The following is a 113,395-nucleotide window of genomic DNA, read 5'->3' on the forward strand; positions in this document are numbered from 1 at the left end:
TGATATAGAGACAAAAGCTAATGTTGTTCTCAAGAGTAAATTTTCTGTCGAGAATCACACCTAAAATTTTAAAAGAATCATACAGAGTTATAGAAACAATTATCAATGTTGAGGAGTCACTGTCCTCAACCTACTTACAATCATACTTTTGTTAGGATTCACCTTCATGCCCTATAATTTGCACCATGCACTAATTTTAGTTATATCTCTATTAAGGGACTCAGCAACCTCTGATCTACATTCAGGAGATTGAATTGATGGAAAGAGAGTGGCATCATCAGCATTTGCAACGAACTTGTTTTCTATTCCAAACCAAATATCGTGTATATACAGTAGTATGAAAATAATGGACCAAGAACGCTACCCTGAATAACACCAGATATCACATTCCTATACAGTACTCACTTTGGTACCCATCAACAACTCTCTGCAATCTATTACTTAAAGATTCATTAATGATGCTAAGAAAAGATCCACCCCTCCCAACTTTTTGAGACTGAAAATAAGGCCCTCATGATTAGCACATTCAAAGGCAGGGCAGCACTAAAATCAAGGCCAATCACATGAACTTTCTGACCACAATCAAGGGATTTCTGTACAACATTGGAGATTGTAAGACGGTTATCACATGCTCCAAGGCTTGTACAAAACTAAAATTGCAAACTAGGGAACAGGTGATTACCTTCAGCAAAGCTATTTAAATGTTTTGGCAAGAGACATTCAAAAACTTTAGATGATATGGGAGTTATGGAAACTGGGCGGTAATCAGCTGATCTTGAGCTACCACAAGTGTATTTACATAATGGAATAACATTACCAATTCTCTAACAAGAGCAAAAAGAACCTCTTCTTGCTAACTTTTGCAAAACAACATAACTTTGGAGCTAAGAAATCTACAGTCTTTATGAAAAACAAAGGAAAAATACCATTTTGGTTAACACCTCCATATGCATCAAGGGCCATGAAGAGAGTTTTAATTTCACGAGATCTAAAAGCTTAACTAGTTAGTTTAGCATCAGGAAAACAGGAATGAGGAAGTTCAAGTTTCTCATTACTCTGCTTACTGTCAAACATCAGCCAAAAGGGTTGCCTTTTCCTTTGGACAGTGAGAGACAGAGCCATCTGGTTTAAGTTGAGGAGGAACTGTTATGTCAATATCAAGGAGTGCAGATTTAAAGGTAATCCATCATTTACATTATTGGGTTGTACCAGAAAGGGTTTCTTTTATTGTTGAATTGTATACCTTTTCAGTTGAAGCATAAATTCTCCGAGCAAAAGCTCACACTGAGTATAGTTATTTCAAGTCCAAAGATGAAAGGCTTTCTGTTTCTTGAAATAAGCATGTCTACAATCATCATTGAACCAGGATTTGTCTTTCACTTGACACCTTAACACACAAGCAGGGATAAGCATGTCAATTATAATGACTAGATTCTCATTCAAAGGAGCAACAGGCTTGACACTATTATACAATTGTGGCCAATTCAAGCCCAAAAGATCACTCAAAATGCCATTCCAGTTTGCCTGAGATTTTATATAAATCTTACGTGATACATCTGAGGCAGGCTGCTCAGTCTTCACTATTAATGAAATCAAGCCATGATTATATGTCCTAGATGGAGAACCAACCTTCCTTACTAGTTATTATGCCAGAGTGTCTACCAGGTCCAAGCATTTACCAGACTGGTGAATAGCTTCACATATGATTTTCTCACAGGCTGATTTAGAGGCAAAGTCCAAAGCTCTTAAGCCATGGCGATCAGTAGGAGAAACAGAATTTAACCACTCCCTATGGTAAGCATTGAAATCACCAACAAAAACAAAAGAGGTCTTTCTATCATCTTTTATCTTAGCCATAAGAGTAAGAAGACAGTTGAAGATAGAATCATCCATGTCTGGAACTCGGTAGATCGAACACAAATAGTTGTTGTTATGTCTGTCACAAACTTTTATTACCTGAATCTCATGACATACATCAACATTCATAGCAGAACTTATGAGAAGCAGGGTACTCAGTCCTAATATACACTGCTATTCCCCTGGCCCTAGTTATGACATCCTTTTTCAAAATTATTGGCTTCCTAAAGCCAGTTATAAGGAAAATAGATGAGTGCCTCATATTAGACTCAAGTTTCTGAGCACAAGCAAATACCATACTGTCTGGACGCAACTGTAGGGTCTTGAATTTTTCAATATTAAACTTACCCGGTGATCATATAGCTGTCAGCTCTGCTGCCCGACAGAAAAACCTAAGGACGAAATACGCCAGCGATCGCTATATAGGTGGGGGTGTACATCAACAGCGCCATCTGTCGAGCAGGTACTCAAGTACTCCATGTCAACACAGAACCAATTTTCTCTCTGTCGTGCCACCGGCGGGACCTACTAAATGCGCTGTTGTTTTCTGGATTGATTTTCACGTTATTTGGTGAAGTATTCATTTCTGGTTATTAGCTATCGCTGTGCAGAAGTTATCTTCAATACTTCCTTGCATTCTTTTATTGGATTTTGGATTATTTGTTGACGACTTGGATAGATTTTGAATTCCCCCCTTTGACTAATTCAAGATGTCTGACCCTTCTCAAGTCCCCAAGTACAGGAAGTGTAGCGCTAGGGACTGTTCAAGGCGTCATCCGAAGGCCTCTATCGATCCGCACACCGTTTGTTCCAATTGTAGGGGTAAAGCCTGTCAATTGGAAGATCGATGTGAGGAATGCGTTGGGCTTTCGGAATTCGATTTTCAAGAATTCCTGAAATATGCACGTAGGCTAGAGAAGGATAGAATCAGGAGGAGTTCGTCTCGCTCAGTTGATTTTTCCTCTCCCCATGCCCCACAACCTATTCCTTCCCCTGTAGTGGTTGCACCCGACCCCCCTGCTAGCTCTCATCAACCTTCGATGGCAGATATGATGCGTGCCATCCAGGCTCTGGGTGAGAGAGTCGAGTCATTGGCGAATGACCGCAATCAACTCATGGCTGACGTCAGGGAGTTGAAAGGTAAGAGTGCAGTGGGAAGTGAAGTGAGTGTTTGTGCAGTGAAAAGTGTCAGTGTTACGCATGAGGGTGCGTCTGTTCGTGCCTGTCGTCCTCCCAGTCCGGGACCTCTTGCAAGCTCCCAAGCTCAGGGGAGAAGCAATGTCGTACGATCAAAGGGTTCGACAGGCTTTAATCAGCGGACAGACGTTCCCTCCGTGGTTTCGGACGTATCTTGCCTAGACCGTCCCACCCACAAGAAGACGAGTGAGCCCGTTCATTCCTCGTCTGCGGAAGAGGTTTCACGCCAGAAACGATGGACCAAGGTCTCACGGCCTCTTAAACGCAAGGTCCCTTCCGAGCTAGTCCAACGGCCCAGGTGTAGCCACTGGGTCAGTTCGGACTCGCTGCAGTCCTCCGACGACTGCACACCTCCTAAGAGAGGCAAAGTGGTACCGCAACAGGCAGTAACTCCGTCTGTTGCCGCACCAGCTGCGGTAGACCCTAAGTGGTCTTTGCTACAGTCTATGCAGACTCAGTTAGCTTCCTTCATGCAGGAGTATCGTGCGGAGAAGGTTGACGCTGCACCCGTTAGCCTACAACCATCCACGGTTGTGCGCCCAGCAGACGCTGAGGCTGCCTGCTCCCGCACTCCAGCTGTGAGAGCTCCTCCACCCATGCGCAGTCGACCCTGCCAGACGCATGTTGACGTTCACAGACGCACGGAACCCTCCGTTGACGTGCGTGTGCTACCACAACAACAGGAGGGTGGAGTTAAGCTGCCGTGTTTTGACGCGGTGCGTCAGCCTCCGCAACCCACGGTGGTCTCCGCTATCCGACCACAGTCAGGAGTAGACTCTTTGCGCACCCACTCAGCTATGGTTGTTGCCAGTTCTCAGACTGACCAACAGTTGCATGACGTTGGGTCCAGTGCAGCCACGCATGCACCCGTGCTGCCGGACTCAGCCGTCCAGCTTTTACCTACTCCTTTGCCGCTTCCTCCTCAACATTCAGACGATGGACTCTCTGATGATGACGAAGCTGCACATCTTGACGACCAACACTCGGACATCGACGAACCCAAGACCACGCCTCCCTCCTTAGACTTTAGGAAAGTGCTTGCGCTGTTCAAGGATTTATATCCGGATCAGTTTGTGTCTGCAGCACCACGCTCGCCTCCCTCTGAGTTCGCTTTAGGCATGCAGTCAGCAGCTCCTGCCTTTACGAAGCTCGTACTCGCTCGCTCGTCCAAGAGAGGTTTAAGGGTACTGGGAGAGTGGTTGCAGTCCAAAAAGCAACTTGGGAAGACAACCTTCATGTTTCCCCCGGCCAAGCTTGCTTCCAGATCTAGCGTCTGGTATGCCACGGGAGAAGTTCTCGGCTTGGGAGTTCCTGCCTCTGCCCAGGGCGACTTCTCAAGTCTGGTAGACTCTCCCCGCAGGCTGGCTATGAGACGCTCCAAGATTTGCTGGACTCCTTCGGATATGGACCATCTTATGAAAGGAGTTTTCCGTGCATTCGAAGTCTTTAACTTCTTGGACTGGTGTTTGGGAGCGTTGAGCAGGAAGACCTCCCCTTCTGATAAGGAAACTTCCATGCTCATTATGTCCTGCATGGACAAAGCCATACGGGATGGTTCTAGTGAGCTTGCGGCTTCTTTCGTGTCCGGGGTCCTCAAGAAGCGGGATCACCTTTGCTCCTTCTTGTCAGCTGGAGTCACCCCATGTCAAAAGTCGGAACTTATGTTTGCTCCGCTCTCGAAGTGTCTCTTCCCTGAAGAGTTGATCAAGGAGATTGCCGCCTCCTTGATCCAGAAAGACACTCATGACCTGGTGGCGTCATCCGCACGCAAAGCCACCCCTTTGCCCTCAGTGCCTAGACCCAGGATGGACACTCCAGCGTCAAGGTTCATTCCGCCCTTTCGTGGCAGAGCCTCCAGCAGAGGAGGTGCTCGTGCCGAAAGTCAACGTGGGAGCAAGAAGAAGGGTTCCAAGTCCTCTAGAGGCAGAGTCTGACTGCCACCTTCTTCAGACAGCAGTGGGAGCCAGGCTCAAGAACTACTGGCAGGCCTGGGAGAACAGGGGCGCAGACGCACAGTCTGTGAAGTTACTCAGAGAGGGGTACAGGATTCCATTCTTGCGCAAGCCCCCTCTAGCAACAACTCCCATCGACCTCTCTCCCAGGTACAGAGAGGAGGACAAGAGACTAGCTTTACAGCAAGAGGTGTCTCTCTTACTACAAAAGGGAGCGGTAGTCATAGTCCGGGACCATCAATCCCCGGGCTTCTACAACCGTCTCTTCTTAGTGGCGAAGAAGACAGGAGGGTGGAGACCGGTGCTAGACGTCAGTGCTCTGAATGTCTTTGTCACAAAGCAGACGTTCACCATGGAGACGACAAAGTCGGTTCTAGCATCGGTCAGGAAGGAAGATTGGATGGTCTCGTTAGACCTAAAGGACGCTTACTTTCACGTCCCCATCCACCCAGATTCCCAACCTTTTCTAAGGTTCGTTTTCGGGAAGGTGGTATACCAGTTCCAAGCCCTGTGCTTTGGCCTAAGCACGGCACCTCTAGTTTTTACCAAACTGATGAGGAATATTGCCAAATTCCTGCATTTAGCAAACATCAGAGCCTCCCTCTATTTGGACGACTGGCTTTTAAGAGCTGCGTCAAGTCGTCGCTGTCTGGAGAATCTAAAGTGGACTCTGGATCTGACCACGGAATTGGGTCTCCTGGTCAATATGGAAAAGTCCCAACTCGTCCCATCCCAAACTATAGTATACCTAGGAATGGAGATTCAGAGTCAAGCTTTTCGGGCTTTTCCGTCGGCCCCCAGAATCAGTCAAGCCCAAGAATGCATCCAGAACATGCTGAAGAATGACCGATGTTCAGTCAGACAGTGGATGAGTCTGATAGGGACGCTTTCATCACTGGACCAGTTCATCGCGTTAGGGAGACTCCACCTCCGACCCCTTCAATTTCACCTAGCTGTTCACTGGAGAAAGGACAAGACGCTAGAAGCGGTCTCGGTTCCTATTTCCGAGAAGATGAAGTCTTCACTGACTTGGTGGAAGAACAACATTCTCCTCAGGGAGGGTCTGCCACTGGCGGTTCAGACCCCCGACCACCTTCTCTTCTCGGACGCATCGGACACGGGCTGGGGTGCGACATTGGACGGTCGGGAATGCTCGGGCACGTGGAATGCGGATCAAAGAACGTTGCACATCAACTGCAAGGAGCTACTGGCAGTTCATCTGGCCTTGAGAAGCTTCAAGTCCCTCCTTCTAGGCAAGGTGGTGGAGGTGAACTCCGACAACACCACAGCCTTGGCGTACATCTCCAAGCAAGGAGGGACTCATTCGATGACGTTGTACGAGATCGCAAGGGACCTCCTCACCTGGTCAAGAGATCGAAACATATCCCTAGTAACGAGGTTCATTCAAGGCGACATGAATGTCATGGCAGACCGCCTCAGCCGGAAGGGTCAAATCATCCCAACAGAGTGGACCCTTCACAAGAATGTTTGCAACAGACTATGGGCCTTATGGGGTCAGCCTACCATAGATCTGTTCGCAACCTCGATGACCAAGAGGCTCCCAATTTATTGCTCACCGATTCCGGACCCAGCAGCAGTTCACATAGATGCTTTTCTTCTGGATTGGTCCCATCTAGACCTTTATGCGTTCCCCCCGTTCAAGATTGTCAACAGAGTACTGCAGAAGTTCGCCTCTCACGAAGGGACAAGGTTGACGTTGGTTGCTCCCCTCTGGCCCGCGAGAGAATGGTTCACCGAGGTACTGCAATGGCTAGTAGACGTTCCCAGAACACTTCCTCTAAGAGTGGACCTTCTGCGTCAGCCGCATGTAAAGAAGGTACACCCAAGCCTCCACGCTCTTCGCCTGACTGCCTTCAGACTATCGAAAGACTCTCGAGAGCTAGAGGCTTTTCGAAGGAGGCAGCCAGAGCGATTGCTAGAGCAAGGAGGACATCCACTCTCAAAGTCTACCAGTCGAAGTGGGAAGTCTTCCGAAGCTGGTGCAAGTCGAAATCAGTATCCTCAACCAGTACCTCTGTAACTCAGATAGCTGACTTCCTTTTATACCTAAGGAAGGAAAGATCCCTTTCAGCTCCCACGATCAAAGGTTACAGAAGCATGTTGGCAGCAGTCTTCCGTCACAGAGGCTTAGATCTTTCCAACAACAAAGATCTACAGGACCTCCTTAAGTCTTTTGAGACCTCGAAGGAGCGTCGGTTGGCCACACCAGGTTGGAACTTAGACGTGGTACTAAGGTTCCTTATGTCAGCAAGGTTCGAACCACTTCAATCAGCCTCTTTTAAAGATCTCACTTTGAAGACTCTTTTCCTCGTCTGCTTAGCAACAGCTAAAAGAGTCAGTGAGATACACGCCTTCAGCAGGAACATTGGATTTACATCTGAAACGGCTACATGTTCCTTACAGCTTGGTTTTTTAGCTAAAAACGAACTTCCTTCTCGTCCTTGGCCCAAATCGTTCGATATTCCAAGCCTTGCTAATTTGGTTGGAAATGAACAAGAAAGAGTACTATGCCCTGTAAGAGCTCTTAAGTACTATTTGAGACGTACTAAGCAATTACGTGGACAGTCAGAAGCTTTATGGTGCGCCATTAAGAAACCTTCTTTACCTATGTCGAAGAATGCAGTTTCTTATTATATCAGACTTTTGATTCGAGAAGCTCATTCCCATCTGAATGAGGAGGACCATGCTTTGCTGAAGGTAAGGACACATGAAGTTAGAGCTGTCGCAACTTCAGTGGCCTTCAAACAAAACAGATCTCTGCAGAGTGTAATGGATGCAACCTATTGGAGAAGCAAGTCAGTGTTCGCATCATTTTACCTTAAAGATGTCCAGTCTCTTTACGAGAACTGCTACACCCTGGGACCATTCGTAGCAGCGAGTGCAGTAGTGGGTGAGGGCTCAACCACTACATTCCCCTAATCCCATAACCTTTTTAATCTTTCTCTTGAAATGTTTTTTATTGTTTTTTTGGGTTGTCCGGAAGGCTAAGAAGCCTTTCGCATCCTGGTTGATTTGGCGGGTGGTCAAATTCTTTCTTGAGAAGCGCCTAGATTAGAGGTTTTGATGAGGTCCTTTAGTATGGGTTGCAACCCTTCATACTTCAGCTCCTAGGAGTCGCTCAGCATCCTATGAGGATCGCGAGGCTCAGTAAGGAAGACGTACTTAAAAAGGCAGAGTAATTGTTCAAGTCGACTTCCTTACCAGGTACTTATTAATTTTATGTTTGTTATTTTGAATAACTGCTAAAATGAAATACGAAATACTTAGCTCTTAATGTTAACATATATGCTGGTCTCTACCCACCCCCCTGGGTGTGAATCAGCTATATGATCACCGGGTAAGTTTAATATTGAAAAATGTTATTTTCATTAGTAAAATAAATTTTTGAATATACTTACCCGGTGATCATAAATTAAAGGACCCACCCTTCCTCCCCAATAGAGACCCAGTGGGCAGAGGAGAAAATTGGTTCTGTGTTGACATGGAGTACTTGAGTACCTGCTCGACAGATGGCGCTGTTGATGTACACCCCCACCTGTATAGCGATCGCTGGCGTATTTCGTCCTTAGGTTTTTCTGTCGGGCAGCAGAGCTGACAGCTATATGATCACCGGGTAAGTATATTCAAAAATTTATTTTACTAATGAAAATAACATATTTGCATGCAGACCACGAATATAAACCCTTGTCCCTTAATAGGAGTATGATTTCAGCAAAGCTGGAAACTTGCTCGTTGAAATTTATAACAAGGTGTCAGTAGTTACTGATGGATGGCAGAAAGGCCCTCCCCCTGCCAGCTCACTGAGTATCCACTTTGACTTCAGCCACCGAGTACGGACGTAATCTTGCTGTGACCAAACTTAGCTGTATTTATTCTTTTTCTTTATCTTTCCAGATTGCTGTGCGACTGTTGTAATGGAGAAACCACGAGCGGGCATGCTGTCCTGCTCAGGCATATTAGATCGCAAGTGCTGCACTTTCATGAGCAGGAGCTCTGTAGTTATTAATTTTTGTGTCTTTCATGCAGATGTCATGATTGCATACAGTCATTCCCCTGTAAGGAGTGTAGGAAGTAGCTGTTTGTACAGTGGCTGGAGTATGGCAAAAGAAGGAAAAAGAAGTTTAAAGCGAGATTCTTCTCCTTTGGGGTGTTCCTCAAAGTTAAAAGAAATCCACTAGACCTCTGTTATCTCTCTCTGATACTTGTGCTTCTGAACCTTCTCAGTCTCCCTCCTCTGGCGGGATTACGATGAAGGATGATGACTTAGACCCATGTTAGGGAAAGCTCCTAGTGAAGCATTCTTATCTGGTTCCCTCAGAGAGGCAGATAATCCAAGTCCTTCATCTTAAAGTGATGAAGAGAGTGACGCTATTAAGGACAGTGCCCTAAGGATAATGTGGCCTTCCTTAGGTCTTAAGGGCATTGTATATACAGAGAAGCTACTGCAAGCCCTAACAACATTAGGAATAGATTCTCTTCCGCTGCTTCATCTTCCTCTGCCACCCTGTTGAGGAAGCCACTGATAGGACCCTATCTGTCTCGCTTTGGACTCCTGAAGTTGCAGCTTCACCTTCCTCAGCACCATTATTACCAACTAAGGAATCTTCAATGAAGTCTTCAAATAAGGTAATGAAACTCCTCAAACATCCCTCTCCTCATCGTCTGCGGTGGAGTATCTTGGTATTACACATGGTTCAAAAGGCACTTTTAACCTTCACAGCCCCCTACACAAAGACATGGTAAGGGTACCTTCAGTTCCCCTTGTGGGTCAACCTCACCAGCTGTTAGATGATGTACCCTCACCTCTTCCAAAAATTAATCTTCTAAGACTTCCCATCACTGAGGATAAGAAAGATCTTCTGATGTTTGCGAGATAAATTGCGTGTCTTCACCTGTTAGTGCCCACTTACCTGGTCATGAGCATTCTCCTATTAATGAACACTTTCCTGTTTATGCACAATCTCCCATCTGCTCACATGCTCACTTATTGGCACATGCTCTCTTATTTGTGCACTCGCTCACCTAATCTGGAACACATCTGATCCTGGACACTCACTTGTTTGTGTGGGGATGTTCATCTGTTCAGATGTGCTCATCTGTTCTTGTATGCTTTACTGTTCACACACACACCAGTTAGCGTGCAATCATTAGGGCATGACTTCAGCTACTCACCTGCTAGTGCTTATTCATCTATTCATGTGTGCATCCATCTTTTCATGAGTGCTCAACTGTTTGTGCGCACACTTCTATTGGTCTCAGTCTCAGTCACTTGTTAGTGTGCGCACTCATATGCACATGAGCGCTTACCTGTTTGTTTGCATGTGTCATGCAAACTCACGAGATCCTGAACTCGTAAATGTTTATGTATGCCTAGTGTTAGCTTGCACTCATATGTTGTTATGTACACTCTCTAATGTTAACTCATGCTCTACTATTCGTGCTCACTCTTCTGTTGGCCCAAACGCCAGTTTTGGATCTCTCTTGTTTTTGTATGCTAAACTGTTAGGCCGCAAGTGCACTTGCTTGTTCTTGGGCTTTTGTCTTAGAAAGTACTCACCTGTTATGCTCGGTTTAACATTTACACTCACTCTCATTTTAACGCGCACACTTCTGTTATAGAGTGCTCACCTGTTCGAGGGAACTTATCTGTTCCTGCGTGAACACCTGTTTGCGCGGGCTCATCAGTTAGCACATACTGTATGCATGTATTCAAGCGATTCTTGTTTGCACGCACTGGATAATAGGCTCACGCTCATCAATTTGCTCATTCATCTGTTTGCATGCTCTCACCATTTGGTATGTGATCCTCTTCAACCGCTCACTCTCATCCTCGGGTAAAATAACCCTTACATCCTTCACCTCCTGGGAGCCCATGTTTACCAGAAAGTAGAGATTCTAGAGGTCGACAGAGACTCACAAGTAAACAGTCACTATGAACAAAGTCTTTGTTTACAAGGAAGGACTAATCCTACCTGTTATATGTAGATTAAATTTTGTGTACATTATGTTATTAAGACCTGTGAGGAAGGTTATTTTTACATATTAATTGTTAGAAAAGATAAAAACCTTGTAATAATATGTTACTCAAAGATGTTATATTTGTAATTTATTTTATGTCAGCACCTGCCAGCACCTGCTAGAGGTGCGTATTGCGTGATGCAGTGTAGCTCTGGATATTCTAGAGTCCATCAAGAATTTTCCAATGAAAATGGATCTCAATTTAAAGGACAAGCGATGAGTTAGAGAGGAGAGAGGATTCGTTTTCTCTGTGAATATTGCTCTTTTGTTGGATACATTTCACTTACACCTGCCAATTACCCAAAATTTTGTACTTCATTCACAATATTTCAATTATTTATGAACAGATAAGGAATTCTTGGATGATCAAATATCTTTTTCCTGTTTATCATCATCTTTTATACCTAAAATTACCACCTTAAAAATCCTTCAAAATTCCGATCTGAGTTTCATCGTCATTTGTCTCTCACTTCATGGAGACTTTTAGAGCTATAGCCTTCATCAGCATACATTTTTAAAAAAAAAACTATGATTAACTTTGTGAACTGTTAGTATTTAATATTGTAAATTATTGTAAGTACTTATATTTAATATTAAATATAGTTTTAATGTTAAGGTTTGCTGGCTATTATTTTCTATCGCTGTTAGTGATTTGCTATTTTCTTTGCTAAATCTATTATTAAGGGAATAAAACTTTTAATCAGATTTTACATAATCTACTTGTGTAATAGCTTACTGTAACACTAGCTACCAGATAGGACAAGCTCAAGGTCTCCATGACCCCATTAAAAAGATTCCTCATTGGCGGAGGAGAAACAGCATAAGGACGGATCGGTCTGCAGGTTGTCCCAATACAACCGAGTGAGTGCTAAAGAGGTATAGGCCTTCGCTCTATTACCCAAGTCTAGTGCAGGAACCAAGGTCACTTTGAAGGCAGTTTGATGTCATTGGAATACCATTCTGGTGCAGTATTAGGACCGGACAAAAAGCCATTAGAACATCCTTATGAATGGGGTAACTACTCCAGGAGCTTCTTCCTCCCAAAGATCTGTTGATTTCATTCAGCCCTTTCAACCTCATAATGGAAAGCCCAAAAAGGGAAGGGGTGGGCAAAAAACCAGAGGAGTCTAGGGAAGGCATTCCCCTCCTGCTACTGCCACTATTGGTGTATGGCTGTCAAGCCACTGGGCAAGGTGGCAGTAATGGGGATTGGACAGTAAGTGCCTTTCGTGATAGATACCGCCTCCCATTCCTTGGCTCTAGCCCTCCCCTCCTCTCCTTTGGACTGCGACGATGTGGTTGCCATGCCACCTGAGCTGAAAAATACATCACCCTTCAATCATAAGTGAGGAAGATGCTGGAAAAAGGTGCACTGCAGCTATTAAGAGATGAATCTTAAGGCTTTTATGGTCACCTGTTCCTCGTGGCAAAGTCAACTAGAGCTAGAGACAGGTCATCTACCTCTCCATACTGAACGAGTTTGCATTACAGACCCTGTTCAAGATGAAGACGGTGAGCAGTGTACAAGCTGCAATCTGAAGGAACAACTTCTGCTCTCTTTTTGGCCTGAGAGGTGCATATTTCTAGATACCAGTTTATTAATCTAACAGGAGGTTCCTCTGCTTCATCCTTGGGGGAAAAGTCTTCCAGTTCAAAGTACTGTGCTTCGGACTGTTGACCACTCCACAGGTGTTTAATTGAGTGTTTACACTTGTCTCATCTTGAGGTCACATCACTGGGATACGTCCTCGAAGGTACCAAGTCGATTGTCTGATCCTGTCCTCCTCTCAGAGATAGCTCCTTCAACATTGAGGCAAGCTTCCTTCCTTTTGTCGCATTCCAAGTAGTGTGGTAATACTAGAGAAGTCCAGTCTAATCTCTCTTTGAAACAGCTAAGGTCCAAACTCACCTATTTCATCTGAAGGGCTGACTCTGATAGTATGCTATCAGGTCATGAACCAGGTAAAGTTGCCTCGTCCTTAAAATTTTTCCAATACATGTCCTTTGAAAGCTCACAGCCTTACTCGGGATGGAAATCTTCAAGAGTGTTTTTTTCAAACATTACTTGCGTCAATTGGAAGAGATTAAACACTTTGTGGTGGCTGCTGGTAGTGTGATTAAACCAGCTTCTTAAGTGTTGTGCATGGACTCTCACAGACTGTATAATTGGGACTTTTCAGCCTGGATTGTGTAAGGTGAATAATATTCTTATTTGCAATGTGTGTGCTAAATATATATATATAGTAAAAAGTCAAAGGTGATATTCTCCTCTTAGTTTTTGAATGTTATTGTTGTGTTACTCTGTTACATAATTCTGGGGTTGAACACTTCTGTTTTCTACATATTCAATGTACATATTGTTGCACCAATTATTGTTACATTTTTGCATTTCCTTTATATGGACCTACTGTTCACAATAAAAGCAGTGTACCTCCATTTTTTAACCCTTTATTTTACAGACGTCGGTCTGATAGATTACTGGGGACATATATTTTATTCATAGTGAGTTGGACTGTGCAGTTAAATTCCTTTGCTCCTATGGGATTTACTAAAAACTCGCTTGTCTTCATAAATTGGGACTATTGTCCCACCTGCTATGTGGAAGTGTAGACACACCTATTCCTGACACACTATTATCATGGGACCTTTTCCTTATATAGTTAGTGAGAATTCTAGGAACTCAAATGGGTTAAAAACTCCATCTGGCCACAACGGAGAATATTAATTCTCTAGTACACTTCCACCAGGACGACATAGCTTGAGGACAAAAAATGGATTTTGACGTAGGAAAAAATCTACATTTAGGTGAGATAGTCCTGTCGTCCTGATAGACCCACCCGTTACTTTTCATCCCCTTCCAATTCTCAGTGTGAGGCTTCGCCTCATGCGATGCCTGTTACTGGAATGACGAACCGGCGAACATGTTTACAAAAGCACACTGGGATTTGAGTTGTATCGGCTCTCTCGCCCACGTATCCAATCCTATCCCCTATCCTTCGAAACAAGGTTAACTCTATTCAGGGAACGATAGCCATGGCTATTTTTAAACACGTCCCTGTTTCATACACGATATCTCTCGGGATATTCGCTCCAGGGAATAGAAACCTGTGATACTTCTTAGGTAAAATTCTCTGGTATATCACTCGCAGAAATATCCCAAGTAGAAAGCTGCCTTTGAGGAACTTCCGTTAGGAGAACATTGCTATCTCATGCCTCACAACCGAGTGTATCCCAGTCCGTTTCTTGAAATTATCCAGCCAGCCACGACTGGCTTTGAATGTTTCCGCTGGTGTCGAATTCTCCCCTTTCTCAGCTGCTTGCTTCCCTTTCAAGTCATCCTAGATTCTACTGGCCTTCTCGCATATGATCGTCTCGGTCACGCTATCTCCCACCAACTGTTTCTCCTTTATCCAGATCAAAAGAAGCCTCTCCATCTCGTCGTGAATATCACTCTGCGGCTTGGAAAGGATGGTTACTCCTTTGGAAGGCTTGGTGCTCTTTATAGCATCCTTCTGCTTGAGGATGGTACATATAGTCGATGTACAGTACTCCTCTCGTAATGGCGCACCACCTCAGTCATTCTTACGCCACTCTCATGTTTTGTGATTATTTCATGCTTCATCTCCATTGTCATCATACGCTTTTTCTTCTCACTACCCTTGTTTGCACTCGCTTTGGACCCATTGTTTATTTAATGAATTATTCACTGATTCACACAAAAAACACGTAAAAAAAGGAAACAATACGGCCGATGCTCGGAGATAACTTTACGCGACGGAGATCCAACGGAAAGATGGAGTGATGCTGTCCTCATGAGCAGCCTCTTGCACACGCGGCCACCTGGCGGCCGCATAGTGAACTACTGTACCTCGTATCTCAGAATATAAATTTGCTCAGAACTCTCCTCGTATCTCAATTTTCTCATATGTTGGGTCGCTCGTATCTCAAGGTATTACTGTAGAATGAAAAATTAACTAATTTCTCTTGTTTATACTCTATGACTAGAGCAGTTTATTGTAATTCTAATGTGGCCGTTTCCGTCTTCTCAGGTTTACGTTGACTTTGTGCGTTAATGCCGCAAGCCATCTTATAAAGCCTGGCTTTATTTATAAATTGGCAAGGCCCCGTGCACTTCAACTGATCAACTTGAATTTGCTGCCTGTGTATTGGATGCTCAATACGAAGGCAAAGACAATGAAGGAGCTCTTTCAAAGCTGATTTCAGTACCGTTTCTTGCCGGAGGTCAAGGACTAGCTAAAAAAAAAGGGCCTGGAGTTTAAGGTTCTCCTCACTCTCGACAATGCTCCCGGACATCCATCCAATATTTGTGTGACGGACCCTAATGTAGAAGTGGTGTTCTTTCCTCCGAACATTACTGCCCTCATCCAGCCTATGGACCAGGGGGTCATAAGAAACTTCAAGGCCCACTACAACCAGCGTGCGATGGTACAATTCCAAAATGCCACAACACAACAATCCTGACCTCAACATGATGGACTACTTGAAGAAGTTCACGATAGCAGACTGTCTGTCTGTCATTGAGGAATCCTTCCAGGACATAAAACCAGAGACCATTAATGTCCTCTGGAATCTTATGTGGCCAGGGTACGTTAAGGATTTTGACAGCTTCAGTCCTGACGAAGCCTTCAACCACGGACAGGAAGATCGTAACTTTGGCAAAGGCAGTGGAAGTCGAAGCCTTCAAGAAAGTTGCTGAGGATGAAATTTTGGAGTTGCTAGATGCCCATGATCAAATGACTGAGGAGGACCTTGCAGAGTTAGTCTGGTCAGCATCTACCTCGAGATGTTGGTGGAGATGTCAAGGATACTGGAGGACTTGAAACAGAGGGCGTACAGCATGGATCATTCCTTGGTGCGGTCTCTGAAATTCATGCATGCAATGGATGAGGGATTTGCTGGCTACAAGAGCCTCTTGGACGAGAAGAAAAGGTTGGCGAAGCAGATTCCCATCACCATGTTTTTCCCCGTCGTCCAAAACAGCCTGAGCATCAACCATCACCACCTCCTCCTCCAACGACAGAATCTCCTGCCCCTGACACCCCTCCTCGGGAATCCACGATAGAGCTGAGTGATAATAATGGTGTAGATGATCCTCCACCCCTTGCAGAATGGTAAGAATATTTTTCATGTATAAGTTTTCATTTACATTTCATTCAAGTATTTAACTTACAAAATGAATTAAGATACAATAATACAGTGAATAAACTTTAAATTACAGTAAAAATTAACTTTTATATATTTCTTTATTTGATAACTTACTGTTACTGTATTAATTTGAATTGTATTCATTATTACTGTGTACTGATCCATTTTAAATTTCTGTCCTTACAGCAATGATGACTCATCCACGTAGATGTGTCGTGATGTGCAGTTACGTCCCTTCAATCGTTCGTTGCATTCATTGTTAAGTGCATGGCATACTGTACCCTCCATCCACCTCACCCACTGACTTTTGACGGAATATTTTTTGGTATGTACATGTACTGTATTGTTAAGAGTAACTGTACTGTAGTGTTACTATAATAAATACATAACGTAATACTGTACGTATTTGTTTACAAAAGTATGATACGGTAGGAGGTGTATGGAACAACTCCATACTGTACCGTACTTTCATATTTATTATTTTAAAAAATGCTCCTGTACATAATTAATGATTACTGTTTATTTTTTCCACAGCTACTGTAAATATGTACATAGGATGTATCACAGTCTCCGGTTATGGTACTAAATGACGGATTTCATATAGAAACTGGGCATGAGACGACGCATGAGTTGCGCCATGCTTCAATATTCCTGTGCAGAACTTTGTATGATAATGGTGAGAACAGTCTTTGTATAAAATATGTAGTTCTGTACACTTAGAATACTGTTGCAATCTTGAATTGTACACTATTGATTTAATACATTATCACTATTGGTTTACAGTTTTTACTTAAAAAAGTACGGTACAGAATGTGGCGTAGGGAAGAAGTCCACCTACACTATGTACTGCTCAGTACGTTCATATTTTCTGTACCTATAAACAATTACATGCACTAATACTTTATATTTTTCCAGATACTGTTCATATTCATGGAATACCTGTACTGCATTACACTGTCGGAATCTCCACAGAACTGGGCGAGAGACGATGCATATAGAGTTGCACCATGCCTCAATTCTGGTGCACAGAACTTCGGAAGATATTGGCGAGTTGTATAAAATGCTGTTGCTGTTCTGTACACTTAACGGATATTGAGCGAAGCGAAAAATCTATTTTTGGGTGAGATAGCCATGTCGTCCTGATGGAAGGTTCCTTCAGTAGCTTCCTAAGGGTATATATGACTGCTCCTAAAGCCATGGTCGGAGGCAAAGAATCTGAAGAGATCAGTTTCCCTTCAACCACCACCTCCGTCGGTCGTTATCCACACGAATGCATCGCTAGAAGGATAGGGGGGGGGGGGTCACTCCCCTCAACGACAAGTTCAAGGAACATGGTCTCCCCTATTCAAGACGTTCCACATCAACTTCTTGGAGGCCATGGCGGTCCTTCTTTCTCTGAAGAGGCTGTCTCCACAACCCTCGTCCCACATCCGTCTAACTCTGGACAGCGCCGTTATGGTCAGATGTCTCAACCGTCAGGGCTCAAGATCCCCCCAACTCAACCAAGTGTTACAGCCCATCTTCCGCCTTGCGGACAAGAAGAGATGGCACCTCTCAGCAGTTCACCTTCAAGGATTCCGCAACGTGACGGCGGATGCTCTATCAAGGACAACCCCGATAGAGTCAGAATGGTCCATAGACGCAGACTCATTCTCCTTCATCTCTCGCCAAGTCCCGGAACTGCAGATCGACCTCTTTGCGACGAGCGACAACAAACAACTTCCTCGTTACGTGGCCCCCAGAGCGGAAGCAATGGACGCCATGTTCCTGGATTGGAACAGATTGTCCAAGATTTACCTGTTCCCTCCACCCAACCTTCTGCTGAAAGTCCTCACCAAGCTGAGAACCTTCCAAGGAACAGCAGCCCTAGTGGCACCCAAGTGGCCCCGGAGCAACTGGTTCCCTCTAATCCTGGAGTTACAACCCAAGATAATTCCCCTGCCGGACCCAGTTCTATCCCAGCAAATTCAGAAGTCGACTGTCTTCGCTTCATCAAGGAAAACCCGAGACCTACATCTCATGATATTCTCTCCCTAGCCGTTAAGAAGAGGTTTGGGATCTCGAAGAAAAGTTTTGACTTCCTAGAGGAATACAAAACTAAATCTACCAGAAGGCAACACGAGTCTTCCTGGAAGAAATGGGTGTCCTTCGTCAAGGCTAAAAATCCTACGGAAATCTCTGTAGATTTTCGTCTGTCCTTCTTTATTCACCTTCATGGACAGGGCTTGGCAGCCAACACGATTGCTACCTGCAAATCGGCCTTGACAAGACCACTACTCTATGCCTTCCAGATCGACCTGTCCGACGACATCTTTAACAAGCTGCCAAAGGCATGTGCTAGACTCCGTCCTGCACCTCCTCCTAGACCTATCTCCTGTTCCCTCGACAGTGTGCTCCAGTTTGCCTCAAGTCTGGACAACGAGTCTTGCCCTCTTGAAAGATTTGACTCAAAAAGTGCTGTTGCTGTTCTGTACACTTATACACTATATCATTATTTAATTTTATTGGTTCATGGGATATCATATGCTTAAAATTAAAACATCTTTGTAATCTTCTATTTTTCAATTTTGGAGGCATTTTAACAATCAACAATTACTGACGATATTGTTTACCTTTGGTTGGGATCAGCTAATCTCAAGGTTCTGCTACCATACTGAGGGAATGCCCACAGTCCATTTGCTATAGAACATTACTGTAAGTACCACATTACACTGCGTACAATGTACTGTACAAATTGTTCGTACAGGGTATTTTTTTCTTCTTACAAAAGTACGATAGTGTGGCGGTTATGGAAACTCCATACAGGTACCTGTACCTACTGTCTGTACTGCACTTTGTATTTTCTGTTTATTTTCTGCACCTGTACACATCCTAATCATTATATTTTTCTGACAGATATACTGGTATTCTGTACTGTATGTACCACCAAATACAGGGTAGGCTGTACCTTAGATGTGTACAATGTTAGATGTACCAACAGTAACCAATAATGTACTTTACGAGAGACTTCATATTAACAACATTGTTGTGCAGAACTTTGTAACGGTGGTTAGTGCTCTAAACACTTACCGTACACGTACACTTATGTATTTATTGTAAAATTAAATTTTCAAATGTACAGTATTTTATAGAACAGTAACAAGTATTTTTTTAACTTACAGTATTGTATTTATTCATGCTTCTACTGTATAAATGGCACAACATACTAGTAGACTTAGAGTATTGGGAGTTGTCAAATGTTAGTCGAGTCATCTGAATGAAAACAGCGAACTCTTGCAATATACACTAGTACAGTACACTACAATATCAGTTTTATGTTACTAGATAGGAGGAACAATTTTGTGTTATACTCTACTGTACAGTAAGTGCATGATGACTTCGTATAATACTTGGTAAAAGTTATAGTGATGCCTCTTGATACGAGTGTATCTGCACATGAAATTCTTATGTGAAGCGAGATGCTTAGATTTTTTTGCCTCATTTTACAAAAAATATTTCACTATACAAAAAGAGATTCGCCAGCCAGGCCAAGAATAAAATATTCACCCATTAAAAATATAAGCCTATAAGGACAGTGAGACGAGCTATCATCAACAACTGACAGTTTATTCAAACAGGTGCGAGAATATAATACAAGGTGCGGACGGAAATGTAGCATGCGCGCTGGCGCCAATCGTGCTTGAACCAACCGCCACAAAAAGTGTGTTTCTTCACACGTACAAATACTCGAAATACAAGTCAATGAAATAATGTAACAAAATGAGAAATACATGAAATTGTAGCTCTGAGGGAGCAGAACAAATATATACAATTAGCCAGTGTGGCGAAAGGAGAATTCAAATGAAATGGAGAATTCGATGAGAATTCGATGAGAATGCTGAAAAACGGAGGGAGCGATGTCCTTACAAGTACTCTTCCCCCCAAGACATCAGGTGGCGTAGAAGGCTGATGAGGCTAGTCTTCGTATCGTTTCGGGCGTCGGAGGGTTCCTCTTGTTTTTGAACGAAGGGGCGCGTCGGCGGTCGGCTTATGGATCGCTACCTCTCGTCGTCGTTTGTTGCTCTTCTTCTCATTGGGCGCCTTGTTTTGAGGTGGCACTCTGGATCTGCCAGGTCCCGTGGAGGCAGTGTCGCTTCCTTCGAGAAACGACGGTTTCATGTGGTCTATTGAGACCCAGTCCTCTTGGCCGTGCACGTCGAGAAGGAAGGCTTTCGTCGTTTTACTGATGACTCGGTAGGGGCCGCGATAGGGTCTGGTCAGCGGCTGTCGATGAGCGTCGACGCGGACGAAAACATATCCGCAGTCGTCCAGGTTCCTCGGCTTGAAATGCTTAGTTCTATCCTGGTAAGTTTTAAGACATGGCCTGAACTTCCTGGCGATCCTTAAGATGATCCAGCTGCGTGTCATCGGTTGATGTGGGAAAGAATTCGCCAGGAACCGCGAGCGCCTCTCCCTAAACCTTTTCAGCGGGCGATGGCTCGCCATCTGCACGAGGGGCGGTGCGAAGGCCGAGAAGTACCCAAGGAAGTCGTGATTTCCAGTCCGCGTCGGTGCAGCTCGCCTTCAGGGACGCCTTGAGGGCGCGATGAATTCGTTCGACCATGCCGTTTGCTGCGAGGTTGTATGCCGTGGTGCTGTGAAGTGTCGTTCCCATCAGGTTTGCCAGAGCGAGCCATATCTCTGACAGGAAAGCGGAGCCTCTGTCCGTCGTGATGTCGTCAGGAACGCCAAATCTGCTCACCCAGCTCAACAAAAGGGCTTCGGCGCATGCTTGGGTTGTAGCTACGGTCATCGGTGATGCTTCCAACCACTTCGTGGAGCGATCGATGATTGTCAGCAGGTAGCGAGCAGATCCCGAAGGCGGCAAAGGTCCCACGACGTCGATGTGGATGTGACTGAAAAGCCTTTTTGGTTGGGGAAATTCACCTATCCCCGATTTGGTGTGACGGCTGATCTTGCTTGTCTGGCAATTGATGCATGTCTTCGCCCATTCCCGGGCATCCTTTTTGATCCCTGGCCAGATTAACTTCTCAGACAGGAGGCGAGCAGTGGTGCATCCCGAGGGGTGTGAAAGTCCATGGATGATGTTGAATATCTTCCTTCTGCAGGAAGTGGGAATCCAGGGACGTGGGCGGCCGGTGCTGGTGTCGCAGAGGATGGTTACTCCTGCCGGCCCGAGGGGAATTGCAGTTATCTAGAGCGCAGATGGCCCCGTCAGGTGATCCTGTGCCTCTTGGTCGTTGCGCTGCTCGGATGCGAGGTCGGTGTAGTCAATTCCCAGGTGGATTGCGTCGATTTCAATCCTTGAAAGGGCGTCTGCGACTGGGTTTTTCTTTCCAGGAACATAGCTTATGGTGCACCCGAATTCGGTGATTGCTGCGAGATGGCATTGTTGTTGGGAGGACCATGCGTCTGTCGATTTTGTGAAGGCGTGTACGAGGGGTTGATGGTCCGTCGCGATGGTGAAGGGTGTGCCCTCCAGGATGTGCCCGAAGTGGCGGACGGCAAGGAGCTCCCTGTCGAAGGTGCTGTATCTTGTTTCGGCGGGTTTCAGCTTTATGCTGAAGAATGCCAACGGTCGTGGAGAACCATCGACGAGCTGTTCCAGTACATCTCCACAGGCGACGTTGCTGGCGTCGGTCGTCAGTCGCAGAGGGGCGTTGTCGTCTTAGTAAGCCAGGGTGGTGGCGTTTGCGAGGACGTCCTTTGTCCTGGTGAATGCGTGTTGTTGTGGGGAACCCCACTCAAGTTTCTTCGCCTTTCCCTTCATGACGTCGTCGAGGGGGGTCAGGGTCTGTGCGATGTTGGGGATGAAGTGCCTGTAGTAATTGACCATCCCCAGGAACTCCTGAAGTTGGCGGGTGGTCGTAGGTGTCGGGAACTTCCTGATGGCGTCCACCTCGGTTGTCATGGGTTTTACCCCACTCGAGGACACGCGATGACCGAGAAAGTCCACTCCTTCAGCGCCGAACGTGCATTTATCGAAACGTACAACCAGGCCATTCTCCTGCAGGCGTTTGAGGACGGCGCGGACGTGCCTCCGGTGTTCCTTCTTGGTCCTTGAGAATATCAGGATGTCGTCGACGTAGCAGACGCAGAATGGTAGGTCGCCCAGGATGCTATCCATTAGGTGTTGGAAGGTCGCCCCCGCATTGCGTAGACCGAAGGTTGAGTATGCAAAGGTGTAGAATCCGAACGGTGTCACAATGGCAGTCTTCGGAATGTCCTCTGAAAATACGGGGACCTGGAAGTAAGACTTGAGAAGGTCCATCTTGGTGAAGTGTTTCGCGCCATGCAACGCATTCGTCAGGTCCTGCATGTTGGGCAGAGGGTAGTGGTCGGGTGTTGTGATGAGGTTGAGGCGCCTGTAGTCGCCGCAAGGTCTCCAGGTCCCGTCAGGCTTCTTTACCATGTGGAGGGGAGATGCCCAGGGACTCGATGCTTTATTAGATACCCATGCCCTCAAAGGCGCGTTTGGCGTCCCTCAGCTTCTGGGGCGGGAGGCTACGGAATTTGGCGTGTGTAGGAGGTCCCGTCGTCGTGATGTGGTGGTAGATCCCGTGCTTGGAGGGGGATCCCGGCGATTGGCGAAGCTCGGGCTTGAAAACGTCAGGAAATTCCTGCAGAAGGTCGGCATAGGGCTGCGTCATTACAGCGGATACGGACATTATGGCAGGACCGGCTCTTAGGGCGCAGAACCAGCAGGTTCCTGTGTCAATGAGGCGTTTCCCTGCAACGTCGACGAGTAGTCCGTGGTGAGCGAGGAAATCTGCACCGAGGAGGGGGCGACTGACGTCAGCGATGGCGAAGGGCCAGGAATACACACGGCCCATGATAGATATCTTGAGGACCCTAGTCCCATAACACCGTATGGGAGACCCGTTGGTGGCGACGAGCGAGGGGGCGTCTTTGCTGGGACCACGGTCTAGGTCGGCTTGTGACGGCGCCAACGTTGACTGCATAGCGCCGGTTTCCTGCAGCTGTGATGGTGGTAGGTGGTTTCTTCTGGCATCATCTTCTAGGGAAATTGCATGATGCCCTAAATTTCTTGGCGTTGCTGCCAAACTGCTGATGGTAGAAACACCACGCTGGATTAGGCCTAGGCTCGGACGTGTCGGTTGCGGTGGTTTCCTCCTTGCCAGAGCGTTGATCTCGTCGTCGTCGTTAGGAGGCGTTGCTGAAGAGTCTATGGAAGAGCAGCTGAAGGAGGAGAACGAAGGCGATACTGATGATGCCCCGAGGCGGGATGCTTTGGAAGCCTCGTGGAGCTTCTGAGCCTTCGACAGGAGTTTGTTCATTGGAAGCGTGTCGGCGTCCGTCAATTGGGCCCTCACGTCCTGCGGCAGGCGTCGAAGGAAAATCTCGCGAGATAGGCTAATCTCGCGCCGTCGGCCGTTGCTGTCGGTCTCGGGAAGCATTAGCGGGCCAGTCAACTCGTCCCACGCCTCGACAGTTGAGGTGTCACCCATGGGTTTTCCGGCGAGATCCAGGACCTTCTGTGCCCTTGCTGAAAGAGAGTGAGTAGATACCGATTAGTTTCGTTCTCAGGTCGTCTTAGGAAACTTGGCCAGCCTGGGCGTCAAGCCATGGGGAAATCTTGTCGAATACCTCCTCTGGGATGGAGGTGAGAACGATGTCAGCCTTGGCGCAGGAGTCGCTGACCCTAGCAACTCGGAAGAGTACGTCTGCTCTCAGGAACCAGGAAGCGGTGTTGTGTTGAGAAAACGGCGGCAGTTTAACTTTGGGTGTGGAGGCGAGGCCATTGGACGTGATGGGCTGGTTGAATCCGCCATTGTGGTCAGTCGACGAGTCGGCGAAGAGGTGAGAAGCTGAGATGTCGGATAAGCTCATCCTACTGCCTTACAAACGCACAGAGGTGTGGGAACACCAAAGGCCGAAGCTCATGCCTAAGGTAACGGAGTAAAAGAAGGTAGCACGGCCATAGTGAGTCCGTTAATGGCAAAGCCAAACCCCTGAAGCTACTTCAACTCCGGGGTCACCAGTTATAAGGACAGTGAGACGAGCTATCACCAACAACCGACGGTTTATTCAAACAGGTGCGAGAATATAATACAAGGTGCGGACGGAAATGTAGCATGCGCGCTGGCGCCAATCGTGCTTGAACCAACCGCCACAAAAAGTGTGTTTCTTCACACGTACAAATACTCGAAATACAAGTCAATGAAATAATGTAACAAAATGAGAAATACATGAAATTGTAGCTCTGAGGGAGCAGAACAAATATATACAATTAGCCAGTGTGGCGAAAGGAGAATTCAAATGAAATGGAGAATTCGATGAGAATGCTGAACGACGGAGGGAGCGATGTCCTTACAAGCCCACTTGAAGCAAATGGGTTGTTTATATATAATAGAAAATGTACCGCTCTCTAGTAAGGGTAACTATAAGAATTGTAAAATACATATGAGACTGTAAATTTCATATACGTATGGTATTGTACTGTATGTGTACAGAGGTTATTATTTTCCATTTAGTATTGCATTATGTTCTAATAACTAAATTACTTAATTTACAGGTATTAACAGTTAGGTTATGTATATTGGATGATTCAAATGTATTTGGCTGTACAGTATTCCATTGAGGTTATACTGTAGCTTTATTATAAAATTTAATATGGATTTTTTGTAGGGTTTGGAACAAATTACCTGTAGGTGATTTGCACGTAAGATGCGACTCACAATGCAAAGTTTTCACAAAACAAAGGCCCTTCAGAACAAATTAATTTCCTATCTTGAGGCATTACTATACAGTAAAGGTAGTTTCCTACTGTACTATAGCCTTACAGTGTCTAGTAACACTGTACATATACAGTAATGCCTCATAACACAAATTAATTATTTCTGGAGTGGCTCTCGTTTCGTGAAAATTTTTTTTGTAGTCTCATTTTACATGTAAATCACCTGATTCATTCCAAATCCTCTAAAAACACCACATTAAATTCTATAATAAAGCTACAGTTTAACCACAATGAAATTCTGTTCGGCAAATACGTTATGAACCATTCAATATACCTAAACTAACTGTTAATACCTGTAAATTAAATTAGTTATCAGAACATAATGCAATAATATATGAAAAATACAATACATGTAATACAATACTGTACATATACAAAATAAGAGTACCGTATGTACTGTACTATTATAGTTACCCCTACTATAGAGATACATTTTCTATTATGTAAGGCAAACCTTTCCCTTCAACAACTAATATTTTTAATGGGTGGCTATTTTATTCTCAGCCTGGCTAGCAAATCTTTTCTTAGTCATGAAACATTTTTCACATTGCTTGTGATAAAAATCTTGCATCTCCTTTCGCAGCGTGAAAATTTCTTAAGCAGATTCTTTCGTAGATAGGTATGACTGTAATTATAATGGGATAAACCCAAATAACAATATTAAGCAGTATTTACTGTGTTAATCATCCACTTAGGCACTCTCGTGGCCGTGACATTTTAGGTTAGGAGTTACCCACCCTAGTGGAATACTTATTCATGATAATTTCCTTATCACGCCTGTGTCTGTTACATAACTGTTGCAATAAAGGAGGTGTGACTGTATGCCAACATAGAAATACACTAAAATAACCTTATATAACCATGAATATGGACTAGAATCGAAAAAGTTTCAGTTGGTGGTGGTGCGAGATGTGAGGATCCCTACATCTCTAAGCTGGATGTTCGTTGGGGAGGGAGGGGGGGGGGGGGTTGAGTAATGCACAAAAAAAAAAAAAAAAAAATTGAATCCCAGACTTACTCGTTTGCTTGAAGAAAGGAGGGGCTAATAACAGGGAGGGGAGAAGATATTTTCGTGAAATTTCCTGTGCGAAGTGTGTGATATACAACCATGTGCTGTACTCTTTTGTAGGATACTAGTAATTTTCACTTAATAAGGTTTATATTTGCAAAGGGCGTATCAGGGACATCATAGTCTGTATCACTGGGTATGTTTTGACACATCTAGCATAGGGGCTAAAGGGGTGTTCCAACTTTGCTGAAATCATATTCTTATTAAAGGATGATGGGTTGTATTTGTGTAGGAGCAAACAACCTTACTCTTCAGCATTTATCATTATTCCTAATCATAAGTGAGCAACTGGTCATCAGCAAAAAATTTATGGTAGAACAGCTTCAATGTTTAACAGCAAAGAAGTGTACTCATAAGTTTCCAATTACTTACCTTTCTATCAGAAATTCAGCAAGAAGTTAGGAGACATTCTAGAAATACAATAACAATATTCTTGATACACATTAATGCAGCAAAAGATCAGTTTACATAACCCCTACAATAGAAAAAATAAAGCAGAGTGGAAAAGTACAAAAGCATAGCTTAATTAGTTCTAGGCAATTCCCTAGGGTTGAATTATGATGTAAATCTAGGTACTTTCTTTGGAGCATCCGGAGGAGTAGAGAAGGATAAAAATCATAAATCTTACATATGGTGTTTGTATTTCATGTTACAATGAAAGCTCAGAATCATGATGAAACAATGAAACACATCTTCCTCCGAAACATTCATTTTAAAATTAAACACGCTCAAACCTCCACCTTATTCTAAAGGGGAAAACAAAAAAATAACTAAACACATATGCAACCAACTTGTAAAATAAAGTTAGAACTAACTTATGACTCATTTCTAGGTGTTTACAGATAGAGAACAAGTGACAAATTAAATTACAACAATAGTCATATAACAAGTGGTACTTCTGACGTTGACTTACTTTACAAGCTTCCAAGATCATTTGACTGGTAATAGCCAAAAAATGAGATTTCAATTACTATAAAGGTCTCGAAGAAACACTCTCTCTCCCACTGCATGATTTTGTCAAATTAATGGTTCCAATTAAAAATTATGATCTACCTTACTGGCTGGAAAATTTTAATTATAAATTTCTTCATATACTGAAAATATACTAACATACAAAAATCATCCTTTATCACATGAAAAGAAATTTTTCTTGCTGATTAAGAAATCATAAAAGAGAATTCTATTTCTTGCTATTCTTATAGTGTGTCGCTTATTTTTCCTTTACATAATGTATCTCTCTAATAAACTTCCTTCTAGTTTTCAAAATATGCTAACATTTAAAATGAGACTGTATATCCTTTCTAATAAACCTGTACACCTTGATGCAGCACATTATATACACAAACACATACAGTATTTGTATACAGTATATCTTTAAGTATCATGTAAATTATATATACATAAATAGCAAAACATCCCAACCCCATATGGGGGACAATAAAAAGCTAATGCTAAACTTACACCATAAAGGAGGTTGGTTGCTTGACCATGTATATATACTATGCCAAAGTATACACCAATTAAAACCAACCGAGCTCTGTGTATAAACCCTCCATTAAACTGCCCAAATGTTTACAATTGCAGTAAAAGAACCTGGAGGCCATGGTTTATGACTTTATATAAGACCAAAAGCCCAAAGATGGAATGTAACCATGTTCAATTTAAACTGCTCCCCAAGTAACAGGATGGATAAAATGTGTCCCACCAACAGGGTAACACTTAGTGCCCCGAAAAACAAAAGATTAGATAATACCTAAGGTTCTTTGCAATTGCAGCAGTGTTCCTTAATATCCCGTTGTATTTCTTTCACCCTTTTACTTTTATCTATTTGTATTTCCCTTCATCTTATTCTTCTTAGCTTTTAAACTTCTTTAACATCTTGCTCCAATTTTAATATTGCTCAAGTATAAAACTTTAATGTTGGCCATAGTAAACCCTAGAATTGTGCCCGATAAGATTAATAATTATGAATTTGAGATCTTTACTCAATTACTCTTTTAAAACACAGATATGATTTTCAATGTTACAGTATCATAACTTCAAAAAAGATAAATGAATAAAAATGAATGCTTGATCCCACTGGAAATACATATGCCAACACTTAATTTTTTCATCTAGATTGAGACAGCCATTCAAATCAGATTTGCAAATATATTCTAGTCATGGTCCATGTTGAAATAAAATATTCAAATGAAGAAATATAGGTGTCATCAAGACAACTTGGTACTTACATTGATCCATTTTTTACGACATTTGCTCGATTTAACCTATATTAAGCATCGGTAGATATTCCATTCCCACCATCTGTCAATTACAGTGTTCAATATACTATACAATGGACTTTTTAATACTTTACATCATTAAATTTGGTTGTCCTAATCAATGTAGCTTTACACTTAACAGCTCAACAATATCCTGGGTTTGTTACAGACACCAATATTTTGAATCTTGTTGGGTTATACCAAATTCATGCAGGATTCACACTAGATTAAGAACATGTTGCTTTATATTTATATACTGTACTGCATGTGAATGTATATTACTTAAATTTTAGTGAAAAATAATTTATTTTCTCCATGACCTACCAGGTAAATTTACCTGAAATAATAAAAGCAGGCTAAAATAACCCCAAGTTAATACAGATTACTTTTACCATCAAGGCTTACATGACAGTATAATGTTGGTAAGATTCTCTAAATTAACAACTAAGGTTTGATGAATAATCATTTACTTTTCATTTGGATAACCACATAAAAAAATAGCACTTTTTCTTGGAGGGTACAATCTTCATTACTAACAATGTTGTACTGAGACCAAATAATGAATGATACTACATTTGAGAACGAAACCTCTCTTTGCAAGAGATGTATAAATTGGGATGCTACACTTGATCTCCAGGGGTTACATACAAACTCAATACAAAAATATATCTAATTTAATCACTCTGTTTACTCTAGGTAACAATCATGATCCTAATACAACAAAGGCAAATTAAATTATTAAATGATCTAATAGTCTCTCTCCTTGACAAAATCAAAGCTTACAAAATAATGTGACACTTCCTGGTGCCAATCCTGAATTATATTACAGACGCTGAAACAAATTCATACTAGAGCAAGAAAGAAAAATTTAATAATCATCCTAAAAAAAATGACACCTTTTGACAAATAAAAACAAATTAATCAAATAATTCATTTTGTGCTGTCAATGTAATACTTTCCTGTTAATGTGTGCTGAGAGCACACATGCTTCAGTGTAGCACATACAACGAAGACCATATGATTTGTGATGTAAATTTGGGTTGGTCTAAAGTACTACAGTACTAGATTTATCAATGTAAAATATAAAAACAGGGTCTTTTTGTAAATGCAAAGTTACAACTTGAGCTTTGCATATCAGTACAAATATTACTCAACAAAATCACACTTGAAGCTCTTCACCTAATTTCCGAAATCCTCATTTGTCTTTCTTAGCATCTCTTTTTCCAGATTTCTTATCCTCCTCCTTTTCGTCTTCATTTTTATCATCTCCACTAGGGTGATCTTCATATCTGCAGAGCAAAACCACATTCAATCAACTACTATTTAATTAATATTAATGAGATAAGAACAAAGTAAACAGATTTTTATATATTAAAATATGAAAATAAAATTTATGAGCATGGTTATTAAAGGCCTAACAAAATGGAATTTTAGCAATTAAACAAATTTGCTCAAAACAGAACATTTTGTAGATACTTGCTCGATTGAGTTGGCACTATTCCTTGGGGAAAATGTACTTAAAGATACTGGTGAGAGGTTAACTTGGAAGCTCAAAATTAAACTTATGAGAGATGTACATAGATCAGCTGAAAACACACAACTTTAGAGAGCTTAATGATTCACCAAGCAGAGAGCATTGTTAACAACTAATTTTGAAGAAGGAAAAACTTGCTTTTAGGGAGGTTCTGTGTGGTCTCCAAGGATTTCTGTTAAAGGGGTAGAACAAGGAATTCTATATAACCAGATTATCAAGGAAATACGGTTTCCTTTCTTAGGCGTTTGTATCAACGAGCAAAGGTGTGTAAGTTCAGGCCCATGTGAACTTACCACAGCACCTGGAAAGCTGAATTTCATCTGCTATGAATGATGTTATGCAAGGCATCCCAGAAAGGAACCATCCTATATCACAACTAACACTCGCCCACCATTCTGGATCAAAGGTATACAAAGTTACCAAAATTGTTCCACTCTCCTGTACGAGGCTAGTGTGTCGAGAGGGGTTTGGAGAACACACAGCACCTTCCCCAAAAATAAGTTTTTCCTTTGTCAAAATTACTTTCTTGAGGTTAGAGTGCTGTGTTCATCAAGGACTTTACTGGTAAAGGCTAGAATGGAATCCAATATGACTTGATTACCAAAGAAATATTATTCCCCTGGTCTAGCCAGTGTATCAATGTGCAAAGCACAGACATAGTATATTATAGGGGACACCTGCTAGCCCAGGCTCATTTCAATTTACCACATCAGCTTGGAGGCTGAACATCAGCTGCTAAGAGTGACATCATACGCGGCATTGCCAACGTACCTGGCATCGCCAACGTACCTATGTCACAACCAACGTTCAACCTCCATTCCTTTCCCATTGCATATCCGAACTGCTGAGCCTTTTCTGTTAAAATGTCTGCTTTGCTTTCAAGAACATTATTACCTTAAGTTTCTGTGTTCAGGTTGTTTCTTACAAGCTTCATTTTATGAATATATGGCATACCTTAGTGGTGCTGACATTCTTTATTTGCATAATTGTTCACTTTTTGGGTGGTTCACCAGCTAGGCTGGTGGTGTTCATGCATGTACTCCCTTGTCCGTTAGGTTCATGCACTCCATACATTCTTTACTATCTTTCCTAGCATTCCTTTCCTTCCGCCATACACTGATTGCCTACAAATTGTTGTTTCTTAGTTTTTTGGTACTTGCTTTGGCAGTTCTTTACTATTAATGGTAACAATGGAAGGGTTGCTGTTTGCAGACACCCTTCTGTTTCTTCATTTATCCAATTACGTTATTACACTCACTTGTAAGTAACAGTGGTTTACATCGCATCTAGAGTGGATAACATCTCTGAGGTTGGCTAGATGGTATATTACAGTACATTAATTGTACCACATTATTTCTCTCCCTTAAGTTATCTGTCATCTCCTTGGTAAAGTTTGTCACTGATGGGCTTAGTTTACCATCCAGCCCTATCACACGGTCCCTACCCTATATTCTAATATGTAACCCTACATTTTGCATGGTATTCTCAGGAATACTGTTCTTGCCCTCCTCTTGCTTGAGGGTACACTCGGGCACACTGTCTTATTTCTCTTCCACTTTTTTTGTTAAATTTTTTATAGTTTATATAGAAAATATATATTTTAATGTTACTTTTCTTAAAATATTTTATTTTTCCTGTTTACTTCAAGAAAATATTTGACCTATTAGCTTACTTTTCCTTACATATATATCTATCTACTATCAGAGGTGAAACAAAGAAAATTAACCTAGTGTAACATATGACATTCTGATCTAGTTGTAGTCAAATTTACGCTATGTAGTACTCATAACTGATATACAGTGAACCCTCGCTACTTCGCGGTTCGACCATCGCGGATTCACCACTTCGCGGATTTTTTCCATAACCCATATATATACAGTAATATATATATATATATATATATATATATATATATATATATATATATATATATATATATATATATATATATGCATGTATTTATGTATATATGTAGGTATGTATATGTGTATACATATAAATATATATATATATATACACACATACACACACACATAAATATATATATATATATATATATATATATATATATATATATATATATATATATATATATATATATATATATATATATATATATATATATATATATATATCTATATATCTAAAGTAGGAAGATGTGATGTAGTTCTAAGGGAAAAGTATGGGAAATATGTCTGGGTAATAAGCAAAGCTCTACCTCCAGTTTGTTTCTACATTATGATCAGAGATAAATGTAAACAAAACATTGGTTGCCATTTTTTATCGTGCTTTTTAGCATGTTTAGGAAATGCATGATATAAAATCACCTTTAATATTTGTGCCTGTTTTAGTTTAGGGTACTGTAGTACATGCATTAAGTGTTCTGTACATTAAAGGGTAGTTTGTTAACAGTACTACGTACAAGGGAAGGTTTTAAAAGTCTGAATATACATGTTGAATAAATAGGTAAATATGGTGTCACTACTTCGCGGATTTTCACCTATCGCGGCCGCGACTGGAACCTATCTACCGCGATAAATGAGGGTTCACTGTATACCCATCAAATACTTTGTAACAATATTTCGATTATGGGAATACTAATATTAATCAATAGCTTATTTGTCAGCTCATTTTTTGTGGTTTCGCCAGAAATATGACATACTGTCATATTAAAACTTTTCTTAATATATTTTTATTTCTAATGGATACTGTATATTATCAATGAAAAGATAATACTAACTTACCAGGATGAATTAATTCATTTTTATACAATAAAATAGATTATTTCAAGGAAATACTGTCCTATTAGTGTACTATTTCTGGCAGACTTGCGACGTCATCACAGTGAAAAGTGGTTGTAAAGTCGAACAGTCATAAGTCGCATAGGTCCTAGTCGTTGACTACTTGTACACACAAGGGTATTTTGAATGGAATTTATTTCATTGCAATAAATCTAAGAATCTCTACAAACGAAAACATCAAATAAGTTACTCACTGTATTAGAGCTTTGAAATCTCCTTTGATAAGAGCCAAGAGGCAAGGTGCAGAAAGGCAAGCAGGGACCAGGTACAATAGCGCAGGTTGTGCATGTTTGAAAACATGCATGACAAAAATGGTCATCATTAATCCAGCCAAATAGGCTGCAAATGTTGCTTTGAAATAGGTATTGGACCCCCTATTCAAGCTGTGGAGAAAAATCATATCTTTAAGCACAGTACAGTAATTACTTTCGAATGAAAAAACTAACTAGAAATAGTGTAATGTTTGTTTCATAAGTCTTTTCATTACATTACATATTTAAAGAAAACCAAAATAACATTAAGTTTTCACTTCTGTAAAGCATAAAACTATCATTAAGTAGTTTATATGAAATGTAAACTGCAAAATTTATGATAAATCATTAAACAGATTTCCTTCTGCCTATCACTGTAATAAATCACTGACTTTAGTTATCTTTATAATAATACTGTACCAATAATTGAAAAAATATTACCTGTGATCAAAGCGTAGTAATAGTGCAATGAAGATTCCTGGGATCACAATATCTCCCAAGCCTAACATGGCAAAATTGTCAGCCTCAAAACCTTTTTCTAATAGATCCTGAGGGAATACAACTGAAAAAAGGAGAACAACATTTACCATCTTGGTTGTAAAAATCATGAATTTTCAAAGTAATTAATATTTTTCCCAACTATACAAACCAGAGTCCTTTAATAGGAGTACACTTTTAGTATAGCTGAAAGTCTGCTGTTAGGATTTCTAACGAGATGTCGGTAGTTGTTGGTGGGTAGGGGTAAAGCCCTGGCCCTATCAACACACTGAGTAACCACTTTGACCTTCACCTAAGAATTGTGAGGTGGGAAGATTAACTTAAAGGACTCAGGTTTGTAGTTAGGAAAAATGACAAATTTGGGAATAATTTGTATTTTTCCTAACAATACAAACCTGTAGCTATTTATAAGGGATACTACTTTAGGAGAGGCTAAAAGACGAGCCATTAGATTTTTAGCGAGGGTTAAAAATCCACCCACCTGCTAGTTAGTGGGGGGGGGGTGGTAGTAGCTACCCGACTCACTCACACACCAGGTCTATGAACCCACTTTGCTTAGAAGGATTTCAAGGGGGACTGGTGCTGGTGGGCCATTCTGTATAAATAGGTACAGGTTTGTATCATTATGGAAAATACAAATTACTTCCAAATTTGTCATTTGTTCCATCACTGAATACAAACAAACGCTATTTATAGGGGATGACTTACCCTTCAGGAGGGTGAAGTCCTTGCCAACTGGCTTTTTGGCTCTGACCCGGGGTTTTCCCCTTGTGAATTTACTTGGTGGAAACCCTACACCTCAGTGGCATACACAAGCTTTGTGCTCGTGATACTAACAATGTGACTGTCTAGGTAAGAGATCTTCCAAGTCATACGAATCTTCAGAGGTTACCAAGTTATACCCAATAACCCCCTTGTTAGAGTATGGGAACACAAGTATTGAAACAATACCAGGTTACACAAGGGAACAATGGTCTACGTGCCGGTAGCTGAAATCAGCTTTGCAGAGGACCCTGGGTGCTGATTCCCCAAGAGAGGGAAATTCAAAGAAAAGAAAGAGCCAGTCATTCTTAATCATTCATCTAGACAAATCCAGGGTAACCTTTGCCCTCAACCCTCTGCTAATTGTCCATCAAGGAGCTTGAGGTGTTAAACCAGTTGCTGTGCAGCCACCATAGGACCAATGGAAAATGTTACCATGTTCCTATGGGTTACGTCTTGCAGGTAGTGGGCGGTGAAAGTCGTCCGACGCTTCCACACGACTGCTTGAAGTACCTGTGCCACAGAGTAGTTTCATTTGAACGCCAGGGACATTGCAATGCCCTTAACATTATAAGCTCTTGGTTGACATGTTGGAGGAGGAGCAGGATGACCTTGCAAATCCAAGCAGAGGTGGTGGTATTCATGATCCTCCCAATGCCTTATACTCATATACTCAATTTTTTTTCAAGAGGCGCATTTGCACTGACTTGCAATGGTTCCCTTTTATCTCAGAAAAGTTTCCTGCTATCTGATTGGTTAGGATTATCTTCTCCAACCAATCAGCGATCAGGAAATTTTTCTGAGCTAAAAGGGCATCCCTGCGAGTCGGTGTAAATCTGCCTCACTAAAAAGAATTGACTATAGACATTATGAGCTCTGGGTTGACATGGAGGAGGAGCAGGATGAACTTGCAAATCCAAGCAGAGATGGTGTTCTTCATGATCCTCCTCTTGATCTCACCCGTGCTGACGAAATCCCAACATTTGGGAGCAAGCTGCAGATGTCCTTTTGATGTAATACCTCAAACTCCTTATTGGGCATAGTAACAGTTGATCTGGGTCATCAGTTACAGAAAATAGACTCTTAAGCTGGAAGGAATTGAATCTAGGATCTGCATCCGTGCATTTTGAGTCTGCAATAAACTCAGGGACAAAGCTGAGGATTACCTATCCCCATCCCCTTGAATGGGCGATATCATACAAGAGACCATGAAGTTCACTAACTCTTTTGGCCAAAGCCAAATTGGGTAGGATCACTGTCTTTAGAGCGAGGTGGCGATCCATTGCCTAGCATAATGGTTCGCATGGGGTACCCTTCAGAGAATGCAGGACCCGATTTCGCTAATTTCTTTGAATTAGCATATATATGGTGGTGGAAATGTGCAAGGAAAAGGAACTTGGCTAAGCCCCCCCACCCCCGTCTCCTCTCTTTGTCATATTGTTTCGTCCTTCTCTCTCCCTGTTGCTTCCCTTAACTGTATCCAATAATAATGCATGTAATACTTACATTTTAGTATCGTTTTTATGCGAGCGCACATTCCGCCATACATAAGACTTAACAGGGCATGTGAACTCAACAAAGAATGATTTGCAAATTATGTAAAATGACAAATTCGTAGATAATTTGTATCTTTCCTAACTATACAAACCTTAGCTATTTAATAGGGGTTATTACTTTCAGCGTAGCTGAAATGACGATCCATTAGAATTTTAACAAGGGTTTACTACCCCACCGCTAGTTAGCGGGGGGTAGGGAGGGTAGCTTGCTACCACCCCCCCCCCCCCACACACACACACCTGTGCTTGAGCTCACTTTGCTTAGAGGTAGGACTTCAAGGGGCATAGGGCTGGCGGGCAAGTTTGATTAAATAGCTAAGGTTTGTATAGTTAGGAAAAATACAAATTATCTACGAATTTGTCATTTGTTCCGTAACTGACATACATACCACGCTATTTAATAGGGGTGACTCACCCATTAGGAAGGGTGGAAAGTCCCGGCCAGTACTGGCTTTTGGCTTTGCCCGGGGACCCATTATTTGAGTGTGTCAGCACTCAACAATAAGGAGTCCCTGCACCTCGCTAGAACCTTGCTACGCTATGGCTGCGGCCTACGTAAGCTGTGTGTGAAGGTATAAAGTGTGACTCGTCTTAGAAAGTTAACCTGTAGTCCTTTAGATGGAAACTTAGGCTAGGACTCTCCCAATACCACCTCGTCAGGGTATGGGGACGTGACAGTATTAGCTTAATACTAGGAACACAAGGAAACATGGTTTACCTACAGTGGTTTGAGGTCAGCTGTGCAGAGAACCAAGGATGCTGCTTTCCCCAAGAGAGGGGAAGATGAAGAAAAGAATAAGGGCCTGAAAAACCTTTTTATTCATGCAGACTAAGACCGGGTATCAATGCCCTCAACCTTCTGCTACTTGTCCATTAAGGAGCCTGAGGTTTTAAACCAGCTGTTGTGCAGCCACAACAGGGCCGATAGAAAAAGTATCGAGCCTCCTGTGGGTCACGTCTTGCAGGTAGTAGGCTGTGAAGGTTGTCTGACGTTTCCACACCCCTGCTTGAAGAACTTGTGTCACAGAGAAATTTTTCTTGAAGGCCAGGGACGTAGCTACGCCCCTGACATTATGTGCTCTAGGGCGACATGACGGAGGGGGGTCTGGATTCAGGGACAGATGAATCACCCTACGAATCCATGACGAGATAGTGTTCTTTTGGGTTATAACCTCAGACTCCTTACTGGGCACGGTAGGAATTGAATTGAATATGGGATTTAGGCATTAAGCCAAGCACTGGGGCATCAAAGGCCATTCAGCGCTATATAACAAAAATCATTCAATTATATCTGTACACTCACACCATTTAGTATCATTTTAACCTTTAATACAAATCGTAACACTTTCATACAATAAAATCTAGATGTGAAATAAATAGCGATTAAAAGGGTAAAATAAATAAATAAATTAATAAAATCAATTATAGCTCGTAATATAACCCAATACTTTGTATAAATTTTCTCAAGTTCAGGGTATTACAGTTTTCCCCCAGTATATCTCTTAACGGTTTGTCCTGGAGTAAATGTGTCCTCCTCTGGAGATTAAAAACAGGACAATCGACTAAAATATGTTTAACATCCATTGTCACTTGACAGGTATTACAAAGAGGGGCCTGTCTCCCTTCCCCACTCTTCATTAAATAATTGTGCGTTGCATGTGTATGGCCAATACGCAGCCTAGTTAAAATAATTGTATCCCTTCTACTTGTAGAATTACAACATGACCATTTATCCACCAATGGGTGGATTTGTTTCAATTTTGTATTGGTGGTCAGTTCAGACCATCGAGCTTGCCACTTATTTTTACAGTAAAGATGAATCTCACTTTTAAGATGTTTGTAAGGAATACTCAAGGGGGATGGATTACTTAGCCCTGAAGCTTCCTTTGCTGCCTTATCAACTTGTTCATTCCCATCCACCCCAACATGGGCAGGGACCCAACAGAAGTGAACACTGATACTCTTCCTAGATTGCAGAAGTACTAACCAGTCCTGCACCTCTTGTACTAGATGATGGCCTGGCATAATTTGTTTTAATGAGAGTAAAACACTATTGGAATCCGTAAAAATTGTATAAAAACTATTTTGGTTGCCATTTTTAAAAATATGTTGGACTGCGAGAATTATTGCGTACAACTCAGCAGTAAAAATTGAACAAGAGGATGGGAGTTTCCTTCTAATAACAATATCCCCCACCACAGCTGCACTTCCAACTCCTGCAGCCGATTTGGAGCCATCTGTAAAAACATGTTTCCCATGATGTTGAGCAGCATGATTTAAAAACTCACTTTTCATTACCCTACTAGGTAAGGTATTTTTCCCTCCTGCCGTAAAACATACTTTAACAGGTGGATTACACCAAGGAGGAGACTTGGGATATCCTACCTCTGCTATCTGTGCTGTTAACAAGCCTACTTCTCTAGCATCATTTTTCAGCTGTACTTCCAAAGGCTTAGGCACTCTAGATCTGTTAGGAGCCCGATCTAAAGGCGCCCTAACATATTTACAGTTAGGATTGTTTCTCACAGCAAGGGACCTAGCTAAAAACCTCAAACTCAACTCCTCTCTGCGAATGGAAAGGGGAGGTATGCCAGAATCAACATAGAGACTGTCAATGGGAGATGTTCTGTAAGCACCTGTGCAGATGCGAAGCCCAGCATTGTGAACAATATCAAGTTTTCCAAGTAAAGTCTTTGTAGCTGACCCATATATTTGGCATGCATAGTCTAACTTGCTCAGACACAAAGATGTATAAATTCTAAGCAAAGTTGTTCTATCAGCACCCCAATCAAAATGCGATATCACTTTCAGAATGTTCAGTGACTTCTTAACCCTGATAGATAGGTCATTTATATGGGGACCAAATGTCATTTTCTTGTCGAAAATGACTCCAAGAAACTTGACACTATCCTCATATGGCAAAATACAATCATTTAAGAAAAGGGTGGGGATCTCTTCCCTTTTACGAGTACGAGTAAAGCGAATGGCTTTGGTCTTCTGAGGAGAAAACATGAATCCGCGAGAATTTGCCCATGCGGAAGCAGCATTTATTGCAATTTGAAGATTTTGGCATGCTTGTAGTGCAGATGATCCACTACAATAAATTGCAAAGTCATCGACAAATAGTGATCCTTGTATGCCAGGAGGTATGTGACTAATGAGACTATTAATAGCAACAGCAAACAAGGTCACACTCAATACGCTGCCTTGGGGGACACCTTCTTCTTGCATGTAGGATGAAGATAGTTCTGACCCTACTCTCACTTTAATGGAGCGGTTTGATAAAAATTCTTCAATAAAAGAGAACATATGTCCTCCTATACCCCACGAGGCCAATTGCTTTAAAATACCACCCCTCCAGGTGGTGTCATATGCCTTTTCAAGGTCAAAAAAGACACCCACCACCTGGTTTTGGTTAGAAAAAGCATTTGAAATTTCCCTTGATAACATCAGCAAAGGGTCTAGAGTACTTCGGTTCTTCCTAAAACCAAACTGTCTGTTAGATAAAAGATTTTTTGATTCTAGATACCACACAAGTCTGTTGTTGATCATTCTCTCAAATAGTTTGCATATGCAACTGGTCAAGGATATGGGCCTATAACTAGATGGCAGTTCTGGGTCTTTACCAGACTTGTGGCCTGGAATTACAATTGAAGTATGCCAGGAATCAGGAGATGTATGGGAAGCCCATAGACCATTAAAGGTTTCTAATAAAAATTCCTTGGTATCCACTGGAAGATGTGATATCATTTCATACCGGATGCCATCCTCACCTGGGGCAGTTAAAGAAGAGCTGGAGATAGCATTTTGCATCTCCTCCATACTAAAAGGCAGGTTAAAAGCTTCAGTATTTGAAGAAGCAGGAGGAACAACAGATGTTGATGCTCTAATTTGTTGAAATGCTGGGGAATAGTTGTCAGCACTTGATACATGAGCAAAGTGCTTAGCAAGAACCTCTGCTACATCTTTGGGGTCAGATATATATCTATTATTTTCCCTTAATATTGGTAGAGGCTTAGGGACGAATTTACCTTGAAGTTTTCTAATCTTGTCCCATATTTCCTTTGAAGGAGTTTTGGTATTAATATTAGATATATATTTCTTCCAAGATGCTCTCTTTGCTTTTTTAAAAATTCTTTTTTGTTTGGCACAGGCTCTGAGATATGCTATTCTATCTGCTAAATAGTTTGTCCTCAAGTATCTTCTGAAGCAAGTTCGGGTCACTTTTCTTGCGTTGGCACATTCTTTACTCCACCAAGGAACTACAGAGCGATGTGGTAAACCGCATGTTTTAGGTATAAACTTGCTAGCATTATCATCAATAATATTTTCAAGATGTTGATAGGCATGCACTGGAGATGTAAATTCATCATATTCTTTATCAGTGTGTGAACAGTTTTCATAAGCTGCCCAGTCTGCCTCATCTATCTTCCATTTTGGTGGACACTGAGAAGGAAGATTATGGACATAATTTAACATTATTGGCCAATGGTCACTGCCATGTAGGTGTTCATTTACTGACCAAAGGTAGTCCAATCGAATGGATGAGGAACAGATTGACAAATCAATGGCTGATGTAGAGTTGTGGAATACATCATACCTAGTTGGAGAACCATCATTCATTAGTATTACATCATTGTTGTCGATTAATTCTTCAACAAGATTACCCCATCTATCGCACACATTTCCACCCCATAAAGTATGCTTTGCATAAAATCACCCATTAAAATAAAAGGGGCAGGAAGCTGATTGATCAAGTCTTGGAGGTCAGAAAGTCTAAGCCTTCTTGGATTACCAGCATGATCTAAGAGGAAAAGTTCTAAGGATGGTTCAATATATAGCGAGCATAAAGTAATTTTTTTCCCGATATGAGTTCTAACTGCACATGCCTGTAGTGGTGTATTGAGTGGGATTGTTTCAAATTTTACAGATTTGTGAATAATAAAACCTGTACCACCTTGAGCTCTTGCAGCTTGCAAAGGAGGGGATCTACAAAGATGATAATTGAGTCCAGGATTAAATGGTTTGTCACCGATCTTGGTTTCCTGTAGGCAAATTACCTTCGTGTCCGAGTCCCTGGTTAAAGTTTTTATTTGCTCAATGCTAGTACTTAGACCTCTGCAATTCCACTGGATGATAGACATTATCTTTTGTTATTATTTTTCTTTGTCTCATTTGTCTTTTGGGACTTTTCATATGAAGCCATGTAAGGCCTGGAGATGGAAGGCTTTACTAGGCCACCACTCTTCTTTTCTTTCTTTCTAGAATCTTTACAAGAGTCAACCTTAGGATCATGAGCAGTAGGGCACTTACCTGACTTAGATGAAGGTGAGGATGATGGGGACCTTTTCCTCTTTGGAAGATCTTGTTTTCCAATCTCCATCAAATCAGGTAGAGATTCTGCCTGAGACAATACATTTAAGGTGGTGGAAGCCACATTGGCTTCCTTGGAGGATTGTGTTAGAACTTCAACAGTTCGAGCACTTAACCCAGAAGGCTGGGCTACTACCTCTAGGGGAGATGCTCCTATCGGTGACAATACTTTTGGTGTGTTGGACACCATATTGACCTCTTTGGAGGTTTGTGCTCTGGCTTTTATAGCCTGAGCACTTGACCCAGATGGCTGGGCTACTACCACTAAGGGAGATGCACCTGACGGGCCAGGTGCTGCCACTGGTCCCCCTGTGGTAGTAAGGGGTAGTGGATTATAATCTTTTGTTGGCATCTTAACCGCGCGAGCAAAATTAAGTTGCCGATTGAGTAAATGCTTTGCATAACCTACACTTATATGTTCAGCATTTGCTTTCAAGATTGCAGCTTCTTCATTCTTGTATTCTCTACATCTTTTATCATTTGGTTTATGATTATCTTTACAGTTTGCACAGGTTGTATCTCTGTTGCATTGGCCATGTTCTAACAAAGAACAGTTGATACAGATCTTCGTATTATTGCAGTACCGGGAAGGGTGACCGTACTTGAAACAATTGAAGCATTGTAAAGGCCTAGGTTTATATTCTCGAACACGTACTCTTTCATTCTCAATAATTATATGATCTGGTATAACAGGGGTTTCAAATGTTAAAACTACCATGCTTGTTTGAGGGATCTTACTTACTTTCCAAACATTAGCAGGGCACATGTCCAGAATTTCTGGTTCTGAGAATTCATATAGATCTTTATCAAAAACTACTCCTTTACCATAGCTGAAGCTCATATGTGGTTTAATATCCTTAATAGGATCAATTTCTGCAATCTTCATGCCACAAAGCATGTGAGCTTGAGTATCTGATTTTGCATTAATCAAAACAGATTGCTTACCGTATCTACTAATATCCTTACTTTTAATTAATCCAACTTTTTTTTGTATAAATTTACTAATCTTATAATAGTTATAATTTTCTATCTTTCCAGATGCAATTATCCATGTTGGGGGCTTGGGGGTTCTTACTTCTGGAAGTCTATGCTCTATTTCTTTTTCCATCCATTCTTCTGGTTTATATACCTCTAGGTGTCTTGGTGCTTTATCACATAAAGCCCCAGAAATCAAACAATTGTCAATTTTTATGCTATCTAAATTTTTATTTGCTTCTAAAGCAATCTCAAAACTTGAAAATGATACCCAAGCTTCCCAAAAGCCTTTACTACCATTAAGCTCCATTAAAATTTCTTTGATTGCTCCAAATCTACAGAAGGCTTCATGAATTATGTCATAGCTACAACCAATTGGTATGTTTTTTAAGTGGAGAATTTTCAGATTTTTTGTTGGATCTGGTAATGAGCCAGAACCAGAGAGTAAAGTATTACGGTTATTACAAGCATCATTTTCCACCAGTGCCGATAAATTGTCTTTAACAACACTGGTCAAAGAAGTATTGTTGGAGGAATCCTTTTTATTGCCGAGGTTGTCAACAGAGCTTTCCCTATTTAAACAAGCATAAGTCGTCAACGGTGTCTGGGGTTCGCCATTTGATCCAGGGGTACGGGGAATATTAAGTTTACTCATTAATTATTTTTTCAGGGGGAGGGAAGGGGTCATAATAACAATGAAAAAAAAAACAATGGAAAAAAATATAGTTTAAGGGAGAGAAAAAATTAAGACTGTCTGAAATTCCAAAGAAGACACCGTTAGCCTTTCCTGGAATTAATTTCTCCACCAATGACACCTGTGAAAGCTGCTTACCAAATGTCCACTCCCTACCCTACCACAAAGGGATGGTACCACTATGATTAGAGTGGCTCAAGTGTATGCCAAACCCGCTTGATGGGACTGAGAGCATTTCATGAATACAATCATCCCCACTCTAATCATAGTGGCAGGCAAACCGGACAGAATGCCGAGAGTCCTATCTCTATAAAATCGCCAACCCCTGGAATCCGAAGGCCAAATTTCCTAAGAGATAGTTCCGCGTGCCAGTATGGGAATACTGACACTCCTAGGTGTCCAAACATTTTCGGGCAGTTGGCAAGACCACCACAGCTCCCACAATTGATTTTGAAATAAAAACCGATCATGGATACAATGTCCCCTCTAAAAAACCTGGACAGTGAAATGGGTAAAAGAGTTTTGACAGCAAGGTTGGAGACAGCTGATAATTATGAAGGAGGAATAAGCAATAAGAGGTAATAGAAAAAGAATGAGAGAAATTTAGAGTCAAACTGAGGAAAAGAAATTCCCCAGTTCGAGAGCCCTCTTGCCCGTCACAAGCCTTCAGCACGGGAATGATATGCCGTGCTGAAGCCCAATGACTTCATCAAGGCATTCTCTCGTTAAGAGGGTGGGCACGGTAGGAGAGGTCTGGGTCATCTGTTACAGAACGAAGACTCGAAATCTGGAAGGAGTCGAACTGAGGGTCCGGCACCCCCGGATTCTGAGTCTTAGCAATAAACTCAGGGATGAATTTGAATGTTACCTCCCCCCATCCCCTTGAATGGGCGATGTCATATGAGAGACCATGAATTTCACCGACTCGCTTGGCCGAGGCCAAAGCTAGTAGGAACACCGTCTTCCAAGTTAGGTGGCGATCTGAAGACTGGCGTAATGGTTCATAGGGAGGTCTCTTAAGAGACCTAAGAACTCGAACCACGTTCCATGGAAGAGGTCTCACTTCCGACTGAGGGCAGGTAAGTTCATAGCTTCGTTTGAGTAGGGAAAGTTCCAGCGAGGAGGAAATGTCTATTCCTTTGAGCCTGAAGGCTAGACTTAAGGCTGAGCGATAGCTTTCACCGCCGAGACTGAAAGGCGCATTTCTTCCAGCAAATACACGAGGAACTCCGCTATTGCTGGAATACAGGTATTGCTCGACTTACGACCTATGCGACATGCGACTATTCACTTTACGACCATTTTTTCAGGGTTATGACGTCACAAGTTTATCGGAAATAGGACGAATATTTCCTTGAAAATAATCTATTTTCTTGTATACATATAAAGTGATTTATCTTGGTAAATTATTATTTTCTTTTATTGTTAATATTCAGTATCTATTTTCAGTTAAAAATACATTAAGAAAAGTTTTACTGTAATATCATTCGAGTTCATATTATATGTCTGGTGACGTCACATCACCGGCGGAAAGCTTCCGGGCAATACAGTGATTTCCTTCCAATAGGCTAACGATTAATATTAGTATTCCATTATCGAAATATTAAGTAACGATACAAAGTATTTTGTGGGTCTGTATCGGTTGTCATGAGTACTACGTAGCGTAAATTTGACTGTACGCTACTTTTTTAATCTCTGATAATGGATCGATGTTTATCTAAAGAAAACATACTATTAGGGCAAATATTTTCTTGAAAATAATATATTTCCTTTTACATTATAAAAATAAAATACTTTTGTTTGTTAAGTTAGTATTTTCTTTCATTTCTTGCGAGAAACAAAGAAAATGAATTTACATATTTTACAAGTCATTCTTCGCAGAGATTACTGTATGTCACGTGACTTGTGACGTCATGTAACTGGCGGAAGCGCGCTGACAAACCGAATGATTTCCTTTCATTGTTACCGAGTAATCTTATTACAGCATTCCCATCATCGAAACACTCAGTAACGATATCAAGTGTTTTAGTGGTCTGTATCATTAGTTATAAGATTAGTACAACTTACCGTAAATTTAAGAAAAAAAGTCTGGTGACGTCATATTTCTGGGGGAAGGCGAGAGGCAAATCAAGTGATTTCCTTCCGATGCGTTACTATTCCCATAATCGAAACATCGAATAATGATATATAGAATTTTTTAATAATTTTCAAAAAAAAAAAATATGAGGATACAACTCAATTAAAAACAAAATGCACAGAGAGAGAGAGAGAGAGAGAGAGAGAGAGAGAGAGAGAGAGAGAGAGAGAGAGAGAGAGAGAGAGAGAGAGAGAGAGAGAGAGAGAGAGAGAGAGAGCATATTCCTTTTATAAATAATAATGTCTATAAACGAACTGTATGGAAAATGTGATACCCTATAACATATTGGCGCTGATGTAATATGCATTATGAAGAAATTTCGAATGTCAAGAAAATTATATAAATCAGTGTTATTTGCACTATATGTATGTGCTCATAATAGTAATACGGCAGCGTGACCTTGAGATCGGCTGATGCCAACCGAAAGTAAATTAAAAGTATTTGTTGATTATTGATATAATCAAGAAATTGAAAAATAAAATATAAACGTTCTTTAATATATCACAATTAAACACAGTAATGTCTAATGAAATATAAAGGCTTAATACTGAACTACAATACTGTATGAAGCTTTAAAAATGAACTACCCGTATGCGATTGCGAGAGCAAGCGCGCGCGCACACACACACACACACACAGAAAGAGCTACAAAGATTTCGCATTATACCTAATGATTAGATAAACTGTATGGAAACTGATTTCCTGTAACCTATTGGCGTTGATGTAATATTCATCATGAAGATATTTCTAATAAGTTAAGAAATGATAAAAAAATATGACATACGTATGTACGCCATATTTTGATACGGTAGGTAGCGGCACTTTCAGATCAGCTGATCATAACCAAAGGTAAACAAAATTATCAGTACTTGATTGTAAAATGCTTTCAAAATTGATGAATAGAATACAATAATGCATTTATAGAGCATATGATATCCTATGAAACAAGAAAATGGAATAATGATAGACAGTAAGAAAATATTGACAAAATATGATCCAGATGATTGCCGAATCATAACGTATCAAAATAAATCTACGGAAGCTTCACTTTTCTAGTTCGACTTACGGCCAACTCGACTTACGACTCATCTCACGGTCCCTATCTCGGTCATAAGTCGAGCAATACCTGTAGTGGCATCGAGTGGAGAGATACCCCTTCCACAACACCAACCACAGAAGACTTTCTACTTTGCCTGGTAGACAGATGCAGATGACTTTCGCAGATGTCCAGACATCCTAATCACAACTTGATGCGAAAATCCTCTCTCAGCGAGGAGATGCTGGATAGTCTCACGGCGTGAAGTCGTAGCGAAGCTACGGCTTTGTGGAAGATGTTGGCATGTGGTTGTCTGAGTAGCTTGTGTCGCGGAGGGAGTTCTCTCGGAAGTTCCGTTAGGAGTTGCAGAAGGTCCGGAAACCATTCCGCGTGATGCCATAGCGGAGCTATGAGGGTCATTGAAAGATTGACCGATATTCTGGTCTTGTTGAGCACCCTCCTCATCAGACTGAATGGGGGAAAGGCGTACACGTCGATGTTGTCCCACCATTGTTGGAAGGCATCTTGCCAGAGTGCCTTGGGATCCGGGACTGGTGAGCAGTACAGCGGAAGCTTGAAGTTCAACGCTGTCGCGAACAGATCCACAGTCAGGGAACCCCATAAAGTCAGGACTTTGTTGGCTGCTAGATGATCCAAAGACCACTCGGTACTCACTGAGACGCTCTGCTCAGACTGTCGGCGAGCACATTCCTCTTGCCTGGAATGAAACGTGCCGATTGTGAAATCGAGTGGACTTCAGTCCATCTCAGTATCTCTACTGCGAGATGGGATAGCTGCTTCGAAAAGGTACCTCCTTGCTTGTTGATGTAAGCCACTACTGTGGTGTTGACGCTCATCACCACCACAGAGTGACCCGCCAGGTATTGTTGGAACTGTTGAAAGGCCAGGAAGACGGCCTTCATCTCTAGAAGATTTATATGGAGGCACTTTTCTGATTCTGACCACAGGCCTGAGGTCCTGTGTTGCAGAACGTGGGGCCCCCACCCTTCCTTTGAGGCGTCCGAAAACAGCATCAAATCCGGGAGGCGGACGAGAAGATCCACTTCTCTTCTTAGGTTCTCGTCTGTCGCCCACCACTGGAGGTCCGTCCGTTCCGCAGGTCCCATAGGGATCATGACGTCCGGGGAATCGTAACCCTGATTCTACCGGGACTTGAGTCGCCACTGGAGGGATCTCATCCTGAGGCGACCGTTGGGAACTAGACGAGCCAAGGATGAGAGGTGACCGTGGAGACGTAACCACGATTGGGCTGGAAGTTCTTCTCGTCTGAGGAAAGGGCTTGCGACGCTCCTCAGCCTTGCTATCCTGTCGTCTGATGGGAAGGCTTTGTGGAGATTGGTGTCTATGATCATGCCTAGGTATACCAGTCTTTGAGTGGGAAGCAGAGAGGACTTCTCGAGATTTACCATGATCCCCAGATCCTGGCAAAGTCCTAGAAGTTTGTCTCGGTGTTGAAGAAGGGATGACTCCGAGTCTGCTAGGATCAGCCAGTCATCCAGATAACGGAGGAGACGGATGCCGATCCTGTGTGCCCACGACGATATTAGGGTGAACACTCTGGTGAAAACCTGTGGTGCTGTGGCGAGATTGAAACACAGCACCTTGAACTGGTAAACCTTGTTGTCTAGGCTGAATCTTAAGTACTTCCTTGAAGACGGATGGACTGGGATCTGGAAGTACGCGTCCTTCAGATCCAGTGTACACATGAAGTCTTGCGGTCTCACTGTAAGTCTAACCGTGTCTGCGGTCTCCATGCTGAACGGAGTTTGCTTGACAAACTTGTTCAGAGCTGACAGGTCGATGACTGGTCTCCAGCCTCCAGACGCCTTCTTAACAAGAAAGAATCGACTGAAGAAGCCTGGAGACCCGTCGAGGACCTCTTGGAGAGCGCCCTTCTTCAACATGGTCTGGACTTCTGCCCAAAGGGATTCCCCCTTGCTGATCCCATGACAAGGGAGCTCAGCGACACTGGATTCGCTGTCAGGGGAGGTAGAGATGTTGTGAATGGGACGTGATATCCCTGACTGATTACGGAAATCGTCCAGGAATCGACCCCGAGTTGCTGCCACCTGTTCGCACAACTTTGTAGGCATCTCCCCACTGGTGGACATGCAGGGGGACTGCCAATCCTAGCGTTTGCGGCCTCGGCCACTCCCTCTAGGATTCTTCCCTCCCCTGGAGGACTTCTTGCTATTCTTGTCCTTGACAGGAAAGGGCTTAGACACTGTCGTCTTCGCTGCCGGTTTCGTGGTCCTGGTAGGGCGTGGCTGCTGGGGTGCTGAAGGTTTATAGGGCTTAGATGTCAGAGCCCTATGTAGGAGGGAGTCTTGGTGGGACTTCCTCCACCTCTCAGTGGCCTGCTCCACGTCCCTAGGCTCAACAAGTTCTTTCCCATCACGGAAGAATGTTTGAGCCTGCTGATATCGGTGTTAGGGACCTTTTAATGGAACCTCTCAGACACCGCATCTCGACGTTTCAAGATGGTGTTAGCCCACAAGTTCAAGACTTGGTGGGCTAGAAACTCAATCATGCGAGTGCCTGAGTAAAAAGGTCTCCATAGCCATCCTGGTACATTCTTTGGATAAATCCTCCGAACGTATCCGGATACCTAAGGTCCCTAGCCAGATATCCAGCCACGAAGTGGCCTGCATGGCACACTTCGCCACCTTCTCCTGGCTAAGGATCTCAGTCGCCGAGAATGAGACCTGCCGGTTGGAGAGTCTTTCAAGAGGGACTCCCCTGGTAAGCTCTTCCAACGAATGGTGAAGGGGAAGAGCCAAACAAGTCTCCTCTACGATGTCGAAGTAACTCCTCTGTTGTACACCAGGAGGGGGGAGGAGGTTGTTGCCGGCGCTGGATCGGCTGGAGGAGGCAAGCTCGAAGAGCTGGACTTCGATCTTGTCCCTGGCACTCTTGACCCCTTGAGACCAGGGCAAAGCCGCACTGGCCTTCGAGGGTTTTGAGTCCCAAAGACTCTGTCCAAGACCGTGTCTTTGCCCTCACGAAGAGGAATCTCTGGGTCAGCAAACCCATTAAGAGTCCTCCTAAGGGTCAGAACCTGTCAGAACGCATGTTCTGACTCCTGCAGCTCTCCTCCTGAAGGACTAGCAGCGAAGTCTCCTGTCCCAAAAGGCTCTTCTTGGGGAGACTCGCGGACGTTCTCCGAATGACTGGCTGGCTCCGGTCTAAGTCTTGATGAAGACTTTGGTACTGTCTTGGAGTCCTTCGACTCCCTCCTGGGAGGGAAGCAAGACTCCAACAACGACGGGGTAGGCTCTTCTCCACTCCTACCCGAGAAGATTTTCCAGCGCGAGGTGGGGTTTCCCTCATTGGTGCGATGGGGGAACGCCTCACCTCACGTGACTCCCCTGAGGCAGGAAGTCTTCGTCCGAAGGGGAGGGAGAAAAAGTCTGGGGGGGATGAGGAGGCCTGCCTCAAAGACTTGCGAGGAGTCAGATTTGCCCTCGGAGAAGTTACCACGTTTGAAACTCCTCTTTTCCTCTTCAAGGGAGTAGAAACTGCCAAGGATTTGGGGCCCAGGGCAGAGATAACAGGCTTAAACGCCTGTACGACCGCTCTGACCAGTGTCACAAACCAAGGCTGCTGGCTGACGGCTGCGCTGTCAGATACTCCCACTGGAGGGAAAGGGATCAACCGATCCCTGGGAGGAGTTACCAAAGGGGGGTTCGCCTGAAAAGATGATGGAGAAGAAATGTCCCTGGACCTTTCTGGAACCTTCCCCCCTGCCGGCGAGCGCGCTGTTCTGCGCTTGCAAAGGGGGGGGGGGGGATGTGGCGATGGCGACCTTGCCGCGAGCGCGCAGGATCAGGATGAAGAGCCCGTGCGGGCGATGATACCGTAGGGCGCGCGCAGGAAAGACATCTCTTGCGCGCGGGCTGGGGAGATGGGTGTGGGCGCCCATCCTCGTAGGCACGAGGGATGGCGCGTTGGCGAGCGCTGATGAACAGGGGAAGCATTCCGATCTGGTCGCAGGAGATCGTTGGCGCGCAGGAGAGCGCTGGTGCGTTGGCAAGCGCTGGTGCGTTGGCAAGCGCTGGTGCGTTGGCAAGCGCTGGTGCGTTGGCGAGCGCTGGCGCGCAGGAGAACAATGGCGCGCATGGCGCGCAGAAGGTTGAAGGCGCGCAGTGGCGCGCTGACAATCAGGGGGGGGAGGTAGCAAGCTACCCTCCCTACCCCCCGCTAACTAGCGGTGGGGTAGTAAACCCTCGTTAAAATTCTAATGGCTCGTCATTTCAGCTACGCCGAAAGTAATAACCCCTATTAAATAGCGTGGTTTGTATGTCAGTTACGGAACAAACCCCTTTTCTTTTTCTTGCAAGAAATGAAAGAAAATAACTAACCAAGCAAAAGTATTCAATTTTTATAATGTAAAAGGAAATATATTATTTCTAAGAAAATATTCATCCTATTAGTGTACTGTACTTTCTTTAAATAAATATCAATCTATTATCAGAGATGAAATAAAACAAGCGGAGTCAAATTTACGCTAAGTAGTACTCATAACAACCGATACAGACACAATATGCTTTGTATCATTACTTGATATTTCGATAATGGGAATACTAATCCTGATCGCTAACCTTCTGGAAGGAAATCATTCTATCGCCCGCTCGCTTTCCGCTGGTAATATGACGTCACCAGACATATGATATGAACTCGACAGATATTAAAACTTTTCTTGATGTATTATTTTTACAGAAAATGGAGACTGTATATTAACAATAAAAGAAAATTCTAACTTACCAACAAGATAAAATAGTTCAATTTTATACATGAAAATAGATTATTTCCCAGAAAAATTTTTCCTATTAATGTACTATTTCAGACATCCTTGTGACGTTATCATAGTGGAAAAAATCGTTACAAAGTATTAAAGTCGCATACATCGTAAGTCGGAGACTACCTGTATTCAATGTACTATTTCAGACATACTTGTGACATCATCCCTGTTAAAAAAATCATTGAAAAGTTGAAAAGTCATTTCGCATACGTTGTAAGTCGGAGACTACCTGTATATACAAGGTATGGTGTGTCGTCGTATACGAGAGTTGAGGTAGTGAGTGATGGTCCTGGTGCATAGTTGTGGGTGAGCTGAACTCCTTGCTCACTCGCCTTTCTGTGAGAGGTTTTGCACTGACGCGCTATGCTTGTAATTGCTCCAACTTATCGAGCTTCTCAACCAACACACACTGCAAGACATCCAACATACTGTGTCTTTCCCCTACAAGGGTGTTGACTAACCTCACTCCCCACATTAGGGAGAGTGGGTTGTTGAATTTGAGGCAACACGGGAGGTTCTCCTCAGAATGAGATAGAAGACCTAGGCTCAAAGGTTGACTTTGGTTTGTCAACGCAAGAAGAGGTACGCGATGTGTCCTTAAGACATGAAAGCAGGTGGTGGGGAGCTATAAACATTTGTTTAACTCCCCATCATCTGCTTCTGATAAGCTATGCTCTCAAGAGCTAGAGCGTAGTATCGCGAATCTCGGACAAGCTTTAGGAAACGTCTTGGAGGTGACCATTCAGGTGAACCTCTCCTTTCCATCGAGTGGGTAGGACGATCGACACCTGCTGCTGATGTAGGCTGATCACCGCACAAACGGAAAGATGGGTCCACAATGGCATGTGAAGGGCGTCTATACCACAAGTTGGAAGCTAGGCCTACACCTTGAGGAATTCCCACGAAAGAATCCTCCGACAGGATACTTAAAAATTATTCGTCATGCGTTGATGTTCGTCAGCCGAATCTGAACGAGAAGGAAAGGCACCGAGGTTACTCCGGCTACGAAATCAAGAGACTGCTTCAATGCGCTACAACCAGTAGGTCTAGGTGACAGATTGGTTGAAATCCTGGGTGAGGAAACCTCTCACTCTCACCTCGTGTCCCGTGCCAGAAAACCTCCAGAAGGCGTTCCCTACAAGGAGACCCAGGTAGCCCCGAAAAGGGCCACAGCAACCGCACAGTTTCAATGGAGAGAGATTACACTGCTGAAGAAGTCTGAGATGGTTTTCTAGGGGAAACCAACCTTAGGATCTAAAAGATCAGTGGCCTTTATATGAAACAAAGGAAAAATATGTGGGTCTACACATCCATAAGCAACGAAGACCATCAAGAGTGTTTTAATATCATGAAACTATAAAGCTAAACTAGTTATTTCAGCCTCAGGAAAACAGGAATGATGAAGACATAGTTTCTCATTACTCTGCTTACTATCAAACACATCATTCAAAAATGTTACCTTTTCCTTTGGGCAGTGTGTGACACAGCCATTTGATTAATTAAAGGATAAACTGTTACATCCACACCAAAGAGTGCAGATTAAAGGATAGCCCAGCAATTACTGTATGTTCCTGAATTGTACCAGAATAGGTTTCTTTTATGGTTAAATTGTATTCCTTTTCAGTTGAAGGATAAACTCCCTGAGCAAAAGCTCTTAAAATTTATTAAAAGTCAAATCTAATATGTTAGCTTTCTGAATATGATAGGCCTTCTGCTTCTCCAAATAAGCACGCTTGTAATCATCACTGAACAAGGGTTTATATTTCACTCAGTATTTTAGCAGAGGAGAAGGGATATGCCTATCAATTATGTTTACCAGATTCCCATCCGAGAGAACAACAGGCACAATACTTTCATAAGATTGTGACCAATTCAAATACAAAAGATCACTCAAATTGCCATTCAAATCTGCTTGAGATTTCATATATATCTTTCATGTCTATGACACACTAGGGATGGGCTGTTCAGTAACTAATGACATCTTGTTATAAATCTTAACTACCAAGTTCCAGCTACGGTGAATGCATACTCCTATTGATGGATAAGGGTTTGTATCCGTGTAGGGACGAATTTATGAATAAAATGTTCATATACCTTATATATCTTAATATGTAATTGCACTTCAGGAAAGTAAAGGATAATAGAAATATCTATGCTATTTTTAGCATTACAGTACTGATACTTATGGGAAAACATGATAAACATTATTATTAATACGAACTGAGATACAACCTTAATTTGAAATGCAAAATGCTACAAGCCCAATAGCTCAAAACAGGTGAAGCAACCCGGTGCAGAAAGGAAATAGAGAATCAATGAATCAACTATAAATGAGAAATGGTAGAATAAAAATATAAAAAATATTAAAACAATGATATAGATTTGACAAGAAATACAAAAACTACCGATGACACTTACGTTTGATGGGGGCTTCAAATGACTTTGCTACTGTGACCATAACATTGGTGCCAAAGACCCAAAATACATCATACACAAAAAGGCCACCCAGCAGTAATGACCCAGTCTGGATGTTGTTGAGATGCAGCAGTTCAACACCATTAATGGCAAAGGCTAAGCCAAGAAGATTATTTGCTATCCAATGCTAACAAGGACAAAATAAAGAAATATATAAATACAGTGCAGTATATTTCTATTACAGTTCAATACTTTAAATGAACCTTCAACTATGGAATTTAGCCTAACATTTCAGAAATGAAAATATCACAGTTTTGTAATCAGTATAAACAAATATGAATCTTAAATCTTTATAAAATAAAATTAAAAAAATAAATACAAAATTATAGTTATTTTTCTATACAAATGAGATTCCCTGCCCAAGGAGATTATAATATTTCAATGGCTGATAATTTCAGGCTTATGTAACTAAGGCTACAAGACCATACCATGGTCAGATACATGTTGAATACAGTATAATGTATCTAAACTTGAGTTACCAATATTCTCAGGAATCCTGATAAGTGTTTGTAAACATAAAAAGATAAGACATTTTTAATGTTATTTGTATTTTTATAAACTAACATATGAAGTTCGTTAATAGGAGTATGATTTCAGCATAGATGGAAATCAAGTTGGTAAAATCTATAGAGGTGGTGGATAAGGCACCACCTACATGACAGCTACTGGGTAGCCACTTTGAGCTTACCCTGGGACTTACAATGCAGTTTTGGCAAGAAGTGCAACTTATAGGACTCAGGTTTGCATGGTTAGGAAATATAAACATTACATTAAAAATGTTATTTGTTCCTACACAATTACAAACCTGCATCCTTTAATTGGAGACTTATCCTTAAGGATGATGAAGTTCATATAACTAAACTGGCTAGTTTAATTCCCAGGATGTCAAAGGTGTTAGGCTAGGTTTTTGCAAAGAAAATTGGAAGATGGTCATGGAAGAACCTATACCCTGGTAAGGATACAGTCTGTAATGAATGGTCATTTAAAAGAAATGATTTTGCATACATCTCTATCCATCCTTCCCCTTGTCTGGGAGGATGGGGGGAGATACTTCTACACTAAATTGTACAAAAAAGTTGCTCGGTTGGAAGACTGACCTGCATTAAACGTCTGATCCAGCAAATAATGGCACAACCACTGCACCCCAAAGAGGGTTAAAAAAAAAAAAAGAAGAAAAAGGGCCATACATTCTTACATCCATCTTAGATTTACGTTGTAACCACTTAACGAGATGCTTCTAGTCCTGAAATGAAGTTTGCTGGACAACTTATTGAGTAGCTACCACTGGACTCATCATCATCTCCTCCTATGCCTATTGACACAAAGGGCCTCGGTTATATTTCGCCAGTCAACTATCTTGAGGTTTTAATTCAATACTTCTCCATTCATCGTTGACTATCTTGAACTTTTAATTAAATACTTCTCCAATCATCATCTCCTACTTCATGCTTTAATGCCCTCAACCATGTAAGCCTGGGTCTTCCAACTCTTCTAGTGCCTTGTGGAGCCCAGCTGAACGTTTGGTGAACTAATCTTTCTTGGGGGAGTGAGAAGAGCATGCCCAAACCATCTCCATCTACCCCTTATCAGGATGTAATTCACATATGGCACTAGAGTAATCTCTCATAGTTTCATTTCTAACCCTGCCCTGCCATTCAACTCCCAATATCCTTCTGAGGGCTTTGTTCTCAAATCTATTAAATCTATTGGAAATTGTTTCATTATCATACCATGACTCACGTCCATACAGTAACACCGATCTCTTTGAAATTTTACCAAAATAGTTCATTTTATGATACAAGGATCAAACTTTGCATAAAGGTTCTTTATGGTGTTCTTATGAAAATAAAACTGAGCCAATCAAATGTTTCATTTTTCAAGATGGCCACCACATTTTTAAAATGGCGGCAAAACCCCCGATTTTCCACGTAAGATTTTGACAAGTGGGTCATATGAAGCACTTTTGATGACCAGTGGCCTAGATTTGAAGGAAAACCACTATATTTATGTCAATAGTCACTGTAAATACAATGTCGTGAAAATTCTAAAGTGCGCATGCGCAAAATTTGACCCGAATTATTCATTTTATTAGTAATTGGGTGGTTAAACTTGATATTTTACCAAATTACTTTCTTTGATAATTCAATTATACAGATTTGCGAGTTTAGCATTCTGATGGTGTAATTGATATTGCCTATAACTCACCATGGGTTTCTTACAAAATGGCGGTCAAAAACAAAATGGCGGCATAAAAAAGTTGGTTATTTATATACTCCCAAGCAGCGCGACTTCGGCTATATCAGGGAAATGAACATGAAATGGATGATAAAATGAACATGAAAAGATGATAAAATGAACATGAAATGATGATAAAATGAACATGAAATGATGATAAAATGAACATGAAATGATGATGAAGTGGGGTGGAACACAAGGCCAATAGGGTCAACCGGTTTAGACTGTTAAATGAAGGGATGGGTAAGGTCCGGCAATTTAGCCTACTGCAGGGGATCCTACAATTTTAACGAGCTAGTTGCTTACACTACCAGGGCACACAGGTGCAACTAGCTGCCATGAAAGTCGGCATGGGCTGTAGTGTCAGTTTCATTAAGTCTCCCAAATACACCTTGATTCGGCCCCTATATAGTCAAGGTGTCGTACCCAAATCGATGTGAGTGTGCCAACGCGGGAAAGCCGAGCCAAGAAGGAAGGGGCTTTTGTCCTTTGGATGGTGTACAGATCGCATGGGAGTTAAATGGCGCTAGATGAACGATCGGGCTAGGCATAGAAGTAACAGCATCGAACCTAGTCGTATCCCATACAGTAAAGTGTATTTATAAGTTGAAGGTGGTAAAAGGATAATCCTTTGGCCTTTCAACTGTCGAAGTATAAAATTTGTGCTGTAGTTGCTAAAAATCTCAGGATAGTTAATCTCAATTGAAGAATTTTTTTTTGTATATATGTGTTGTTACAGTATTTCATTTTAAAATGTCAAAAAGGCTTCGTTTGTTAATATCCCCCAAAGAGAAAAGGGAAACTGATTGGACTAAATGCTTTATCTGTCAGGTAGACAAATATGAAACACTGATGTCACCCAAGGATACTTCAGACAAGAGCAAATCAGGGTATACTTTATTAGCAAAGAATATCCTAGAGTTCAGAAAGCTAAATGAAATGCCCATTGCTTTAGATGTTGGACGAATTGATGATGGTCAAGGAATAGAAGAAACACTGATCAGGAATAATGCACAGTATCATCATTCGTGTAGAATAAAATTTAACAACACTAAACTAGATAGAGGTAGAAAACAAGATCAGAAGTGGACAGGGATGATGAAAGTGATTCAACTAAATATACGAGAAAAAAGACCTCTCAAGAGCTAGGTAAAATGGATGTTGCGAGATTTTTTTTTTTGTGAAAAAGAGAGTCCCATATCAGAACCTCATGAAACAATGACAATGCAGCTCAATGAGAGACTTAACAGTTGTGCGAAAACATTACAAGATAAGGAACTGCTTGCAAAGCTTAGTTCAGGTGATGTCGTAGCTCAGGAGTTCAAGTACCATCCAAAATGCTTAACAGCTCTATACAACATAGAAAGAAAGTTACTACACGGTCTTGAAACAACTACTGACCAAGAAAAAGTCAACTCTGGCGATGAACTGGCATTTGCAGAGCTAGTAACACATATAGTGGAATGCCAAAGAGCCAATCCTGGAGGTATAGTTTTCAAACTGGCAGATCTTTGTTTGCTATATGAACGAAGACTAAGTGATTTTTCACCAGCTGCAAAATATAAAGGGTGTATCTCTGTATAGTTTACATATGTTAGCTATAAAGATGTAATGTATATTTGATTGCTTTCCCTTAATACGTTGTGCAGGGAAGGTAATGGAGCAAAGGTTGGGTGCATGGACGTGCAGGTAGTTTTAAAATGTCAGACACAGCAGTCCTAACCATAAATACTAGAAGCTTTATTCAAATACTATATGGATCTCTGAACAGTAAATTCCAAAAACAGTGATGACAGAAGCCTGACTGTGTAAGCCCAATCCGCTATATGGAACTGAGAGCATAGAATGATCTTGATTTTCATCATAGTGGCAGGCAAACTGGACAGAATTATTACAGTCCTTTCTCAAAAAACCAGCCCACCCTTACAATCTGAGACACATTTATTGGCAAATCATTCCGTATGTTAATAAAGAAATATTGGCCTTCCCTTAGTCCGTATCGAGTGACTGCGCACATACAAAAAATCGTATTTTTATATAATTTCTTAATTTATTAGAAATATCTTCATGATGAATGTTACATCAGCACCAATATGCTACAGGATGTCATGGTTTTCATACAGTTCGTTTATAGCCTTTATTATTAAGTTACCATACGAATACGTTCTCACTCTCTTTCTGTGTGTGTACGGGTAGATAATTTTAAAGCTTCATACAATATTTCCTTTTTAGTTCATTATTAAGCCTTCATATTTCATTAGACATTATTGCGTTTAATTATGGTTTATTAAAGCATGTTTTTATTCTATTTTTCCATTTCAAGAGCATTTCAATAATCAACAATTACTTTCGTTTTACTTTTCTTAGGCTTCAGCTGATCTCAAAGTGATGCTACCGTATTGAGATTATGCACACATACAGTACAAATAACAGTGTTGTATATACAATCTTCTTTAACATATTCGAAACATCTTCATAATGAATATTACATAAGCAGCAATATGTTATAGGACATCACAGTTTCCAAGCAGTTTGTATAGCCCTTATTATCACTCTCTCACTCACTCACACACACAAACACACACACACACACAGTCACACTCATCCACACTGTCACACTCATCCACACTGTCACACTCATCCACACTGTCACACTCATTCACACTGTCACACTCATTCACACTGTCACACTCATTCACACTGTCACACTCATTCACACTGTCACACTCATTCACACTGTCACACTCGCACACTATTTAATCAGATGGTCCTACCAGTATTAACCTATGCATCAGAAACTTGGACAGCTATGGAAAGAATAATTATGGGAATAAGACTACGAGATAGAAAAGATCAACATAGATATGAGAGAAAACTAAAGTAGAGGATATTCTAACAACATGTAAGAAAAAGAAATGGACATAGGCAGGACATACAATGAGAATGACAGATAATAGATGGACATTAAGGATAACAGAATTGGTCCCTAGAGATTGCAAAAGTAGTCGGGGGAAGGAAGAGATGATGATGGATTGATGAACTAGAAAATTTGCGAGCATAGACTGGCATTGAAAGACCATAAACAAATGTGAGTGGAAGGACATGTCTGAGGCTTTTGTTCTGCCTACAAGAGCAAGTATGATAAATAATGTTGGTTATCACAGAAAACTGTAAAACAATTGCAGTTATCAGTAAACACAGTATATCCTAGGATTCTTCCATTAATATTCCTCAAATACGACTATCTGTAAGAGAATTTATTCAATCTAATAGAAATAGCAAGATTAAAACAACCAGATAAGGATGCTGAGAAATACGTCTGTGTCCGGTAGCCAAAGTCAAAATGAGAGTTGTTCCACCCAACAGGCAACTATAATTACCTCTTTAAAATCTTAATTGGAATTCAAGCTTTGCTGAAGCCATACCCCTATTTGAGGCTGATGGCTTATATTTGTGTAGGGACAACCTTATTTTTTTAATCACATCTCGCATGGCTTATAAAAGGAACAAATAGAGGTACGTATATATTTTGGTTCTTTCTGAACGTTGATACGCAATTGCACTTACTTTTTTCAACAAATACCAGACTCCCAGCAATGCACACACAACCAGACAAACAAGGTCGTAGGATGTGAACCCATAATTAATGATGTAATCTTTCTTCTCTTTGTCGCCTTTCATTAAGTGAAGATGATATGATTCAAATGGCACTGAAGCAGGTACTAACCCAGAGATGATAGGACTGAAAAAATTAAAAGCACGGTATAAGTTCCTGAAAACAGATTCGTACTACTGTACTGTACTTTTAAAAAATAAATTCTCTGGTATTCCTAATATATGAAATACAACTCTTTAACTAAACAAACTCCGGCTAATTGCTTGTGGGCATACACATATTTTACTTGAATCACCCAAAGAAGATTTAATGTATTTGTCATAACATAACGTTGGATTTGACAATTTCAAAGACTAATAATAGTAATTTTCAATACTACAACCAAAATGCAAAAATCTTTAAAGTAATATGACAAATTTGGAAGTAATTGGTATTTTTCCTAACTATACAAACCTGTACCTATTTATAGGGATTATGCTTTCAGCAAAACTGAAAGGTAGCCATAAGACTTTTAGCAAGGTGCAAACTACACTACAATACCGCTAATTTGTGGGGAGAGGTAGTCAGGGTAGCTGGGCACCCAGCTCACTCACACACCTGGGCTGAGAACCCACTTGGCTTTCGATCATGACTTTCTAGGGGGATAGGGCTGGCCAGCCAATTTGTATAAATGGCTCCAGATTTCTATTAGAAAAAATACAAAATTCTTTCATATTTGTCATTTATTCCAACACTATACAAATCCTTCGCAATTTATTGGGGATGACTTACCTCTTAGGAGGGGTGAAGTCCCGTGCCAACTGGCTCTTAACATTTGACCCGGGGTTCTCTCCCCTAAGATGTAGATCATAGGCGGTTACCGCACCTCGCTAAAATTATTGTGCACTGCACGACTTAGCGGCCTGCGGAAGCTGTGTGTTTGTGACACTAGCAATGTGGCTGGTCTAGTAATAAGACCTCGAGTTATAGGAATCTGAGAGTACTAAGACTACCCAATAAGCCCCATGCTAGAGGTGTTGGGGATGCAACAAGTATTAGTTCTATACTTAGGTTACGCAAGTGAAATAAATCTTACCTGTAGAAAGGTGAGGTCAGCTGTGCTGAGTACTCTGGTGCTGATTCCCCAGAGGAAAAGGTGAAGGAAAGAAAGAAGCCAGTCATTCTACTCATTCACTGCAGACTAACCCGGGTAACCTCAGCCTTCAACCCTCTGCTACTTCTCCATCAACAAGCTTGAGGTGTTTAGACCTCCTTTTGTGTAGCGACCACAGGACCAATAGAAAATGTTTCTATGCTCCTGTGAGTTACGTCTTGCAGGTAGTGGGCGATGAAGGTTGTCCAACGCTTTTACACGTCCGCTTGCAGTACCTGCGCCACAGAGTAGTTCTTTTTGAATGCCAGGGACATTGTAATGCCCCTGACGTCAAGAACTCTCAGTCGTCATTGTGGAAGATGGTCAGGATTAAGTGCAAGGTCAATGACTCTGTGAATACAAGATGAGATTGTGTTCTTCGAGACCCTCCTATTGACCTTCCCCGTCCTGACAAAGAGTGCCAACACGCGGGGGCGAGCTGCTGCTATTCTTTTAAGGTAACACCTAAGACTCCTTACTAAGCAAAGTACCAGATGATCTGAATCTTAGGTTACAGAACGAAGATACTTGTTCCTAAATTAACCGAATCTAGGATTCGATACCCTTGGATTTTGAGTCTTAGCAATAAACTCAGGGACATACAAGTATTACCTCTCCCCATCCCCTTGAATGGGAGATGATGTATGATAGACCATGCAGTTCACTAAATTTTGACAGAAGCCAAAGTGAGTAGGAACACCGTCTTCAGGGTATGGTGGTGATCTGTTGCCTGGCATATAAGTACGTAGGGGGAACCCTTCAGAGACTGAAGGACCCAAACCACGTTCCAAGGAGGAGATCTAACTTCCGACTAGGGATAAGTAATCTCATAAATTGGTATGAGGAGAGAAAGTTCCAACGAGCAAAAAATATCTACAAGAGGTGTATGTTGCGTTTATGGATCTGGAGAAAGCGTATGATAGAGTTGATAGGGAAGCGATGTGGAAAGTTTCTACAAAGGTAGTAAAGCATGTGTTAGGATAGAAAATGAAGTGAGCGATTGGTTTCTGGTGAGTGGGACTGAGACAGGGATGTGTGATGTCGCCGTGGTTGTTTAACTTGTATGTTGATGGAGTGGTGAGAGAGGTGAATGCTGGAGTGCTTGGACGAGGATTGAAACTGGTAGACGAGAATGACCATGAATGGGAGGTAAATCAGTTGTTGTTTGCGGATGATACTGTACTGGTTGCAGACAAGGAAGAGAAGCTTGGACGATTAGTGACAGAATTTGGAAGGGTGTGTGAGAGAAGGAAGTTGAGAGTTAATGTGGGTAAGAGTAAGGTTATGAGATGTTCGGGAAGGGAAGGTGGTGCGAGGTTGAATGTCAAGTTGAATGGAGAGTTACTTGAGGAGGTGGATCAGTTTAAGTATTTGGGGTCTGTTGTTGCAGCAAATGGAGGAGTGGAAGCAGAAGTACGTCAGAGTGATTGAAGGATGCAAAGTGTTGGGGGCAGTTAAGGGGGTAGTAAAAAATAGAGGGTTGGGCATGAATGTAAAGAGAGTTCTGTATGAGAAAGTGATTGTACCAATTGTGATCTATGAATCGGAGTTGTGGGGAATGAAAGTGACGGAGAGACAGAAATTGAATGTGTTTGAGATGTAGTGTCTAAGGAGTATGGCTAGTGTATCTCGAGTAGATAGGGTTAGGAACGAAGTGGTGAGGGTGAGAACGGGTGTAAGAAATGAGTTAGCAGCTAGAGTGGATATGGATGTGTTGAGGTGGTTTGGCCATGTTGAGAGAATGGAAAATGGTTGTCTGCTTAAGAAGGTGATGAATGCAAGAGTTCATGGGAGAAGTACAAGAGGAAGGCCAAGGTTAGAGTGGATGGATGGAGTGAAGAAAGCTCTGGGTGATAGGAGGATAGATGTGAGAGGGGCAAGAGAGCGTGCTAGAAATAGGAATATATGGCGAGCGATTGTGACGCAGTTCCGGTAGGCCCTGCTGCTTCCTCCGGTGCCTAGGATGACCTCGGAGGTAGCAGCAGTAGGGGATTCAGCATTATGAAGCTTCATCTGTGGTGCATGGCGGGGAAAGGTGGGCTGTGTTACCCTAGCAGTGCCGGCCGAACTCTGTTGGGTCCCTTGTCAGGCTGGGAGGAACGTAGAGAGGAGAGAGGAGAGGTCCCCTTTTTTGTTTCATTTGTTTGATGTCGGCTACCCCCAAAAATTGGGGGAAGTCCCTTGGTATATATATATGTATGTATGTACTTCCTTCAGTTTAAAGGTGAGACTCAATAATGAGCGGTAGCCTTTGACTGCCGAAACCAAGGAGCATTTCTTCCCAAAGGTGTACAAGGAACTTGGCTATTGCTGGGATTTAGGCATCAATGGGAGTGATACCCCTTCCATGACACCAGCCACAGAAAACAGACCACTTAGCTTGGTAGACCAACGCTGAAGACCGTTTGAGGTGTTTAGACATTCTTTCTGCATCTCGGACAGAAGATGCTGGACAGTTTCCAAGCACGAAGCCGAAGCGAAGCTACGGCTTTGAGGAAGATGTTGGCATCATGTGGATGTTTGAATATATCATATCGTGGAGGAAGCTCCCTTGGAAGCTATGTCAGGAGCTGCAGAAGGTCCAAGAACCACTCTGCGTGATGCCACAGCAGTGCTATTCGAGTTATTGATAAATTCTTACTCATTCTGACTTGGTTAAGGACTTTTCTCATCAGACAGAATGAGGGAAATGCGTACACATTTACAGGCAAACCTCTCGACACAAAAGAAATCTGCTTATGAAATTTTCTCTCTGCGAAACAAGATGCAACGAATTTTACGACTCGCATCACGAAAAATGTTTCAGACAACGAAAGGAGGTATGGTGCGAGAGCACAACAGTGTCTGAAACAGATTTTAAAATTTGCACATTGCCAGCCCTTAAAATCGCTACCATCCTCCCGCACTCCCATTGGTTATCTCCCTACTCAGATGCTAGGTACCACCATAAGATCCTGCTTTTCTATTGGTCAACATCTACTGTACTGAATCCCATCATGCACCTACGCATTGGCGTCCCTATGTCTTTTTGTTTCGGCAACGGTGTCATTCCCATTAACTTTGTGTTTGTGATTTTCCTTTCGTAACAATTGTACTGTATCGTGTATGATATTACGTTACATTATTAGCCATGGGTCCCAAGAAAGTTGCTGATGTCAAAGGAAAGAAGAGAATGATGCTTTCCATGGAGATGAAGATGGTAATAATCAAGAAATACGAGGCTGGCATGCAGTTAAGTCTGATCGCTTAGCAATATGGCCGAAATCAGTCTACGATAGGAACGATCCTGAAGCAGGAGGCGGCTATCAAAGCAGCAACACTTTCTAAGGGCGTAACTGTTTTCTCCAATAAGAGGCGCCACATCCAAGACGAGATGGAGAGAATGCTGCTTATCTAGATGAAGGACAAAGAAATGGCTGGAGACACTATCACCGAAGCAATAATCTGCCAAAAAGCCAGCGCCATTTTTGTTGATCTCGTGCATTCTCAGGCCAAAGCCGACGCAGGAAAGGGAACATCGAAGCAGTTCAAGGCTTCTCGTGGGTGGTTTGAAAAATTTAAGAGATGCTCAGGCATTCATTCGGTGGTGCGTCATAGGGAGGCTGCAAGCTCAGACACGAAAGCGGTTGAAGCCTTTGTAAAGACGTTCGACAAGTTCTGTCCGGGAAGGCTTCAGTCCCCAGCAAGTCTTCAATTGCAACGAGACTGGGCTTTTTCGGAAAAAAAGGCCTCATCAAACGTACATCACAGCAGAAAAAACAAGCTACCCGGGCATAAGCCTCTGAAAGACAGGCTTACCCTTGCACTCTGTGCAAATGCCAGTGGGGATTGCAAGGTGAAACCCCTGTTGGTGTATCACTTTGATACTCCTTAAGCCTTAAGACCCACAGTCACTAAGGAAAAGCTTCATGTGTTGTGGAGGGCTAATGAAAAAGCCTGGGTAGCAAGACGAACCGTTCATCGAGTGGATAAATATTTGTTTCTGCCCGATTGTGAAAAAGCATTTGGAAGAGAAGCTCCACCCTATGAAATGTCTGCTGGTGCTGGACAATGCCCCAGCTCACCCTCCTGTCCTTGAGTAAGATATCGTAGCAGAATATTCTTTCATCAAGGTTCTCTGTGTTCCACCGTACACCACCCCTCTCCTCCAGCCCATGGACCAGCAAGTGATTTAAAATTTTCAGAAGCTTCATACGAAATATTTCTTTGAGAGGTTTCGAAATTATAGAGAGCACAAACCTCACCCTTCGTCAATTTTGGAAGGACCATTTTGATATTGTCATATGCCTCTAAATCATTGATCAAGCTTGGCAGGAGGTTTCGAGGCGCACCTTGAACTCTGCATGGAAGAAGCTGTGTCCTGATACCGTCTCCGCACGAGATATCAAGAGCTTCCACGCAGACCAAGCTGAAGTCTATTCCGAAAATGTTGACTATCCTGAACCTGTTGCTCAATATGAAGTTGCAGAGATCATTACACACAGGAAGTCCATGGGTCTGGAAGTTGAAGAGGCCGACATCTATAAGCTTATCGAGGAGCACCAAGAGGAACTTACAACGGATAACCTGAAGTAGTAGGAGACAATGCGAGTGAACGTCGTTCAGAAAGAGTATAGCGGGGGAGAGGAGGATGACCCACTGACAACAGCAGAAATTAAGGGAGGTCTAGATGACTATTTTAAAATGGTGGCTCTCGTAGAAAAGACACCTTGATAAAATTCTCACAGGTCATGCGCTTGAGTACTGTAATGAAGTTTGCCTATCATTTCAGGAAAAATTTAAGAAGCAGGCAGAAACAACCTTCTCTGGACGATTATCTTAAAAAGAGGCCTTTAGTAGAAGCAGACCAAGCGCGAGGTAAAAAACGAAAGAAAAGTGGCAACGATGAAGAATATATGTAGTGTAATTAAATTTAGAAAATACAAAACGTAAAGTAAGAAAAAAAACACAAACAGATAGACAAAAAAAAAAAGAAAAAAAATAGAAATTTTATTTTAAGTTTATCGTAAAGTTGTGTTAATATTTCCTGCCATTTGTAAATATTTCCTAAAATTAAGTGTTAATGTTTTCCGTCATTTATAAATATGTTTTGTAAAGTTGTGTTTACGTTTTCTGCCACTTGTTAACCTTTTCCGCCATTTGTCCTCCTCCTCTACCGCCCCGCACTTCGCTCTTGGACATTGCCTCACTCCAAAGGTTCCACATTTATGTTACTGTATACGCTTCTTTTACAGGTTACCAACAGGTAATTTATTATTGAATGATCCAAATACAGTACTTGTCATACATTTAGTACTGTTTAGTGGAGTGTATCCTTTTTATAATCATTTAATGTGGCGTTTTTGTAGGATCTGGAACGAATTAGGCTATTTAAATATAAAAGGTAACTCGCAAGACAAAAAAATCACGTTACAAAAACCAGTCCATCTGAGTATCTCCACTGCTAAATGGCAAGAGGGGATGCGAGAAGGTACCGCCTTACTTGCTTAATAAGTAGGCTACTACCATGGTAATGTCGCTCATCAAGACCACAGTGCCCCACCAGGAACTGGTGAAACTGTTGGAGGGCAAGAAAGGCTGCCCTCATCCCCAAGAGATTTATATGCTGGCACCTTTCTGATTTGGACACCAGGCATGAGATGGTGTGGTGCAGCATGTGAGACGGCCCCCTTCTTTTGATGCACCCGAAAAAAGCATTAGTTCCGAGGGAGGGATGAGAAGGTCAACTACTCTGCGGAGGTTCTCATATGCCAACCACTAACAAGGGTACGTCCGTACTTGTGACCCTAGACGAACTAAGGTGTCCCAGGAATCGGAGGCCTGATTCAACTGGGACTTGAGGTGCCACTGGAAGGATCTTATCCTAAGGGGCCCATAGGGTACTAGACGGGTCAGAAATAATAAGTGGCCTATGGAAGGGCTCTGCTACCTTCCTCAGCCTCCAAATTCTTTTGCCTAATGGAAACGCTTTGTGCCGTTTGGTGTCTTATCATGCTCCGGTATATCAGTCTTTGAGAGGGGAGCAGTAGTGACTTCTGGAGGTTTACCATGATCCCCAGATATTAGCAAAGTTTCAGGAGTCTCGTCTCAGTGTTGAAGAAGGGTCGCCACCAAGTCTGCTAGAATCAGCCAGTTGTCCCTATATCTGAGGAGAAGGATGCGAATTCTGTGAGCCTACAAAGACACTAGGGAGAACACACTCATGAAGGCCTGGGATGCCGTGGAAAGACCAAAACACAGTACCTTGAACTGGTATTGTTTCTGGTTGAACATGATTCTTAGATACTCCCTGGAAGACGGATGGACTGGGATCTGGAAGTATGCGTCCTTGAGATCTAGTGTACACATGAAATCCAGCGGTCTTATTGCTTGTCTGACCGTGCCGACTGTCTCCATCTTGAACAAGGTTAGACTGAAAAAACTGTTCTAGGCCGAGAGATCGAGGACCTCCTGCCGAGCACCCTTCTCCAACATGGTCTGGACTTTGGTCTGAAGGGCCAGCTCCTTTGCAAATCCCTTAGCATAGGAGCTTATCGGGACTGGATCCCGAATCAGTGGAGGGAGAGATCAAATAAACGGGACGCAATAACCTGAAAGACTCGCCTCGACCATCCAGGGTTCGACCCCGAGCTAAAGCCACCTTAGCCAGCGGCTTTGCAGGCATCCCCATACAGGTGGTCATGTGGGGAGGATTATCCGTCCTAGCGGGATCGGTCTCTGCCAGATCCCGTTCCTTTTACCTCCTTGGAAAGACTTACAACCTTTACGGTTGCCTTGATAGAACTTTTTAGACACTTTAGGGACCTGCTATTTTGGGCCCTAGCCCTATTCATCTGTGGTTTGGAAAGCTGTTTCTGTGGTGGAGGTTGGAATGGCCATGATGTCAAGGCCTTCTGGAGGAGGGAGTCCTGGTTGGATTTCATTCACCTCTCAGCCACCCACTCGATGTCTTCCGGCTCGAAGAGACAATTCCCCACAAAAGAGGAGTTTCTCAGTCTACAGACCTCAGCCTGTGGGAGCTACTGATGGAACTTCTCAATGATCGAGTCTCGTCTCTTCAAAATGTTATTCTCCCACAGGTTAAAAACCTGGTAGGAGAGGAACTTGATCGTCCTGGTACCGGACGAGAGGAAGATTTCCATCGACCTCCTTGTGGATTCATGAGAACAGTCCTTGGATCTGATCAAGTGACCAACAGATCCCCACCAGAGGTCCACGACTTTTGCTGGGTGATAATCTCTGCGGCCGAGTAAGAGAGAAAGTCCTATTAGTTTCTCAAGGGGCACGCCCTTTGAGAGAGAGCCTATTATTGAGTGATCGAGAGGCAAGCCCAGAAGAGGCTCATTCAGAATCTCATAATACCTCCTCTTCTTCACGAACGGTGGCATGAGTTTAGAGGACGAGCTTGCTCGGAGGGAGGCAGGAGAAACTGTAGTTTGCGACACTCCTTTCTGGCATTTTTCAACCACTATGACCAGGGCAAGGCTGCCCTATCCTTCAGGTGGTTTTTGAGTGATATAGACCTGGTCCAAGACCATGTCTTTCCCATCCTACGGGGCTGTAGATGGGTTTGGCAGCCCATTATTGGATCTAATGCAGCTAGTACCTGCCAAAAGACATGTTCAGACTCTTCCTGCTTTGCCTCTATGAGCTTAGGGCTAGCGGCTCCTGGCAAAAGGTCACTGTCAAGACCAAATTGCTCATCCATCTCCGAGCTCTCATCCATAGGAGCCCGAGGACGATCATAGTTGTCAAGACATTCCCGACGCGGCAACTCTAGCACACGTACTAGGAGAGACTTCCCTCCGCCTCTCTTGCTATGGCGCAGAAAGTCTTGCTGAGGACTTTGGGATGGTAAAGAGGTCCTTCGATTCCATGCACTGGGGCAGGAATTCCTCCACTAGAGAAGGCCTTACAGCCTTTACCTTCCTGAGATATGTTATACTGCAATGGAGGACGAGACTCCTGTGGGGCCACCTTTATTGGAGGGTGGCAGAAAAAGTCTGTCAAAGAGATTGCCCTGTCCTCTCTTAAGGGAGACAGCCTGATCCCTTTCCTTTTCCCCTTTGGTTTTGCTGGTGGAATCCAAATCTGCAAGGGGCTCCCGACTCCTCTTCAGAGGGGAGAGGGGTCTCACCAAATGAAGGTCCCGCCAAGGCAAAGCCTTCGTAACTCCTCCTTGGATCTGCTGGGAAGGAGAGCAGCCAACAGGTGGATCAAAGGATTGAGAATGTGGTACAGCCCCCATAATAGCCTCTAGTACTACGTTAAATAGTGGGCTTAGCCATGGAGGTCTCTACTTCCCGATCAACTGAGAGAAGAATCCTTTGGGTTGCCAGGATCCCTGGGTTTACGAACCTGAAAAGAAGGTTGATTAGACACCTTACCTAATTTTCCTCATTTGCTTTGTTTACTCCTTTAATAACTTGACTCAGACTCCTTAGACATTTAATAACTAGTAGCTTTTGTAATATTCATTAAGATAAATCTCACATAAAGTACATATATATGGTTGGGTCCCTTTGGCCAGATCAAAAATCGGGGGCGATGCCCACACAGTACAAGTGTACCAATGCGGCCATTCACTTAAATGTATGGTAGCAGATTGGAGTTGGCATCCTGATAGTCAGTCTGCACATTACATCCGGCAGCTTGCTAACCACTACGAGGTGTCACTCAACCGTCCAAGAGAAGGAGGAGGAAGATGGAGGAGACAATCCTCCCAAATGACGGTGCGCACGCTCAGTCCCGTATGGAGCCAAGTATCAACTCTTGTGAAGAGAGCTAAGTCGAAGTCTAAAGAGAATCTAACAATACATCCATTCTGGACTTTGGTTCCTACTTCTTCTGGACAGGAGTATCATTCGAAGGGTCACCAGCTGAGGACGAGGTCAAAGATGAAAAGATGCGGGGATGGAGCTCATATGATGAGGTCAAAGATAAAGTGGTGTTGGGAGGGAGTTCGTACAGTGAGGTCAAAGATAAAGGGGTGTTGGGAGGGAGTTCATATGGTGAGGTCAAAGGTAAAGGGGTGCTGCGATGGAGGTCGTACGACGAGGTCAAAGATATAGGGGTGTTGTGATAGAGGTCGTAGGATGAGGTCAAAGATAAAGGGGTGCTGGGATGGAGCTTGTACAGTGAAGTCAAAGATAAAAGGGTACTGCCACGCAGCTCATACAACGAGATCAAAGATAAAGGGGTGCTGTGATGGAACTCATATGAGGAGGTCAAAGATAAAGGGGTGCTACGATGGAGCTCGCCCAACAAGGTCAAACATAAAGGGGTGCAGGGATGGAGCTCGTAAATGAAGGATTTGGGGACAGAAAATGGTGATACTGTGGCAGGAGAGATCACAGGTTCCTTTCCAACAGCAGGTGCGAACACATCAATTGAAGCCCTATTTCCCAACACTTTCACAGGTGAGGAGACATGAAGGGTGTGTTGCAGGGGATGGCTTCAAGGTCCTGGTATTAAACAGCACCTTCGTCAGCTTCTTTGTAAACGGAACATCAGTAATGCCCAATGAAAGCTATATCTTCCGCAGCTCCAGGTCATCATGCAACTAGTCGTCGGTATGCAAAACTGAAGGGGAACTTCAAAGGAAACAGATAAGTCTTCCGCTTTCAATGAAACAAGGCCAGAGCATAGGCTAGGGTCTTCACTCCACCTTCCAAATTCCTCCAGAGGACCCAGCCCTACAGGAATCCAAAGGAGACAAACAAGTTAAGAAGAGTAGGAAGATGAAGGAGCTAAATAAATTTTTTTGGCATCAGCTTGGGCATTACCACATCTAAGGAAAAGAATCTCTTAAGTTATCTTCTGGCTAAACTCCACTCATTGAAGAGGAAGCCACAGCCTTCATTAGTTGCAAGGGGATGACTGCAAACAGACATGCCCTATGCAAAACACACTAAAGATGATGAAAGATAATCCACTGCAGGCTTCCTCATTATCCTACTACATTTATAGCAAGGTTTACCAGGGTACACCTACAGGCCTACATTATTAATCTCCATTAGGAACGAAGTGGTGAGGGTGAGAACGGGTGTAAGAAATGAGTTAGCGGCTAGAGTGGATATGAATGTGTTGAGGTGGTTTGGCCATGTGGAGAGAATGGAAAATGGCTGTCTGCTAAAGAAGGTGATGAATGCAAGAGTTGATGGGAGAAGTACAAGAGGAAGGCCAAGGTTTGGGTGGATGGATGGTGTGAAGAAAGCTCTGGGTGATAGGAGGATAGATGTGAGAGAGGCAAGAGAGCGTGCTAGAAATAGGAATGAATGGCGAGCGATTGTGACGCAGTTCCGGTAGGCCCTGCTGCTTCCTCCGGTGCATTAGATGACCGCGGAGGTAGCAGCAGTAGGGGACTCAGCAGTATGAAGCTTCATCTGTGGTGGAAATGTGGGAGGTTGGGCTGTGGCACCCTAGCAGTACCAGCTGAACTCGGCTGGGTCCCTGGTTAGGCTGGAGGAACGTAGAGAGTAGAGGTCCCCTTTTTGTTTTGTTTCTTGTTGTTGTCGGCTACCCCCCAAAATTGGGGGAAGTGCCTTTGGTATATGTATGTATGTATGTATTACAAATACTAACTGCAAAGAAAAAGCAAAAATATTAACAGCCAGATAAAGCAGCAAGAAGTACATATGTACATTTTGCAGCAAACATCAAAATAGTGTGCACAGCCGAGTGCCAGGCGAGCATGGCTTACCCTCCAGTTTCCAACGACTACAGCCACCTCGTTGAAAGTTTAACACCATTGCAGCAGAGCTGAAATTATGTTCCTATTAAAGCAGAATGGATTGTATTTGTGTAGGAACAAATGCAAATTCATCATCTATGTACTTTAATATTTCATTGTAAAAACCAATATGCAGTAATTATATCTATATACTGTACTTACCCAAATACATGGGAGAGTGCAAATACTCCCAAAACAAAAAAATATGAGGACAAAAGAAGATTGATGTAATCCTTTGAAAAAATCTGAAAAGAAGATATATTACACATAAATTTTCTTGCACATTGATAATATTGATAACAATTATACAGTAAGTTTCCAAGAATTTGATTCCTAAGACTTGAAAGATAAGGGATAAAAATAAGAATAGTAGTACTGTACTGTATATGTCAAATTCTTATACATAAAATTCATAGCATAAAAAGGACAAATTTGGAAGTACAGTAGGGTCCCGAATTAAGCGTGTTCGAATTACACGATTCCCCTTTTCCACGATCGCTATTTTTCGAAAATAAATTTTCTGTATCCACGAGGCTGTTCAAAGTTCGCGAGTCAAGCACTACAAAATGTATCAAATCTATAGTCTTTTTAAGTATATTGGTAGCCCTAAATACGGTGATTTATAATAAATGTTACAAAACAATATTAACATTACATTTCATTAACATAATTTCATGATGAATAGCCTATTTAAGGATAAAATTCCACAACAATGAAATCAACTGTTAACTGTGCGAGTCCAGCTGACAAAATGTAAACAGAAATGTGGTTACGTTCTCGGCAATCTTTATCTTTCTCCAACCTTACGATAATTGTAATGGTAGTGTTAATGATGGTATATTAAAGCATTATTTTTGTTTAGTACAGTATATTTAAAAGCCTTATTTTTCCCTCTGGGCGTTCAAGGTTTTCACGAGTAGACTGGGTTCGTTTATCGGCAGTGAATAGCCTAAACTTCGGTAACGAGTCGTCAATATTTTGTCATATTTTAAACAGTAGGCTATACATTTGATTTGCAAACATTGGTTTTGTAGAGTAGACGGTAAAATAAAATCTAGAGAGAGAGAGAGAGAGAGAGAGAGAGAGAGAGAGAGAGAGAGAGATTTGATGGCAGAAATCTCTCTCTCTCTCTCTCTCTCTCTCTAGATTTTATTTTACCGTCTACTCTTCAAAACCAATGTTTGCAAATCAAATGTATACTGTTTAAAATATGACAAAATATTGACGACTCGTTACCGAAGTTTAGGCTATTCACTGCCGATAAACGATAACAAACCCTTTAATGCAAACTAACTGTATCCTTTGATATTCCTCTATATTTATCACGAATTCCTTCTATACCTCCTCAGACACTCTTATTTCAAATATCTAAATTATTCTTATCACAACTAACACCATCTAGTCATTTTCATTCCATTATATCTATTATTCCTCTGAATCTTATTCCCTTTCCTTATTCTGTTTATTCGATGGGATTCGTTTTTCCCTTTACCGTCTTTCAGAATCTATTTTTAGCCACTGGCAACCAAATCCCCCCTTCCCCCGTCTCCTACCGTCTCCCCTGCGAGTCCACCCAGCCTATCTCATCACTCCCCCCCACCTTCATCCTCCCCTGTTCTAGGTCTGTAACCTTCTGCGTCATAATATCTCTCTCTCTCTCTCTCTCTCTCTCTCTCTCTCTCTCTCTCTCTCTCTCTCTCTCTCTCTCTCTCTCTCTCGTTATACAATACTTACAAATAGATGAAGAAACCAAAATCGGTTTTCTTGAAGTGTCAATTAAATACAAAACGAAAAAATTATACCGTGTATACATCCATTTCAATCATAGCTTAAAATACGGTAACCGATTTCGTCAGCAAACCACTATTTTTTAGGAAACACCATTCTATTCCAGAAAATTTTTACTCTTTAAATGTCAATTGCGCTATAATAAAACATGTACTTATGTTGTAAAATTTCGGGTGTGTTTTAAAAATCGAGTATTGCTAACTTATTTTTGTTTTACTTTTGGCTGTGATCACATCAGCTGATGTCTAGCTTCCGCGCGAATACAATAACAAAGAATTGTTTACACCATTTCTTAACTTATTCAAACCATCTATACAGTTAATATTACATAAACACCAATGTGTTATAACCTATCATATTTATTGTTTAGTACTTTAAAACCATCCCTCTCTCTCTCTCTCTCTCTCTCTCTCTCTCTCTCTCTCTCATCGAACGTTATAGCGGTAACCTAATTGTTCGGTGACTTTAAAAATAGGCCTAGTACTTTCTTCTTTACCTTTTTTGCATATGGATCCATAATTGAGGTGGGTACAAGTTGACTTATAACTGAAGTTAGGAAAAGTATTTTGGATATGGAAAGGACAATTATCTTTCGTAACAGTTTAGAATTATCGTAAGTTATCACTCTGTCATTAGCGGCAGTTTGCTATTGTGGATTAAACGCATAAGGAAAAAAAAATTTCCAGCTTTGCTACGAATTTAGGAATTTATATGGATACGGTAAGTAAAATATTTGTAATAACATAATGTTTACTAAATGTTTGTAATATCATTAGTTATGACTTAGATCATGTGTGTTTAATGCATTCGTTTGTTTATTATGATCGAAGATGGAGCGTAAACAAATGGAAGGTTTCCGTTTCAGGCGGCATCATAAAGAAAAACATTTCATAAATGGCATTCATTTCATTTATTTGAAAGTTCTAATAAAAAATAATTAGAACATTGGTAATAACAAATTCAACATATAATCTATACTTGGTAAAATTGCTGTCAATTCAAAAACACAGATGTATAAATGCGTCTGTTTCTTCGTTGTGATCAGAGTTAAACGTAAACAAAACATTGGTTGTCGTTTTCTATTCTGCTTTTTAGCATGTTTAGGAAACGCATGATATAAAATCGCCTTTATTTTGATAATTCTGGATTTTCAATCATACAACAAGCTAGTCTATAGAGTGATGGTTTTGCTATTCACCAGTTGTATTATACAATAGATATGACAAACATTAAAATTTGTCTGTATTTTGGGTTGTGTTGTAACGGGAAATATATAGTGTTTACACCTATCCTGGTTATAATTTTAACCATTTTTAAAGTTATTAGAACTTTAAAGTATATTAAATGTTTTATTTATTTACAAAAACAATTTGATATTATAAAGAAATACAGTATAGTACAAAGAAAGTATTGGAAATGGGTAGTAAACACATTTGAATAGGCAAATTGCTGGTTGCCATGGCCACAATGGAATTATTTCTGTTAGTTGTGTGTTTCGAAATTCGCGATTTTTCCATTTACACGAGGTCATTAATCGACCAAATTCTCGCATAATTCGGGACCCTACTGTAATTTGTATTTTTCATAACGATACAAACCTGAAGGTATTTATAGCAATTATATTTTCAGAAAAACTGGAAGACTAGCAATAAGACTTTTAGCGAGATGCAACTTCCCTACCGCTAGTTAGCAGAAAGGAAGGAGGGGTAGCCAGCCAGCCTGCTCACACAAACACCTGTGTTGTCTCGTCCCTTTTCATTGCAGGCAGGACTTAACTGGGGACAGGTGATAGCAGGCCAATTTGTATAAATAGCTCAAGGTTTGTGTCATTAGGAAACATACAAATTACTTCCAAATTTGTCATTTATTCCAGCAGTAAATACAAACCCTCGCTATTTATAAGGATTTCACTCATCCCTTAAAAGGGTGGAAGAATGAACCAACGATGGTACTGTATTTGACCAAGGGTTTTCCTGTACATGCTCTGCACGTAACATGGAGAAACCCTAAAACCTCGCCACAGAGATACGTGCAAAGCCCATTTAGCAGCATGAGTAATCTGTGTAATTGTGTGATACTAGCAGTGTGACTGGTCTAGGTAAGAATTCTGAGAAATGTAGGAATCTGAATCAACCATTATTATTGAATCCCAGCAGAAATGGTAATTTTATTGATCCTCCTGCAAATCCTCCCTGTGCTGACAATAAGCGATTGCACTCTGGGATTCTTTTGAGGTAGAGCCTCAAATTCCTTACTGGGCATAGTAACAGATGATCTGGGTCATCGGTTACATAACGGAGACTCGTTATCCTGAAGGAATTGAATTTACGATCCGCTACTCCCGGATTTTGAGTCTTGGCTACAAACTCAGGGACGAAGCTGGAGCTTACCTCTCCCAATCCCCTTGAATGGGTGATGTCATATGAGAGACCATGGAGTTTGCCGACTATTTTGGCCAAAGCCAAAGCGAGTAGGAACATCATCTTTAATGTTAGGTGGAGATCTCTTGCCCTGCGTAATGGTTCGTAAGGAGGACCCTTCAAGGACTACTGAATAACCCAAACCACGTTCGAAGGAGGAGGTCTCACTTCTGACGGAGGGCAAGTAAGTTCATAACTCCAAATGAGGAGGGAAAGTTCCAGCGAAGTAGAAATGTCTACTCCTTTCAGTTTAAAGGCAAGACTCAGGCTGAGCGATAGCCTTTTACTCCCGAAGATACACGAAGAACTCCTCTATTGCTGAAATAGTGACAGAGTGAAGATACCCCTTCCACGACACCAACCACAGACATTCCACTTCACCTGGTAGACTGGGGGCTGACGATCCAAATGACATGTTTTAATCCCAACCTACAATCGAACATAATTTATGGAAAGTAGAAATCTACTTATTCAGCAGAAAAAAAAAAAAAAGAGAGAGAGAGAGAGAGAGAGAGAGAGAGAGAGAGAGAGAGTGTGTGTGTATTCATATGAAAACTAAAATTAAGGTCTATAAACCATTTTAAACTGTGATACCATAGAGCATAGAGCATATGATATCCTACTAAACAAGAAAATGAAATAATGATATACAGTAAGAAAATATTGATAAAATATGACTTGCATGATTACCGAATCATGACTCATCATTAACACGTCAAAATTGACTTAGGACGCGTGTCTCTGTCCCTATTTCCTTCGTAAGTCGGCGACTACCTATATAGGCTTTTAGCAAGCGGTAAATATACCTCATGTGGTGAACCCCTCCCCTAAAATCCAGAATTGTCCTTCCTCACTCATTCATTCACACTGGTACAAAAATCTCTCTCTCTTAGTGAGCATCAGCACTGTAATCTGGGTCATCTTCAATCTTCCCTCTGTCTGATTTCCTATTTTGTCCCTAGCGTTTATGCTTCAAAGACTCCAGAGAATGCCTCTTCCTCTCTTTACCTTGGTTTATCATATATTTCATAATTAAAGCAGTTATATTCCCGGATCACATCCCAGGCTATTGATAGCCATATACTAAACTCATGGTATATTCGGTAAAATTTTTATCCTCATCAAAGCCCTTGGGGTGATAGGCTTTTTTTTTATAATCACAAATTTTACTACTTACTATGCAAGTGGTATTCCCATAATTTTCTTCGTTTCATGTCTACTTTTCCCAAGCAAACTGGCATAGTCCATGGCTCAGCAATAACAAATTGAATTGAACATATCAGCGTCTAATGTTATCAAAGGAGAATAACATGGATTTAGTATTTCATTTTTTCTATTTGACGAGAGCCAGAAGGTCCATTGTCAGAAAAACCTGAGGGCTCAACGTAACGGAAGCCCGACGGCTACATGTCCTGAGAACCCGAAGGTTCGGCAAGACGAGAACACGAAGTTTCAAACAAGCGTCTCCTCACAGCAGGGGGAGGAGCACACCCACTGTGAAAAGGGGTCAGAAACTTCTTGAACCCCCAAAGGGGAATGTGTAGCAGGTTTCTCCAGAGAGGGAGTCTGCTCTGTCACAAGCTTGTCACTGGGTCTATAGAGAGATCCTCCCTACGGGAAGAGGCGTATTCTTCAGTGTAAGTCACCTGCTGGTCACGAATTCTCTCTCGCAGACGAGAGAGAGGTCCTCCCGAAGGAGGATCTTGCGTCGAACTTTGCTTTCCCATCGCCCCAGGGAGAGAAACATCGTCCTCAGTGTCAGCCATAGGGGACCTAAAGTCCAACTGACGGACAGCAACACCAAGGTGGTCTGGTGCTGTGCCCACCGGGGAAAGCTCCACCTCCGAGGAAGTCGGAGTGCGCTTCCTCTCAGCACCCAACAGAAGGAGTTAAAAAAGAACATCCTTTGAAGGCCACATCTACAATAAATCAGAGAAAGAGCAGGAGCTCCCTGGGGGAAGGGCGGGACCGAATCACTAGGGGAAATTGTACGGTTCTTCGAGCTACAAGGTTGACCCGAGGTTAATAAGGCTGCACTGCTACTCAGCCGTTCCCCAGAGAGGACAGGTGCAGGAGCAGCTACAGGAAGAGATCAGGAGTCAAGGAAGTACCTATTTCGTCAACTTCAAGGAATACCCCCGAAGGAGAAGAATCTCGTTAAGACTTCTTCTTTTTTCCTGTGCCCAAACCTCTCTCACTAGGAGGTAGATCACTCAGGACAGGTGCTGTCCCAATCCCACCATTGGCCCTGACAAGCCGGACACAGTAGGTCAGGGTTCGTCTCTAAGGCAGACATTTAAGCACCGCAGAAGCGGCCTTTGGAACAAGGATGCGTACGCATGCCTGAAGAAATAAACACCTGAAAAAAAAGCAAAACAGAATTAATCAAATGGTAAGCCTCAATGGTGGGAGACCGAGCCAAAAGCAAAGTGGTTGTTCAGCCCAGGTGAGTGAGTGAGCAGGTAGCTGGCTAAGGCCCACCTCTCCCGCTAACTAGCGAAGGGGTAGTTATCCCTCTTATGGGTCATAACTACCCCTCTTATGGGTCATCTTTCATCTACGCCGAAAGTAATATCCCCTATAAATAGCAAGGGGTTTGTACAGAGTAATGAAACAACTGACTTATGAAAATTTAACCGTAGGCTGTGAGCAGCCCCCTTAACAGCCAAATCAAGGAACAACTGTATACATGTGTACTTGGAAGCAGCCGATGTCAAAATGAAGGCTGCTCTGTCAGGTGGGTCGGTGGGACTTAGCCCCCACCAAACAAGCAACAATGTCTACCATGTTAAAAGTTTAACAGCTGTTCAGCTTCATACTCCTACTAAAGGTAAGCGGTTTGTATTATGTGTATGAACAAACTTAGATTTTAAATAGCCAAACAAAGTACTGTACATTACTACTGTATTGTCTATGAATCTTACTTGAAGTAAACTATCAAAATTCACGATGATTACTGTATATAAAAACAAATCTCAACAACAGCATAAGTTCTCTCCTTACCGTAAATACAATGTACAGACTAAAAAGAGCACAAGATGCTATGACAGGGAACATGGCTGCATCTTTTGAAGTCATTGTGTCCACCTTTTCACCAGATGCCTGAAACCATATAAAGACATATGTACAAATAAGCTAAACTTGAGCCCACAAAAATAAGGTAAAAATTCAAGTAATATTAAATTACTCAGCAACACTTGACTACTTTTTTATCTCATACTTGTCAAGTCACCTTCCCATACTAATAACCAAAGACAAAATATTTGCCGAAATACTACACTTTCATCCATAACTAATGCTCTGCTCACAAAATTAGGGTTAATGATTACTCAGAAAAATCTAAATGCAGAGCATAATATCTAGTTATTAAATCAGTAAAGTTTTCTAGAGTAAAGGGCCAACAATAATAAACTCTTGAAATGAATAAACGTCACAAATATTAGGTAAGGTATAACAGGTTTGAAGAGAATCTGTATTTACTATACAAACCTAAATCCTTTACATAGGACAGAATAACAGCAAAGTTGGAAAATTTATAGCAGTTAATCTTTTATAACTAGGTGTAAAGAGGTGGCCTATAGTTACCAGCCATGCTTGCTCACCGAGAAATTACTTTGAATGAAGTCGGAACTTTCTAAATAGGTGGATGGTGATGGGAAAGTATGAGTAAAGGAGACTGGTTTGCATCAATCATCATCATTAGTTGTTACTGGTCCATCTTGCTTTTCCAACTAGGGTTGTGCTTAGCAAGCAATAATAACAATAATAATAATAATAATAATAATAATAATAATAATAATAATAATAATAATAAAAGGCCTCTTAGGCTTTTAGTAAGGCTCAGGTTTCTGATGCATAAGTTAATTGTGGTAGAACCATTTGATTAGATACTTTTCCTTTTAGAGAAAGTGGCATTTTACTTTTCATATTCCCATTTTGTTAACCAAAACCTATCCTTGCTATTTATTTGCATAGTTTGGAAAAATACAAATTATCTCCAAATATGACAAATTTGGTTATAGTTTATTTTTCCTAATCATATGCTGTATACCAGAGTTCTTAACTATGGATACAGATTTTAGAACAACCTGGTAGCAGGGAGAAGCACAGGCCCCCGTTCACTCATACCTTCTTCACTTTGATCGCAGAAGGAAGGTGATGGTGGGACAAGTATGCATAAAAATCTCAGGTTTGTAAGTTACAAAAGTACAATTTACTTCTAAATTTGTTATTTGTTTTTTACCAAATACAAACCTTCGGTCTTTGCTATGGCGACGCTTCTTAGGTGGGTGAAAGTCCCTTCAATTGGCTGAAACTTTTTGACTTGGGACCACTGAATTCGAGCATAATAAAGCAAGGAATGAGCATCCTGTCACAGTGCAAAAGCTATTACGAGCGTAAAAACATGATTGCTATGGCCTGTGTATAATCCACAAGCTCGTGAATATCCACAGAAGCGACCCGACGTCTCAAGAGAGGGGCGAATAAAGAAAAGAAAAAGGCCATTCATTTCCTTTTCATTCATCTCAGACTAACACTGTAACCTCTGTCCTCAAACAACTGCTAATAATTCTGCAGGGAGCTAAGGTAACTATAACACTTGCTATGCAATTACCATAGGACCTATCGAAATAGGGTCCTATTTGTACGTCTTGTAGGTATAGTAATGGGTAGTGAAGGTAGACTGGTTTTTCCATACCCACATTTGAAGTACCTGCATCACAAAAAAAGGTTCTTCTTGAAACTGCCTGTACTGATAAGCAATTGCTGGATTCATGGGAGAGATCCTCAAGTTCGTTTAAGTAGTGCCACAGCACTCATCCAGGACACAAAGGCAGCTAACCAGGATCGTTGGTTCTGAATTTAAATCTAGCAACTAACTCGGGGATGAAGCTTACAGATTTGTCCCCATTCCTGAGAATGGGTGATGTCGTAGGAGTAACCACGCTACCCCCTAACCCCTTAGCAGTGGTTATAGCAAGAAGAAACCATTTTACAAGTTAGATCATGGCTCAAAACCTGATATGACGACTCAAGTCCTTCTTTCCAGAAACGGATGATGTTCCACAAAGGTGGTCTCATTTATGACAGAGGCCAAGCCTGTTCCAACTCTGTATGAGCATGGACAGCTCTACCAAGGAGGAAATAGCAACCCCTTTCAGTCTAAAGACTTAAGGCTGAACAATAAGACAACCACTGAGGCCAAGCAGTTTTCCTCTCAATGAAAAAGGTACAAATTCCGCTATTAAAAATAAAAATATCACAAATTTTAAGTAATTTGTATTTTTCCTAACAGTACTTACCTCAAACTACTTTCTTAGGAGTATCTGGGATCTCCTCCCTAACCGACCAAGAATTTTGCGCAGTTCCCCCTATCTCTGTTTTCCCTTGTCGGGTCCCTCCGTGGCGGATGGATATGTGCCGAGGCGACCCGGGTTCAGCGAGCATGGGTGCGCTGCTAGGTCTCTGTCGCCAGTAAGCATATGTGTTCTACTTCGAACTCCTGTAAGTCACCTGGGGCAGGATGGGCGGGCAATAACCCGAAAGTAGTTCGAGGTAAGTACTGTTAGTATTTCAGTATCTCTACTGCTGGATGGGATAGGGGCTGCAAAAAAGTACCGCCTTGCTTTTTTATGTAAGCAATCACCCATAAGTGACCTGCCGGGAACTGGTGGAACTCTTAAAGGGCCAGATATACAACCTTCATCTCTAGGAGATTTATGTTAAGGTACTTTTTGGACTCTGACCAAAGGTCTGAGGTCGTGTGGTGCAGCATTTGGACCCCTTACCCTTCTTTCGATGCATCCGAAAACAGCACCACATCACGGACAAGAAGATCAACACCCTCAAGCAGATTCTCGTCTGCCAGCCACCATCCGAGGTCCGTCCTATCCTCGGGTCCAATGAGGATCAGTGTCCAGGGAATCAAAGGTCTGATTCCAATCGGACTTCAGGCACCACAGAAGATATTGAATTCTGAGGCAAAGGTTGGGAACTAGGCAGGCCAAGGATGATAAGTGTCCAAGGAGACATAGCCACTTCTGGGCTAGGAGTTCTTCTCGTCTGAGAAAAGGCCTTGCAACCTTCTTCAGCCTGGCTATCCTGTCGTTTGATAGGAAAGCTTTGTGAAATTTGGTATCTAACATCATGCCCAGGTATACCAGTCTTTGAGTGGGAAGCAGGTACGACTTCGAGGTTTACTATGATCCCCAGACCTTGGCAAAGCCTCAGAAGTTTGTCTCGGTGATGAAGAAGGGTTGTCACCGAGTCTGCTAGGATCAGCCAGTCGTCTAGGTAACGTAGGCAACGGATGCCAAGCCTGTTTGCCCAGGATGACACTAGGCAAGCACTCTTGTGAAGACCTGAGGTGCTGTGGGAAGGCCGAAACACAGAACCTTGAACTGGTATAGTTTGTTGTCGATGTTGACTCTTAGATACTTCCTTGAAGACACATGGACTGGGATCTGGAAGTGTGTGTCCTTTAGATCCAGTGTACACATGTAGACCTGTGGCATTATTGCTAGTCTGACCGTGTCTGCTGTCTCCATGCTGAACGAAGTCTGTTCGACAAGCTTGTTCAGTGCCGAGAGGTCGATGAGCGATCTCCGACCTCCAGATGCCTTTTTCACAAGAAAAAGTCGATTGACGAAGGCGGAGGACCCGTCAAGGACCTCCTGGAGAGCGCCCTTCTCCAACATGATCTGGACTTTGCCCCCAAGGGCCTGCCCATTTGCTGATCCCATCGCAAAGGAGCTCACAGTTCACTTAGTCAGTGGAGGGAGAGATAAGATGAACGGAACACGATACCCTGAACGATTCACAGAGACCATCCAAGGTTCGGCCCCGAGCTGCATCCACGTAGTGCAGCAGCTTTGCAAGCCTCCCCCCCACTGGTGGACAAGCAGGAGGATCGCCTATCCCAGCGCTTGCGGCTTCTGCTGCCACCTCTCTGGTGTTTTCCCCCACAGTTAAGACTTGTTGCCTTTCCGGACTTTGACGGTAAAGGCCTTTTTAGACACCTTAATGTTCACTGCCGTTTCACTAGGTGAAGGTTTCAGTTGGCTAGTCTTTGGAGGGGCTGGAGGTCTGTAGGGCCGCAATGTCAGGGCCCTATGAAAGAGGGAGTCCGTGTTGGACTTTCTCCACCTCTCCGCAGCCTGCTCGACGTCCGTAGGCTCAAAGAGGAGGGAACCCTTCAGGGAGGAGTTCCTGAGCCTAGCGATCTTAGCATTTGGGACTTGCTGGTGGAATCTCTCAGCCACCGCATCCGTTCGCTTCAAGATGGTATTGGCCCACAGGTCCACTACCAGGCTAGCCAGAAACTCAACGGTGCGGGTGCCGGAGAAATGGAAGGTCTCCATAGCCTTCCTTACCAGGAAGGCTATGGTCCGTACCAGGAAGGCTATGGTCCGTACCAGGATTCTCACAGATCCCAATCAAAGATCCCGCCAAGAAGTCGCCTGTATGGCGTACTTCGCAACCTTCTCTTGGTTCACAATCTCCGATGCCAAAAACATGACCCCGAGGCGAAATGAGCCCCTCTAGAGAGACTCCCTAAGTCAGTTCTTCAAGTGAGTGGTGAAGAGCGACAGTCGAGCGAGCAAGGCTTATCCAGGATCTCATAATACCTCCTCTGGTTAACACCCGAAGGTAGGAGTAGTTTGCGGACGAGTTTGAACAGTACGATGCAGAGTAATCCGAAAACTGTGTGGTGATCTTACGCCGAGCACCTTTCCACCCCCATGACCAGGGCAAGGCTGCATTGGACTTAGGGGTCTTCTGAGTGCCCAAGACAAGGTCCAGGACTATGTTTTTGCCTTCTTCTGGGTCTGGTAACCTGTTGAGGTCCCTCATAACAGTCAGATCCCACCAAAAGGAATGTTCTGACTCCCTCTGGTTTCCGTCTGAAGGTGGGCTGGAAGCGATATCATCATTATCCACAGCCAAGTCTCGCCCCGAGGTGGGTCACGGTCGTCAACAGAAAAGCTAACTCAGCTCTTGAACCCCTCTGTGGTCCTTGCTGAAGACTTTGGTACTGTCTTGAAATCCTTAAATGCTTAGAATATAGAAATCTACTTTTGATGGCATTTGTGGACTGAAAAAGCCTTTGATAGTGCGCACCGGTCAATTTTGCGGAGAGTCCTATGTTATAATGGAATCCCTCTTAAATATGTGAATTTGATTAAAACTATTCATGAGCATAGTAATTGCAAAGTTAAGGTTAGTGGAGTTCTATCAAATTAATTTCCACTGAACAGCAGAGTACCCTCAAGGGAATGTGTTGTCACCTATGTTGTTTATCTTCCTCATGGATTCTGCAATGTGAAGAACATTTGGAGAGGGTGGAGAAGGATTGGACTGGATTGGCAATCGGAAATTAGCAGATCTAAAGCTGATGATACTGTCCTTATTAGCAGAACATCACAGGATTTGCAATGTTTGCTTACCACTATACATGAAATATCACATGAGGTTGGGCCCAAGATAGCCTAAATAGCAGAAAGAGAGATGATGAGAACGGAATATGCAATGGAAGATGAAATATCATTGGAAGGAGAAAAGAATAGAGGTAAAACCATTTAAGAATTTAGGAACGATGATCTCCAATACAGGGTCTTTAGAATATGTTATTTTCATTAGTAAAATAAATTTTTGAATATACTTACCCGATAATCATGTAGCTGTCAACTCCGTTGCCCGACAGAATTCTACGGGAGGGATACGCCAGCTATCACTATACTAGAAGGGGGTGTACTCACAAGCGCCACCTGTGGCCAGGTACTACAGTACTTGTTGTTGACGCCACCTCACTTTTTCCTCGGTCCACTGGTTCTCTATGGGGAGGAAGGGTGGGTCAATTAAATCATGATTATCGGGTAAGTATATTCAAAAATTTATTTTACTAATGAAAATAACATTTTTCAATATTAAACTTACCCGATAATCATGTAGCTGATTCACACCCAGGGGGGTGGGTGAAAAACCAGTGTACAAGACTAAAGGATAGCTAAGTATCCCGTATTTCATATAATCAGTTATCCACAATAACAATGAAATAATAAGTACCTGGTAAGGAAGTCGACTTGAACCGTTACTCTGCCTTTAATAAGATCGTCTTCCTTACTGAGCGCAGCGTTCCTCTTGGAAGGCTGAATCAACTCAAAGGTGCTAAAGTATACAGGGCTGCAACCCATACTAAAGGACCTCATCACAACCTTTAACCTCGGCGCTTCTCAAGAAAGAATTGACCACCCGCCAAATCAACAAGGATGTGGAAGGCTTCTTAGCCGACCGTACAACCCATAAAAAGTATTCAAGAGAAAGGTTAAAAGGTTATGGGATTATGGGAATGTAGTGGCTGAGCCCTCGCCTACTACTGCATTCGTTGCTACGAATGGTCCCAGGGTGTAGCAGTACTCGTAAAGAGACTGGACATCTTTGAGATAGAATGATGCGAACACTGACTTGCTTCTCCAATAGGTTGCATCCATAACACTCTGCAGAGAATGGCTCTGTTTGAAGGCCACTGAAGTAGCCACAGCTCCCACTTCATGTGTCCTTACCTTCAGCAAAGCAAGGTCTTCTTCCTTCAGATGAGAATGTGTTTCTCTAATCAGAAGCCTGAATAGTAAGAAACTGAGTTCTTAGAACTTGGAAAAGAAGGTTTCTTGATAGCACACTATAAGGCTTCTGATTGTCCTTGTAAAGGTTAAGACCTTTTTAGATAGTACCTAAGAGCTCTAACTGGGCAAAGTACTCTCTTCAGTTCATTCTCCACCAAGTTGGACAGGCTTGGGATCTCGAACGACTTAGGCCAAGGACGTGAAGGAAGCTCGTTTAGCAAAAACCGAGCTGCAAGGAACATGTAGCCGTTTCAGATGTGAAAACAATGATCCTGCTGAAGGCGTGGATCTCACTTACTCTTTTAGCTGTTGTCAAGCACACGAGGAAAAGAGTTTTTAATGTGAGGTCCTAAAAAGAGGCTGATTGGAGAGGTTCAAATCTTGATGACATAAGGAACCTTAGGACCATGTCTAGATTCCAGCCTGGAGTGGACAACCGACGTTTCTTTGAGGTCTCAAAAGACCTAGGGAGGTCCTGTAGATCTTCGTTGGTGGAAAGATCCAAGCCTCTGTGGCGGAAAACCGCTGCCAACATACTTCTGTAACCCTTGATCGTAGGAGCTGAAAGGGATCTTACTTTCCTTAGATATAACAGGAAGTCAGCAATCTGGGTTACAGTGGTACTGGTTGAGGAAACTGCATTGGTCTTGTACCAGCTACGGAAGACTTCCCCTTGAGACTGATAGATTCTGAGAGTGGATGTTCTCCTTGCTTTGGCAATCGCTCTGGCTGCCTCCTTCGAAAAGCCCCTAGCTCTTGAGTGTCTTTCGAAAGTCTGAAGGCAGTCAGACGAAGAGCGTGGAGGATTGGGTGTACCTTCTTACGTGAGGTAGACTTAGAAGGTTCACTCCTAGAGGAAGAGTCCTGGGAATGTCGACCAGCCATTGCAGTACCTCTAAGAACCATTCTCTCGCGGGCCAGAGCGGAGCCAACCAACGTCAGCCGTGTCCCTTTGTGAGAGGAGAACTTCTGAAGTACCCTGTTGACAATCTTGAACGGCGGGAATGCATACAGGTCGAGATGGAACCAATCCAGCAGAAAAGCATCCACGTGAACTGCTGCTGGGTCTGGAATCGGAGAACAATACAACAGGAGTCTCTAGGTTATCGAGGTAGCGAACAGATCTATGGTTGGCTGACCCCACAGGGCCCAAAGTCTGCTGCAAACATTCTTGAGAAGGGTCCACTCTGTGGGGATGACCTGACCCTTCCGGTTGAGGTGATCTGCCATGACATTCATACCGCCCTGAATGAACCTCGTTACCAGTTAGCTTTCGATCTTTAGACCAGATGAGTAGGTCCCTTGCGATCTAGAACAACTTCCACGAAAGAGTCCCTCCCTGCTTGAAGATGTAAGCCAGGGCTGTGGTGTTGTCAGAGTCCACCTCCACCACTTTGTTAAGCTGGAGGGACTTGAAGTTTATCAAGGCCAGAATAACTGCCAACAACTCCTTGCAATTGATGTGAAGTGTCCTTTGCTCCTGATTCCATGTTCCCGAGCATTCTTGTCCGTCCAAAGTCGCACCCCAGCCCGTGTCTGATGCGTCCGAGAGGAGACGGCGGTCGTGTTTCTGAACAGCCAAAGGTAGACTTCCTTGAGAAGAAAGCTGTTCTTACACCACGCGAGAGAAGACCTCCTCTCTTCGGAAACAGGAACTGAGACCGTCTCTAGCGTCATGTCCTTTATCCAGTGAGCAGCTAGATGATACTGAAGGGGGGGGAGGTGGAGTCTCCCTAACACGATGAACAGGGCCAGCGATGAAAGTGTCCCTGTTAGACTCATCCACTACCTGACTGAGCATCGGTTCCTTCTCAGCATGCTCTGGATGCATTCTAGGGCTTGGAAGATCCTTGGGGCCGACGGAGAAGCCCGAAAAGCTCGACTCTGAAGATCCATACCCAAGGAGACAATGGTCTGGGATGGGACGAGCTGAGACTCCTCAAAATTGACCAGGAGGCCCAGTTCCTTGGTCAGATCCATAGTCCATTTGAAAATCTCCAGACAGCGACGACTTGTGGGAGCTCTTAAAAGCCAGTCGTCTGACGGAGCCGGACACAAGATCATGGTACTGCTGCACAGTCTGTGAACTGTCAACCATGGGCAAGCGAGGAAGTACAGTGACAACCCGAATCTGTCTAGACTGTCTGGGTCGTACAGACAACTCCTTATCGGGTTGCTGAGGTTGCCGCACTGCGTCACAACAAGTCACTTCTGCTGGTTGTTGAACGTCTTCCCCGTGACACATTGACTCCGTAAACAAAAAAATCCTCTAACAAGGACTAAGCTTGGACTGCATGTCTTGCAACACAGCTCAAGGTCTATGGGAGCAGGTGTGGTAACAGACGGGATTAGCGACTGAAGTGGAACCATTACCTTCCCTGGAAGCATGTTATGCTTAAATAAAAGTCCATAGGAGGCTACGCAGCTAAAGGCTCCCTCCAAATGACAGAGTCCTCAAGGGAATATCAGAAGGAGGGAGAAAAGAACTTTCTCATCTACAGGGACCATATCCTAGAAAAGCTAAGTTCTCTCAGTGAGGGTTTCACTGGTGCAAAAGCAGCAGACTAGAAGGCAACGTTATGAAACTGCTTGACAGTCTAGTGAGTTGGCAACAACCAAAGATGTGTGACTGAGAAGCATGCGGTAAGGTATGCAGAGCATGTAGTATGCAGAGTATGCTGTATGCAGAGCATGCTGTATGTAGAGCATGTTGTATGCAGAGCATGCTGAATGCAGAGCATGCTGTATGCAGAGCATGTTGTATGCAGAGCATGCTGAATGCAGAGCATGCTGTATGCAGAGCATGTTGTATGCAGAGCAAGCTGTATGCAGAGCATGCTGTATGTAGAGCATGTTGTATGCAGAGTATGCTGAATGCAGAGCATGCTGTATGCAGAGCATGTTGTAAGCAGAGCATGCTGTAAGCAGAGCATGCTGTATGTAGAGCATGCTGTAAGGTAAGCAGAGCGTGTGCATGGCGTTTAACATTTCTCAGAAATTCCATGACCAGTGCTAGAGTGCTTTATGCATGCTTGCATGGGGTTTTAATATCAACATAATATTTACCTTACATTCATAACTCATGATTCATATTTTTGCCATATTTTGCGATATTGTTAAAAATATATTGCAAGGAATACAAATATATTTTTATAAGTAATACAAATAACCTCCATTATCATAATGTTTGAAAATGGAGGTAAGGTATGCTGAACAGCAGAGTCAGAACGAGCTGGAACAACAATAGTTGTGGTTTCCTCTTCAAGACTCTGTTGAGGGAACACCTGAGGCTCAGTCTGCAAAGGCTGATCAAAAGAAGTAGCAGAAGGTAGGCGCATGGGTGGAGGAGGCTGACTCCTGGCATGAGTGGCTGAACTCAAGGGTTGCGCTTGCTGAGTGGTTGGCGGATGCGTAGTAGCAAGTTCCTGAGGAACGAGTTGAGGTTCCTGCGGTGTGAGCTGAGAGCGAAAAGGTAGTGGCTGCGCAGAACGCAGTAAAAGTCTCGCAAGTTGAGGCTCCTGAGGCGCAAGGCTAAGGTGTTGAGGTGCTTGCCTTGAGGAGGGTTGAGCTCGCTGCAGCGAGAGCTGAGGAGACTGACTCATGGATGGGAGAGGTTGTTGTACCTCAAGCGAGTGTTGCCTCACTGGTGGAACAGCAAGTGGAAGCGGAGGCTTATACCTCTCTTCCTCCTGTTCCCATAGCTGAGGTTGCCTTAAGGAAGGCGGAGGGAGCTGCACACCACTGGGATCAGTAAACTCATAACGTGGCTCAACATCGTACGCCTGGCAGGCGGTACTGCGGCCAGGCGGAGCGAGCGCAGGCGGAGCGAGCGCAGGCGGAGGCGCAACCTTCTCAGCCCGACACTCACGCATCAAGACCGAAAGTTGTGACTGCATGGACTGCAGTAGAGTCAACTTGGGGTCGGCAGACACTAAGGTCTGCTGAGGTAAAGCCTTAACAGCAGAGATCTGTTGCGGCAGAACCTTATTCCTCTTAGGCGGAGTGCATTCAACTGATGACTGCGGCGAGTCAGAGCTAACCCAATGACTGCATCCGGGTTGTTGAACTCTAACTTCGTACGTCTGGCATAGGTCTGGACTTTACGTTTAAGAGGTCTTGAGACCTGAGACCAGCGTTTTCTCCCCTAAATTTCTTCTGCAGACGAGCAAAATAAGGGCTCAATCGTCTGCGGGTGGGAGTGACGGTCTCGGTAAGACACGCCCACAACCACCGAGGATACTTCTGTGCGCCGATCAAGGCCTGCTGAACCCTTTTGCCCTTCGACATTGCTTCTCCCCTGGGCTTGGGAGCTTGCAAGAGGTCCCGGACTGGGAGGACGACTGGCCCGCACAGAAGTACCCTCACGCACAACACTGACACACTTTGCGCTAATCACTTATCACTTTGATTTTCTGTTTGCACTTATTTCACTGAACTCGAAACTTTAAGTGGTTTGTAACTGAAACACGCAATTCTATCCTTTCTCAAAAGTTAGTAATTGCGAAAACAGAATTACAATGTAACAGAAAAATCTAATGAAAGATAAATAATTCAGTGGCTGGAAAGAGACTAAACACTAGATCACTCTAGAAACGTTTACCTTCTTCCCCTAAAGAGACTAGGGAGAAGAGCAAAAACGATAACAACGTTACTCGCTTGAATGAAACGTTTATCCTCCTCTTTCTCCCTCCGTCTCTATCTCTCTCTCTCTCTCTCTCTCTTGACTTAGAACCTGAGAGAAGAGCCCAATCATATATATCGTTAAAACATATTATTGTTAAAGGAAAAAACTGAAATATTTCCCAAAATGAAAAGTTCCTTTATTAGGATTAAAACCATTAAGTTAAGAAAGAATGAACAAAACGCTAGACACGGTTACTCTTACTGCAACGTGAAACCGTGAAAATTCTTTCTCTATCGTAACGATAGAGCGCAAGTTGAACGTTCTGAACGTCAACAACTGCAGAGACAAAACAAAACGTTAGTTCAACTTTGAAAACAGTACGAGACTATCAAAGAAATTCTTTCAAAGACATTAAAATAGCATAATATGTTAACAGGTAAAACCGAAATGACGGGCTCAAAGTTAATTAACTTCGGTACCAAGAAAAGACCGCCTACTATTAGGAAGGTCGAATATAAACAAATATAAAAATTAATTTTAATAAGTTTATAATAAAAGGAAGTTAATCGAAGAGGCCTATAAGAGGCGGAGAGATATAAAATAAATCTATAACTTTTGTTAAGCAAAATTAAGAAAGAGAGTCTATACTCTCTTATACACCAACACTTCCGTCTAAGGGAAGGGTCGGCCATTTAAAGGTGAAAGAGAGTTCATACTCTCTTCGTCACCATAATTAATCAAATTAATTCCAAAAGCTAACTAAGCTAACATAGAAGTTTCCAGTATAGCGAATAGCTGCAAATTTTAGAGAAATACTTCACCAAACCGTGAACAATACTCCAAAATCATAAGCGTATCCAAGAACGTCTTGCCGGAAGCACGACAGAGGAAAAAGTGAGGTGGCGTCAACAACAAGTACTGTAGTACCTGGCCACAGGTGGCGCTTGTGAGTACACCCCCTTCTAGTATAGTGATAGCTGGCGTATCCCTCCTGTAGAATTCTGTCGGGCAACGGAGTTGACAGCTACATGATTATCGGGTAAGTTTAATATTGAAAATAAGAGTTTAGTGAAAGATTGACAAAAGCAAATCAGACAATGGCTAGGATAAGTAAAATAAAACCAGTACCAAAACGGATGGCCTATTCCTTGGCTAGCCTACTATCCATAATCCATATTTCTTGAAGATCATAACTTGAAGGTATTTTGTAGAATGTATCACCTCGAAGATCAAAGGTTATCACGATCTCGGCGCTCTTCATCGAGAAGGCGTTCTAGCTCTAGAGCCTCATGCTCACGACCGAAGGTCATCACGGTCTCGGCGCTCTTCTCTTAGAAGGTGTTCCTGTTCACGAGTTAAATGCTCACGATCCCGGTCATCACGATCAAACGATCATGAGCTAGACGTTCTAGATGTAGATCTGGACATTCGCTATGATCGAGATCATGAGGACGACGCTCTCGTTCGTGCGGGCGACGTACACACTCGCGAGAGCACTGTTCACGTTGTCAACGACCTGCAGAGGAAGAACCTTCGGCTCCCACAACTAGCGTTCCCAAGGTTTCACAAGCTCCTCCAAAACCCTCCATCCTGGACGGGCAGCGTCCTCCGCGAAAGGAGTCCAGGGAAGCCTGTAATGCTGAGATGAACAGGAGGTCCCCTGTGGCAGGTCCCTCTTGGGACCCTGTTGACGACTTAGACCTACCCCAGGCTCCTATGAATGTGAGTTTGGAGGTAGATGATTCTCTGGATACCGACGAGGTATATCTCCTTGAGCAGCTAGTTCAAACTTCCATTCAGAAAGAGCGCAAGGAGTCAGGGCATACCTTCTGGCAGGTCTTAGTTTGTATAAGGGCTATTAACAAGCTGTAAGATCCTGGTACTACCTCCAAAGAAGGAAAGGAAATGGTCATAGATGAGATCTTCGGAACTCAAAGACCCCCTAAGACGGCTAGAATTCGATTGAAGGTAAACAGTAGCTAACGACCGGCAGTCCCCCACCTCTAACAGGTGGATAACTACCTGCCCGGTCGTTAACGACCTTGTTAAGGCTTTTCTGCCGTATTTTCCAGCTCGCGCTAGAATATCTCCTATAGTAAAGAATGAGGGTTTGTATCAGTGTAGGAACAAACCTACTTTGGACAAATTTACTTGAAAGACATCATTCTGGTCAAGTATAATTTTCTTGTTAACCAATCACAGCTTAAAATACCCAAACATGACAAATTCGGAGATAATTTGTATTTTTCCTAACCATACAAACCTTAGCTATTTACATAGGTTTACATTCGGCGTAGCTGAAATGACAAGCCATTAGAATTTTAACGAGGGTGTATTAACCCCGCACTAGTTAGCAAGGGGGTAGGGGAGTGGTAGCTAGCTACCCCTCCCCCCCTCACACACCGGTGAACTGCTTCACTTCACTTAGAGGTAGGACTTGCCCTGGGGGACAGGGCTGGCGGGCAAATATGTGTAAATAGCTAAGATTGTATGGTTAGGAAAATTACAAATTATCTCTGAATGTCATTTGTTCCGTAACCGAAATACAAACCACGCTATTTACATAGGGTGAATTACCCTTAGGAAGGGTGGAAAGTCCCCAGCCTTACTGGCTTTGGCTTACCCGGGGACTCAGAATCCAAGTGAGCAGCACTCGAGAAAAAGAATCCCTGCACCTCGCAAGTTTCTTGCTACGCAAGAAACGTGCGGCCTACATAAGCTTGTGTGTGGAGGGAAGAAGTGTGACTTGTCCTAGGAAGTCGACCTGAAGTCCTTTAGCTGGAATTCTAGGCTAGGACGTTCCCAATGCCACCTCGTCAGGGTATGGGGGACGCGACAGTATTAGCTTAATACTAGGAACACAAGGAAGCATGGTTTACCTGCAGAGGTTTGAGGTCAGCTATGCAGAGAACCCAGGATGCTGCTTTCCCCAAGAGAGGGGAGGATGAAGAAAGAAGTAAGGGCCAGACATACTTCTTTCATTCATGCAGTCTAAAACCGGATAACAATGCCCTCAACCTTCTGCTACCTGTCCATTAAGGAGCCTGAGGTTAGACCAGCTGTTGTGTAGCCACCACAGGGCCGATAGAAAACGTATCGAGGCTCCTGTGGGTCACGTCCTGCAGGTAGTGGGCTGTGAAGGTCATTAGACGCTTCTAGACGCCAGCTTGTAGCACCTGCGTCACAGTAGTTCCTCTTGAAGGCCAGAGACGTTGTGATGCCTCTGACATCGTGTGCTCTAAGGCGACGTGACGGAGGAGGATCTGGATTCAGGGCGTGATGGATGACCCTTTGAGTCCAGGCTGAAAAGGCATTCTTGATGACCCTCCCCTCCGTCCTCCCTGTGCTCCCAAACAGGGCTTGCACGTGAGGACGAACTGCAGCTGTTCTTTAAGATAACCCCTCCGACTCCTTACTGGGTATACTGTAGTAGGAGAAGGTCTGGGTCATCTGTTACAGAACGGAGACTCGAAATCCTGAAGGAGTCGAACCGAAGGTCCGGGACTCCAAGATTTTGAGTCTAGTAACCAACTCAGGGACGAACCTGAACGTTACCTCCACCTATCCTCTTGAATGGGCGATGTCGTACGAGAGACCCTTCCACGGAATGGTGGAGAGGAAGGGCTAAACCAGGTTCCCCCATGATCTCAAGTACCTCCTCTGCTGCGGCTGACAGGCGCAGCGTCAGCGACTCCCGCTGCGGGGAAGGGAATCGAACGATCCTGAGGAGTAGAGATGATGGGGCCTGCCTGAAAAGAAGGAGAAGAATGTTGCCCAGACCTCTCTGAAGATTCTTCCTGCTCTTGCATGTGCCATGCTCTGTGTTTACGGGGTGAAGATCGTGATCTGGAAGTACGCTCTCCAGAAGACTCGGCAGGTTGCCCGTGTTGCGAAAACCCGACGGGAATCGCGGTCGAAATCGCCCTGGCGCTCGCGCGATGGTAAATCGTTGGTGCGCGCACGGCCGGGCATGCAGGTGAGGGCGAGCGCTGGCAGTCGGGAGACCGATGGCGCGTTGGCGAGCGATGGCTCACTTGCGGGAATCGCGCTGGCGCTCGCGCGATGGAAAACCGTTGGTTCGCGCGCAGGCGAACATGGGTGCGCATGTGCGCGGGCGTGTGGGCGCGCGGTCGTACAGGCGAGCGCAGGCGGCCGGGAGACCGATGGCGCGTAAGCGAGCGATGGCGCGCTGACGAGCGATGGCGCGTTTTGGCGAGCGATGGCGCGTTTTGGCGAGCGATGGCGCGTTTTGGCGAGCGATGGCGCGCTGACGAGCGATGGCGCGTTTTGGCGAGCGATGGCGCGTTGCGACCGATCGCGTACAGGAGAGTTAACTAGTGGGCGCGTGGGAAACCTACGACGATTGAAGCGTTGGCGCGTTGAATACGGTTGCGCGCAGGCGAAGAATCGCGCGGGGGCGTAAGGAGAGCCCATGGGTGCCTGTGAGCGCCCGTGCGCTAGCTTAGGTGTCTCCTGGGCGGCGCGGTGAAGTGAAACCGTGCTGGCGCGTTGGCGTTCTGGAACTGGAACCGCTCGTGGGCGCGAAACTTCAGAAGGGCGCTGCGAGTCCAAAAGAACCTGTGAGCGCCTGTGCGCTAGCGTAGGAACTTCTTGAACTGCGCGCGACGAGGCAGGAACCAGGAGATCGTAGGAGCGTAGTTGCGTGGCCAGAAGATATGCGCAGCCAGACGATATCAGCGAGGGTGCAGAACAGAGCGATCGTCGGCGAGGAGGCGAAGGAATAAATTCCCTGCCTGCGGCCAGATCCGAAGATCGTGGGCGCGTGGGCGAACGTTGGCGCGTATTGCGCACATCACGAAAGGGGGCGCAGATGCGCGCTGGCGAGCAGGTGAACGTGGAGTCCAGTGAAGAAATAATCTCCCTGCTTGCGTCCAGATCCGGAGATCGTGGGCGCGAGGGCGAACGGTGGCGCACATTGCGCACATCAGAAAAGGGCGATCAGATGTGCGCCGGCGAGCAGGGGATTGTGGGCGTTCAGGAGACCGTTGGTGCACGTGGCGCGTAGCCGCACAGAAGGACTCAGAAGAGTTGGCGATCAGGAGGAGTGTTGATTCAGCAGAAGTCTGGTCCACAGCAGGAGGGCATTTGCGAACTACTGCGCGCGAGCGCGCAGGAGAACAAGGTTGCACAGGTAAAAACCTAGCACAAAAGGGACTTACTCACATTGCGAGATAAGCCCTTTGCCCCGAAGGGACCGGTGCCCGTTTGGAAAACGGGGTGGAGTGGCGCCCACTGCGCTTCTGCGTCCAGGAACGGAGAAGGAAGACAAGAAGATCTGGGGGTGTCGGAGATCGCGAACGAACTGCCGACAGGTCTAGCGAAGCAGCTGCAACGGTCTGTTCTCGTCGAGGAGGATCCTCTGTGGCTGAAGATGAAGACAACCACGGACAGGAGCACCATCATCAGTCCTCCGAAGAGGAGTCTCTGTTAGTGAACTCCCCCGAGGGGGAGAGACTCGCAGGAGACCGTTGGACTCAGCTGCCCCCTCGAAGGATGTTCGGAGGGGGAAACTGAGGCTTCAGCAACAACAGCAGGGGAGTCCTCCGAAGAGGAGTCTCTAAGAGTGTCCTCTCTCGCGAACGAGAGAGGTGAACACTTCATAGAAGAGACAGGAAGAACTGATTAAGGCGCCCCTTAGGGCCGTTGGATCAGCAAGCTGACCATAAAGAGCAACCCTCCGAAGAGGAGCTCCTGCAGCTGCTCAGCGCCTTAAGCGTAGCTGCAAGTGCGACCGCTCAGCACCAAGAGCATAATCGCACGAACTCCATGGTCCGGCCTTGCAACCGCTCAGCCCCTTGAGCATGGTTACAAAAGCGGTCGCTCAGCACCAAGAGCATAACCGCCCGAGGACCAGAAAAAATTAAGGTAAGAGAAGTTGCCCCCCCCTGAAGGGGAAAAAACTCATACCTGGGAAGGGAACCTCCCTCGGAAGGGAAGTTACCCACCCATGGAGGCGAACCTCCTGAGCGTTTTAAATGAACTAAGGAGCTGACAGTTGTCACGGGAGAACTTCTAGGAGAAGGGAACACGCCCATGACGAAGTCGTGGAGGAGGCGGCAACAGCAGACTCCCCAGGCCCCAACAGGACAGCTCTGCTTCGTTGGCACATTAGGCAAACGAAAAACTAGATAGTTAACTGTGAAAATAAAACAATTAGTTAACATTTATTCCCCCGGGGGAACTCCGAAGAGGAACCCGAGGGAAAAGAACATAAGAATTACGCACCAGGAATGCGCCCTCCTCCCCCACTGACACTCACGGGAAGGGGGAGGAAGGCGGAGAACTGTAACAAAAAAGAATTATAACAATTATAATTATGTAATTCATCTAAGAATGTTCACTAATAGTATGAACGAATGAACCCCGAAGGGAAGCGTTCTACACAGAAGCTGAAAAGTTAACAAATACAATTAGATTTAATTAAAAATAATTGAGACAAAATAAACAGAGTAGCAACTCATCCCGCAACGGGAAGGAAGCTACCGTAATACGTAATAGAAATAAAAGAGTGAACGACCACAAGGAGAGAGAGAGACCGTAGTCAAACTAAACTCACATGTTCCCTACGCTGATAGACCAAGTTCCCCGTAGGGAAAGAGGAACAGCGGAGAAACAGATTAATAAATAAAGTCCAGCGATGACGATTCCCCACAGCGCCCGCCGAAGGGAGACCGAAGGACCAAGGGAGAGATCGCGACCCATGAAAAGTCACCGTGGTGGCCTGGGACCACACGGAGAAGTTGTCGTACAAATGAGTGGACTTCCTACACACACACACAGCACAAACACTGAAAAGGAAACTTACTGTATTTCTATACTCAAATATATACATAAACATAAGAATGTTTACATATATATTAAGTATAAGAAAAGTAAGTAATTAAGTAAGACAAAACATTAATGGCTGCCATGCGAGGACGGGACAGAGACGTCTGTTCATAGTCCGAGCCCAAAGTGAAGTGAAGCAGTTCACCGGTGTGTGAGGGGGGGATGGGTAGCTAGCTACCACTCCCCTACCCCCTTGCTAACTAGCGCGTGGGTAATACACCCTCGTTAAAATTCTAATGGCTCGTCATTTCAGCTACGCCGAAAATAAACCCTATGTAAATAGCGTGGTTTGTATTTCGGTTACGGAACAAACCATATTTCAGCATGTTTTCTCTCCTCAATCATCTCAAGGTAGCCACTGCCCAGGGACCCATCTTAAGTGAGCATCCTTTAGTCCCTATGTGTGTCATACTTGTTAGTTGTGCATGTATGGATCGTTCTTTAGAAAAGTGTATTGGCTGTAGTTGTTCTTACTTGAAAGCCATAGCAAAGTTTCAAGGCAATTACAATGGAACCCCAAGTGTAATTAAAAGTTTCTTGAAAGCACAAATGTTACAGTGCCCCAAGTGTGGCTCTTTGTTAGCTTATAGGGAAGACAAACACTTGCTTTATTGTAATATGGCTGTGAAAATTTCAAAGAAAAATAAGAGACGACGTAACTACGTTGTTGGTCCTTATAAAGGAACTTTCTTAGAAAGAACACATCTAGAACATTGGAAATTATTATTCAATCATTAGTTCAGTAAACTTTGGGACTATGAAACTGTTATCGAGGGTCTTAGCATATTATTATTACTTGCTAAGCTACAACCCTAGTTGGAAAAAGCAGGATGCTATAAGCCCAGGGGCCCCAACTGGAAACTAGCCCAGTGAGGAAAGGAAACAAGGAAAATTAAAATATTCTAAGAGTAACAACGTTAAAATAAATATTTCCTATATAAACTATAAAAACTTTAACAAAACAAGAGGAAGAGAAATTAGAAATAATAGTGTGCCTGGGTGTACCCTCAGGCAAGAGAACTCTAATTCAAGACAGTGGAAGGCAATGGTACAGATGCTATGGTACTACCCAAGACTAGAGAACAATGGCTTGACTTTGGAGTGTCCTTCTCCTAGAAGAAATGCTACCATAGCTAAAGTGTCTCTTCTACCCTCACCAAGAGGAAAGTAGCCACTGAACAATCACAGTGCAGTAGTTAGCCCCTTGAACAACGAAGAATAGTTAGGTAATCTCAGTGTTGTCAGATGTATGAGGATAGAGGAGAATCTCTAAAGAATAGGCCAGACTATTTGGTGTATGTGTAAGCAAAGGAAAAGTGAACCATAACCAGATAGAAGTGTAATAAGCCCAAAAGAACTGAAAATAAATGGAAGAGGAAAAAGTACAAGGATATTGGTCACTTGGCTCTTTGGGGAAGGAGTTGGGATAAACTCTGCAATAAACACTAAATGTGACAAAGGATATAATAAGGGGAGACTTGGATTACAAATAACACAGGCAATCTTTTATGCAATTAATAAATTACAGAAGTAATTTAAATAGGTAATACGAAAAAGAAGTGAAGATGTTGCTATATATATATGGTCCCAAGATGATACAGAAAATATAAAGCAAATAGATATAAAATTGCGTATATCTGTTAATGGGCAGATGTATACTTGTTGATAAAGTTCCCCTTAGAAAAAAGGAAGCAATAGAATTAAGACAAATCAATTGTACTTAAAATCAACAAATTAAATGTTAAAGATAATAAAAATACATACCCAGAAAATTGTATAAATAACAGATGGCATAAAATAAAATAAACTAAAAGAACATACATTATCAGACTAATAAGTGGGGGATATAGCCTTCAAAATAAAGTGAAAAAGATGTACCTCCAACATTATTTCTAAATATCAAGAGATGAGCTAGATAAAAGAAAATTATGAGAATAAACCAAAAATGTTTCAACAACCTCAGCATGCTCCCAGCTTTGAACCAATGACAGAATCAATACAAAGGTGGACTGGAGGAGTTTCTTTTCTGAGGTTACCGAATATTTCTTCAATAATCAAGAGGTGACTAGTGGTGTCGGTATAGCCGTTGAAATATACAAATACTGTAACATTTTTGAAAAGTAAGGTACGGCCGTGGAAGAGAACTATGTTCTGTATGGGTGCTTGATGGAACTGAACAAATTTCCGAGAAGTTTTTTTTCTTTCTATTCCATTAGTCGAACCTTTACCAAGGAAACATGATGCTGCTACTTTTATACCAATAATACAGAAGTATATCAAAGTAGGGAATACCATAAGTGATAAGAGGGGTACCTACAACACCTTATCTGAACTTGGTTATGAACACAAATCGGTTAATTACTCCGATAATTTTGTAGACCCCCTGTACCCAGACACCCAAACACAGAATATAGAACATCTCTAGAGGGAAGTCAAAGAGTGGATAGAAAGACCTGGAAATAAAACAAAGTAACGTTTTTTTTCCTCTCTTCCCGGCTTAAACACTCGGTTCCTAACATGGTCGGTTGACGAGGGGGAGGCGAGAAAGGTTGATTAGCCCCTGAAATGAACATCAAATTTGGCAGAAGCACATTATTTACAACAGGAAAAACTATTTCCTATCAGAACAGAATTCCCTGACCGGATCTATAATTTAACAGAGATACTACCGTTATTGGGGCCTTTGACTGGCTAGGTAGTAATACACTGAATCCCTCTCTGGTTACAGCTCACTTTTCCTTTATCTACACATACTCCAATTAGTCTGGCCAATTCTTTACATATTCTCCACTCTCCTCATACAACTTGGAAAAATTATAGAATGGTGCAATAGACAGTTTGTAAAAAAAAATAAGACTAGTATGTAATGTATTTTGTGGTGTTTTGAAGGTTTTTGATAATGATATAATGATTCCAGGCGGAAATCCATAGTTATTGAGTTAAGGTGGATCGAATACCATAAATAAAAAGCTATGGCTTTCCACAAGGTATCGTCATGAAGTTCGAAACACCTTAAAATATAGTGCACTTGTCTAATTGTGTTATTTAATTTAACTTTTTAAAACTCTGTTTCTGTCAGTCATCGTCATAAAAAAGTCATCATATTAAAAAGTTACCATAATCAAAACAGAGTAACAGTAATGAAACTGTCAAACACTGAAGCTTTTATTTGCTAGGACTTCTAGACGCATTCAAAACAAGGGTTTCCATCCCATTTACTATGGAGTCGTTCAAAAGTGTTCAATCATTGTATTACAAATACTTTGTTACTTAATTGAGCTAATGATTTAATGATCTTTACTCTGGCGTATGCTTGCTTCACTCACGATTAAATATTATCTCACTGCTCTAATGTTCTGGCAAACAGAACATGTTTCGGTGGGCGCGTTAGCCGCGTGGGCAAGTATTTTGGTATTAATTATCAATTACCGTATTTGACGGCCTATAAGACGCACCCTCATTTTAGCAGGTCAGATTCAGAAAGACAGTATTTAGTCTATTTAAGCAAATATTGTTGAAAACTGTCTAGTTATACATTGCACAAGCAGAAACATAATGTATATTTCTGCGCATAAGACAACCATTAGTGCACAGGCTAGCTTTTGTTGTATATTTAAAAATCCAAAATAAATTAGATAAAGACCATTTTATATCATGCTTTTGCTATACACGCAACAAAACTGAAACCAATGCTTTGTTTACGTTTAATCACCGATCATAACGAACAAACGAATGCATTTTCCCTTCTCTGTATAAGTTAGATTTTGCAGTAACATATCTTACCAAGTATTGGTTATAAAATAATAATGTTGATAATTTTGTTTTATTTACTTTATCCTTATTAATTCAAAATAATTGAAATAAGAGCGATTCCATATCAAGTTTTTCCCAATAAAGGCTGCCTAAAACAGAAAACATAGTTTTGTTTACTTAACACTGCCAATCATAATGAACAGACAAACATATTTACATATTCAAGCAATAACTAACAATGCTTGGAGCCTTTAGTAAAGATGTTATTACAAATAATTTACTTGCTACATCCCTAAAAAAAGCCATTTTGTTTGAGTTTAGTCAACAATAACAAGTACTGCAAATGACTATATGACGTGAGAGAGAAGATGGTGCATGATTGGAGAAAGAGTGAGGATAATTCGAATCATAGTGGATACTTAATGAAAAAGATATGCTAATCTAAATTTGATTACTACCATTATTAACGATACCATTAAAATTATCGAAGGCTAAGGAAAGAATAAGTTAAAAGATTGCTGAGAACGCAACAACTCAATGTTTACATTTTGTTAGCTGATGTTTATAAAAAAAAAAGTCACAGAATTTATTTAAATTGCTTTCCTTTTAACAAATTTATTTTTAAAGCACCGGTAATAATACAGAACTACCTGCAATAAAAATCAAATAAGGATACATGGAGTTTAGTGCAGGTAAAAGTACCTAGCATAAGCTGGGTTAGATTAGCCTAAGCACCTACAGTAGGTCTCAAACTTTACCTACAATGTATAAGACTCAGGGGGTGATTATTTTTAGCAAAAGTTTTGGGAAAGTGTGTTCTATAGCCCGTCAAATACGGTATACAAACATAATGGGGTGAATACACACTTAACAAAGGGGAGCGTTGTAGCTTCACGCTTCAGCATCTGTTCGAACTTGGACTTTGCCTCCCTTTCCAATGATCAGACTATATATATCAAACACATATTTCTAACCCTAACCTTTTATTACTAACATGATCAATAAAATAAGACGTATGATTATATTGCATATCCAAATACCAAAAATGAATAAAGGTTTTAAATATAAAACGGGCCCATTATTCTGTATGAACAAAACTTATGGCAGAAACACCACTTACCACCTATCAATGTTTTTCTGAACTACCAGGTGGAAAGAGACTCCGATGATGTGTGTTATGACGACAAAAGGACCAACACGTGTTTTTTTATTAAAAGCTAAAACTTCAATAATAGAGATTTCCGCCAGTAGTAACTGGTAGAATATTTGCCAAGATCTATTCAATTATGGAAATTTCAATGTCATAACTAATATTGCACCATTCTATAACTGAACTGAAAACTTAAAAATTCTTCTTTGCTCAAGGGGTTAACTACTGCACTGCAGTTGTTCAACAACTACTTTCTTCAGAGCCTTTGTATATCAGCGGCCAGTTCCTCACGCCTTGATTAAAATTGTACATCAACTAACCTGAACTTTCCTCCCTAACCTAACCAACAAGCCATGTCCTTACTTACCTAAAGGGGGACCTAACCCCCCCCCTGCAACCCCCCTTACACTGACGTATTCTAAGTTAGACATAATAATACATACAGGTGGCCGCTATCATACATACACCCACCTATTGTTCTGTAATACGCTACAATAATACCCACTCACGCAGCCTTTCCCTGTTATAGCCATCGCGTTTATAACATCCTGCTTTCCAAATTAGGGGTGTAGCTTGGCTAATAATAATAATAATAATAATAATAATAATAATAATAATAATAATAATAATAATAATACACGATTCAATGGTTTGCATCTTCAAAATGGTCATAAACAAATATCAAAAAGCCTCTAAAGCATGGGTCTAAGGTTTTTGTATTTGGTGGAAATTAATAGGCCTACAAATGGTCACGCATTATACCTATTACTGGATTGGCAGCCTAAGATAAGCAGGCAGTGAAATCGGTCTCCAAGTGTCTCCAGCTGTTCATCGTAGCTTCTTACCTTCTGCTGTTGTTGGTGTTTAACAGATCTGAAGGCTCCACAAAATATGGGAATAAGAGCCATAATAACCAAACTTCCATAGGCAAGAGCAATGCCTTCTGGCGTCGCAGCAGATCTGGTAGTTCCATTATTTGCTAACTCAGTAACATTTTCCACAATTTGTGCCACAGGTTCTTCTGCTACCGTGTCAGCCATAGCTGGTCGTCTGTCACTTTCCCTTGATTCTGTTACGCTGGACAGAATCGTAGAGAGGCAAAATTAGGTAGGGAACGTTTGCTTATATTTTTATATAAATTTGTAGAATTTACAGACAAATTTTAAGTATTTATTCATAAAGATATATATTAGAAATAATTATGATGTATAAAATTATCTTTAAAAGTTTATTCAATTCTATTACCCATATTAGAACGCCAAACATTAATTTTCTATAAAGACAACAGCTTTTATAAACAGAAAGACTTTGCATAGACAACACATCGTGTCATTCACGAACATACTGTCAATGCAGTTTTTAGATACGAATTTTAGATCAAACCTAATTTATATTCAAATTAAATATTTATATATGATTTTTATATATCAAATTCATTGTTTATATTCAAATAAAATAACAATGTTAATTTTTGAAGATATATATCCCACAGTGCAGACGACTACGTGTCATAGGTATAATCTGACGTCATTACGAAAATTCAATAAATAGATTTTTTACAAGTAAAGTTAATGCAGAATGATATCCGCATCGCTATTTTAATTCTATGTGTTTTACACATAATGAAACAACCAACTTATTCATTAGTATTATGTTAATCTTTGATCACTGTTAAGCTGTGAATTTTTTCCCCGGTTGGGTGATTGGAGGCCAGGAAATGCCCGTCACCAGATAGCTTATGTTTAAGTAAAGGGAATTCCTAAATCCTTAAGATAATGTTCCTTGTTTTCCAGTAGTTTTCATAAGTGTTGACAGTATCCAAACAGAAGGCAATACGTTTCCTTAAATAATTGTGATATTTAGAAGTGATAATAAATACAATCTCTAAAAAAGTGTTGTGAAACATTCCAATAGATAAAATTTCATCATCTCCTCCTATGTCTATTGACGCAAGAGGCCCCAGTTAGATTTTGCCTGTCGTCTATATCTTGAGCTTTTAATGTAATACTTCTCCGTTTATCATTTACTACTTCGCGCTTCATAGTCCTCACCCATGTAGGCCCAGGTCTTCCAACTCTTCTAGTGCCTTGTGGAGCCTAGATGAACGTTTGGTGAACTAATATCTCTTAGGGAGTGCGAAGAGCATGCCCAAATCATCTCCATCTACCCCTCACCATGATCTGATCCACATATGGCACTCGAGTAATCTCACTTACAGTTTCACTTTAACTCTCAGTATCCTCAAATCTACTAAATCTATTGGAGATTGTTTCATTGTCACACTATGACTCATGTCCATATAGATAAAACTAATTTATGCCAAATGGAAAATGCCCGAGAGCAACTTATTAAGAATATATAATGCCCACCGTGACTTAGATTTATATTCAAGTGAGATAATTGCCACTTGCTTGGAACATCACGGGAAATGCTGATACTGCCAGATTAAACAGACCGTGATATATCTTATTATTATTATTATTATTATTATTATTATTATTATTATTATTATTATTATTATTATTATTATTATTATTATCAGGTAGGGAATGTTGGTCTTTTGTCAGTGTGTATGGGCCAGATTGTGAGAAAAGTGAAGAAGAGTGGAATGAGTTCTGGAATAAATTAACTAGGTGTGTAGAAGGAATTATGTAGTTGTCATGGGTGACTTAAATGCTAGAGTGGGCGCTGGAGAGGTAGAAGGTGTCATTGGGAAGAATGGCGTACCAGGTGAAAATGAGAGTGGTGAGAGACTGGTAGATATGTGTGTTGAGCAAGAGATGGTGATAAGTTCTAGCTTTTTCAATAAGAAAGATAAAAACAAGTATACATGGGTAAGAGTGGCAAATGGAAGAGTGGTAGAAAGGGCATTAATGGATTATGTGTTGATAACTAAAAGAATGTTTGGAAGATTGAAAGACGTGCATGTGTTTAGGGGTATGGCTAACGGTATGTCTGATCATTTTTTTTTTGGTGGAAGGAAAATTAGTTGTAGCAAAAGAGTGGGGGAATAGAGTAGGTGGATTTAAAAGGGAGCTAGTGAGGGTTGAAGAGCTAATAAAACCGGGGATAAAAAGTAAATATCAAGAAAGGTTGAAAATGGCATATGGCAAAGTGAAAGTAAGAGAAACTGGTAATTTAGAGGAGGAGTGGAAGTTAGTAAAAGAAAATTTTGTTGGGATTGCGAGTGATGTGTGTGACAAGAAGTTTGTTGGAGGCAGCATGAGGAAGGACAGTGAATGGTGGAATGAAGGAGTGAAGGTATAAGTGGAAGAGAAAAAGAGGGCTTTTGAAGAATGGCTGCAGAGTAATAGTGTAGAGAAGTAAAGCGCAAGGTAAGTGAGGCAAAGAGGGCAGCTGACCTGAGGTGGGGTCAGGGATTGGGTCATTCGTATGAAGAGAATAAGAAGTTTTGGAAAGAAGTGAAGAGAGTAAGGAATTGAAGAGACGGTGAAAGATGGAAATGGAACGTTGTTAAAAGGAGAGGAGGCAAGGAAAAGGTGGGCAGAATATTTTGAAAGTTTACTAAATGTTGAGGATAATAGGGAGGCAGATATAATTGCTGTTGCAGGTGTTGAGGTGATGGGAGATGAGAATGAGAGAGAGATTACAAGAGAGGAAGTGAGGAGAGCACTAGATGAAACGAGAGTAGGAAAATCATCTGGTATGGATGGTGTGAGAGATGAGATGATGAAGGAAGGGAGTGTGACTGTACTTGAATGGTTGGTGAGATTGTTTAAAATGTGTTTTGTGTTGTCAGTGGTACCAGTAGATTGGGTTTGTGCATGTATTGTACCACTATATAAGGGTAAGGGAGATGTACATGAGTGTTGTAATTCAAGGGGTATTAGTTTGTTGAGTGTAGTTGGAAAAGTGTATGGTAGAGTACTGATTAATAGGATTAAGGATAAAACAGAGAATGCAATCTTAGAAGTACAGGGTGGTTTTAGAAGAGGTAGGGGTTGTATGAATCAGATTTTTACAGTTAGGCAGATATGCAAGAAATATTTGGCAAAAGGTAAGGAGGGTATGTAGCGTTTATGGATCTGAAGAAAGCGTATGATAGAGTTGATAGGGAAGCAATTTAATAATAATAATAATAATGTGATGAGGTTATATGGAGTTGGTGGAAGGTTGTTGCAAGCAGTGAAAAGTTTCTACAAAGGTAGTAAAGCATGTGTTAGGATAGGAAATGAAGTGAGCGATTGGTTCCGGTGAGAGTGGGGCTGAGACAGGGATGTGTGATGTCGCTGTGGTTGTTTAACTTGTATGTTGATGGAGTGGTGAGAGAGGTGAATGCTCGAGTGCTTGGACGGGGATTGAAACTGGTAGACGAGAATGACCATGAATGGGAGGTAAATCATTTGTTGTTTGCGGATGATACTGTACTGGTTGCAGACAAGGAAGAGAAGCTTGGACGATTAGTGACAGAATTTGGAAGGGTGTGTGAGAGAAGGAAGTTGAGAGTTAATGTGGGTAAGAGTAAGGTTATGAGATGTACGAGAAGGGAAGGGGGTGCAAGGTTGAATGTCACGTTGAATGGAGAGTTACTTGAGGAGGTGGATCACTTTAAGTACTTGGGGTCTGTTGTTGCAGCAAATGGTGGAGTGGAAGCATATGTATGTCAGAGAGTGAATGAAGGATGCAAAGTGTTGGGGGAAGTTAAGGGAGTAGTAAAAAATAGAGGGTTGGGCATGAATGTAAATAGAGTTTTGTATGAGAAAGGGACTGCACCAACTGTGATGTATGGATCAGAGTTGTGGGGAATGAAAGTGACGGAGAGACAGAAATTGAATGTGTTAGAGATGAAGTGTCTAAGGAGTATGGCTGGTGTATCTCGAGTAGATAGGGTTAGGAACGAAGTGGTGAGGGTGAGAACGGATGTAAGAAATGAGTTAGCAGCCAGAGTGGATATGAATGTGTTGAGGTGGTTTGGCCATGTTGAGAGAATGGAAAATGGCTGTCTGCTAAAAAGAGCGATGAATGCAAGAGTTGATGGGAGAAGTACAAGAGGAAGGCCAAGGTTTGGGTGGATGGATGGAGTGAAGAAAGCTCTGGGTGATAGGAGGATAAATGTGAGAGAGGCAAGAGTGCGTGTTAGAAATAGGAATGAACGGCGAGTGATTGTGACGCAGTTCCGGTAGGCCCTGCTGCTTCCTCCAGTCCCTTAGATGACCGCGGGGGTACCAGCAGTAGGGGATTCAGCGTTATGAAGCTTCATCTGTGGTGGATAACGGGGGAGGGTGGGCTGTGGCACCCTAGCAGTACCACCTGAACTCGGTTGAGTCCCTTGTCAGGCTGGGAGGAACATAGAGAGGAGAGGTCCCCCCCCACTTTTTTTTTTCTTTTGTTTGATGTCGGCTACCCCCAAAACTGGGAGAAGTGCCTTGGTATATGCATGTATGTATTATTATTGTTAGCTAAGCTACAATCCTAGCTCAAAAAGTAGAATGCCAGAAGCCCATCCAGGGTTCCAACAAGGAAAATAGCCTAGTGGGGAAAGGAAATAAAGAAATTACACAAGAGAAGATATGCTTAAAGAATATAAAATAACTTAAGATCAGTAACAATATAAAACTGGATGTCACAGAAGATAAAGTAAAGTTAGGTAAACTAAAAGAAAACAAACAATAACGAGACGAATCCAGGCACAAAACTGTTAATCTGTGAATTCGAAGCTCTGAATTGCTCAGTCCGCAACAGCCACGTGTTGCTGATCTGTCATATTGCTGAAACATATCCTTTTCCCACAGGGCTGGAGGTGGAGATGAGACAGCAGTGGAAGTTCAAATCATTGCAGACTTGGGATAGCCACCTTCTCTACCTAAACCCAAGTGGACACCCATGGTACCCCATCCGGGTCCTGCCACACATAAGGAGAAAGTATGGCCAAAAATCCGGAGAGTCTTAGTAGAGATCAATAGCACCGTCCCATTGTCTGAGGCCGATCACGGCCGTATCAACATCCATTGCAGAATGTAGTTTTTTCAATAACTTTCTAAATCCCCGCTGTGTCCCTCTCCGTTGCCAGACCCTAGAACTTTGTAACTGATGTACCATTAAGGAGCACTTGGAAGATTTTGAAAGTTGAATTCAACTTTGTAACCTAATTTGTGACTTTAACATTTTCAAGATAATTCAACCCTACCTTAACTGATTATTTATGTGCTCAATAAGATTGTGAATTAATTTTTATTAAATAAACAAACTGTAGAAAAAGATACAGGGTAACATCTGTCATTATCCTCGTTTCCAATATTTTTATGTCTTAAGCCACAATTACCACACGGCCACGTGACATAGATAAGTCATATATATACTATAAAGACAGACTCATGTCAGCCTCCTCAACATAAAATTCGCTGCAAGTTTGAACTTCTGAAGTTCCATCGATTCAACTGCATAATTAGGAACATCACAACTTTGTCACAGATGGAATAAAGCTTCTAGATTACTGTGCAGTATTCAGTCTTATGATAAAGCAAGACTGTTTAAACTAACTGCATACACAATACTACCTACAACTATGATGGCAGAGTGTGAGAAAATCTGAATACAAAGGATGGTCAGAATTATGAGTTCAACTTAATACCCCATAATTTGCACCATGCACTAATCCTACCTAGATCACTCTTAACCCCAAATCCACATTTAGGAGATGGAATTAATACAAAGAAAGTAGCAACACCTGCACATGTAACGAGTTTTTTTTCTATGCTAAACCACATTTTATGTGTATAGTGGAACCTCTACATACGAATGCCTTTACATACCATTGTTCCAATACCCGAAGTAAAATTCGATCAAATTTTCGTCTCGACATCCGAAGTCATGCTCCACCATCTGGTGTAGATCATACGCATAGAATTTCCTCGAAGCGTCGGTCATAGTTTCTTGCTTACGCCGGTAGACGGCAGCACGTCAGAGAGACACCATTGAGTGTCGTGTTGGTCAGTTTTCTGTTCTCGTGCGCATTGTGTGGTTGTCCTCTGTTTGGTCCGTTATTAACAGTGTTTATTATCTTTCTTTTCTCACGTTTACTTTTTGATTTTACGTATAATCATGGGTCCTAAGAAGCTTAGTTTCGGTACAGGTATTAGTAGTGGTGAGAAAAGGAAGACGGCAATGCTTTCATTAGAAATGAAGCAAGAAATTATAGAAAAACATGAGCGCGGTGCGTGTGAGTGATCTGGTTAAACAATATGGCCGGAATATGTCTACGATTTCGACGATCATCAAGTAGAAGGCAGTCATTAAAACAGTCAAACCATCAAAGGGGATCACCATTATTTCAAAACGTCGTAGCCCTACCCTGGAAGAGATGGAACGCCTTTTGTTGATATGGATAAAGGACAAAAAGATTGTTGGCGATACGATCACTGAAGCGATCATTTGTGAGAAGGCCAGCACTATCTATTGTGACTTGAAGGCGACGGGCTCTGGGGGTGATGTATGGGAGAGTTCAACCTCTTCTACAACGAAGGACTTCAAGGCGTCACGCAGTTGGTTCGAGAAATTTAAGAGACGGACCAGGATTTATTCAGTTGTTCGGCACGAAGAGGCTTCAAGTTCGAACACCAAGGCTGCTAATGATTTTGTTAAGAAGTTTGTAAAGATCGTGGAGGATGAACTACGTAGAGCAGCAAGTTTTCAATTGTGATGAAACCGGTCTGTTTTGGAAAAAAATGCCTAGTTGAACATACATCACTGCCAAAGAGAAGAAAATGCCTGGACCTAAGCCTATGAAGGATCGGTTGACTCTTGCCCTATGCGCCAACGCCAGCGGGGACTGCAAAATAAAGCCGTTATTGGTTTATCACTCCGAAAACCCTAGGCTATTTAAGGCACATAGAGTCAATAAGGACATGCTGCATGTTTTCTGGCGTGCTAATTCTAAGGCTTGGGTTACTAGGCATTTCTTTGTTGAATGGATAAACTAAGTTTTCGGCCCTGCTGTCAAGACAAGTGGAGAGAGACTGACAATTTACTGAACTTGCAACGGTCACTATATTACAGACTGCGGACAGAAAAGTAGCCCGGGAGGGAAACATTTGCAACTGCTAAAATCATTGTGTTTTTATTCAAAACAAATACTACAGCGGTAGCCTAAGGAAATATACAGTATTATACATTGAAATAAAGCTTTCAAAGAGCGCAACATCACGATACAAAAATCCACTGCGTGGAACAAATAATAAGGTTACAATTATCAGAAAAGAGTCCAGGGGAAGGAAACACGATGGGTAAGACGATGTCCTTACAAGTACTCCCTCCCCCCAGACAGCGGGCATCGGAGATGGTTGATGCGATTAATCCTTGTATTGTAAAAGACAACTTAGTTCCCCTCTGGTGCTTGAACGGAGGGGAAGGTTGCTCTGTTTCGGAGAAATTGTTTTCCTCTGTCGTTAAGGGGTTTTCTCCCGTCTGGTGGATGATTTCTTCTGAGGCGGAATCCTAGGTGTACCAGGGCCCGCGGTGATCTTCTTGTTATCAAGGAATTCTAGTTTTAATTGGTAGATCGTCACCCAATCTTCATGTCCGTGGATGTTCAAGAGGAAAGATTTGGCTGTTCTTTTGACAACCTTGTAAGGGCCGCAATAAGGTCTAGTCAGGGGTTAGCGGTGAACATCGACCGGATAAAGACGTAAACGCAGTCGTCTAGGTTCTTGGGCATAAAGTGTCTGGTCCTGTCCTCATATGTTTTCAGGCATAGTCTGAATTTCCCAGCGATCTCTCTCAGGTGATCCAGCTTGGTGTCATCAATAGTTGCAGGAAAGAACTCGCCAGGGACTGTAACTGCCTCGCCGTAGACCTTCTCCGCAGGGGAAGGTTCGCTGTCTGCCCGGGGAGCGGTGCAAAGGCCAAGGAGGACCCATGGGGGTTGCGCTTTCCAATGTTCGTCCGTACATCTTGCCATCAGGGCTGCCTTGAGAGTGCAATGAGTTCTCTCGACCATGCCGTTCGCTGCAGGGTTGTATGCCATAGTGCTATGGAGTATCGTTCCCATCAGGTTTGCCAGAGAGAGCTAGATCTCTGACAAAAAAGCAGAACCTCGGCCCGTCGTGATATCGTCGGGGACACCGAAGAGGCTAATCCAACTCAACAGGAGAGCTTCGGCGCAGGCATGGGTGGTTGCTTTGGACATCGGAGTTGCTTCTACCCATCTAGTGGAGCCGGTAGTCACCGCAGGGCCTCCATGTCCCATCCGGTTTCTTCACCATATGGAGTGGAGACGCCCAAGGGCTGGACGCCTTCTTGCATATGCCCATCCGTTCCATGTCTTCGAAGGCACATTTAGCATCTCTCAGCTTTTGTGGCGGGAGGCGGCAGAACTTGGCGTGTGTGGGAGGTCCCGTTGTGTTGATGTGGTGGTAGAACCCGTGCTTGGAGGGGGATCCCAGCGACTGTCGAAGTTCCAACTTGAAGACGTCGGGGAACTCCTGAAGAAGGGCGGCTTAGGGCTGCGGTACGATGGTGTAGATGGGTGTGATAACCGGACCAGCTCTTGGTGGGCGGGTTCTGCATGTCCTGGTGTCGATGAGGCATTTCCCAGTGATGTTGACTTGTAGGCCATGGTGAGCCAGGCGATGGAGAAGGGCCAAGAGTAAAATCAGCCCATGATTGAGATTTTAAGCACCCTAGTCCCATAACAAGGTATGGGAGATCCATTGGCGGGCATGAGCGAAGGAGCATTACTGCTAGGTGGCCAATTTAGGTCGGCCTGTGAGGGAGGAAATGTTGATTGCATACAGCCGGTATCAACCATAAGTTGGGTTCTGTCTATGGTTCTTCTGCATAGGCTGCAGAGGTTTCTTCTTCATCAGGGTGAGGATTTCGTCGTCGTCAGCAGAGGGTGCCGCTGAGGAGTCGAGGGATGAGCAGCTGAAGGAGGATGATGCGCCAAGGCGGGAGGCCTTTGAGGCTTCATATAACTTCTGTGCCCTTGACAGGTCGTTCATCGGCGGGGTGTTAGTATCGGTGAGCTGGACTCTCATGTCCTGCGGAAGGCATCGAAGGAATATTTAGCGAGATAAGCTTATCTCTCGTCGTCGTCCATTGGCGTTGGTCTGGGGCAGCATGAGAAGTCTAACCAGTTCATCCCATGCTTCTACAGAAGAGGTGTCGCCCATGAGTCTATTGCTGAGATCAAGGACCTTCTGTGCCCTTGCTGATACGGAAAGTGATTATATATAAATTAGTTTGGTTCGCAGGTCGTCGTAAGATACCTGACCGGAGTGAGTGTCGAGCCATGGGGAGATATTGTCAAATACCTCCTCAGGGATGGAGGTCAGGACAATGTCAGCTTTGGCGCAGGGGTCGTTTAGCTTGGCCGCCCTGAAGAGTACGTCCGCCCTCAGGAACAAGGAGGCGGTGTTGTGCTGTGAGAACGGTGGCAGCTTGACTTTGGGCACAGCTGAGTGGTCGCTAGGCACGATGGGCTGGGTGGTTTCGTCTTGGTCAGTTGATACATCGGGCCAAGGGCATGAGCTGGTTATGTCAGATATACTCATCGTTGCTGCCTCATGAAACTGAAGTGTGGGATAAAGCCAAAAGACGTTGTTAAACGTTAATGGCAAAAGGAGATATTCGAAGGTAACGCAGCCGTAATTAGTCCGTTAATGGCAAGCTAAAACTGCTATGTTTTATCAACATCTCCGAGGTCACATATTGTGAGGACAGCAAGACAAGTGGAGAGAGACTGACAATTTACTGAACTTGCAACGTTCACTATATTACAGAGTGCGGACGGAAAAGTAGCCAGGGAGGGAAACATTTCCAACCTCCAAAATCATTGTATTTTTATTCAATACAAATTAACAAATACTAAGGCGGTAGCCTAAGGAAATATACAGTGTTATACATTAAAATAAAGTTCTCAAAGAGCGCAACATCATGATACAAAAATCCACTGCATGGAACAAATAATAAAGTTACAATTATCAGGAAAGAGTCCAGGGGGAGGAAACATGACGGGTAAGACGATGTCCTTACAATAATACTATGCAGCCCATCAGCAACATCTCTTTGTAATCTATTGCTGAGAAATTCAATGATGATGCTAAGAAAATACCTCCTGCTCTCAGCCATTGAAGTTTGAAAATAAGGGCCTCTTAATTAGCACAGTGAAGGCAGTACTAAAATAAGCCCAATCACACGAACTTCCCAACCACAGTCAAGGAGATTTCTGTACAGCATTGGAAATAAATGCCCCAAGGCCTTTGCAAAAGCCAAATTACAAACTATTATTATTATTATTATTATTATTATTATTATTATTATTATTATTATTATTATTATCATTATTATTATTATTATTATTATTATTACTTGCTAACTCACAACCCTAGTTGGAAAAACAGGATGCTATAAGCCCAGGGGCCCCAACAGGGAAAATAACCCAGTGAGGAAAGGAAACGGAAAAATAAAATATTCCAAGAACAGTAACAACATTAATTCAAATATTTTCTATATTAACTATAAAAACTTCAACAAAACAAGAGGAAGAGAAACTAGATAGAATAGTGTGCCCAAGTGTACCATCAGGTAAGAGAACTCTAACCCAAGACAGTGGTACACCATGGTACAGAGGTTATAGCACTACCCAAGACTAGGGAACAATGATTTGATTTTGGAGTTCCCTTCTCCTAGAAGAGTTGTTTATCATAGCTAAAGAGTCTCTTCTACCCTTACCAAGAAGAAAGTAGCCCCCGAACTTTAGGTGAAGAAGAAATGTTAGGTAATCTCAATGTTGTTAAGTGTATAAGGACAGATGATAATCGGTAAAGAATAGGCCAGACTATTCGGTGTATTCATGGGCAAAGGAAAAATAAACCATAATCAGAGAGAAGGATTCAATTTAGTACTGTTTGGACAACCAAAAGCCTCCATAACTCTCTACCGGTAGTACCTCGATGGGTGGTTGGTTCCCTGGCTAACCTACTACTCTTACTATTATTATTATTATTATTATTATTATTATTATTATTATTATTATCATTATTATTATTATTATTATTATTATTATTATCATTATTACTAACTAAGCTATAACCCTAGTTGGAAAAGCAAGATGCTATAAGCCAAAGGGCTTCAACAGCGATCGAAAGATCGCCCAGTGAGGAAACGAAATAAGGAAATAAATAAAATATATGAGAAATAATGAACAATTGAAATAAAATGTTTTAAACACAGTAACAACATCACAACAGATATTTCATATTAAACTATAAAAAGACTTATATCAGCCTGTTCAACTTAAA

The 113,395-nt window shown here is 42.6% G+C and overlaps 1 protein-coding gene across 1 annotated transcript; it reads right to left on the bottom strand.

Annotated features, from left to right (window-relative positions):
• Nucleotides 1-26,660: 26,660 nt before the first annotated feature.
• On the bottom strand, nt 26,661-102,221 carry LOC137619504 (minor histocompatibility antigen H13-like). Its single transcript, XM_068349596.1, has 8 exons — nt 101,981-102,221; nt 78,140-78,238; nt 71,091-71,173; nt 59,016-59,190; nt 53,157-53,340; nt 33,327-33,447; nt 32,829-33,017; nt 26,661-29,588 (listed from the first exon to the last, which is right to left on the bottom strand). The coding sequence occupies exons 1-8, from the start codon at nt 102,173-102,175 to the stop codon at nt 29,495-29,497; spliced, it is 1,140 nt and encodes a 379-aa protein (XP_068205697.1). The 5' UTR covers nt 102,176-102,221; the 3' UTR covers nt 26,661-29,494.
• Nucleotides 102,222-113,395: the final 11,174 nt, after the last annotated feature.

This window comes from Palaemon carinicauda, chromosome 26, assembly GCF_036898095.1.
Source record: "Palaemon carinicauda isolate YSFRI2023 chromosome 26, ASM3689809v2, whole genome shotgun sequence".
NCBI lineage: Eukaryota > Metazoa > Arthropoda > Malacostraca > Decapoda > Palaemonidae > Palaemon > Palaemon carinicauda.

Bases quoted from the DNA above. Each gene is read 5' to 3' on its own strand.
- LOC137619504 (XM_068349596.1), bottom strand. From the start codon at position 102,175: ATGGCTGACACGGTAGCAGAAGAACCTGTGGCACAAATTGTGGAAAAT. The intron at 59,191-71,090 runs GTAAGTACAGTA...TAATTTTTTCAG, and splicing joins GCACTCTCCCATGTATTTGG to TCCTATCATCTCTGGGTTAG. The intron at 33,448-53,156 runs GTAAGTGTCATC...TCCTTTTTTCAG, and splicing joins ATTTGAAGCCCCCATCAAAC to TTGTATTCCCTCAGGATCTA.